The sequence below is a fragment of the Salvelinus alpinus genome, chromosome 19 (genome assembly GCF_045679555.1).
Source record: "Salvelinus alpinus chromosome 19, SLU_Salpinus.1, whole genome shotgun sequence".
Classification (NCBI taxonomy): Eukaryota; Metazoa; Chordata; class Actinopteri; order Salmoniformes; family Salmonidae; genus Salvelinus; species Salvelinus alpinus.
Genome location: NC_092104.1, coordinates 51,631,813 through 51,775,991, shown reverse-complemented (window position 1 = coordinate 51,775,991; position 144,179 = coordinate 51,631,813). Strand labels below are relative to the sequence as shown.

General features: G+C 43.9%; 1 protein-coding gene and 1 long non-coding RNA gene across 5 annotated transcripts; one reads left to right on the top strand and one right to left on the bottom strand.

Annotated features, from left to right (window-relative positions):
- Window positions 1–45,313: 45,313 nt before the first annotated feature.
- On the top strand, window positions 45,314–139,020 carry LOC139545798 (semaphorin-6A-like). 4 transcript variants are annotated; one of them, XM_071353979.1, is made up of 20 exons: window positions 45,314–45,722; window positions 81,556–81,699; window positions 82,140–82,257; window positions 93,934–93,994; window positions 94,620–94,682; window positions 95,167–95,268; window positions 98,037–98,127; window positions 106,424–106,543; window positions 106,974–107,062; window positions 108,768–108,985; window positions 109,667–109,798; window positions 110,576–110,731; window positions 111,819–111,992; window positions 112,871–113,011; window positions 113,178–113,255; window positions 115,211–115,269; window positions 115,866–115,886; window positions 116,059–116,100; window positions 118,161–118,316; window positions 135,503–139,020. In XM_071353979.1, the coding sequence occupies exons 2-20, from the start codon at window positions 81,600–81,602 to the stop codon at window positions 136,618–136,620; spliced, it is 3,039 nt and encodes a 1,012-aa protein (XP_071210080.1). In that variant the 5' UTR covers window positions 45,314–45,722; window positions 81,556–81,599; the 3' UTR covers window positions 136,621–139,020. The 4 variants fall into 4 exon arrangements, with proteins under 4 accessions (XP_071210080.1, XP_071210081.1, XP_071210082.1 ...); XM_071353980.1 differs by lacking the exon at window positions 116,059–116,100; XM_071353981.1 differs by lacking the exon at window positions 118,161–118,316 and having other exon boundaries at window positions 45,315–45,722.
- LOC139545793 (uncharacterized) lies at window positions 84,223–87,043 on the bottom strand. Its single transcript, XR_011669138.1, has 3 exons — window positions 86,763–87,043; window positions 85,618–86,113; window positions 84,223–85,502 (listed from the first exon to the last, which is right to left on the bottom strand). It is a non-coding gene; the product is annotated as an uncharacterized lncRNA (long non-coding RNA).
- Window positions 139,021–144,179: the final 5,159 nt, after the last annotated feature.

Sequence of the window (144,179 nt, the reverse complement as noted above, 5' to 3'; positions counted from 1 at the left end):
GTGGTGCCGGAACTGGTGGGACCGGGCTGGGGACACGCACCTCAGGGCGAGTGCGAGGAGCAGGAACAGGGCGTACTGGACCCTGGAGGCGCACTGGAGGCCTGGTGCGTGAACTGGTGATACCGGGCTGGGGACACGCACCTCAGGGCGAGTGCAGGGAGGAGGAACAGGACGTACTGGACTCTGGAGGCGCACTGGAGGCCTGGTGCGTGGTGCCGGAACTGGTGGTACCGGGCTGAGGACACGCACCTCAGGGTGAGTGCGGGGAGGAGGAACGGGACGTACTGGACTCTGGAGGCGCTCTGGAGGTCTGGCTGGATGTTTATTTTCGCCCTGCAAATGCAGTGCGCTGGCACAGGACGCACTGGGCTGCGCAGACTCACCGGAGACATAGTACGCAGAGCCGGAGCAGGATATCCTGGTCCAAGGAGGTATACTGGAGACCAGGAGCGCTGAGCCGGCACCTTCCTTCCTGGCTGGATCTAGCCCGGCCAATGCGAGGAGCTGGAATAGAGTGCACCGTGCTAGAATAGCGCACTGGAGACACTGTGCACTCCACCGCATAACACGGTGCCTGACCAGTAACACGCTCCCCATGGTAAGCATGAGTAGTTGGCTCAGGTCTCCACCCTGACTCAGCCAAACACCTCGTGTGCCCCCCCATTTTTTAAATTAGGGCTGCCTCTCGGGCTTCCGTGCTAGCCGTGTACCCTCATATCCTCGCCGTTCCTCAATTCTCCGGTATTTCTCCTCGTAGTATCACCGTTCCGCTTTCGCTGCCTCTATCTCCTCCTTAGGACGGCGATACTCCCCCGGCTGCGTCCAGGGTCCTGCTCCATCTAATATATCCTCCCAGGTCCATTTCCCCATTATGCGTTGTTCCTTCTTTTCACGCTGCTTGGTCCTGGTTTGGTGGGTTATTCTGTCACGTTCGTCATAACGAGGAGACCAAGGCACAGCGTGATTTGAATACGTTCTTCTTTCATTTAACGAAGAACACTAAACAAACTAACAAAATAACAAAACGACCGTGAAGCTAATCAAATGAGTGCTGACATGCAACTACACATAGACAATTACCCACAATACCTAAATGGAAAATGGCAACCTAAATAGGATCCCCAATCAGAGACAACGATAAACAGCTGCCTCTGATTGGGAACCAATTCAGGCCACCATAGACCTACAAACACCTAGACTTACAAAAACCCCATAGATCTACAAAACCCCTAGACAACACAAAACACGCATACCCACCCTCGTCACACCCTGACCTGACCAAAATAATACAGAAAACATATATAACTAAGGTCAGGGCGTGACAGAAGCAAACCCAGCCAGCGACTAAAGACGGGGGAAAAGGTCCTGATACGTCATTTTGTCCCATGAGCCTTAGTCTGTCATTGTAGCAATAAATAGACAAACAACTGTGACTCAGACTCAATACTCTATGACATTTAGTCTTCCTGACAGTTGGAATATTCTATTCTCTTAGACAAAACCTATATTCTCTAAGCAAGGAAGCATTTGCCTGTAGTTCATTTTGTGCATAGCCATGGAAATACCTCATTTAGATCAGTCATTAGTTAGGCCAACATTATTTCTATGTGTAAGTTATTTGGTCTGGTGCAGATTTCAAATTATGCTAAGTAGACATAAAACATTTAGCATGTGGTAAAATGCTTAAAGTAAAATTGCATAACATTTCTAAGGTCCCAATACATTTTTCTGATTCTTGGATATTTGTTCCTTGGGTAGGATTTTATTCTGTTCGGTTCCCTGAACATGTGGCTAATGACAATCTGTGAGGATTCCTTAACAACAATTGGGCTAGCTTATGTACTAATTTCTTTGATGCATATTTCAGTACTGTCATCTTTGATCATCTTCACTCTCCACATTGGTCTGCAACTCACAGTTCTCTCAAAAGTCACAAGTATGTGCATGGTATAATCAGTGACAATGTCTTCATGTTGATTAAAATGTCCCCCCTCTTCATTGTTGCTGACAGATTGCAGCTTAATATGGAAGCATAGTTTGTGTCTTTGAGCCGGTTCAGCTCATGAACTGTTTACCCCCCCGAAGCACAGCTCTCAGGGGGAGCTGGACTTCTCGTTTGTCTACCTGGCCCACCCACAATCTGTGACAGGCTTCTTCTGGAGAAAGACCAGCAAGTACATGCCACGGAAATGCCCATCGTTAAAGGTTTTAGAAGCACTGATATTGTCCTTGTTTGTCCATACCTGATCTGACAAAGCTCTATTCTCTGTGTTTCCCTTCCCTCCAGGGCTTCTGTGGGTAATATGCTACTGACCTGTTCTAAGGACAGTGCGTGTCGCCTGTGGGCCGAGACCCGGCTTCCCAGTGACACCTTGCTGTCCGGACACACGCTCAGACATGTTAATAACAGCCAGAACAGCGACATGCTCAAATCGACAGGCGGCAGCAGGAAGACTCCCTCTCATATCAAAACGCAGGGCAGGAACACCTTGGAGGTAGGAAAAGTGTCTCCAGCGCAGCTGCATAGTCCATCAGGCTGGTGAGAAGATGTGAGAGCAGCTGGCTTAGAGCTAAATGGCAGAATGAATTGGATATCTGTCAGGAAGATTGTTTTACAGGATTTGCAGCCCTTGAGAACTTCATTAAGAAAATTGTCCTTGTTTCCGTTGTCATGACGCTGGCCTGTGGGTAAGGTTTATGACCCCCCCATGAATACCTTTCTCCCTTCCCTCTCTCTCTTGACTCTACAGAGGGACTCTTGAATAGCCTTTGTTAAACAGAGTGGCCAGTTGAACATTGCGTTGGTACTTAATGAATATGATGTCAGTTCGGTTGTCATCTGAGACATTCTCATCAATGATAGGATGACATAAACGCTACAGTGGAAAGTCTACACATTATAGTTATCAGATTCACATGGAATTGTTGGGCAATTTAAATGTTTGAATATAAAATTATTGGTAAAAAGATTAAATGTAATTTTAGCTTCCAAATGAGAGATTTGGGTTTTCATAAGGTTAGGGCTCTGCACAATCAGTGGCCCGCCCCTGTGAAGAGACATGGGTTATAAAACTATGAAAACACACCCTTCTCCCTCCACTATATAAAGCCCTTGACGAAAATGTAACCTCCTGTTCCGAGGATGTGAGGACGACGGTCCATACGTTAAAAAGGACTAACATGTCAACTACAGAACTAAGCCAACCTCAGCGTGAGCTTTGGTTGTGAATGGTATGAACTTTGAACTCTTATTCACTAAAGAAGTGGGACATCCTAGCCGTTGAGTTAGCAACAGCAGCTGTAAATGTGGGCTAGGAAAGGACAGACAGAGTATCCCGTCTATCACACAACGACGACACTACAACGTATACGGTTCACCACCAGAGACACTCTTCAAAGGACAAAGGACTCTGTTGGGCAACACGGCCTTCCATCTACCACCAACCTATTGAAGCGCAGCTCAGAGTAAATATTTATTGCATTTTCCTTTTCCAAATGGGCGGTAATTTAGAATGCATAGGATATTGTATTTACGATAGCACGGCTTCTCCCTTTGTTCCTCAGTCTTCCCGCTCTTTTACTCAAACCCAACCCATTTTCCTTTGTGTAACCAGCTGTCATATCTGTTCTGTCCGCTAGGGACGTTTTCCTTTATGACATAATTTGTAATCAAGGTATGATTTATTCTGTGTATATGTAATTCTGTGTGATTAGTTAGGTATTTAGTAAATAAATAATTAAACCCAATTTTGTATTGCTGATTCAACTTGTTAGCCAGGGTTCGTGAAGATAACCAAGAATTTACAACTTTCAGATAAGGCTGAAATAAGGTGACGATTAATATTGACTGCTATTGATGTAAAATATTACTAGGTCTTTAAGAGTTTATTCGGAAGATAACAGCTCTATAAATATTCTTTCGTGGTGCCCCGACTTTCTAGTTAATTACATTTACATGATTAGCTCAAATCAGGTAATATTAATTACGGAGAAAGGATTTTATAGCATGTCATATCACTTAATCCGGCATAGCCAAAGACACGACACTGTACAGTACACTCTTGAATTCCTGTACTTCCGCTCTTTTTTTCTTAATGTATTTTGGCCTTTGTTGAGGTGACCTAGTAACTAGTTGTATGATCAGATGCACTCTCCTCATTACTTCTAGTGTACAAAGTTTGAAGATGGTCATTACATGGTTATGCGTCTCGCCAGAAACGCAGAAACACATAAGCAAGAGACAAATTACATTGGGGAAAAAATGTATATGTAAATGTGATGAAAGTTTGACATCATTCATTAAAATCACTGACTGCGATATCAGAGCTACTATTTTAGTTCATCTGGCTTTCCAAAGCCAGAGAGAGGGAGCCCTACTTAGGAGCCATTTTGTCTCTTGCCTCAGTTGAACCTGCAGGAGTTATGCAGAGCCCTGTTGAGAGGTGTGGCCCGGCCCTCCCTGACGGCTGCCTCCCGTACCAGCAGAGCACACACTACAACAGCATGCCCCATGCCAACTCTCTCTGCCACTTCCACATCGCTGCCAGCATCAACCCTGCCACAGGTATTCAAGACACAAACCAACTGTCACCATTAATAAAGAGGTTCAGTAGCATTGTTTACATTGCGTAACAGTTCATTTTAGGATAAAACTTCCCTTTACCAGCCCCTCACAAACTCTACTGTACTTAATGGTTAAGAATAGGATTAGACTTGGTCTTACAAGCACATCTGACGGATCGGTCATCGTTGCACATATTTAGGCTCTAAAGTGTTTCCTGGCAATGTAACATGACCAGGGTTAACACTGGGCCCTACACACACACATTACTGTACAGAGTTAGTGATGATATGGGTGTGTTGTCTGGTGCAGATATCCCCCTGCTGCCCTCCATCACGTCATTGTGTGGGTGGGATGACGAGGAGCCTGGCGGGCCCTTCACCGTGCACTGGCTCAACAACAAGGAGCTGTACCTTACCCTAGCCATGGAGGTGTTCCTGCAGCAGCTCAGGGGCAGCATGGAACAGCACAACTCAAAGAACTCCCAGGAGGGTAGGTAGCGTGCAGCGGTGTATTCATTAGTGCACACCGTAGCGAAACGTTATGCAATGGAAAACATTTTTGTAATGGAAAACGTTTAGCAATTAAAACGTTTTAGAATAAAATGTAGCATTTTCTTATTGGAAAAGTTCAGGTTAGTCCCTCACTGTTTTTGGCTGTTTGCTTCCGCTTGGTTCCTAGGGAACACACGCCAGCTCTCTAAATGACTGCATTCTCACACTTGACCAGATTGCACAACACGTCGTTCAAAAAGATTATGATTAACTTTTAACTTTGAAATTATAGTGCAATTTTTTGTTGTGGTGTAATATACCTCTTTTGATAAATTGTTTTACAATGACAAGAAGTTATCCATAACTCTATTCTAACTAAACATTTTTAGAATTCCAGAGCAGTTTAATATTTACCAAAATGAAAGCGAAAGACTTATGAATAATTTATCATTTGAGAGCCTATCATGTATTTACCCTTTAGTGGTGTGGATATGAAGACTAGGCTGTGAGTTTTCTCCTGTGTGTATGTCTGTCTCCCAGAGCCTGACTATGAACAGGAGGTAGAGGAGGCTGCTAGGCGTGCGGCAGAAGGAGGACCCGACGTGGCGTCCATCCAGCTGCCTGCTGCAGCGGTAAGGCACCAGGTGCAGATGCTACTGGAGAACTGGAACAGAGGGGCGGACATGCTGTTCAGTATACACCCCATGGACGGCTCTCTGCTGGAGTGGCACGTTGACATGCTGGATGAGTATCACCCCGGCATGTTCCGCCAGGTCCAGGTACGTTACCTTCATCAGGAAAGCAACCAGACTGACATTTCTGTTTTACATTACAATAGAACGATGCATTTCATCTTTGACCTATGCAGTTTGTCAAAATATTGTATTTGCATCAGCAAACTAGCAAAACTGATATCTCCTATGGTTTCTCAATCATAATAGAAGATAAATTAGATATAGTATATGTGGTGTGACTGATTGTGTCCTGTGACCGATTGACCAATAATTTCTGTTTTGCGTGTCTTTTTATACGTGCAATAATAACATAAAACAAAGTGTCCCTCTTTGAAAACAACATTAGCTGTCTCTGTAACATTGAATCATTTTGACAGTTGCATTGTACAGCTTCCATTTTAATGGATTCTCACTGACGCTGGGTTAATTACTGTATATTCGAAGTGTTACATTATATGAAATCGGAAATTCCCTTTATCTGCAGTATAATGACTGGGCCTCTTGATCCGGCAGTCAACGCTGCTGATGGAATCTCTATTTAAGTGACATACAGGTTAATTAGGGCTGGCTGCCATAATTATTATTTTTTTTTTTACAGCGGAAAACGCAGTGCATAATGATGCTAAGGAATTTTTGTGAGGAACTGAAGTAGCACTGACTGGCAAATGTGTTTCCATTGGCCAGTGACAGGTGTCCTTTGTGTCTCAGATCCCTGTGGCCTTCCCCACGGTTGAAACCAACTCTCTGAGCCGCAGCTTGGTCATGTACGCCTGCAACAAGAACGTGGAACTGGCCATCCAACATGGCATCCGCCGGCCTGCCCCACTCCTCCTCGGTGCTCATCACCTACGACCAGAGCAAGGCAGCCTCTTCACCCCCAATGCGCTCATGATCTCCATGCACGCGGAAGGCTCCCCGAACCAGTGGGCGGTCAGCTTCGCCAAGGAGTCAGCCTTCTCAACCGTTCTTAGCGTGTCGCACAAGTCGCGCTACTGCGGCCACTGCTTCCACCTCAATGACCTGTCCTGCCACTCCCTGCTGCCCCTGCTCCTCACCACCTCGCACCACAATGCCCTGCGCACCCCGACGTGGACAGTGTCATGGCCGCCCTCTCCCAGCCCCTCAGGGGCAGGCCCTGCCGGGTGTCCCTGGGTGCCATGTCGAAGAACTCCAATGCCATTTACAGCGAGCTCATCCTGTGGAAGTTGGACCCGGTGGAGCCCTTGTCCTTCTCTGGAGGGGTATCTGAGCTAGCCAGGATAAAAAAATAAAAAAAATAAAAATATTTAAAAAATAATAATAATGCAACACCAAAATGTGGGGAATTCACAATATTGGAGGTCATGAATTCTGTGGCGGATGAATCAGAATTAGTTGGGTAACATAGATAATTAAGATGTTTTATTTGCATAATATGTTTATGTGAGATAGAATGTATCCTTTTGGACTATAGTGTTGGCAGTTGCACTTTTCCCTCAGCTGGGGCTCAGTCACTTGGGGCACAGAGAGGGGAGAGGTCAGCCTTGTCTTTCACATGTCCCTGATGCTATGCAGAATATGAGAAAGGGAAGAGGACAGAATGGAACATTGTCTTCATATGTGAATGTGTCTTTACCTATTCTTAAACCATGTGAAGGGATGGTGTGATTAATGGGGAACCAATTACTTGTCTCCACAATGTCTGTGCGCTTATCCTGGGATAGTGTATGACCTAGAGACATGTGGACAACTATAAATACCTAGGTGTCTGGCTAGACTGTAAACTCTCCTTCCAGACTCATATTAAACATAACGATCCTCGACTTCGGCGATGTCATCTACAAAATAGCTTCCAACACTCTACTCAGCAAACTGGATGCAGTCTATCACAGTGCCATCCGTTACCAAATCCCCTTATACCACCCACCACTGCGACCTAGTCGGCTGGCCCTCGCTACATACTCGTCGCCAGACCCACTGGCTCCAGGTCATCTATAAGTCTATGCTAGGTAAAGCTCCGCCTTATCTCAGTTCACTGGTCACGATAACAACACCCACCCGTAGCACACGTTCCAGCAGGTATATCTCACTGATCATCCCCAAAGCCAACACCTCATTTGGCCTCCTTTCCTTCCTGTTCTCTGCTGCCAGTGACTGGAACGAATTGCAAAAATCGCTGAAGTTGGAGACTTTTATTTCCCTCACCAACTCTAAACATCAACTATCTGAGCAGCTAACCGATCGCTGCAGCTGTACATAGTCCATCTGTAAATAGCCCACCCAATCTACCTACCTCATCCCCATACTGTTTTTATTTTATTTACTTTTCTGCTCTTTTGCACACCAGTATCTCTACTTGCACATCATCATCTGCTCATTTATCACTCCAGTGTTACTTGGCTAAATTGTAATTATTCGCTCCTATGGCCTATTTATTGCCTACCTCCTCATGCCTTTTGCACACACTGTATATAGACTTATTTTTTTCTACTGCGTCATCGACTTGTTTATTGTGTTATTGGCTTGTTTATTGTTTACTCCATGTGTAACTCTGTGTTGTTGTCTGTGTCACACTGCTTTGCTTTATCTTGGCCAGGTCGCAGTTGCAAATGAGAACTTGTTCTCAACTAGCCTACCGGGTTAAATAAAGGTGAAAAAATAAAGAAAAGTATTTGGTAATACAGAAAAATGCCACCACAATTCCCTAAAGGCATTGTAGGTGCTATGAAGAGGGAGCTTTAGTGTCACAGCACACGTGTTTGCCTCTGGGTACTTTTTCTTCTGCTGCCCAGCGAGACGCCCTCGCGCTGTGTGGAGGAATTCGATGGTCGGGGTGTCCTCAAACCCAAGGGGTGGCACCACCGTTGCCCCAGTAGCAAACTCCAACACCATCGCCACTGTTAGAGAATATTCTCCATCTGAGGAGTACACAGTAAACATTTAAAATACACATTTAAATCACAAAATGGAATCATTTGCAGTTACCGATAAACTTGAACAATTTACTATTTTACCTTGCACCTCAGCCAGCCAGTCGTTCTCCAAACTAGAGGTCGACCGATTATGATATTTCAACGCCGATACCGATTATTGGAGGACCAAAAAACCTGATACCGATTAATCGGCCAATTTTTTTATTTTATTTGTAATAATGACAATTACAACAATACTGAATGAACACTTATTTTAACTTAATATAATACATCAATAAAATCAATTTAGTCTCAAATAAATAATGAAACATGTTCAATTTGGTTTAAATAATGCAAAAACAAAGTGTTGGAGAAGAAATTAAAAGTGCAATATGTGCCATGTAAGAAAGCTAACGTTTAAGTTCCTTGCTCAGAACATGAGAACATATGAAAGTTGGTGGTTCCTTTTAACATGAGTCTTCAATATTCCCAGGTAAGAAGTTTTAGGTTGTAGTTATTATAGGAATTATAGGACTATTTCTCTCTATACCATTTGTATTTCATATACCTTTGACTATTGGATGTTCTTATAGGCACTTTAGTATTGCCAGTGTAACAGTACAGCTTCCGTTCCTCTCCTCGCTCCTACCTGGGCTCGAACCAGGAACACATCAACAACAGCCACCCTCGAAGCAGCGTTACCCATGCAGAGCAAGGGGAACAACTACTCCAAGTCTCAGAGCGAGTGACATTTGAAACGCTATTAGCGCGCACCCCGCTAACTAGCTAGCTATTTCACATCGGTTACACCAGCCTAATCTCGGGAGTTGATAGGTTTGAAGTCATAAACAACGCAATGCTTGAATCATTGCGAAGAGCTGCTGGCAAAACGCACGAAAGTGCTGTTTGAATGAATGCTTACGAGCCTGCTGCTGCCTACCACCGCTCAGTCAGACTGCTCTATCAAATCATAGACTTAATTATAACATAATCGCACACAGAAATACGAACCGTAGGTCATTAATATGGTCGAATCCGGAAACTATCATCTCGAAAACAAAACGTTTATTCTTTCAGTGAAATACAGAACATATCCGTATTTTATCTAATGGGTGGCATCCATAAGTCTAAATATTCCTGTTACATTGCACAACCTTCAATGTTATGTCATAATTACGTAAAATTCTGGCAAATTAGTTCGCAACGATCCAGGCGGCCCAAACTGTTGCATATACCCTGACTCTGCGTGCAATGATCGCAAGAGAAGTGACACAATTTCACCTGGTTAATATTGCCTGCTAACCTGGATATCTTTTAGCTAAATATGCAGGTTTAAAAAATATATACCTCTGTGTATTGATTTTAAGAAAGGCATTGATGTTTATGGTTAGGTACAGTCGTGCAACGATTGTGCTTTTTTTTGCAAATGCGCTTTTGTTAAATCATCCCCCGTTTGGCGAAGTTGGCTGTCTTTGTTAGGAAGAAATAGTCTTTACACAGTTCGCAAAGAGCCAGGCGGCCCAAACTGCTGCATATACCCTGACTCTGTTGCAAGAGAAGTGACACAATTCCCTAGTTAAAATAAATTAATGTTAGCAGGCAATATTAACTAAATATGCAGGTTTAAAAATATATACTTGTGTATTGATTTTAAGAAAGGCATTGATGTTTATGGTTAGGTACACGTTGGAGCAACGACAGTCCTGTTTCACGAATGCGCACTGCATCGATTATATGCAACGGAGGACACGCTAGATAAACTAATAATATCATCAACCATGTGTAGTTAACTAGTGATTATGATTGATTGATTGTTTTTTATAAGATAAGTTTAATGCTAGCTAATAACTTACCTTGGCTTCTCACTGCATTCGCGTAACAGGCAGGCTCCTCGTGGAGTGCAATGTAAAGCAGGTGGTTAGAGCGTTGGACTAGTTAACCGTAAGGTTGCAAGATTGAATCCCCGAGCTGACAAGGTAAAAATCTGTCGTTCTACCCCTGAACAAGGCAGTTAACCAACCGTTCCTAGGCCGTCATTGAAAATAAGAATTTGTTCTTAACTGACTTGCCTAGTTAAATAAAGGTGTAGAAAAAATAAAAAATATCGTCCAAATCGGTGTCCAAAAATACCGATTTCCGATTGTTATGAAAACTTGAAATCGGCCCTAATTAAATCGGCCATTCCGATTAATCGGTCGACCTCTACTCCAAACACCGCCGGTTTCTTCCAGGTATGGAATAGGTTACTTTAAACAGGTCCCTGGCAGTGGGAGGCTTTCTGGAGTCCACAAAAAGTGCTCGGAAGCTGTCCGGGTGGTTCCCCAATGCCTCGAGCAGCCCATCAGAGTTGAGACCATATTTGAACCTGTTATGGTTTAGAGACAGTATGTATATTTAAAATAAGTGTTAAGGACAATATAGTGATGTATATTGATTTAGGGGGGTGGACTGATTAAAAATACCTATGTTAGAGGAGGTAATGACAAGTACTTCACAGATTTATGACAGAGTTGACTTCCTGCTCCAAGGCCACCTGCATGCTCCCTTGGACAAATTGTTGAGCCACCAATTCAATCACATGATCTCTGTCCTCCATTGTCTAGACAACAATCCTTTTTTTGTAGGGGAATGAGCCTCCTCCTCCTGTCTGTCTTAAAGGCCTCCACATTTGGGGGAATATTTCCCCCAAACCTTCAAGCTGCTCTCCTCCTGACCATAGGGCCCTTTGATCTGCCTCACAGGATACTCTAAAGATACTGAGATATGGAAACATTATTTAAATCTAATAGAAATTATCCTAATATGAAACAGGGACAGTTCATGATCTTTAAATCAGTAAAATAACCTTCAATAAGTCTATGTTTATTCACAAGACAGATTCACACCTAGCTTACTTACAAAGCAAGCACTGAATATAGGGAAATGTACCTATCCTGTTCAGCTGCAGGATGTTAGGGTCAGCGAACAGGCAAACCCTCAAAGTTATCAGCCTTTTTCTCCCGATTTGCCACCTTTGGATTCCAGCATTATTCCGTCTCCTGAATGATTGAAATCTGACATGTGCAAACGTTATAAAAGTTACAATAATGACACTCAGCATAATCAGAACTAATCCTACCTTTGAACCACCCGATCCTCCTGGGGTGGTTGCACGTCGCTGGCAAAACTTAAAAAGCGGCCTCGTGTTTTCAAGGTTCGACATGACTTAGTCGTTTGTTGGTGATGATGAATGAGAGTTTTTCATATAGTGATTGGCCAACATTTGCATATAGTTTACATATTGTTATTTGACATGTCAAATAGTGTTATTTGACGTGTATCTTTTTGACACGCAAAGACCCAAACGGCGTTCTATACCAATGCTCCTTATAGGACACATCACTGCACTCTATACTCCTCTGTAAACTGGTCATCTCTGTATACCCGTCGCAAGACCCACTGGTTGATGCTTATCTATAAAACCCTCTTAGGCCTCACTCCCCGCTATCTGAGATATCTACTGCATCCCTCATCCTCCACATACAACACATGGTCTGCCAGTCACATTCTGTTAAAGGTCCCCAAAGCACACACATTCCTGGGTAGCTCCTCTTTCAGTTCACTGCAGCTAGCAACTGGAACGAGCTGCAACAAACACTCAAACTGGACATTTATTTCTCAATCTCTTCATTCAAAGACTTAATCCTGGACACTCTTACTGACAGTTGTGGCTGCTTTGCGTGATGTATTGTTGTCTCTACCTTCTTGCCCTTTGTGCTGTTGTCTGTGCCCAATAATGTTTGTACCATGTTTTGTGCTGCTACCATGTTGTGTTGCTGCCATGCTACATTGTCTTAGGTCTCCCTTTATGTAGTATTGTGTTGTCTCTCTTGTCATGATGTATGTTTTGTCCTATACTTTTAATCCCAGACCCTGTAGGAGACCTTCTGGAAGGGCGTCATTGTAAATAAGAATGTTCTTAATTGTCATGATGTATGTTTTGTCCTATACTTTTAATCCCAGACCCCGTAGGAGACCTTCTGGAAGGGCGTCATTGTAAATAAGAATGTTCTTAACTGACTTGCCTAGTTAAATACAATATGGTACTGGAAAGGTATGAATGTATGGAAATCTGGATCAAATGCTCCGAATACAACAGGTGTAGACTTTACAGTGAAATGCTTACTTACGAGCCCCTAACCGACAGTGCAGCTTCAAAAAATACGGCAAGAATAAGAGATAAAAGTAACAAGTAATTAAAGAGGAGCAGTAAAAAATAACATATATGGGGGAGTGCCGGTACAGAGTCAATGTGAAGGGGGCACCGGTTAGTTGAGGTAGTATGTACATGTAGGTAGAGTTAATTAAAGTGACAATGCATAGATGACAAGGATACCGCCCAACCATAGTTTCAGGCAATATGGCATTACAATAAATACAAAAGGCCACTTTTCGGGAGTTACTGTGCTGTAATTTGTTCCAGCTCGTTAGAATTTACCCGGATTTGGGGGTCCATTCAGTGTTTGAAATTGCTTCATAACGCACATATTTTGCTGCTTAGCTACAATATAGCCTAGCAAATAGCTGGTCAATATTGCTTAGCTACAATATAGCCTAAAGCAAATAGGCCTAGATTAGGGGTGTCAAACTCATTCAATGGAGGGCCTAGTGTCTGCAGGTTTTAGTTTTTTCCTTACAATTATGCCCTAGACAACCAGGTGTGAGGAGTTCCTTACTAATTAGTGACCTTAATTCATCAATCAAGTACAAGTGAGGAGCAAAAACCCTTAGACACTCAGTCATCTGTAGAATGAGTTTGACACCTGTGAACTAGTTGGTCAATATTTATGACTAGATCATAAAGGAACAATTGTCCAGGGAGAGGATCGAGTTTACGAATTGACGGTTTATTAACCCAACTTTACACAGGCTACTGTTTGGCCGTAGCCCACGCCAAATAAATGTAACATACCCCACAAGCCAACCGAGACCTTCTCTTGTGAAGGCCAGGCGTAAGAGAAAGAACAATGGCTAAACCTGGTCTTAACTTCCAATGCTCCATCCCCCTGCCCAACCCCCCTCCACGCCACTCCGCCAACCACCAGGATGCCCGGCATCAGAACATTCCAGGCATTCCCGTGATTGGCAGATAGCAGGTTGATTGGCATGTCGGACCCCGCGAACACTGGTAAGTACAACACAACCCACTAATAGCCTAACACATAACACACTGCTGTCTGTGCGGGTCGCTACACAGCCCCCCCACCACAAAGTCCCTCGTCCCCGAGGGAACAAACAAAGTCTCTGAAGCGACCCGGAGGTCTCCTTTGCCTGCGTGGCCGTGATGGTCGCGGAGTGTCCAGATGTGAAACAGGGGGCTCCATCCGTGGCAGGGGGCTGCCCCTCTGGGACCCAGGGGATGAAGGAAGGGATATGGGGGATAAAGAAGCAGGAACGGGGAATACAGTCCGTGTCTCCGGGGAACCACGCGGTGACACAGGGAGGGAGACAGGGGGAGTGGGCTGTCTAGAGCCTTGTCTGTGGCACCTGGGGGTGGGTGCCTGGAGAATGTCATTGCCAGAGAGGGGAATTGTGGGGGTCCCTGTAGTTTGGGGAGCAGAGGCCCCTCTGTATGGGGCTAACCTGTCCCGGTGCAGTGCCAGCTTTCTCTCCCTGGGAGGAAGCTGCACCCGGTAAACAACCTCCCCTACCCTCTCCAGGACACTGCAGGGTCCCACCCAGTGACTGTCCAACTTGGGGCATCTGCCTTTTTTCCTTAGGGGGCTGTAGACCCAGACCAGCTCCCCAGCCACAAAGTGCCTTCCCCGGGTGTGCACGTCATAGTTCCTTTTCTGCCTCACACCTGCATTAACCAGCTGCTCTCTGGCGAAGGTGTGGGCTGTCTCCAGGCGGTCCTGGAGTCTCCGGGCATACTCCGGCCCCGGGGGAACATGAGGGCTATCCAGGGGCCGAACAAACGCCATCTCCGTAGGGGTGCGGATCTCTCTCCCCAGCATGAGGAGGGCAGGCGTGCAGGAGGTGGAGTCTTGGACAGCGGAGCGGCATGCCATGAGGACCATAGGCAGGTGCTTGTCCCAGTCACGCTGGTGTTTGGCAGAGACGATGGCCAGCTGCTGTCCAAGCGTTTTGTTGAAGCGCTCCACAAGGCCATCACTTTGAGGATGGAGAGGAGTAGTGCGGGTCTTGTGCATACCCAGCCTCTCACACATGGTGGCGAACACACGGGACTCGATGGTCTCTGCCTCCTGGTCAGGCAGAGCATAGGCCTCGGGCCATTTTGTGAAATAGTCCATGGCCGTGAGCACCCAGCGGTTTCCACTGTCTGTGGTGGGGAACGGCCCAACTACATCCACTCTCACCCTCTCCATGGGAGCCCCCACTGGGAACTGTTGGAGCTGAGCATGAGAGCGGCCTGGGGTGCCCTTTCTCGCTGTGCAGTTGTCACAGCGGCGGCAAAAGTCCTCCACACCACAGTCTTGTGCTGCCCCCAGTAAAAGCCCTGACGGAGGGGGAGCAGTGTTTTTGTGACCCCAAAGTGTCCAGTCCCCATCCCCCCATGAGTGCTCTGGAGCACAGCCTCCCGCAATGCTTTTGGGACCACCACCTGCCACCTCTCCTCTCCTGTAGCTGACTCCTTCCATGCCCGCTGTAGCACGCCATCAGCCAGCCGCAGTCTCTCAAACTTTGACCACAACCCTTTGGTCGCGAGTGACCAAAGGGTTCCACGCCTCTACCCACTGTAGCACTGTCTGTAGGTCTGTGTCCCGTCCCTGCTGCTGCCCCCATTCAACCACGTCGACAGTCTGCAGCTCACAGCAGAGAAGCCCGCTCGCCCGACACACTGTGGCACAGACCCCCTCCTCTGCACACAGCTCTCTCCCGTCCCTCTCTCCGCTCACAGTCGCAGCAGCCATCTGCAGTACATGGCCGACGGGACATGGCGTCGGCGTTGGAGTGGCGTACCCCTGCACTGTAAAGTCATATGGCTGAAGCTCCTCCAACCAACGTGCCACCTGCACCTCTGGCTCTCTGAAAGACATGAGCCACTGGAGAGCAGAGTGGTTAGTCCTTACAGTAAAGGGCAGGCCACCCAGGTAGTACTTGAAGTGTTTGACGGAAGCCACAACAGCCAAGAGCTCCCGCCGTGTGACACAGTAGCGGCGCTCATGTTTGTCAAATGTTTTGCTGAAGTACGCCACCACTCTCTCCCCCTCTGGCCCCACCTGGGCCAGCACCCCACCCATGCCCACATTGCTCCCGTCTGTGTCCAGGATACAGGGCAAGGTGAGGTCAGGGGGGGCGAGCACGGGGGCCTCGATCAGTGCACGTTTGAGGGTGTTGAAGGCCTCCTCACACTCCACTGTCCAAGTCAAAGCCTTGTCTTTCGGCAGCAGGCGGTTCAGGGGAGCAGCGACGCTTGAGAAGCCCCGTACAAACCTCCTGTAGTACGAGGCCAGGCCCAGGAAGCTCTTCAGCTGACGCTGGTCATGGGGGTGGGCCAGTCTCGGACAGCCCCCACCTTGTCCTCCATGGTGCTGATCCCCTCCTTCCCCACTCGGTGGCCCAAGAAGGACACGTCTCTCCTCATGAAGTAGCACTTCTCGGGGTGGAGCTTCAGACCTGCGGCAGCCACCCTCTCCAGCACACGCCGTAGCGCCACCAGGGCTGACTGGAAGGAGCTGCCATGGGCCAGGATGTCATCGAGGTATACCAGACACTGCTGTCGGGGGATGCCATCCAGCTCCCTGTCCATCAAACGCTCAAAAGTAGCTGGAGCGTTGCACAGGCCGAAGCACCGGACTTTGAACTGCCAGTGTCCTCTGTTAGTGGAGAACGCAGTTTTGGCTCTGGCCTCTGGGGAGAGGGGCACCTGCCAGTAGCCACTGCAGAGGTCTAGTGAGGAGAACCAGGAGGATCCCCTAACCAGGTCCAGCGACTCATCGATATGTGGTATGGGGTATGAGTCCTTCCTGGTTACCTCATTCAGCCGCCTGTAGTCCGCACAGAACCTCAGCTTGCCCCCCTTCTTCAGAACCATGACGACTGGCGCCACGCCCAGGGGCTGTCTGAGGGCTCGATGAAGTCTGCCCGCTGTATCTCCAACACAGCCTTGTCTGCCGCCTCCTGGCGTGCCAGCGGGATACGGCAGGGACGCATCTTGATGGTTCGAGCATCACCTGTGTCGATCTCATGCTGCACCAGATGAGTCTGACCCACCTCTTCCTCACTCAGCACAAAGCTGTCTCTGAATTCAAACAGAAACTGCCACAACCGTTCCTGCTGCTCGGGGTCAAGACCAACACAGTTCCTCCCCCATATCTCCCTCACTGGGGGGGGGGGGGGGGGCCCGGGCTCACAGAGGGCTGTGTCGTGGAGGTAGCTGGGGGAATGTAACAAACAGCCGTAGGTGACAGGGGGGCTGGGGAAAAGTCACACAGATGTGGGGGAAGGGGGGCAGCCATGAGTCTCTGCTGCTTTAACTGTTGGAATAAAGGGTTTGTTGGGTTGAGTGAATGTGACATTAGGGGCGGGCATGGTGACTTCCGGCCCTCCCTGGAAGCTCAGTGTGCCCCCATGTAGGTCTAACTGGCAGCCTGTGCTCCTAAGAAAGTCCAATCCCAGTATACAAGGGTCCTGCACAGCCGCCACCCACACAGGATGACGCACAGACCTGCCCCCTACTGTCAGAGTCATTATTCCCTTCCCTTTCATGGGTGCCAGCTGACCTGTGACTGTGCGGAGCTGCACAGTTGTGGGCTCACACTGAGTCCAACCTGGCACAATATCTGGCCTCACCAGGGTTACTGTGGACCCAGTGTTCACCAGGGCAGAGCAGGGCACCCCCTCCACAGTGACAGGGACATGACAAAAGTCCCCACCACAACAACAGGCTCCATCCGCTTGCCCTCGTCTGCTTCTGGGGGAAGTGGAGCCTTGCTTCCCCGTCTGTGCCGGTGGGCTCCTCCTGAAGAAGATGGTGGTTGGGATAGAAAGCCAGGGGTCCGCACTACCCGGTCTATGCGGACCCCGAGCCGTTTCCCTGAGCTCTGGGGGACATGGGGCAATCCCGGCGCAGATGGCCTGGCTGACCACAACCCCAGCAGACCCTGGGACCAGGGTGTGTGTTTCGTGCCGCCTGTAGCGACACAGCACAAATTAGTTCTGTGATTTCAGCCACCCATGCAGGCTTGTGGGTGAAACCATTCACTTCAGGAAAAGGTGTGATATAAATAAAGATTCCTTTCATTATGTGTTGTCGAATTCATAAAAATATTTGCTGCCGTTGTAGGAAGGTTGGCAATACGAGAGGTCCATTGGACCATTTTTGTATTATTTTCCTTGAAAGAACAACTAGTGTGTTTCAAGTTTTTCTGCCTGCTCTTCAGTCTGAGAGAGATATTCTGAGAGCAGGTTCGTGTCTTATTCCTCTGTACATTAAAAACTGTTTAAAAATGTATAACACAATAGTGTCTTTGGAAAACGGGTTCATATTCAACAGTGAATGTGACTATGTATATATTTATCTTACCGTTAATGTATTTAAGGCCTATTTCGATAAGTTAACCAGGTTTTTGCTGGCTTTGCTAGCCATGTTAATGACGAGCTGACTAGCACTGTCAATCGGTGCACTGTAATGTCACGCTAGCTATTGCTAGCAGGTGATTTGCTAGCAGGTGATTGATCGAAATATTAAGTGAATGTTTATTTTCTTACTACCTTAAAAGGTTTATATGAAAAGGGTTGTACTTGTGTGCCTCCCGGGTGGTGCAGTGATCTAAGGCACTGCATCGCAGTGCTAGCTGTGCCACCAGAGATTCTGGGTTTGAGCCCAGGCTCTGTCGCAGCCAGCTCATGGGGCGGCGCACAATTGGCCCAGCGTTGTCCGGGTAAGGGAGGGTTTGGCCGGCAGGAATATCATTGTCTCATCGTGCACTAGCGACTCCTGTGTCGTGCCGGGTGCAGTGCACGCTGACCAGGTGGACAGTGTTTCCTCCGACACATTGGTGCTTCTGGGTTGGATGTGCATTGTGTCAAGAAGCAGTGTGGCTTGGTTGGGTTGTGTTTCGGAGGACACATGGCTCTCGACCTTTGCCTCTCCCGAGTCCGTATGGGATTTGCAGCGATGAGACAAGACTGTAACTACTACCAATTGGATACCATGAAATTGGGAAGAAAAAAAGGGGTAAAAAAATGAAAAGGTTTGTACTTGTCCTCTGTACTTATGGATTAATATCACTTCACATTGAGGGCATGTATCATTACTGTTGCTCCTATCTAAAATATATATTGTGTACTACCTAACCAGTGAATGTGTGGCTGTGACTGTCCTGTTTGATATCTTTTACTGCTCTTCTGTATTTTTGTTATTTTCTAAACACAATGCATTTATACTATACGATCACTTTGTGGATTGAGTCTGAGAGAGATATTCTGAGAGCGGTGAACGTGTGGCTGTGACCGTCCTGTCAATGCCTGTCATCACTGTTTGATATATTTTACTGCAGATAAAAACCAAGTCAACCTGAAGTGTTGGTGTATGTGTCCGTTTCTTCTGGGGGGCTATATGAAGTTGTTTACAAAATTGGTGCCAAGATCAGTCATCGCCGATCACCGGGGAATACAGCAGCGCTGCAGAGAGGAGGCCTACACCTGCCGTCAACTTCAAGAGACTTCAATATTTGTCATGAATAACATGTCCACACCAAAAAATCCAGGTACTCTGGTCAAGCCCAATGGTGATCCACCACTTTTAATGGTGACTGAGGACTTACAACCTAGGGGAGTTAACTGTTATATTGTAATCCCCAGTATTGGTATGGGAGCTTAGATAGCTAGAATGGTAGAGCATAGCTTTACCGGGAATGCTGGTGTAACGTCAGTAAATGAACAAGATGATGTTATTGATCAAACAACAGGTCAGAGGGACAGAGATGATAATCACTCCATTGATGATGAATACCATACACAGCAGATTGTTATGTTTGATTTAGTCAAACAGGTGGGTCAAGAGATTCGTAACAGTATTGTTTCAAGTCTGTCAGCAAGTAATATCACTCCATCCAAGGGAGCCGCCGACACCGTCCCAGTGTGCATGCCAGACTGGTCCAAGGTAAACTTTGTCATGAAATCTGACATGCGTGAGCCACCCACTTTCAGAGGTGATGGAACAGATACATGTACTGTGTATGAGTGGCAGGAAATGATGAAGACTTCCTTGGTAAAGAAAGGTTACAAAACGCCAGAGCAGGGTAATGAAATCATGGAACGGTTAATGGGGAGGGCCAAGAATTTAGTCAAGATAGGAATCCGCAGCAACCCCCTTGTAAACATCAGCAGAGACCCTGAGGTTATTTTCAGTATTTTGAAACAGCATTTTGGTGAGGCCATCTCCTCTACTACGCTGCTTCAAGATTTTTATGAAACCAAACCTTATCACGGGGAGAGTAGCTTAGACTACTGGGTGCGCCTTAACTGAGTAGCAGATCTAGCTAATGAATGTCTACAAAAACAGGGCAGACAGATGGATGACGTGGGTCATGCGGTTGCCATGATGTTTGTGAAGCACTGCCCCAATAATGATGCAAGCCTAGGGAGAAATGGACAGTGGGTGAAGTTCAGGGATTGATAGACAGCCACCACAATGACAGATGTGCTACAAGGAGGAAACAAAACATATTGACACTACAGGAAGACATCCAAAAAACAGAGGAGAGCTCAGAGCGTCCCATCCTTACCTCAGCGGTTCAAGGAGTTGAGTAGCAATGATCAGGTGACAATGACAAAACTTGTAATACTGCTAGAACAGTTTATTAAAAACCAAAACGCTGCTCGCTCCGCCACAAGAGGGCCCCGCAGAACTGCACAGCTGTCTCCCTCCTTCCCACGTGCTATATGTAAAGATGTGGCTCACTCCACTCGGTCTCTCTGTCTTATTGACAGCCTGTGCTTCAAATGTCACAATCCTGGCCATCAAACCATAGACTTCCCACAAAGCAGGAGGATAGAAGAGAGGCACCAGTTGGGCAGCGGCCACAAAATCAAGGTCCAGCTTTAAACTAATAGGTCTGCACCTTGAGGGGAAAGGTGTAGCTAAAAACTCAGCCCCTATAAATGAATGATCCTGAAATAGAACTGTCTTCATAAACTCAGCAAAAAAAGAAACGTCCCTTTTTCAGGACCCTGTCTTTCAAAGATGATTCGTAAAAATTCAAATAACTTCACAGAGCTTCATTTTAAAGGGATTAAACACTGTTTCCCATGCTTGTTCAATGAACCATAAACAATTAATGAACATGCACCTGTGGAACGGTCGTTAAGACACTAACAGCTTACAGACGGTAGACAATTTAAGGTCACAGTTAAGAAAACTTAGGACACCAAAGAGGCCTTTCTACTGACTCTGAAAAACACCAAAAGAAAGATGCCCAGGGTCCCTGTTCATCTGCGTGAACGTGCCTTAGGCATACTGCAAGGTGGCATGAGGACTGCAGATGTGGCCAGGGCAATAAATTGCGATGTCCGTACTGTGAGACGCCTAAGACAGCGCTACAGGGAGACAGGACAGACAGCTGATCGTCCTCGCAGTGGCAGACCACGTGTAACAACACCTGCACAGGATCAGTACATCCGAACATCACACCTGCGGCACAGGTACAAGATTGCAACAACATCTGCCCGAGTTACACCAGGAATGCACAATCCCTTCATCAGTGCTCAGACTGTCCGCAATAGGCTGAGAGAGGCTGGACTGAGGGCTTGTAGGCCTGTTGTAAGGGAGGTCCTCACCAGACATCACCGGCAACAACGTCACCTATGGGCACAAACCCACGTCGCTGGATTAGACAGGACTGGCAAAAAGTGCTCTTCACTGACGATTGGCGGTTTTGTCTCACCAGGGGTAATGGTCGGATTCACGTTTGTTATCGAAGGATAGGGCGTTACACCGAGGCCTGTACTCTGGAGTGGGATCGATTTGGAGGTGGAGGGTCCGTCATGGTCTGGGGCGGTGTGTCACAGCATCATCGGACTGAGCTTGTTGTCATTGGAGGCAATCTCAACGCTGTGCGTTACAGGGAAGACATCCTCCTCCCTCATGTGGTACCCTTCCTGCAGGCTTATCCTGACATGACCTTCCAGCATGACAATGCCACCAGCCATACGGCTTGTTCTGTGCATGATTTCCTGCAAGACAGGAATGTCAGTGTTCTGCCATGACCAGCGAATAGTCCGGATCTCAATCCCATTGAGCATGTCTGGGACCTGTTGGATCGGAGGGTGAGGGCTAGGGCCATTCCCCCCAGAAATGTCTGGGAACTTGCAGGTACCTTGGTGGAAGAGTGGGGTAACATCTCACAGCAAGAACTAGCAAATCTGGGGCCGTCCATGAGGAGGAGAAGCACTGCAGTACTTAATGCAGCTGGTGGCCACACCAGATACTGACTGTTACTTTTGATTTTGAGCCCGCCCCCTCCCTTTGTTCAGGGACATATTATTCCATTTCTGTTAGTCACATGTCTGTGGAACTTGTTCAGTTCATGCCTCAGTTGTTGAATCTTATGTTCATACAAATATTTACACATGTTAAGTTTGCTGAAAATAAACGCAGTGGACAGTGAGAGGACGTTTCTTTTTTTGCTGAGTTTGCAAAGAAAAAAATCAAGGTGACACAAATGTGATATATCAACGTACTCAGAGAATAACTGGAAATGAAAGTCTGTTCTATGCACCAGTGACTGTCCAATGTTCAGTAGAACTAAGAGGACTCATTGATAGTGGTTCAATGGCCTGTATTTAATCTGCTGAGCATACATTGCTTCGAAAACATGTCTTAACTGAAAGCTCGAAAATGTTCGGTCCTGTAGGACTCGTTGGATGTGGAGGGCAACATTGGGCGGTAACTGCCTATTCAGCACAATGGATCTGACATCGGGATTTTACAATATTCCCATATACGATGAAGATCGTAAATACACAGCCGTTTCCACACCAGTTGGCCTTTTCAAATATAACAGAATGGCTCAGGGCCTCTACAACAGCCCAGCTATGTTTGGCAGGATGATGATGCCAATCTTTGGGGATCAGAGCTATCTAGATGAATTACTAGTCTTTGGTAAAAGTGAACAAGAAGCACTTGAACGGTTGGAGTTGGTTTTCAGTAGACTCTCAAACAACAACTTGAAGCTTGCCCCAAAGAAGTGCCACTTCCCTAGGCGTTCTGTGAAGTTCTTAGGCCATGAGATATCTCGAAAGGGGATCCAGACTGACGAGGTAAAAGGGATGGCCATCACTGAAATGACATCCACTGATCTCATGGAGATGGATGGGAAAAACCCTGGACTGAAGAGGGTCCAGTCATTTCTTGGAATGATGAACTATTACTCCTACTTTATCAAAGGGTTTTCAAAAATGGTCAAGCCACTGTGCTGTTTAACAGCGGGACATAAAACCAAACGAAAAGATAAAAATGGCAAGACAGAGTAGGCCGTCCCGTAGGCTGACACCCGAAGACTGGACGAGTGAGTGTCAACTTGTATTTGATTAGTTAAAAGCAGCTGTGATAAATGCTGTAATTTTAGCTCACCCCGACTTTAGTAAACCCTTCATACTTTCGACTGATGCTTCAATTGATGGCCTAGGCGCTGTTCTGAGCCAGATCCCAGAGGGCAAGAGTAAAAGTAGACCCATTACGCTTGCTAGTAAATCCCTCAAGCAAGATATCCAGCCCATCGTCTATAGTTTCTTGCATTGAAATGGGCCGTGAGTGAAAAATGTAGTCACTGGCTAAAAGGTGCCCAGTTTACTGTCCTGACAGATAATAACCCACTCACTCACATACTGACAAAGCCTAAACTTGAGGCCTGTGAGCAGAGGTGGGTGGCGAAGCTTGCCCCGTATGACTTTGATCTGAAATACATACCTGGGCCACAGAACATACCCGCCGACTTATTCAGCCGTGTACCATTCGTCAGGGATGGTACCACACAACAAGTCACAGCAGAGAACGTACAAGAGACGCTCCGGCTGTCTGAATTGCCAAGCCCTGCAAAACAGTGGCATGACAGGGTCCAATCAAGGTACAAAGGCTGCTGAGGTCTCTGGTGATAAAGTGAAGGCACTCCTAGACAACAGCTTGTACCAAAAGGGGGTAATATCCATGTGCACTGTCCCTCTGATGCAGCTATCCCAACATCTGCTGCAGGGAGGTTTCCAGCACTCCCCTCTTTTTCACTAGGAGATCTCAAAGAGAAGCAACAAGTAGATGAGATATTGGCTCGTGCTACCTACTATGTGGAGAGGAAACGGAGACCATCACATCGTGAAAGAGTTATTTTGGGTTGGTATGGATGAACAGGCGAAAGACTATGTCATGAGATGTCGACGCTGTGTTGTGAGCAATTCAAGAAGACTTGAGGCAAGAGCTCCTCTTCAATTGATTAAGACAAGTGCGCCACTAGAGTTGGTCTGTATCAATTTCTGGTTGGCTGAAGGAAAGGATGGAGAGAGTATTGACATGCTAGTAGTAACAGACCATTTTACCAAAGTAGCTCACGCCTTCCCTTGTACAAATCAGAAAGCAAAACAAGTTGCCCAGAAACTGTGGAACAGCTTTTTCTGTCTTTATGGTTTTCCTCAGCGTCTTTTAAGCGACCAAGGGGCCAACTTAGCAAGCTGATATCAGAGCTAATGGACCTGGCAGGAGTGACGAAATTTTACACAACTCCGTGTCACCCAATGTGCAATGGGCAAACAGAAAGATTTAATCGTACTTTGGGGAATATGATTCGAGCCTTGCCTCCACGGACGAAAGAGAAATGATCTCAGATGATACAAACTCTCATGTTTGCATGTAACTGTACCGTACATGAGACGACGGGGTTCACATCTTTTTACTTAATATTTGGGAGGACCCCACAGCTACCGGTCGACGCCATGTTTGGAAGTGTTCTGAGAGACGAGACCGTTTTGGGTAACAGCGAATTTGTAGACTTCTTTCAAAGAAATCTCCAGGAGGCCGTGCGTGTCACACAGAAGAACACATCAAAGGCACAGAAAAAGCAGGCAAGAGAATATGACAAGAAGGTGAGAGGATGCACCCTTGAGGTCGGTGACAAAGTTCTCTTAGCCAACAAGAAAGAACGGGGCAAACGGAAATTGGCAGATGTGTGGGAATCTACCGTCTATGTAATCTGCTAGAGCAACCCAGATCTGCACTTCTACAGAGTAATCAACCCTTCCACAGACAAGAGCAAGGTTGTACACCGCAACTTCTTACTTCCTACTTTCTTCTGATTGGAGAGGCTGAAGAGGATGCAACCGTTCTCTCCATCCTTTCAGATGAGAGTTTTGCAGATGCCAGAACTATGAAACCAAGCCCACTACCGGATGTGGATGGTGGCAGTGATGACCAGGGAACTGCAGTCTGGATTCTCTGCAATTCAAAAAGTAGTCGATGAGGCTATGGATACCTCCGGGTCATCGTTGATAGGACAAGAGTGTAATGGAGATACCGAGTCAATGGGAGATTCTGAAAGCGAGCAGGAATCTAGAACTAGTGACTCCGGTCACATGGACCATTTCGAATTTCGAATTTCAGAGCAATAATGACTGAGACCCAGAAGGAGACCCTTGCCTCTCTGAGGATGGTAGCTTGCAACCCTTGGCTGATGAGATAGAAACGTCCTCCAAAAGCAGTATAAAGGTCAGTGACTTTGCCCCAAATGATCAAATTCAAACAAACAAATCACCCACCCGGAATAGTATCAGGGTCAGTGAAGTTGGCCCAAGTGAGCAGGCCTGAAGCAGCAGACTACCACCCCTGAAAGACAGTGTTAAGGACAAGTCTGACAATAGCGCCGGAGAAGAAGGCTGACGTTTTACGTGTTCCCAACCGATTGTGTTTTTTTGTTTGTTTATTTGCATTGTTTGAACTTATTTTTTTACTTATTTTGTACATAATGTTGCCGCTACCGTCTCTTATGACCGAAAATAACTTCTGGACATCAGGACTGCGATTACTCACTACAGACTGGCAGAATCCGTTTTTCCTTTAACGAGTCTGACGAGCCCTGAATGATATACTGCTTTCTCGGGAACAGGCCCAGATCCCTGTGATTTGCATGAAGAGGAGGCAGAGAAAAAGGGGCCAGAGGGTGGGCTGCCTTCTGAGAGTTCGTAGGCGATTGTAAATAACAGCTGGTATCTAAGAAAGTGTTGAGCTATTGCTCGCCTGAGGTAGAGTATCTCATGATAAACCGTAGACCACACTATCTACCTAGAGAGTTTTTATCTGTACTTTTCGTAGTTGTTTACATACCACCACAGACTGAGGCTGGCACTGAGACAGCATTGAATGAGCTGTATTCCGCCATAAGCAAACAAGAAAACGCTCAACCAGAGGCGGTGCTCCTAGTAGCCGGGGACTTTAATGCAGGGAAACATATCTGTTTTACCAAATTTCTATCAGCATGTTAAATGTGCAACCAGAGGAAAACAACTCTGGACCATCTTTACTCCACACACAGAGACACATACAAAGCTCTCCCTCCCCCTCCATTTGGCAAATCTGACGATAATTCTATCCTCCTGATTCCTGCTTACAAGCAAACATTAAAGCAGGAAGCACCAGTGACTAGATCAATAAAAAAAAGTGCTCAGAAGAAGCAGTCCTGCTAAGCTACAGGACTGTTTTGCTAGCACAGACTGGAATATGTTCCGGGATTCCTCCGATGGCATTGAGGAGTACAACACATCAGTCATTGGCTTCATCAATAAGTGCATCAATGACGTCGTCCCCACAGTGACCATACGTACATACCCCAACCAAAAGCCATGGATTACAGGCAACATCTGCACTGAGATAAAGGCTAGAGCTGCCACTTTCAAGGAGCGGGACTCTAACCCAGAAGCTTATAAGAAATCCCGCTATGCCCTCTGACAAACCATCAAACAGGCAAGCGTCAATACAGGACTAAGATCGAATCGTACTACACCGGCTCTGACGCTCGTCGGATGTGGCAGGGCTTGCAAAACATTACAGACTACAAAGGGAAGCACAGCCGAGAGCTGCCAAGTGACACGAGCCTACCAGACAAGCTAAGCTACTTCTATGCTCGCTTCGAGGCAAATAACACTGAAACATGCATGAGAGCACCAGCTGTTCTGCAAGACTGTGTGATCACGCTCTCCGCAGCCGATGTCAGTAAGACCTTTAAACATGTCAACATTCACAAGGCCACAGGGCCAGACGAATTACCATGACGTGTACTGCGAACATGCGCTGACCAACTGGCAAGTGTTTTCACTGACATTTTCAACCTCTCCCTGTCCGAGTCTGTAATACCAGCATGTTTTAAGCAGACCACCATAGTCCCTGTGCCCAAGAACACTAAGGTAACCTGCCTAAATGACTACCGACCCGTAGCACTCACGTCTGTAGTCATGAAGTGCTTTGAAAGGCTGGTCAACGCTCACATCAACACCATTATCCCAGAAACCCTAGACCCACTCCAATTTGCATACCGCCCCAACAGATCCACAGATGATGCAATCTCTATTTTACTCCACACTGCCCTTTCACATCTAGTCAAAAGGAACACCTATGTGAGAATGCTATTCATTGACTACAGCTCAGCGTTCAACACCATAGTGCCCTCAAAGCTCATCAATAAGCTAAGGACCCTGGGACTAAACACCTCCCCCTGCAGCTGGATCCTGGACTTACTGACTGGCCGCCCCAAGGTAGTAAGTGTTGGTAACAACACATCCCCCACGCTGATTCTCAACACATGGGCCACTCAGGGGTTCGTGCTCAGTCCCCTCCTGTACTCCCTGTTCACTCATGACTGCACGGCCAGGCACGACTCCAACACCATCCTTAAGTTTGCAGATTACACAACAGTGGTAGGCCTGATCACTGACAATGACAAGACTGCCTATAGGGAGGAGGTCAGAGACCTGGCCCTGTGGTGCCAGGACAACATCCTATCCCTCAACGTGATCAAGACAAATGAGATGATTGCGGACTACAGGAAAAAGAGGACTGAGCATGCCCCCATTCTCATCGACGGGGCTGCAGTGGAGCAGGATGAGAGCTTCTAGTTCCTTGGTGTCCACATCACTAACAAACTAACATGGTCCAAGCACACCAAGGCAGTAGTGAAGAGGGCACGACAAAACCTATTCCCCCTCAGGAGACTGAAAAGATTTGTCATGGGTCCTCAGATCCTCAAAAGGTCTCTCTGTTGTTATCATCTATGCATCGTCACTTTAATAACTCTACCTACATGTACATATTACCTCAACCCCACACATTGACCCTGTACCGTCATCCCCCTGTATATAGTCCCGCTATTGTTATTTTACTGCTGCTCTTTAATTACTTGTTACTTTTATTTCTTGTCCATATTTTTTAACTGCATTGTTGGTTAGGGGCTCGTAAGTAAGCATTTCACTGTTGTATTCGGCGCATGTGACTAATACAATTTGATTTGATTTGAGATCCTTGATGAAAACCTACTCCAGAGCGCTCAGGATCTCAGACTGGGGCGAAGGTTCACCTTCCAACAGGACAACGACCCTAAGCACACAGCCAATACAATGCAGGAGTGGCTTCGGGACAATTCTCTGAATGTTCTTGACTGGGGATTTGTTTATTACGTTACTTTAGATTGACGCATGGGTGCACCAAAAGACTTAAGGATTCTCAGATTGAGTCCTTCCAGATAGTGTAATACTGTACACTACATTTCATAATGGGATAACCAATATTATGGTCAATACCGTTTAACATAAAGCAAAGCTATTTAGAGTAGTGCAAATATGGTCTATATTTGCATGATCTATAAAAAATATTGATCTGTATGCACAGTGGTTACTGCAATCTAGCCAGAGGTATTAGCAGGGAGTCTGGTGTTATTGCAGTTTGTATCCTGGCAGGGATCTTTGGTCAACTACCTCTTGTCTGACAGTGTGCCTACCTCCATTGTCAAGGCTGTCACAGTGGAAGTGCAGAGAGGGTATTTCATGCTCAATTAAGTGGTGCAGAAATAAGTGGGACAGACAATCTCCTCATGAATAATTAAAAGGCTGACATGTCATTGTCATTAAGATGGTTTATTAAACAAAAGTATATGACAGTTGGTGAAACTATTGACTGTGCTGAACAGAAGTAGGTCACAATGTTATTAAAGATGCAGTTCAAGCCTCATACTAAATATAACACACACATACACATACACACACACACACACACGTACGCACGGACACACAAATGAGTATGCACGCACGCACGCACGGACACACACACACACACACGTTGGTTTTCCTATCCAAGTGGGGACCAAAAAATGTATTCTCATTCAAAATCCTATTTTCCCTAAACCTAAACCTAACCCTTAACCTAACCTTAACCCTAAACCCCTAACCAAAATACTAAATTTAACCATAATTCCTAACCCTACCCTAATTCTAATTCTAACCCTAACACTACACCTAACCCCTAAGCCTAAAGTAGCATATTTCCTTTTCGGGGGCCAGCGAAATGTCCCCACTTGTCAGAATTGTCATTTTTCACTATCTTTGTGAGGACTTTTGTAACCAAAAAGGATAGTAAAGTTAGATCACACACACACCGTAGGTTTCATCTCCCTCAGAATAAACATGTCACACCATCTGATAATATCTCCTTGTTTTTTCACTTTGAATTAGACTTGGAATAGAAACGCACCGACTGAGAAATGCTAGAGAACGTTTAAAAAGCTTTGCCCCAGGTGTGATATGTTAGATAATCTGAACTTGTTTTTCAGGATAATATTTAATTCTCAGAGGCCTCGATGGTGGCTGACTTTGTTAGTGAGTGCACGGATCAACCTCCTGTTTAAATAGATATTCTACACTGTCAAGGCAAATAATTATATGCATAGGCAATAATTAAAGAAGGAAACTAAGAAAAGATAGCATTTTAAAATACATATTTCTATATTTCATTCTATATTTCCCCCCCCCCCATCCCTAATAATCAACGGTCCAAGGTGCCCCGGTAGTGATGAAAACAGAGATGTGTAATTCAATCACTTACCACCGTGGACATGAAACTGGACCCATACCAATTTGCTTAGAGAAATAGCTGCAGCATCTGATCCTCAAACACATAGATCAGTCACAGACCTATGCCAAACTCTTTATAGATGCCTCCTTCACTTTCAACACCTTCCAACCCTACATCATTCTAGCCAAAATGCAACAGCTGGACATTGGACATTTAACCCATACCCCATTTACTGGTATCCCTCCTTACTTACTGAAAGCTCAGCTAGTAAAAGCGAACAACAATTACAAATCCCTCCTGGTCTGTATCCATCAATAGTGCAGCAAAGCAGGGCTGATTGAGCTCTGTTGTCCTTTTCATTTTACACACCAATAACTAAATGGGTTTGACCACCAATCATGATATTATGCATGTAGCTCTCAGACAACACCTACACGGTTCTTCAGTTTTAAAACCTCATGCTCAATTATCCTACTTAACAGGCATTAGGGAGAACAGTGGGGGTCTATAGGGAGGTATGGCCATAGGAAGTGTTGATGAATCATTCTGTATCATGACACAAGCCGAGACCCAGATGCAGACACAGGAGGCAGATGGTTGGTTGGAGTCTTACAATATTTATTAATCCAGTAGGGGAAGGCTAGAGAATGGTCATGGACAGGCAAAAGGATCAAAACCAGTTCAGAGTTCAAAAGGTACCGAAGGGCAGGCAGAATCAAGGTCAGGCCAGGCAGGATGATCAGGCAGGCGGGAAAGAAGTCCAGAGTTAGGCAGGGGTCAAAACTGTGAGGACTATCAAAAAGAGAATAGCAAAAGGAGTACAGGGGAAAAACACGCTGGTTCACTTGACTAACATACAAGACGAACTGGCACAGAGAGACAGGAAACACAGGGATAAATACACTGGGGGAAACAAGCGACACCTGGAGGGGGTGGAGACAATAACGAGGACAGGTGAAACTGATCAGGGTGTGGTGACATTGTGGCGTGTGCAATGTACAGAGAATTGCAAATACTGAACACTGACTATAAGGTGTGTGTAATATACAGAGATCACGTATGGGCAATGTGTTAATTAAGAACATACATACAAAAATTATAAATAATAATAGTTATTTATTAGTGCAATAACTGAAAGTGATGGACTGTATTTGTAGGGGAGGAGCAATAATGAGCCAGATGTGTTTCTTGTTGTTCTGGCTCTGTTCAGTATGTCACAATACACTTTTGTACGCAAAGCAAATTTAAATCACTATAAATATCTAATCTAATGTTGTTATGTAAATTAAGGTTCCAACAGTATAAACATCATGTCTGATAACAGTGTAAAATAAAGAGCATGTTGAACCCATTTTATTGTGTACATTTGTATGTTAAATATCATACACAAGAGGGCAGTGTTGAAACATTAAAGTACTTCAGTGTCAAGAACTTCCTGGCTTTCCAAAACAGTTGAGCCTCAGCCTCGAAACAAATGTAACACGTAGTGGAATATTGCCTTTGAAACAGGACAATTCTCTCATGGAAAAAGTTTGTTTATGGAAGTTGTTCAAAGACCATTGGCCTAAATTTCGGTTGTATCATTGTATGAGATCTCATTGTATTAGAAGTAAAACAAATGACAATATAAAGTGTTGTTAATCAATGTAGGGTTCTCTTTCAGGTTTCCATACACTGTTCCCGTTAGCATTAGGAGGTTGAACCATTCATCCTCGCCTCTTTGAAGTGTTTTGTGGCGTTATTATATCCAGGCTTGACTAGTAATAACGTTGGTGTCTTTTGCGAGCTATAATTACTGGATCAGAGGTAGGAGGGCAAAGCCAGAATGTGCTTGAAGTACCAGTGTGGCCATCCTTTGATGTTTGAGGAACAGAAATGCAGCCCTTCCACAAGAGAATTTCCACAGAAATATCTGAGAAGGCCATATGCATCAAACCTTAATGACACATAATGGCAAATAAAACAGTCATTCTTTATAGAGTGAACCATTAGCATTTGGCTCCAGTAATTGTAAAATGGTAAATTATATCATTTTGGTGAATAAGTGTACTTTAAACACCCCTTTAATGGTGAGCTTTGTTCTTGGCATACATGTGTGAAACTGTCCTCACTTAGCAACTACGCCACGTTCAGAGGACTAGGCCAACCGTACCATGATGATGACATTGCTTTTGTTATCGCCATTTTTGTTAGATTGTGTGAGTTTTGAATTCATCTTCTCTGTGTTATGGTTACAGCAGTGTCTGCTGCATGTGTTCATGTCCTAAGTGAAAGCGTCCTTGGCTGCTTTTGTTGTTGAGTCACCTGGAGGTATCTGTGTGCACTTCAAGTGCAGCATCCTGAAAAGGTGATTGGGGCTGTGGGAACAATTACTGTATGAGGAAGAAGGGCTGGCAGCAGCAGGATATCCCATCACATTAACTGCACCCAGTTCCTGAAACGCTTCCCAGCAGCAGCGTCCAGGAAGAGGTCGCCAGGGGTCAAGCAGCCTCCTCCCACTGTCATTATCCTCCCATCACCTGCCTGACATCCTTGTGCTGACAACAACAGAACTATAGATGTAGGATCTTAATTTGATCACCCTGTTGTTGCAGGAAATGCAAGCATGTAGTGTATTCAAGGTTTAAAAGGCTTCTAAAGTTTGTAATTTCCACAGAAAAATGTCAGACTTGATTTGCTGTAAAAAAAAAAAAGATCAACCCCTACAAAAATGGTCAAATTAAGATCCTACACCTGTACTCTTTCACAGAGGATAGCTCAGGTACAGTCTGCTGCTTTCTCTTTTTGTTATTCTGGGTAGTTACTTTGTGGCTGTCTATATCTGAGACTTAAATAAATTATTTGATTAGTTCATTTTGACACTGAAAAGTTCCATTTACATTTTAATTCAAATGAATGTTGGTAATTAACAACAATATGGAGTATAATGAAGTACTATAACGTATGCATGTTGTATAAGGTTAACCATCAAGATGAAATGTTGTTAAATGGTCATTTTCAATTATGCAAATGTGTGTAAAATGAATTAAGCATTTCAGTCTGCACAGCACTAACATACAGTAGGAGGTGTTACTCCAGTGGCAGACGTCATTCTTTATCTCTAAACCACATTGGATTTTGTTTTGGCACCAACTTGGTTTCTAACAGGTTCAAATGTTTTTAAAATTCAAACATTTTATGGCTAAATTTCACAGCACTCTTCACCTATGGTTATACAGTCTGTAGCTATGACTGTTGATTTTCCAGTTCTTCAAATGCCTTTGTGTCATTTGTTGTCTGGCAGCCTCCCTCTTGTCTCTGAAAATGCAAAGTGAACAAGGCTTAATGAGAAGAGGAGAATATTTTTACATGATTTAAAAATAGGAGATAAGCAGAAGCTCTGAGCAATTCTTACTCAGATACTGCACTCTCACCAACGTATCTGAAATCTAGTCGAGAATGAAAGACAGATGTGCAGAGAGTATTTTATTCATGTCCCTTCTCTAGATACTGTAGATATTATTTGATTCAGACATTTATTCATAAATGTATTGCCTCAGCAGTAATATGAGGGAGAGAAAAAGTGTTTTGTAAATTAACTTATTCTGATGAAAAGCAGTAATAGGAACATTAACTGAAACGACTTTCTGATATATCAAACCATTGTCAGGGAATATAAATATCTCAAATATAGTGAAGATTAATTGATTTCCTTTGGCACCATGCTGTTTGTTGTCTGTTTACTGAATATTGAGCCATCACAGTAAATCATTTGATAGCAATAGCCCACTACTGCACAAAACTGTGTATACCATAACATTAGATGTATGCATTACATCTTAAAATGATCACAAATGTTTCTGTCCTAAAGGTAAGTGACTATATAAAGACTGTTGTGTTTTGCATAATGGACCTTGAATGCACCTGAAAATGCTCTAGTGGTCCATTATCTTTAATGTTAGTTGGTTATTATCCTTGGTGATTTATGCTGTCCATGTAGACCCTCACCCACAATGACCTACCTTGCTTTCGTCTGACACATCAATCATTAATCAGTTCAAAGTCACGTCTGTCTGCACTGGAAAGTCAAAAGCCTAATCGTGATGTTTAATCATGGGTGGATATCAGTTTCTGCAGACCTCTACTCTTGATTCCTTTTAGTTCATTTAAAACATTGTTATAGTTAATATACAGTCGAGGTCTGCAGATACAACATGGTGAAGGTGCACTGATTTCAGAGCAGAAAGCCATGCTTTCCACACATAGCACCTTCACCTTAGTTTCAACCATGGGCAAAAAGCACAAAGCTGCAGATCATGGGGGAATAAACAAGCTCCCTAGACCACTGAGACAGAATAAATGACTCAATAGACAGTTCCTATGATGATAAAATATGCAGTGGCTCTGTTGAATGGGTGGAACACACCGGCCTTACGTGCACATTCGCATCAACGTTGAGAGAGTGACTGAAATGAATTGGCTGAAAAATGTATGAGCACTATCGTGTGTTTGCACTGGCAGGATTATTTATTCAGCAAGGACTGAGCACTGTTGTCATTTAATCAGCTGGTTTACCCACAGCTAGCCTCCCATGTGGGGCTGAGACTGGAGATGAGGCTACTGGAGACTCCCTAACCCAGGGACTCAAAGATGCACGTGACGCACAGAACCAAGGCAGGGCGGGTCCTGGTCCAGTTACCCAGTAACTGACGCAGATGCTTCTTTTCTGCACAAGGTCCATTTTGAGAGTCATGATGGCAGGCAGGTGCCACTGTAGTCCAAAACACTGGTCTCTTTAACTGTCACTCCTCATTATAGGGACTCTGACTTTTTATAGAAATACTGACTTATTCATGCTTATGCCAGCCTTGGTGCATGCTCTAGCTCAGGCTCAAGGTGCAAGTTTCTGAGTGAATCTCTACCTCAGCTTTAAACCGTTTCGCCATTATAGTTCACCAGCCTTTCATTCATTTAATATGCTGAGGTAGATGTCTGCAGGTTTTAGTCAGAACTCAGAGTTCATCTCCGAAAGAGCTGTTTTGCAAGCTGCAACATTATTCTAAAATGATGATAGGACAAAATATAGTGATCGGAATAGCTGTACATACAGTAAAACCATCGACAGTAGGCATAATTGGAAAAACTAATCCTGGATCATCATCGGCAAGATCCATATTGGCAGATGTGTAAAGTACTTAAGTAAAAATACTTAAAAATACTACTTAAGTCGTTTTTTTGGGTATCTGTACTTTACTTCACTATTTCTATTTTTTACAACTTTTACTATACTCCGCTACATTCCTTAAGAAAAAAATGCACTTTTTACTCCCCACACATCCCTGACACCCAGAAGTACTCGTTACATTTTGACTGCTTAGCAGGACAGGAAAATGGTCCAATACACGCACTTATCAAGAGAACATCCCTACTGCCTCTGTTCTGAAACGCAAATACTTCATTTGTAAATGATGTCTGAATGTTGGAGTGTGCCCATGGCTATCAGTAAATTACAAAAACAAGAACAATGTTCTGCCTGGTTTGCTTAAGATAAGGAATTTGAACTTATTTATACTTTTACTTTTGATACTTAAGTATATTTTAGCAATTACATTTACTGTTGATACTTAAGTATATTTAAAACCAAATACTTTTAGACTTCTACTCAAGTAGTATTTTACTGGCTTTCACTTTTACTTAAGTCATTTTAACTTTTACTCAAGTATGACAATTGGGTACTTTTTCCCCCACTGCATATTGGTAACATACTGTTTATCACTTTCAACACATCACTTGCACACACAGTGGGTAGCTGTTATGGCTTAGAGGAGAAAATTAACCTGTTGGGATTTAGTAGAATATATAGTGATGGTAAATGCTTATTACCTGTGCAGAATATAAATTTATTTATATCTTGATATCCTGTTGCTGAGAGTATGGTGGCCTATGTGTTGATGAGAAAACGTTTTCACTGCAATTTCCTCTGAGACCAATTCAATGTTGTGAAGCTGAGAAGGTGTCAAAGAATGCCATTCCCTCTCCAATGCCACCGAATGAATATTTTTCCTGTCGCAATGCTCTGATCATCGTCAAGTGCCATTTATACGTGTCTGTCTGTGTGTCTGTCTTTTCAGAAGATCCTCCACCTGTCCATTTCAACTCGTCATGCATGCTATGCTCCAATGTTTGTTATACACGCAAACTGGAAGCTGACACATCGCCTTGTGAAATAACACGAGAATATTATTCTAACTATTCCACAGTAGGCAATGATAAAATATCTAAAAGTCGTAATTGATGATCACACATCATTGTGTAGTTTGTTGAACCAATATGTGCTTACTCAGACAAAAGTAAGATAATAATAACTGGCGCTTGGAGCATGGGTGAATGTTTTTCTCTTGTCTCTAATACTGCATCTGACAGGGCCCCATACAGTTCCTACATGAACTCAGAAAAAAAAGAAACGTCCCTTTCTCAGGACCCTGTCTTTCAAACATAATTCGTAAAAATCCAAATAACTTCACAGATCTTCATTGTAAAGGTTTTAAACACTGTTTCCCATGCTTGTTCAATGAACCATAAACAATTAATGAACATGCGCCTGTGGAACGGTCGATCAGACACTAACAGCTTACAGACGGTATGCAATTACGGTCACAGTTATGAAAACTTAGGACACCAAAGAGGCCTTTCTACTGACTCTGAAAAACACCAAAAGAAAGATGCCAAGGGTCTCTGCTCATTTGCGTGAACGTTTTCTTAGGCATGCTGCAAGGAGGCATGAAGACTACAGATGTGGCAAGGGAAATAAATTGCAATGTCCGTACTGTGCGACGCCTAAGACAGCGCTACAGGGAGACAGGACGGACAGCTGATCGTCCTCACAGTGGCAGACCACGTGTAACAACACCTGCACAGGATCAGTACATCCGAACATCACACCTGCGGGACAGGTACAGGATGACAACAACAACTGCCTGAGTTACACCAGGCAAGCACAATTCCTTCATCAGTGCTCAGACTGTTCGCAATAGGCTGAGAGAGGCTGGACTGAGGGCTTGTAGGCCTGTTGTAAGGCAGGTCCTCACCAGACATCACCGGCAACAACGTCGCCTATGGGCACAAACCCACCGTCGCTGGACCAGACAGGACTGGCAAAATGTGCTCTTCACTGACGAGTCACGGTTTTGTCTCACCAGGGGTGATGGTCGAATTCGCGTTCATCGTCGAAGGATGAGCGTTACACCAAGGCCTGTACTCTGGAGCGGGATCGATTGGAGGTGGAGGGTCCGTCATGGTCTGGGGCGGTGTGTCACAGCATTGCAGGCAATCTCAACGCTGTGCATTACAGGGAAGACATCCTCCTCCCTCATGTGGTACCCTTCCTGCAGGCTCATCCTAACATGACCCCCTAGCATGACAATGCCACCAGCCATACTGCTCGTTCTGTAAGTGATTTCCTGCAAGACAGGAATGTCAGTGTTCTGCCATGGCCAGCGAAGAGCCCGGATCTCAATCCCATTGAGCCCGTCTGGGACCTGTTGGATCGGAGGGTGAAGGCTAGGGCCATTCCCTCCAGAAATGTCTGGGAACTTGCAGGTGCCTTGGAGGAAGAATGGGGTAACATCTCACAGCAAATCTGGTGCAGTCCATGAGGAGGAGATGCACTGCAGTACTAATGCAGCTGGTGGCTACACCAGATACTGACTGTTACTTTTGAGTTTGACCCCCCCTTTGTTCAGGGACACATTATTCAATTTCTGTTAGCCACATGTCTGTGGAACTTGTTCAGTTTATGTCTCAGTTGTTGAATCTTGTTATGTTCATACAAATATTTACACATGTTAAGTTTGCTGAACATAAACGCAGTTGACAGTGAGAGGATGTTTCTTTTTTTGCTGAGTTTAGCTGCCTCATTGCCACAGCAGCTAACAAAAAGGAAGTCAAGACTTAAATCTAACCAAAGCCTGAGCATCCTGTTACCAGCCTCATGATTTAGATAAACATTGGCCAACTCCAGTATCCTGGGATCTAGCCTCTGTCAAAAAGCTGATGCATCAGTGGCTGTGTCTTCCCAAATCGGCACAATATCTTCCATGCGTAAAACTCAGGATTACTATAACTAGGATGGCTGTATCTTCACAGCAAGATAAGCTTTGATACTGTACTGTACATGAACATATTTTAAGATTTCAAGCTAGCCCAAGTGTATAACCTACTGTAAGTGTATTCATACCCACGCAAAACACATGGACTGGGAAATGTTCCGTGCAGCCTCAGAGAATAACATCGATTTATACGCTGATTTGGTGAGTGAGTTTATAAGAAGTGCATTGGAGATGTTGCACCCACTGTGACTATTAAAACCTACCCTAACCAGAAACCATGGATAGATAAAACTGAAAGCGCCAACCACCGCATTTAACCATGTAAAGATGACTGGGAACATGGCTGAATATAAACAGTGTAGTTATTCCCTCCGCAAGGCAATCAAACAAGCAAAGTGTCGGTATAGGGACAAAGTGTAGTCACAATTCAACGGCTCAGACACGAGACGTATGTGGCATGGTCTACAGGCAATTACGGACTACAAAAAGAAAACCAGCCCAGTGTAACGGCAGCCTTCCTCCTCTTCGTCTGAAGGAGGTGTAGCAGGGATCGGACCAAGACGCAGCGTAGCTCGTGTTCAACATGTTTTAATAAACAAGACGAAAACGTGAACACTTAACAAAATACAAAAATAACAAATGTGGCAAACCGAAACAATCCTCTCTGGTGAAACGAACACAAAGACAGGAAACAACCACCCACAAAATCCCAACACAAAACAAGCCACCTAAATATGATTCCCAATCAGAGACAACACAAAACACCTGCCTCTGATTGAGAACCATATTAGGCCAAACATAGAAACAGACAAACTAGACACACAACATAGAATGCCCACCCAGCTCACGTCCTGACCAACACTAAAACAAGTAAAACACACAAGAACTATGGTCAGAACGTGACAGTACCCCCCTCCTGAGGTGCGGACTCCGAACGCACCACCTAAAACTCTAGGGGAGGGTCTGGGTGGGCATCTGTCCACGGTGGCGGCTCCGGCGCTGGACGAGGATCCCACTCCACCATTGTCTTTGTCCCCCTCCTTAGCGTCCTTTGAGTGGCGACCCTCGTCGCCGACCTTGGCCTAGGAACCTTCACCAAGGTCCCCACTAGACTGAGGAAACTCCTCCGGACTGAGGGACAGCTCATGACAGAGAGGTAGCTTATGACAGAGAGGTAGCTTAAGACAGAGAGGTAGCTTAAGACAGAGAGATAGCTCAGGACAGAGGGGCAGCTCCGGACTGAAGGGCAGCTCCGGACAGAGAGGCAGCTCTGGACTGAAGGGCAGCTCCGGACTAATGGCAGCTCCGGACTGAATGGCAGCTCCGGACTGAATGGCAGCTCCGGACTGAATGGCAGCTCCGGACTGGAGGGCAGCTCATGACTGGAGGGCAGCTCATGACTGGAGGGCAGCTCATGACTGGAGGGCAGTTCATGACTGGAGGGCAGCTCATGACTGGAAGGCAGCTCATGACTGGAGGGCAGCTCATGACTGGAAGGCAGCTCATGACTGGAAGGCAGCTCATGACTGGATGGCAGCTCATGACTGGAGGGCAGCTCATGACTGGCGGGCAGCTCATGACTGGCGGGCGACTCTGGCCGCTCCTGACTGGCGGGCGGCTCCGGCAGCTCCTGACTGGCGGGCGGCTCTGGCAGCTCCTGACTGGCGGGCGGCTCTATCAGCTCCTGACTGGCAGGCGGCTCTAGCAGCTCCTGACTGGCTGGCGGCTCTGGCAGCTCCTGACTGGCGGGCGGCTCTGGCAGCTCCTGACTGGCGGGCGGCTCTGGCGGCTCCTGACTGACGGACGGCTCTAGCGGCTCCTGACTGACGGACGACTCTAACGGCTCGGGACAGACGGGCGGCTCTGACGGCTCGGGACAGATGGGCGACTCTGACGGCTCGGGACAGACGGGCGGCTCTGACGGCTCGGGACAGGCGGGCGGCTCAGATGGCGCTGGGCAGGCGGGCAGCTCAGATGGCACTGGGCAGGCAGTCAGCTCAGATGGCGCTGGGCAGGCAGGCAGCTCAGATAGCGCTGGGCAGGCACGCAGCTCAGACGGCGCTGGGCAGACGGCCGACTCTGACCTGCTGAGGCGCACAGTAGGCCTGGTGACTGGCGGGCGGCTCTGGCGGCTCCTGACTGACGGACGGCTCTAGTGGCTCCTGACTGACGGACGACTCTAACGGCTCGGGACAGACGGGCGGCTCTGACGGCTCGGGACAGACGGGCGGCTCTGACGGCTCGGGACAGACGGGCGGCTCTGACGGCTCGGGACAGACGGGCGGCTCTGACGGCTCGGGACAGGCGGGCGGCTCAGATGGCACTGGGCAGGCGGGCAGCTCAGATGGCGCTGGGCAGGCAGTCAGCTCAGATGGCGCTGGGCAGGCAGGCAGCTCAGATAGCGCTGGGCAGGCACGCAGCTCAGACGGCGCTGGGCAGACGGCCGACTCTGACCTGCTGAGGCGCACAGTAGGCCTGGTGCGTGGTGTCGGAACTGGTGGTACCGGTTTGTAGACACGCACCTCAAGGTTAGTGCGGGGAGAAGGAACAGTGCGTACAGGGCTCTGGTTATGCACAGTAGGCTTGGTGCGTGGTGCCGGAGCTGGTGGTACCGGGCTGGAGACACGCACCACAGGGAGAGTGCGTGGAGGAGGAACAGGGTTCTGGAGACGCACAGGAAGCCTGGTGCGTGGTGTTGGCACTGGTGGTACTGGACTGGAGCGAGGAGGTGGCACCGGATATACCGGACCGTGAAGGCGTACTGGCTCCCTTGAGCACCGAGCCTGCCCAACCTTACCTGGTTGAATGCTCCCCGTAGCTCGACCAGTGCGGGGAGGGTGGAATAACCCGCACTGGGCTGTGCTGGCGAACCGGGGACACCATGCCTAAGGCTGGTGCCATGTACACCGGCCCGAGGAGACGCACTGGAGACCAGATGCGTTGAGCCGGCTTCATGGCACCTGGCTCAATGCTCAATCTAGCCCGGCCGATACGTGGAGCTGGGATGTACCGCACCGGGCTATGCACCCGTACAGGAAACACCGTGCGCTCTTCCGCATAACACGGTGTCTGCCCGTACCCTCGCTCTCCACTGTAAGCACAGGAAGTGGGCGCAGGTCTCCTACCTGACTTCGCCACACTCCCCTTTATCCCCCCCCAAGAAATTTTGGGGGTTTCTTCTCGGGCTTCCAGCCACGCTTCCGTGCTGCCTCCTCATACCACCGCTCCTCGGCTTTAGCTGCCTCCAGCTCTTCACGAGAGCGGCGATATTCTCCAATTTTAGCCCAGTGTCCCTTACCCTCCAGAATTTCCTCCCATGTCCAGGAGTCCTGTGTAATGGGCCGCTGTTGCTGCTGTCGCTGCTGCCCATTACTACGCTGCTTGGTCCGAGTTTGGTGGGTGGTTCTGTAACGGCAGCCTTCCTCCTCTTCGTCTGTAGCAGGGATCGGACCAAGACGCAGCGTAGCTCGTGTTCAACATGTTTTAATGAACAAGACGAAAACGTGAACACTTAACAAAATAAAAAATAACAAACGTGGCAAACCGAAACAATCCTCTCTGGTGAAACGAACACAAAGACAGAAAACAACCACCCACAAAATCCCAACACAAAACAAGCCACCTAAATATGATTCCCAATCAGAGACAACACAAAACACCTGCCTCTGATTGAGAACCATATTAAGCCAAACATAGAAACAGACAAACTAGACACACAACATAGAATGCCCACCCAGCTCACGTCCTGACCAACACTAAAACAAGTAAAACACACAAGAACTATGGTCAGAACGTGACACCCAGTCACAGACACTGACGTCTTGCTTCCAGACAAACTGAAACACCTTTGCCCGCTTTGAGGATAATACTGTGCCACCAACATGGCCCGCTACCAAGGACTGCGGGCCTCCCCTCTCCTTCTCCGTGGCCGACATAAGTAAGACATTTAAACGTGTTAACCCTCGCAAGGCTGCTGGCCCAGACGGCATCCCTAGCTGCGTCCTCAGAGCATACGCAGACCAGCTGGCTGGTGTGTTTACGGACATATTCAATCGCTCCCTAGCTTCAAGATGGCCACCATTGTTCCTGTACCCAAGAAGGCAAAGATAACTGAACAAAATGACTATCGCCCCGTAGCACTCACTTCTGTCATCATGAAGTGCTTTGAGAGACTAGTGAAGGATCATATCACCTCAACCTTACCTGCCACCTTAGACCCACTTCAGTTTGCATACCGCCCCAATAGGTCCACAGACGATGCAATCGTCACCCCACTGCACACCGGTGCCCTATCCCATTTGGACAAGAAGAATACCTATGTAAGAATGCTGTTCATTGACTTAAGCTCAGCATTCAACCCCATAGTACCCTCCAAGCTCATCATTAAGCTTGAGGCCCTGGGTCTCAACCCCAGGGGTGTCAGGAAAACGACCTCTCACGCAAAGTCAACAAAACAAATCAGATGATCGTGGACTTCAGGAAACAGCAGATGGTGCACCCCCCTATCAATATCGATGGGACAGCAGTGGAGTAAGGTGGAAAGTTTTGGGTTCCTCGGCGTACACATCACGGACAAACTCAGGAGGCTGAAGAAATTTGGCTCGTCACCTAAAACCCTCACAAACTTTTACAGATGCACAATTGAGAGCATCCTGCCGGGCTGTTATCACCGCCTGGTAGGGCAACTGCACCGCCATCAACCGCAAGGCCCTCCAGAGGGTGGTGCGGTCTGCACAACGCATCACCGGGGGCAAACCACCCGCTCTCCAGGACACCTACAGCACCCGATGTCACAGGAAGGCCAAAAATATAATCAAGGACAACAACCACCCGAACCACTGCCTGTTCACCCCGTAGCATTGGATAGAAAACACTCGGAAGTTTCTAAAACTGATAAAATAATGTCTGTGAGTATAACAGAACTGATATGGGAGGCGAAAACCTGAGGAAAAATGTTTTTGAGGTCACAGGCCATTTCAATGCTAACCTATGGGAAAAACAAATAGACAGGAACCAGATTGTAGTTCCAGTCTCTAGAAAGGGTTTCAGGCTTGTTTTTCCAAGGTGTCCCTCATTAGAAAAGGAGTCTTGTTGCCTGTGTGAATGAGGTGTGCGCTCTACGTTATTTATCTTTCCTATTGAACATACTATTCTCCGTCTTTAATTGTATAGTTTATTTAGATATTAGAGTACCTGAGGATTAATTTGAAACATTGTTTGACTTGTTTGGACAAACTTTACCGGTAACTTTTTGGATTCATTTGTATGCATGTTGAACGAGTGGATTACTGAAATCAATTGCGCCAACTAAACTGACTTTTTTTGATATTAAGAGGGACTTTATCAAACAAAATGACCATTCATTGTGTAGCTGGGACCCTTGTGATTGCAAACAGAGGAAGATCTTCAAAGGGATTTTGTGATTTTGTGATGCCTGTGCTGGTTTGAAAAAGTATTTTGATGTGGGGCGCTGTCCTCAGATATTTGCATGGTATTCTTTCGCCGTAAAGCCTTTTTGAAATCTGACAACGGGGTTGGATTAACAAGAAGTTATGTTTTTAAACGATGTAAGACACTTGTATTTTCATGAATGTTTAATATTACAATTTTTGTATTTTGAATTTCGCGCTCTGCAATTTCACCGGGTGTTGTTGTAGTGGCATGCTAGCGAAACAACGATCCCAAAGAGGTTATAACAGCTGCACCAACGTATAGGTACTCACATGACCAACCAACGGACATGGGAACAATAACTGACAAAGACAGAGGGAACAGAGGGCACATATAACATACTAATTAGGGGAAATGGGAACCAGGTGTGTGTAATCAGACAAGACAGTCCGGGGTTGATGATAATGAATCCCGTTCAGTGAAGCCTAGAAAGCCAGTGACGTAGACCTCCAGAACTTGTGAACAGAATGAGCATCAGTACCGGGGGGTTCCGTGACAGGTAGTTGTTGGGGAATTGTTAGATTACTTGTTCGATTTTATTGCACTGTAGGAACTAGAAGCACAAGCATTTCACTACACTCACATTAACCATGTGTATGTGACCAATAACATTTGATTTGATTTGATTTAGATTTTATTGGATATCTAAGGGTTTCAAGCTAGTATAAGCATATGTTTTGTTTTGTTTTATTTGTCCTGTTATTTCCATTTAGTGATGTCATCAGTATGGTTATGTCATGTTTGTATACATTGATTCTGTAATGGTGGCAGCCATGGTATAAATAATATTACCACACATAATTACAGGTGTGACATCATTCATAATCTCGTTAATTTATGTAAAATGCACTTGACCTTTGCAGCATTATACCATTTCACCGTTAAATCATTTTTTATGTTGTCCACACTATCAAATAAATGTAGGCCGAGAACATATGGCACAACAACTTGAAAGAGACAACAGTCTGTAGGCCTACTCATTTATCTGGGATAATAGTTTATAATCTTTTGGCCATTGACTCACACACAAGGATCCACCTGCAGTGTAATTATGTAATAGTGAGTTACTCAAATTGCAGACTTGAATTCGCCATAATTCAAGAAGATAAAGGCGAAATGCTGACATAAATCAGTTTACATTACTGGACTGGAACCATGAGGAAGGTGTACATTGTAAATTATATCAGCATGTCTAAATACAATTTGTTGCAGCAAGCATCTGGCCAAGTGGCTATAGTTTAAGGGACATAACTAATGCAGCCATCCCTATTGGGCTGTTATTTCATAAAGCAAACACTCCCAATCTGAGCACGGGCCATTATGAATCCTTGGCCTTCTAGAGTGTAAGCACCTTGTAACAGATGGTAAGCCTGATTTCAATGCGTCTTGCCTCAATCTAGAGATTAACATGTTTTTGTTTTTCGTGTAGTAGACATAAAAACAAAAGTAGCTGCAACTTCAGAGGGATTTGCTGTTATTCTGATAATTGTATTTACGTATTTTTATTGAACCTTTACTTAACTAGACACGTGTGTGTGATAAGGACCCCACAAACTACTATGTGGAACCAGCTAAAGGGCGATAATAAACCCTGCGCAGTGCCAGGAGAGGACCGGACCACCGGACTAGATAAAGACAAGAGAGGCTTTGAACATGGTTGCATTCCGTTTCGCATTGGCCCGGCACGGAACTCTCAAAGCAATGGGGGTACAATGCGTAACTGTGGGCATCATCATTGTCACAACAATATTGTTTCTGACAGTTTCCGTGCAAGCCAGATAGGCTTGTGCTTCACGTTTCCATTGCCTATATAAATGTAATACATCGTTTGTTGTTATTTCTCTTAAACGAATAATAGTCTGTACATAATTATTCTATTTTGTCATTTAGGCTATAATGATTCGATTTTTGCATTATGTCAATGTCTTTTCATGGAATACCAGTGTACATCTAAAAATACAGTCGTCATAAGAGGCACCCATGAAACAAAAGATCCTATTCCACCAGCACGCTCCGGTCTAGGGCTTTATAGCTCCTCCCTGTGTGTAGCGGGTGACAGCTGGGATCGCTGTGCACTAGTAAGAAGGCTTCATCTCCAAATAGGATGACCAGCAGCTTTTGTTAGGGGGACTGAGTTCGGTTGCCACGAATGGTTCGGAACGCTCCATTGTTAATTCTTGAACGCCAGGTTGGTCCTGCTCAGTTTTCTCAAATGAGTTTTTAAAACCGCTGGGTTTCAAGTGTATTTCCGATGGATATTCCGATTTGAAGAGGTGCGTAGCCTACAAGAGCGGCATGTAACAAAAAAGCACCAAGAGGTTTAGAAAAGTAGCGTTCGCATAGTTTTTTCTCTCTCTCGAAATGAGCACTGTCTGAACTGCCTTTTGAGCATTCGTTTTAATGGATTAAAGGAAGAGCAACACATTTACCCCAAGGCATATCCATTCATGAGCTGAAGGTATTGTATTTTGATTTTTAACCTTGTATGTGCATAATAGTAGCCTATTTCCGTAGAGCCTATAAACTATAGCCTAATGTTTTCCAAATCACTGTAGGCTATTACAAGCGCACAACGCGCGTATAACAAGGTAGTCTACGTCACTTCAGTAACTTTATGAAATATCTGTCTGTTGCAGTTAATCGATAACCATTCATTGGGAAAGTGTAGGATTATCTCGTAAAGATAATAGGTATTTTGTCAATTTAAATATAGAATGTTTGTGCGTAAATAAGCATTTACACGTAGCCTATTATCCAAGCTGTCACGGTTCCATTCAATATAATTTTAAAGAATTTCGACGTGCTTGTAAACCTTCAGAAATTATAGATTATTATAGACAACTCTCCGACAATTTTCCCCAGGTTGTGAAATCGTTTATAATTTCAACGCCTGTCATTTATGGAGACAAACTCTCCCTTGCTTTTACTGTGCTGTGAACTTAGGCTAGCAGGACTCAACATTATAGTCTACTTAAATCATCTGAGCTCTCCTTCGTTGTTGGGCCCTCCATGGCTGCGCAATGAGATACAATTGTCATGTGTGAGAAGACAGACGGGCATTTGGATTGTCAGTGTTGGCTAAACGAATATCACCTGTTTCTTTTCCAGTGGAAAACAAGGTATTTTATCGCAGCAGGTTATTTCAATGTATTGGCCTTTATCATTCTTCAACACATCATACATTATTTATTGGTGTGGAATTAAATATAGAGTAGCTATTTCATAAATGTATTTTCACTTTTATTTAACCACAATTGGGTCCAACTGATTTCAGACTGACATTTCTTCAACTGATGTACTGTAGATGGTTTCAGTTACACCACTTGTCTCTCCGTCTCTCTCTGCCTTTCTCCGTCTCTCTCTGCCTTTCTCCGTCTCTCTCTGCCTTTCTCCGTCTCTCTCTCTCTCTCTCTCTCTCTCTCTCTCTCTCTCTCTCTCTCTCTCTCTCTCTCTCTCTCTCTCTCTCTCCCTCTCTCTCTCTCTCTCACACACACCCCCACACACACAGAGATAGAGATTAGGAGCGAAGCGTTGTCCACACAGGGTGTGTTTAGTGACTACAGGCTTTAAGGGCCATTTCAGGGATGGTCACTGTTGTAATTCCTACATTGGGCATCAAATATGTGTTACATGTATGTAATGTATTTCCTTTAGCAAGAGATACAGCTGGTGTGAGCAGCCATATATACTGGATGCTGAGTTTACCCCTTATTTTTTATTAGGTGGGCAGGGAGGCCCCATGCAACACGCAGGGCTGCTAACACCTCAGCTCTCTCAGCCAGTTTGAATATGTCTGGGGTTGTTATATTTACAATGGGAATCTAGTTAAGGATAAGGGATGTTTCTCAATATGTTGAAACCTCCCATTTCCTGTGGGTTTATAACAACAAAATTAGGAATAGTGCTAAATTCCTGTGAGCAAAATATATTTATTCACGTCGTCTGTTATTGCAACAGTAATATGTGATATTTTGGGGGAATTATTTATAAGATGGGATGGTCTTGTAAAAACATTGATAGGAAAAAGAATAGTCTGTGATCCATTATTTCATGAAATCACTGGAAAAAATATTTGATGCGTTCCCATTCTCGGCACTACCGCATGGATATATGGTGTAACAGTAAAGTTGAGATGAGATACTGTAGAGGACATGTACTATAGGTATCTCTGTGAAATATACACTACAATATTCTTACAGTGATGGGCAATAGTCCTGGAGCCATTTTGAAACACCTGCCACGATACATTGTTCACAAGACATACTCTGAAAGCAGATCATCCTGCCATTGATGTATGTGTACATGTGTGTCCGCCACTGGGTGACTGACTACCTTTGGAGAAAGCATTGTTTTTTTCTTCAATCAGACAAGAGGAGAAAACCAAAACACCAGCATGCATTGTGGTGCCTCTATTCGGAGCTATGCTCTGTGAAACATTTGATCTGCAGCTTCCCAACAATAGCAATGAGGTTGGCATTGTGTGTGACTGATGTGGATTTGTCACACTTGTGTGCTTGGATCCGCTGTGCAGGGGTGTAGGTTGGTATTTACATTTGTCAGTCAAGGATAGATAGACTTGCTTGGTCTTGAATAATTGATCAATGGCATGCCGATGTGTAATGAATTGAACTCAATTACCCAAAGCGAGGCCTTGTTAATCATTGTGTTCTAATTTAGCGACAATAATGTAGGTCCAATAGATTTGTGTATTTCTGCATCTTTTATGAATGTATGTTTTATTAATGTGCATCCAGTGTATTTTTTGTTGTTTAAACAATTAGTGTATGAGAGCATCATTAAATTCCTCACACTCATCAACATGTGATTTATTTATGATTAACCCTTTATTTATTTATTATTTTTATTGCAGTTCTCTTTATACTTGAATCATTTAAAATTCAGCTTTCATCGCATTTTAGACGGGCTACCATAGTAGTCCACAGATAGCAAAATAAAATAAATTTTAGTACCATAATCATTTGGGGAAATTATATCTCCTGTAGCCCATATTTAACTAGGCAAGTCAGTTAATAGCAAAATCTTATTTACAATGACGGCCTATCCCGGAAGACGCTGGGCCATAGGGCAGCGCACAATGACAGCCGGACGTGATTCAGTCTGGATTCAAACCAGGGATCGTAGTGACACCTCTTGCACTGAGATGCATCGCCTTAGATCACTGTGCCACTCTGGGGCCCAGTGGCAGGATATAGGCTAAGTTTCAATGTGACATGAACCGTCTTTCACTGTAGCAACTTTCACCTTCTTGCCAAATGGAAAATGCATTTTTTTTGTGTGTCTATTTCCATGAGCAGCTCTCTGTGTGCCTCCTACTGATATAAAATGTTAAACACCTTGCATCCTCCATCCACCCCCACAATAGAATGGTGTCAAGCTCAGATGAAACAAATAGCATGCTGGTGTTCAGAAGCTGCATGACATTCAGAGAAAGTTTTTTTTTTCTCCACACATTATTTCCCATATTGCAAATAACATGACATTGGCATCATATTTAGTGGGAAAGCTCCACTCAAAGGTGAAATAGCAGAACCCATCCCATAGTATCAAACACTTGACCATTGCTCTGACAATAATATGTTCAGTGAAATCCAAAGCACAGTTTGTATTTGGTTGTGGGATATGGTTCATCCTGTTCTGTATAACTAATTTCAAGTGTAATACTTTGTTCAATTGTAACCTACTGTAGCGTCTGTTTCTCACCTGGCATTAACCCCCGACCCCCCCCCCCCCCCCCCCCCTAGAATCTTAATGCACTGCTTCTTTTTCTTGAATTAATAGGCCTTGTAAAATTCCCTTCCCTTAGACTTGTTAAATTAACATAATGGAGGTCCTTTTTAGTGTCAGAATAGCCAAGGATGTACAGTATGGAGCTGATTTTTGACAGAACCTCTTAAGCCAATGGCTGAATTGGTAGAGTGTCTTTTGACGTGCTCACCGTTGCTCTTAAGCTATACTTTGTTTATAGAAATGAACACAATTAAATTGTGATTGGCAATCCTAGGAGGAGAGTTGATGTAGCCGACCTGCCTGTGTTTCATGTTTCATATCAGAGATGATCCCCTTCTCTGGGATATGTGTTCGCAAACACAGTATAAACTGTCTGAGATAGACAAGTGTTGATAAGGCACCTAATCTGATGCCAGACAACACCGTTTTATAGTATGTACAGTTGAAGTCGGAAGTTAACATACACCTTAATGTCAGAATAATAGTAGAGAGAATGATTTATTTCAGCTTTTATTTCTTTCATCACAGTCCCAGTGGGTCAGAAGTTTACATACACTCAATTAGTATTTGGTAGCATTGTCTTTAAATTGTTTAACTTCGGTCAAACGTTTCGGGTAGCCTTCTACAATCTTTCCACAATAAGTTAGGTGAATTTTGGCCCATTCCCCTTCACAGAGCTGGTGTAACTGAGGCAGGTTTGTAGGCCTCCTTGCTCACACACGCTTTTTCAGTTCTGCCCACAAATTTTCTATGGGATTGAGGTCAGGGCTTTGTGATGGCCACTCCAATTGACTTTGTTGTCCTTAAGCCATTTTGCCACAACTTTGGAAGTATGCTTGGGGTCATTGTCCATTTGGAAAACCCATTTGTGACCAAGCTTTAACTTCCTGACTGATGTCTTGAGATGTTGCTTGAATATATCCACACATAATTTCCCTTCCTCATGATGACATCTATTTTGTGAAGTGCACCAGTCCCTCCTGCAGCAAAGCACCCCCACAACATGATGCTACCACCCCTGTGCTTCATGGTTGGGATGGTGTTCTTCGGCTTGCAAGCCTCCCCCTTTTTCCTCCAAACATAACGATGGTCATTATGGCCAAACAGTTCTATTCTTTCATCAGACCAGAGGACATTTCTCCAAAAAGTACGATCTTTGTCCCCATGTGCAGTTGCAAACTGTAGTCTGGCTTTTTTATGGCGGTTTTGGAGCAGTGGTTTCTTCCTTGAGCAGCCTTTCAGGTTATGTCGATATAGGACTCGTTTCACTGTGGATATAGATACGTTTGTACCTATTTCCTCCAGCATCTTCATAACGTCCTTTGCTGTTGTTCTGGGATTGATTTGCACCAAAGTACGTTCATCTCTAGCAGACAGAAAGCATCTCCTTCCTGAGCGGTATGATGGCTGCGTGTTCCCATGGTGTTTATACTTGCGTACTATTGTTTGTACAGAATAACGTGGTACCTTCAGACATTTGGAAATTGCTCCCAAGGATGAACCAGACTTGTGGCTGTCTACAATTTGTTTTCTGAGGTCTTGGCTGATTTCTTTTGATTTTCCCATGATGTCAAGCAAAGAGGCACTGAGTTTGAAGGTAGGCCTTGAAATACATTCACAGGTACACCTCCAATTGACTCAGAGGATGTCAATTAGCCTATCAGAAGCTTCTAAAGCCATGACATAATTTTCTGGAATTTTACAAGCTGTTTAAAGGCACAGTCAACTTAGTGTATGTGAACTTCTGCCCCACTGGAATTGTGATACAGTGAATTATAAGTGAAATAATCTGTCCGTAAACAATTGTTGGAAAAATTACTTGTGTCATGCACAAAGTAGATTTCCTAACTGACTTGCCAAAACTATAGATTGTTAACAAGAAATGTGTGGTGTGGTTGGAAAAACAACTTTTAATGACTCCAACCTAAGTGTATGTAAACTTCCGACTTCAACTGTAAATAGTTAAATGTGTACTGTACTTATACAGGTGAGTGACCATGAGTCACAAATGGCGCTCGCTGTGAACACTCATTATGAACCACTGTGGCTTCCGGTTGTGTTCAGCTCATTGGGTGCTCATGAGGTATGCATCGATGCTTGCATAGGACTACATGGATGCTCTACAGCAGCTTGTCCTGGGAGAGTTCCATGACACTGTGTTGAGGGGGTGCTTGTTGCGTGCTTTGCTGGCCCTCCTTCCACCTTCTGTGCCTCGGTGTGTGGCAGTGTATCACAGAGAGGAGCGTGCATCTATCCCCCTCCCTAGGCCCATCGCGATTGACACTGTATTTCTCATCTATTAATCATTGAGGCTGCTCTCTTATTCCGTTGCCATAGTTTCAGGGCCTGATACGGTGTTGGGGTGCCCAGAGAAGGCCAGGAGAGATTGCAGGGCAGCACTCGGATCAGCACTCTCCATGGGTGTCTGCTTGAAAAGGCAAAATGGTTTCCACTTTCATCTCACAGCGGTGCGCTCCCTCTATAGAAGGAGGAAGAAAATGTAAGGAGGCTTTCACAGTAGGCCTCATCCCTGGAATCATGTGTCTTTCACTGAAGAGGCTGTATGTTTACTGGAGACAATATGGGTCTTATTGTCCTCCTGGGTTTGCAATGGGTGATCTCAGAGATAGAATTGGCCTCCATTATTACACAGAATGTGTTTAGAGAGATTCCTTTTGTTGTCTGGTTTAAGAAGACAAACCGTAGAGAATTTGTAGAAGATGGTGTCACTCACCACCAAGAAAGATGTCAGTATGTTGAGGCTAGCAGTGTGTTGAGCATTTGTTTTTCATTCCTCTAAGATGGTCTTTCTTGGCCGTGTTGTACCTCCCAAATGAGTCTGTCATCTCTGTTTACTCTTGTAATGGTTTAACGTCGCCATATTGTTGCAGTATCATATTCAACTTTGCCTGTGGTATTTTCAGGGGAGCTTAGTGGGCAGAGCCCTCTAATCATGGGGACTTTCTTCTTGGCCTTTCATGTGGGCCACATTAAGAAGAAAGAACCTTGTAATTGTTAGTGCCATTGGGATGTAATCCAAGCCTGGGTGATTTAGACACTGCAATACTCTCATCTGGGTGACCTTTCTGGAGGGAATCCTACCATGGGTTTACAATGGAGAATTGGCCTGTTTGCTCAATTTACCCATGCAGACATTTTATGGCTTTAAAGTGATATGATTGTAGACTCAGTGACATAATTTTTTTAGGTGCAGGTGACTGTCGAGAGGGCAGGGCTTGTGGATTATTGTCAGTCTGTTATTTATGTGGAGAAATGCACTGTGTAAAGTGCTATGTGAGGGATGCTGCTCTGAGGCAAGGTCTATCTCGAAAGCTTTTATCAAAGTACACCCGTGGTTAGTAAGTGTTATTTAATAGAGCAAATGTCATTTGTAATGCCCTCCCAAGTCATGTAACCTTTCAGACTATGACAGATTATGTGCAATAGTGCTTTATGAGGTACAGCATTTCCACATTACTTATTTTACCTATATGAAAGCAATCTCATCAATTGATGTCTTTTACATGTTAGTTTATTTAAAGATAAATCAAATTGACATAGATTTTTCATTAGCTGTAAGTAAAGGATGTTACTACAGACATACAAGAAAGAAGGCTCAGTCACAGTTGCTGGCTACAAATAAAAACCCTGAGAGTCTTTTTCCATTTCTGAATCCAATCAGGACAAGAAAGTGAACAATAATACCTCTGTGTGTACATTTATGACATACCTAATGAACAAATTGCAGTCATGTGGCGTGGTCGTGTGGCTGGTAGGAGACGCACACAAGGCCCCCAGTGTTTCAGCACTCCTGCCTATCCATCAGCTCAGGTGGACCGGTGGGCTGGGAACACTTATCATCACTCTCATAGAGGCCACACAATGTCCCCCTTGCTCACATTTCACTCAACCCTGATTAAATGTATGGCAGCGGATGCTGCATTGTTCCATGCATAGTGATGTGTTCATTATCTAAATTCTCATCTTATTAGGCAAGCAGCACAAGGTTAGTGTGTGCAGGGGGAGGAATATGCTGTTATTACGAGGCATGTTGTTGTGATTGAGCTCTAAATTTTATTGAGAAATGCACAAACAGTATTCCCAACACTGTTGACGACTACCATACTTTTACTATGCATTTCGGATGAATGTGAACGCTCTGGATGCACTAGCCATTTGATGTGTTTAAATGGTAGTATTTAGATCAACGTCACTTGTTTACATCCTGTGTACAACCATCAACTCGGCTCTTTATTGATTATGCTGCTAAGATCATTGAACGCTTGCTTATTTCATTGCGTTTGGAGACCGTGTTAAGATGCATGGCCCTATCCTCAGGTGTAGCAGTCGCTGAGAATATGGTTTGACTTCACAAATGCAGGTCTTTCGTGAATCTTGTTCTGGAGGCAGCTCTGCAGAATGGTCACTAGCTGGCACAGCCACAAAGTCATAAAATCTGATTTGAACCTAACCTGAACCCTAACCGTAACCACACTGCTAACCCTAATGCCTAACCCTAACTTTAAATAAAGACCATAAAGCACATTTTTATTGTCATGAATTTTTACAATATAGCCAATTTTGACATTGCAGTTGGCCTAAGGATAAATCACTCAGTTCTGCCTCCAGGACAAGACTCATGCTTCACAAACAGTCTGAGAATCTGTTAGAGTATTCTCCCATTTGTTTTCTTCCGCATGCCATTTTATGAGTTCAAACAGGTTCCTCAACGACTGTCCATTTTAAGTAGGTAGTTAATTATGAAAAATTACCATCAGCAATTCATTAGTCACCCCCTCTTACGTTTCGGTTGGCTCCCCTGTCAGTCGGTTAGTGCACGTGAGCTAATGCAAGGTAACCAGAGAGGAAGGAAGGAGACAATCTACAGGCAGCTCAGCACAGCTCCTGTTCATCATCTGACCTACATAAGAGAAGGATCCTCTGGTGCTGTTGTTTCTGGAACAGTATTTCTTTCTACCTGGCTTTGATCTCCACTCCTCTCAGGGTGATGCTGTGTGGATTTATTTCCCTCTGTAGGCCCATTGAGGTGCAGCCTGCCTGCCTGCGTCCATACTGGGCCTATGTCCCAGGGCCAGCTAGCCAGCTAACTAAATTCCCCTGCATGATGGTGTATGTAGACACTATCTAAAGCAAACACCATGTAATGTGGCCTCGGTAGATAAGATGGGTCATTGCTGTTAAATGGTGGCGCCGTTGTGTAATCACTCAATTCTCACACTAACAGGTGAATGGCTTAATGTGTCCTTGTGTTATACAGGCTGGCTGCTCCTGACTGTGGTTGAGTCACTGGCAAATGAATGGTCAAAGATAATGGACGCTGGAGAAAAGGTTATGTTGTTGAATCAAGGTTTTAGTTTCAAAATATTGTTTGTGCAAGAATGACTATAGAAGTAATTAGCCAATGATTGGTGTAAGAGTCACTTCATGTCATTTCATGAAAGCGGAGATCAATTGAGTTACTGATTTCAACAGATTTTTCTAGAAGTCATCTGCTTAACAACTACCTCAAGAACTACCTCAGGAAAATCAGGACTCGTGGTAGTGCCAACTACAGTATCTCTTAGGGATGGCTGTGATTGTTCCAGAGTAACAGAGTAATTACCCAAGGACCCCATAGTTCTCAGCTCCACCATGAGTGTAGTAATAAGGCGTGACTTTTCTATCCAACGTGCTCATTGCTTTCCCTTAAGGCAATGTCGACAGTTATTACTGCATCACGGTAATTTCCATGGCTATAATGCTGGACTAATTGATAGAGTAAATACTACAGCTGCATCACTCTAAAATATTTCCTGAATGGAAGTATGAATGGAGCGTGGCTCTATTCTTTCCTCACCGTACAATTCCCCACACAGTTTTAGTTCCTAATTCTTCACGCCACCATATTGAAATTGAAGAGAGGTTGCGGTTGGAGGAATATTGACTTTAGCCAATAGAATGTTAGCAGAATCTTGGGTGCTTTTTATAGCCATTAGTAATGATTATTTATTCACCTGGACGCATTGTATTACATCTTGGAGGTTATTGCGCGGACGCAGAGATACTAATCAATGAGAGCATTAGTACTCCTGTTTGTCCTGTACTCTCAAACGAATGCCTCCTCGCTCCCCCAGAGCCAAAAGCTTTGACAAAGAACTCGTGTTGTTCAAATGGGCCAATGTGTTTTGTCATCGTCATGTGGGTTGGTCATAAGAACGGCCTTGCCCTAGTTGCCAATAAAGATTGAAATCGGCCCAAGAGGAGGTTATTATTCAGAAGGCATGAGTAGAGAAAAAAGGGCCTAACATAGAATAATTAAGGTGGACTTACATTTTTCTTGAAAACAATCGCAAACTGCCCGGGGAATAGATATACTGTACGTGTGTCACGTTCCTGACCTATTGTTCCTTTTTCTTTTATTTATTTAGTTGGTCAGGGCGTGAGTTGGGGTGGGTTGTCTTTGTGTGTTTTTGTATTGTCTAGGGTGTTGTATGGTTTAGGGGGTTAAGTAGAGTAGATGGGTTAGTGTTTAGTATAGATGTCTAGGAAAGTCTATGGTTGCCTGAATTGGTTCTCAATCAGAGACAGCTGGTTATTGTTGTCTCTGATTGGGAGCCATATTTAAGGCAGCCATGGGCTTTAGCTGTTTTGTGGGTAATTGTCTATGTGTAGTGTTTGTGTCAGCACTATCTGTATTATTAGCTTCACGGTCGTCAGTTTTGTTATTTTGTTAGTTCGTGATTAGTTGTTCGTTTCTTGTTTGTTTTTTCTCTCTTCTTAAAATAAAGAAGATGTATTTTGCACACGCTGCGCCTTGGTCCTCTCTCTCACAGCAAGACGATCGTGACAACGTGTGTCTTCGTATTGGATAACATGGATATAGAACCCCATCCTCAGTCTCTAGAGTTGGGCCCTGACGTTTGACTAGATACCAGAGAATGCTAATGATAACATAAGACTTTTATGGCATTGTGACGGTTGAAAATCAAGATGACAAACCCAGTTATAAAACAGTTGTTGTTGCTCTTTTGCTTAAGTGCCCTTTGGGTGGGTTATGGCATGGTCTGGGTATGTTAGCCACTCTGGTATCTAATGGGCAGGGCATGGCGTATAAAGTATCTGTTGGACATGTACTGTGGGTCAGATATCCTAGTGGTCAGATGAGTGGCTGATCCCGTGGAAGACAGACTGATTAGGTTTCCTTGGTATTGTTGGGGTCAGATGTCTGCTAGAACTCCTCAATCGGTGCCATGTTTGACTATCACATGTATGCGGTATATGAAATGGTCTATCCTACATGTGATATGATGAACATGTATTCTGTCAATGGAACTACAACTGATTAAAGTTCTCCATTTCAGATTATGTTTCCACCCACCCCATGGGTGAGAATGTAAACTAGAAGTTGATCATAATAACCTATTCACCAAACTTCCCCTTCCCCAAAACAGATCAAATGAATAGATAAGACAAATAGGCCCATGTTGTGTATAGGGTCAACAACATGATATTTCCTGTGTTCACGATATGGATGCTTTTGGATGTGGTGGATTATTGTGGAGGACTGATATGATAGAGAATCAGAACACGGTGGTGATATTACATTCACCTTTACATTCTCAAGTGTGGATAAGGAATGGCATCGTTACGTAAAGAGATCTCCGTGATTTTGCCTGGCCTCCCAGTGCACAGTATGGTAGGTAGTTCATTGTGTGTGTGTGTGTGTGTGTGTGTGTGTGTGTGTGTGTGTGTGTGTGTGTGTGTGTGTGTGTGTGTGTGTGTGTGTGTGTGTGTGTGTGTGTCTGTGTGTGCCCCCTGTGAAGCAACGGTGCTTGCATCCTGTGCATACAGCAGCAGGGCACACAAGCGCTCATTGTACACTTCAAATAACAGTGCTTGAGTACAGACAGTTTTGTCCCAGTGGAGATCTGTCAAGGTTATAAATTATTCCACAGTTTTCATATGGTAATAATTTCTGAACTTTTCAAATGGAGTTGTTTTAATGAAAGTAGTCGTTCATTGTATGCTCCTTAATGTACTGTTTAGGTGGCTTAACTGGCCCTCCATAGAGATTGAAGGGTAGAAAGGTGAAAGGAAGAGGAGCCTTCCTTATAACACAGCCAACACGCTTCACTGGCATTTCTAGTTCGTATAAAACCCATTGTTTTATTGGTAAACACAGAACAATAGACGGATGCACTGAACTTCCCTCTTTTAATGAGGACATTGTCAAGAATTATCATCATTATAATGACATTTCTGTTGATTTCCTATTTACTGTATACAGTAGCCATTACAATGACGGGATCTGAATTCGTTTTTTTGTTGCCAGTTACAAATGTTTGTCTGTGTGCTTCATCCAGTGAGACATCAACTGTTTATGTGAGATTTTCGAATCATTGTTATTAAGTCATATTTTCCTGGAACCAAGAACACTGATTGACCCCGGTAGGTTTTGTTTATGACACCAAGTCCTAAGTGGATGTGGTTATTGCCGTTGTATGTCTATGCCAGATTAAAGCTATCTTGGCTGCAGAGACCAAGTTAAAAGGCGAGGTGCAAGGCCACAGGAAGGCTGGCAGTCCTCTTTCCATCTGTCTCAACCTGGAGGTGGCCTGTAATCAAAGCTGGCGACCAGCGAGACCTTCCCAGACCTTGCTGAATAGAAAGCTTTTCCTTTATTTGGCTTAGTGGCACCCAATCTCTGTAGCTATTTTAAAGTGATGCTCTGGAACTTTTGTTTAATTTCAACCAGTAGTTTTGGAATTGGTGCTCACGAACCAAAACTGGTCCCCGTTTTTTGTGTACTACGTCATTCAATTGTGAACTATGTCATCCATTTCGTATGATATGTTACGTCCTGCAAATGTAATTTTTTGGGGCAATTTGATTAATATGTTATGAATCTAATTCGTACAATACTGTATGTTACACATTTGTTGTGCTTAAGATCTCGTACTTCGTTTTTAAGGCACCCTGAACTTCCCATGCTCTGACTGTGGGGATCGACAAAGTGGTGGTTTCACCTTCATATTACAGGTCAATATGAAAGTACATCATGGGAAAAACTTTTAAATTACACACTTAACCAGGGGTGAAAGTAGATTTAATTTCTTACCGGTACTGGATACCCAAGTTTGCGCACACATTTATTTTTATACTACAAACGTACACGGTAGCCTACTCTGCCGACACTGACAAACAGATCAATAAAAACGATGTTGTCCATATAATTGGTCTTCGAAAAGGGGACACACAAATAAAATACGACGTCTATCGTCTGGAGGAGGAAATTATTATCCAAAAACAAACAAAAGTGGCACTGACCCAATAATAATGTCTGCATATGCACACTCATCGGGATATGGCCAATGTTCTCCGCTGGTGCCAATAAGATAGGCTACTGTTTGCTCAATTAAGATTGGAGTCTTTTCATTGTTATCTCTTTAAAGCAATAGCCATTTGCTTACCAAACAGTTTTTCCCCAATTGTATTTTTAAATATTGCGATATGCCTGGCTGGGTCTCTCTGCTTTTCACTGACAGTCGCAACTCAACAATCATCTATTTGGTATTTGCAGCGCGCGCTGCCCAAATTGCGGGCCCTTCCGACAGTAGGCTATGCGATTTTAAAACAATCCACAGCTATCTTTTTAAGAATGCTGAATGAGAAAATGGCTAATTTCTCTACTGCTGATTTTATTGTCTCTTAGGCTTTTTCACCCATTTAGGAGTCAGTGTTTTTTTTGTGTGAAGAAGCCGATGACCTAATCTTGATACTTTATCTTAAAGGCATAAAGACTATGAATCAGTGAATTGTGAGCGATGAGTAGGTCATGGATCATTTATAATTTACCCCCTTTCCATTTGGCCATGATTAGTGTTCCACCCGTACGGTCTGAGACCATATAATTGAAGTAAGTCAAGTGATTGTGATGATAACTTAGGCAACATATACCTCCTCACCCGTTTTACCACCAACAAAACAACACACACACACACACACACACACACACACACACACACACACACACACACACACACACACACACACACACACACACACACACACACACACACACACACACACACACACATATACAGAGGGTTGGGTAGGTTACTTTCTAAATGTAATCAGTTACAGTTATTAGTTATCTTTTTGGATTACTCTGATTACTTTCAGTTACTTTGAAATGACTTTCCCCTTAAGATGCATTCGAAGAAGACAAAAATGTATATTACCATTTGAACAACATATATTGCAGGATAAATCAATGTTAGAGTTTACATAGCTGGCCATAAATGGATGTTGTATTTGACTTTATGGGTTATGTAGGATTCTTCTGACCCATTGCTTTCTACTTCAATACAGAAAAGAATAATATTAGTCTATATCTTTACATTAAAAACCAAAGTCTGTCAGATTTCCAGTCATATGGAAATATAGATTAGCCAAATTGTTTTACCTGAGCATAACCCAAAAACTAAGGATGTATTAGCCTACTCTGTTGTTTATGATTTTGTTTTCATGGAGGACTGATTGCTTCGTGTTGAAAAATACATTCTGTTCTCATGGAATGGCATACTTTGAGCACTATGGGGAAAGTGCTATTTAGATGTGAAAACTGATTTGGTGACACTTTGAAATCTCGATCATTTGCAACTGTTTAAGTCTATCAAAAGTGTGTGAGTTTGCGCATGTGTCCATTAGGCCTATGGACTTTTTAAAATTAATCAGCACAAATTAGAATGAGCAATAAAAGCCCCACTCGGGGTCTTCTTAAATTAAACTTGTTTTTGACAGTATGGAGCACAATACCACAGAGTTTAGAAGGGAGGAACTGTTGCAAGAGCGAATTTTTCGCTTACTGCCCACCGGTCGCAAAAACAGTGATTGAAAGGCAGCTTCAACTTCTCCAATTCAACCATTATTGGGTTAAAATACACCTATACATTTGTGAACAGCCATCCACAACAACCACAAATAGCCAAATGAGAGAGCAGTAGTGTGATTCACATCATTGGGCAATGTAGATTTCAATAATGAGTGATATCCGTATGGCCATTAGGCCACACCACTGGTGTCATCTTAACCTCCAAGCGTTTATTCAAATCGGATGCATAATCTTTGGATGTCGACAGTAGTCGCACCATCGGAAGACATAGCTTGCTTGGACTGGAGCCTACAGAAGCCTATTCTTGCTCTTTTCCCGTGATCCATCAAAACACATTTGGTGTGCCATCATAGTAGTCTCTGATTGTGGTCAGACTGCAGATTCTTGTCAGCTGCCATGTTTTGGGGGTGACTTTTTCACTCAAGAACTCGCTAACCTCCACATGAGAAGATCATGTTGAATTTTAGGCACTCTGAATCTGCATAACTCCTCTGGCTTATATTGTTGCAAAATTCAGGTCGGTATTTCTCTGGCGTGTTGACTAAAAGAAGGATAAAATTCTCACTGACTGACCAGTGGTGCATTAAATAGCCTGCCTGAGCACGGTTGATTATGAATAACAAAACCGTATGTGCGTCACTAACCGTGAAGATAATTCTTTTTCACCAAGTGTTTTTGCTTCTCTGAGATTTAAAAGGGAGAGGAGAATGTTTTTGTCATGACTTTTGCCGATGTTTATTTTCCTCAGATTGGTGCACACAGGCCTAGAGTGTGGTATAGTTTGGGATGATGTTATTGGCGTGAGTTAGTACCAGCGACAGTTCCACAGTGGGAAGCCAGCTCTGGTGGGGAGACCTCATGTCCAGATTTGGCCTACATTCCAGACACTCAGTGGTCAGTCTGAATTATATGGCCTGAGGTGAAAGAACTGGGGGAAGGAGTCGAGGTTAGTCCTGGGGTCAGTTTGTATGTGGCTGTGGGTGTCTGTGCATATGCCTGTGTAGAAGCAATTTATTCAAGATAGATGTACCATAAACGAAAAGATATGCCTGTGGTGCTGTCGGTATTGCCGTAGTGGATATCCAGGTGTATTTAAGCAATTCTCTGGAGTATGATGGAGAGTAGATTAGCTATTTTGGATGTTGTAGGAGGACTGTTTGGAAAAGCTACAAATGAAGTTGCTGCATTGTAATTAAAGGATGTCTAAAATGTACAATACCAGTAGGATGGATGTGGCAACACAGCAAATATGGTTGTAGGTTGAATACAGAGTAATGACTACTAAGACCTTCTCTTTCTCTGAAAAGGTTTGAAGTCAAATGGCTATAAAAGCTGTTGATGTGGCTTGTCCATCTTGTCCATCTGCAGGTTAAGTCACCAGCATGCCTCCTTGTTTATTTGGATAAGGGATGTTAAGCACTGTTGTTGTTAGTGTCACTTGGTGATTGATGGGAAAATCCACTTCAACTGACCTGGAAAGCCAGCATGCACTGCTGTTTACCTTGTGAGACATACCGAGACAAACAAGGTATTGAATTTCATAACAACGTGTAACTGTGGTATCCAGACATACAGTATACTGATTTCAAAAACTAGAAGCATTATACTGCACTGGTAACAGTTAAGGCTTCATAGGCATAACTGAGGTTATATGCATGGACTGTTTGGAGGTCCCTCTATTCATTGGCCATGTCCCCCCATAGGGGTTGGCTAATTGGTCGTCCCGGCTAGCTCCTTTTTGTCCTGGGCTCTCAAAAAGGTGTCTGGAGGGAATTATAGAAGGCACACATGGGGGAAAAGGGAAGCAGATTTCCTATACAAAGCTGTGCTAGGAAGAGCTGAGCCGAAGGGGGTCTCACCGGTTTGGGGGAACAGATCCTGCCAGTTGTTGGCCTCCACAAGTTAGCCTTGACCCACATAGCCACCCATGTGTGAGCCGTTTCTTTACAGAGCTCCTCTCACTTGAAACATTGAAATATGGGTGTTCCTGAATCTCCCTGCTTGTTTTCTCCACTGGGACCAAGAGGAGGCCCCATGTGGGCTGACATTGTTCCCCCCCGACCCAAGGACAATAAGCCAGTTGGCTCTGCCAAGCAGAAGAGTGCTTCAGTCTGGGAGACAGTATTGATTATTCTATACGCTGAATGTCTTCAGCTGTGCTAGGATACAGGGGGAGGTCGTTATTGCTCCTGAATCATGGAATCATAGACGTTAGTGGGTCTTTAACATACTCCATGTTGATTACGCTGGTAGAAGAATTATATGTTTTTTGAGGATAATGCATTCTGTGTAATTCGCACCTGGCCTCTAAAAACACATTCAGAGACATTACACTGGCTGGGTAAGGGCTGCAAAGCTATGTGATTCAAGAAGGGATATGCTGAATGAGAAAATGGCTAATTTCTCTACTGCTGATTTTATTGTCTCTTAGGCTTTTTCACCCATTTAGGAGTCAGTGTTTTTTTTGTGTGAAGAAGCTGATGACCTAATCTTGATACTTTATCTTAAAGGCATAAAGACTATGAATCAGTGAATTGTGAGCGATGAGTAGGTCATGGATCATTTATAATTTACCCCCTTTCCATTTGGCCATGATTAGTGTTCCACCCGTATGGTCTGAGACCATATAATTGAAGTAAGTCAAGTGATTGTGATGATAACTTAGGCAACATATACCTCCTCACCCGTTTTACCACCAACAAAACAACACCGACACACACACACACACCGACACACACACCGACACACACACACCGACACACACACACACACACACACACACACACACACACACACACACACACACACACACACACACACACACACACACACACACACACACACACACACACACACACACACACACACACACACACACACACACACACACACACACATATACAGAGGGTTGGGTAGGTTACTTTCTAAATGTAATCAGTTACAGTTATTAGTTATCTTTTTGGATTACTCTGATTACTTTCAGTTACTTTGAAATGACTTTCCCCTTAAGATGCATTCGAAGAAGACAAAAATGTATATTACCATTTGAACAACATATATTGCAGGATAAATCAATGTTAGAGTTTACATAGCTGGCCATAAATGGATGTTGTATTTGACTTTATGGGTTATGTAGGATTCTTCTGACCCATTGCTTTCTACTTCAATACAGAAAATAATAATATTAGTCTATATCTTTACATTAAAAACCAAAGTCTGTCAGATTTCCAGTCATATGGAAATATAGATTAGCCAAATTGTTTTACCTGAGCATAACCCAAAAACTAAGGATGTATTAGCCTACTCTGTTGTTTATGATTTTGTTTTCATGGAGGACTGATTGCTTCGTGTTGAAAAATACATTCTGTTCTCATGGAATGGCATACTTTGAGCACTATGGGGAAAGTGCTATTTAGATGTGAAAACTGATTTGGTGACACTTTGAAATCTCGATCATTTGCAACTTGTTTAAGTCTATCAAAAGTGTGTGAGTTTGCGCATGTGTCCATTAGGCCTATGGACTTTTTAAAATTAATCAGCACAAATTAGAATGAGCAATAAAAGCCCCACTCGGGGTCTTCTTAAATTAAACTTGTTTTTGACAGTATGGAGCACAATACCACAGAGTTTAGAAGGGAGGAACTGTTGCAAGAGCGAATTTTTCGCTTACTGCCCACCGGTCGCAAAAACAGTGATTGAAAGGCAGCTTCAACTTCTCCAATTCAACCATTATTGGGTTAAAATACACCTATACATTTGTGAACAGCCATCCACAACAACCACAAATAGCCAAATGAGAGAGCAGTAGTGTGATTCACATCATTGGGCAATGTAGATTTCAATAATGAGTGATATCCGTATGGCCATTAGGCCACACCACTGGTGTCATCTTAACCTCCAAGCGTTTATTCAAATCGGATGCATAATCTTTGGATGTCGACAGTAGTCGCACCATCGGAAGACATAGCTTGCTTGGACTGGAGCCTACAGAAGCCTATTCTTGCTCTTTTCCCGTGATCCATCAAAACACATTTGGTGTGCCATCATAGTAGTCTCTGATTGTGGTCAGACTGCAGATTCTTGTCAGCTGCCATGTTTTGGGGGTGACTGCAAAGATCCAACCATTTTCTACGGAGAGTAAAGACTGTGGTTGGGTACCACTTTTACAGCATAGACGCTTAGAAGGACCTTTAAAATCTTTATACAACGGAGATTAAAGACAGTGGTAGGGTACTACTCTTACAGCATAGAAGCTTAGAAGGGCCTTCAAAAGCTTTTTGCTTTGACAAATATGTTCCTCACATTGGTTTTCAGTTTTTTTTTTAAATAGGGGGGGGGTATAAAAACAGGCCTGCAGCTAACACATTTTTTTTTATCTAGGATGATGGGGCTCTAGTTTTCTTTTCCCAACACACACTCATATAAAGCACACATATTCAAACACACGCGCGCTTGCACACACACACACACACACACACACACACACACACACACACACACACACACACACACACACACACACACACACACACACACACACACACACACACACACACACACACACACACACACACACACACACACACTAGCATGGAATCAAAAGCTTAGAATTAAGCTGTGTGTATGCTGCTTCCCCTTCACCGAAGCCCATTTTTGGGGGAGGAAACCACATGAAACAGCCTGAGCCCTCCCACTCCCACTCAGCAGCCATGAAAAGATTAGACAACTTTACCGGATCTTATAATCAGTGATGAAATGCCCAACAAAATGCATTTTGATATCTCAACAAGAAGCCAGAGCCATATGCAGATCATTACAGACTCTCAAAGCCAGCTGTCGTTTCTAGACCTGACTGAAACTCAAGCATACATTTAAAGTAATTACCATGTCAGAGATCAAGGCTGGTCTGACACCACTTTTTCAATTACTCAGAAAGGTTGTTAAAATGCAAATTCAACTCAATGGCTAAACCCCCCCCCCCCCCCCCCCCGAGAGGGATGTTGTTTCTAACGTTTCCTTATCTCGTCTTTAAGGGTGAGGGCTGCATACTAGAGGAATTGACTGTGCTATTCCTCTTTACCCTGTATGAAAGCTGGCTGAGCTTCAGAATCTTGTAATTACAAGGCTGGCACTGGGAATGTCGTTCCCCACACAATTCAGTGAAGATTCCGGAGTCTGCCCTTTTTGTGGAGAAGGAGCCATCTGACATGTATTGTATAAAATGATATAATGTTATTCTTAAAGATGAATGCTGTATTCTTATAATTGACCTTTTTGTCCATAACCGGCACAGCTCTCTCTGTTAATTTAAAAGTTTGTTTTCAATGTTCTAGTATTTGATTTATTTGGAGGATATCTTGTAATGTCTATGAATTATGCAGCTTTCTCTATGTCTCTTGGCAATTTATATTACGTAATGATGTTATTTTGCCTTTGAGTGCTTACTCAGACATGCTGTACAAGTTAGTCAGTGCTATTTCTCCAGCCTTGACACCCAGGTATTTGACTCCACAACAAGATGCCCTCAGATATTGCCACCACAGTGGCACCGCAGTGACAGTGACATCATCACTAGTGGACAGATCCTGGAAAGGTTCACTGGCAGGGCTAATCAGGGCTACTGTATATCGTGGCAGGAGAAAGCCAACTTGGAATCAAGCAGGGAGACGGGGGAGGCGGGAGAGGGAGGAACGCAACGCTGACTGGAGCAGGGAATGCTCTGAGGCCATGCCATAGGGGCCAATCCCGTGGGGCCCACCCTGAATCCAATGGCAGCTATCCTCACCACTCTGGGGGGAATGCCAGATAGCTGGGTCCTGGAGACTCTACAAGCCTTGTACAATGAATGGCTGTATATTAGCTCTTCCTTCTCCCCCTCTGTCTCACCAGTCACCACAGCCTCGCTATGAAGGGCATGACGGGGGTAGTATAACTCTCAGGGAGTTCTTGTGTCATGTGGAAGAGTGCAGCAGGATGTAAGGAATGTGTCCCCTCAATAGGGAGTTTAGAAGGGTTTTCTTTACAGTTTAGAAAGTAAAGGTTTGGTCAACACTTTCTATGAGCCTCCTGTGTGTAATGCATTGATATTGTCTTCTATCACAGAGATGATCCTCCTTTAATCAGAGCGAATGACAGCATATGCACAACGCTGCATGTCCTTGTGTTAATTGAACTCAGACTTTGCTGGCATTTATTTGCACTTCCAAGCGTCCATGTTTCAGTGTCTCTCTTTGTGTTGAGTTGAGTAAACATGATTGTATATCCCATGTGTCCTGTCCCCCTTCTTCTCTCGTTCATTCATGCCATTGGAGCAGTATAATGAGTTGTAATCAGCAGCAGCCCTGCTTGCCGTATTTCATTACACTTTTGGCATGGTTGTGCGGGCGTTTTTATTGCAGCGCCGAGCTGCTCTCAATGAGCTTATGGCAGACCTTGATTAGATGGAGAGCTTGCCGAGCAGCGATGGACGTCACCTTTTTTTAAATAGTTAATCTGTTCCTAAAAGGACAATGACTCCTTTAACCCCCCTCCTCACTGCCCCCATCTTCCCCTGGCCTGGAGCAGCTCATGGCTGAGGCACGGCGTGGATTAAACTCTGTTATCCACTCCTGGCTGCCTCATATCACACATAGGGAATACTGTTGCCATTTATTTTGATAGAGCCATCTTATAGGGCCAAAAGCAATAACCATATGTTCCAAAGCAGTCCAAGACAGCAGTACTTCTCCGCCATAGTTACTTTCTCTGAGCCACCACACGGTGCAATTAGAGTGCACGGTGTGCCACGGGCCGATTTTACGGAGGCGTCATTTCAGAAGCCTGTAGGAATTAAATGTTCAAGATCGCTGCTCTGAATGAATTCGTATAAAACAGACAAACATCAACTAGAGAGTAGCAGAGTGTTAGTTCTAAATGGAAAATGTTAATTCATTCAGGCATTATGGAGGTGGCTTAATCTTGTACAGTTGAATAAAGAGGAGCTACTTTGATTTGTAGTGCTGTGGGGGGGGGTCTGTTCCCACCAGATAGAGCCGTATCTTGCAGCCTCTAGAGTAAAGCTTTCACTAATCCCCTCAATGAGCCACTCCAAGGAGGATTCACCTGAAATTCTCGATACTGAAATGTGGCCCTGCATTGTTTAACAATTTCATGCAGTAATATTGATTTCTCCCCCCCAATTTCTCAATTTCTCCCTTATTTTGATTTGTCAGCCCCACTTTCTTTCCACAGTACTTTCTTGAATAGGAAAGTAATCCATAGATTCTTTGTACTTACTCACAGAAAGAAAAGTGACTTAATGTTGTATACTGTCCTACAGTAAATAGAATGGCCTTAAAGCAGTCATAATATTTGCATAGTACAGGAATAATGTGTTTTCTAAAGCTGACACCTTTTAATAAAAGAAGTCATGTTGACGTAGGTACCACCATGCAAATACCACGCTATTATTGCTGTGTATTCAAAGCCCCAGGAAATAAGTAGCCTGGTAACTTCAGAAGAGTACTCTCAGCCAGCGTGAGTAAAGGACTTGGACAAGGTATTAGGCCTAAGAAATGTCTGGCAGGATAGTCCATTGTTTCCCCCCCAAATTCGCATGTCTCCAGTATTAAATGCACAAACAGTTAAATGTTTTAAGGCAGAGGATGAGCGGGCTTATCTTCTTAAGTTTTAGGGCCTGACACTGCCAGTAAAGCAGACACAGATTTCATTGTTACTGCTAGCAGACAGTAATTGCTATCTGCACTCCTGGATGCAAGGCTTGTCTTTGGATTAAGCATGTTGGCGGTATGGTGGAGGCGGTTGTTGTATAGGCTGGTTCTTACCTCATTGGGGGGAAGAAAGAATGTCGTCTCTCCAAGGACAGTATGACAGGAGATAGCAACGGATAGCAGAGGGTAGCAGGGTAGAGCAGCAGAGGCACAGTTGCTGTTGCCATTAGTTGAGTGGATATTTTGAAACTAATCTGTCTCAAAGAGATAGTCGCTGTGTGTCTTCAATTCCATTAAGTTGATTTACATTATTCAGTTTAGGCTTAGGCGGTACACTCTTGGAAAATTAGGTGATATCTAGACCCTTAAATAGTACTTTGGCTGTCACCATAGAATAACCCTTTGCAGAACCCTTTTGGTTCCAGGTAGAACTGTTTTGGGTTCCATGTGGAACCCTTTTCACAGAGGGTTCTACATGGAACCAAAAAGTGTTCTCCTATGGGGACAGCCAAAGAACCCTTTCGGAACCCTTTTTTCTAAGAGTTTATTTTGTATATTGGGGTATTTTGAAGTATAGATGGTATGATTTCCAATACCGTCCCAACAAATAAAATAAATACATTATACTTTTCTTTTTTTTAACAAAAAAATGTATTGAACCAGTCACAGGGCATGTTTGTTTATGAAGAGCAAATGGCGAAATGATGATCCACTGTTGGGAAGCACAAGATTGGTGATGAAGTTACACTTCAAATTCACTACTAATGTTTGCCAGCTAAATATTTTATAACTATAAATGAGCTATCTAAGATGTGCCAAATACATTTTCTCCAGTTCAGGGCTACAGCTACAGTATGCATTTGGTTTGCTAACTTGCTAGCTATAACGTTAGGTGGCTAGTTTGCAATATCAAGCTTCTTGATTACAGCAGAGACAAGTGAGATATAACTTTATGCGCTGGGTTGTCTGTTCTTGCATTTAGTTTATGTTCACTTGCGCTTGTTAGCATTTAGCTAGCGACCGCTATGGGAATTCGCTAGTACTCTGTTAGAAAGAGAATTAAAATAGAGCTCCTTGTGTGCACTGCAGATAATACCGTATACAGCAACGGTGTGAAGGTATGGAAATCTGGATACCGCCCAACCCAAATGTTCCCCCTGATTTAAGCTGCCTGTCAACCAGAAACATGCAAAATAAAGGGAGAGAGAGAGAGAGATAGAGAGAGAGAGAGAGAGAGAGAGAGAGAGAGAGAGAGAGAGAGAGAGAGAGAGAGAGAGAGAGAGAGAGAGAGAGAGAGAGAGAGAGAGAGAGAGAGAGAGAGAGAGAGAGAGAGAGAGAGAGAGAGAGAGAGAGAGAGAGAGAGAGAGATAGAGAGAGACAGATGGAAACTATTCTGTCAGAGAGCCTTAGACAAAATAGCCTTGGTCGGTGCAGTTCACTGAGATTGTGCTCATCCTTGTGGATATTGTGTCTGCATGAACAAACCCAGGCCACTGTGTTTATCTCAAGGCCCAGACAGGGAAGCCAGCATCCAGCCAGCGATGATGAATCACATTGACAGAGGGAATCAGAATGAAATGTTAATGGAAGTCTACTCGTGAACGTAGCTCCCTGTGGAATAAGATGAGGATGTGTTCCACGGGGGAAACAATTTATGCAGAAATTGGAATTCATATTTTATTTGTTGGCTGTCGGTTCATGGCGGGGATTTATATTGGTTCATTATATGCAACAGCAAGCTGTGAAGTGTATTTTGTATATACGTTGTCAAGGAAACAGCTATATGTTAACCCTTATACAAAAAGATGTGATATTTACAGCATTATTGACATGATAATATACACAGCATTTCCGTTGTCTGGCATCTTTCTTACAAATGAGCTGAATGCTGGTGTGATTACCTACACATGCCTCATCTCATTCATGCACCATTATGAACTGATACTGTGTTCCTGACATCTATTGAGGTAGTTTAACCACTGAGCTTTCCCCTATGTACTGTACCTAAATGATTAATCAAACTCTTGAGAAAAGTGCTCGGCCACAGTGTCTATCTTCTAAATAAATACTTTTTACGTATTCGTCTGGTATGCATAAGGGGATACTTTTAAAAGTTTTTCTCCCTCTTTTTATCTCTCTGCGATATCAGAGTACAGTTTACAGAAGTTGGTTTAAGCTGCTCCATGCCTGGTGTTTATTTGCTGGCAGGCTGGATTTCTGGCTGAAAGGAGCGGTAATCCTGGCATTAGGCAAACATCACAGAGTGAGGCTGACAGGTTCAGTCTCCTCCGCGTCTCCAGACTTAGGGCTGGGAGCTGCAGGTAGAACGCTGGCAGATACTCCCCACATGCAGGAACGGTCTCTTTATCCAAGAAGGATCTCCATCCTTCATCTTCACTCACTTAGACTGGTGTGAACCCACAGCACAGAACTCTCTCTCTCTCTTTCTCTCTCTCTCTTTCTCGCTTCACTTTTATCTTCCATACAGTCTGGTCAGACAGGAACTCGTAAACGGGATGTCTTTAGATCTAGCGCGAGAAGGAGGTAATGGAGAAGGTTAAAAGGTCAACATGAAAGCAACAGGAAGTTGTTGAATTCGGAGGTGGAGCTTGTAGGTTTACAAGGACGATACCAACAGTTAAAATACGTTTTTTTTTGGGGGGGAATAATACTTTTTTTCAGTGAACGTATCTGTGAATAGTGACGTTGTTCCTGTAAAATGTCTCACATGAAGGCAATATGTTAAATGATACGACGATCATTTTTTGTTATGGTGTTATGAGGATGTCATTGCCAATTACGCACAGTGATTGTAAACTACAACCAATTGTTTTTCTGTCAGTTTACCGATCTTCTCCCCTGCATATTATTTCTTTACTGTTCCAGTTATGTACATGTTACTGCCTGCCTTGGGTGTTCCTTGAAACCAAGGCTAAGACAACACGCCCTCCTCAGGCCCTCTAGGGAAATGTATGGCCATGATCTATTGCCCCGGTGACTGAATTAATGAAACATTACCATTAGAATTTTTTTATGACACAGCCGATATAAGAAGTTATAGCGATCAAAAATGTCCTGTGACACAGCAAGGAAAATGACTTATTGAAGAACCATCAATCGTCCTTAGGTAACACCTGTGATGGGAGGGAGATTAAGTGTGTCGGTTCATCCCACCGGGCCATCCGTGTGATTGAGATGCTGCAAGGTAAGCTTGTATACCCTGCAGTATTCACTGGTTCCAACTAGTAGGGGAGTCCCACTCTGGTGGGTCGCTGCTGTTTATTTTATGTGATAAAACTGTTCGCATCATAAGATTCACATTCTGGCCAGGGGCCATGGTCCGAGATGGGTTGCTGTGGTGTAACTTCAGTCAACAACATGTATTATTAGTGTCACACACTGTTACATTTAGAATTAGCTGGTGTAGTTAGTAGTGGGATAAGCAGCCAAGCATGCAATTAGGCTATGTGCCCGTGGACTTGCGTTACATCCGTTTGTCTACAATCCTGTAGAATATCTGAAGGATGTTCTTGTTTTTGAAAATGTCACTATCTGCTTTTCTCCTCTGACTTTTGTAGTGTAACATACAGTACATGCACGCTGGTGAAACTTCACAATCGGTTGCTCTTTATGGACTTTTCACTCATTTAGAGGAAGCATACACCAGCATCAGTAATCTGCTTATTTCCCAAGACAATACATGCCAAGCTGCTCCCAGTTCCTGTATTTGACTCAACAACATGATGCAGGGTATATCGCATTCGGAAAGAGTTCCTGTATTTGATGAAAAAGCATGATGCAGGGTATTTTATCGTATTGGGAATGACTGATATCATACAGCTTAAACAAGTGTTGACTGTAACAATAAAATGGTCTTAACCAAAATGAACCAATAAGTTTAGCCCCATATACGTAAGCTTAAATGGTTTCACGGTATTGCTAATGGCTAATGGTACAGTACAATTGCATCTGCAAATGTTGACATTCAGTGAGCTCTGTGCCCTGATTGGCTTGGCTTGGGCCTAATCAGTCAAGGTTTAGTTCAGTAGTAGAGACACTGGTCTCTAAAGCACAATATCCAATTAGGTGGAGCAAGGCTAAGTCACAGAGCAGGTGAGGGGGTTTGTCTCGTCAGTGCTCTCTCCCCTCCCACCTTAGCAGTCTCTTCACGTCCAGACGTACCACTACAACAGGCTAGGCTGCACCATTCCCACGGTACACTCTTATAAAAGAATGTGCTATGTAGAACCTAAAAAGGTTATTCGGCTGTCCCCATAGGAAAACCCTTTGAAGAACCCTTATTGGTTCCAGGTAGAACCCTTTTGGGTTCTATGTAGACCCCGTTCTACATGGAACCCAAAGGGTTCTACCTGAAACAAAAAAATTGTTCTATCTTGAACCAAAAAGGCTTCTCCTATGTGGACACTTTTTTCTCAAATTCCATTAGGATCTGTTGTTTTCATTGCAAGGATTTGATGTCCAGTTGTCCAGAGTGACTTCTAGTTGCCATGCTATCTCATTTCCCCTGGCCTGCTTATTAGCTTGAGGAGATTAGCATCATACTTGTTCAGATCAGATGGCTCTGCTAGAGCAGCCAGCCATTTACCAAATCTGTGGGAGTGCTCATGTAGAAAGGGAATAATCCAGGGTTGCGAATCCCAGACGAAAGTCAATATCACACCTATTATAACCACGAGGGAGTGAGCAAAATGTGTGGTCTCCGGTCTTCACACACACAGATGGATGCAACAACTGCTCGTTCGCACATCCCTCTTGAATACTGTAACAACCTGTTTGTTAGCAAGACAAGTGTATGGAACCATGTGAAAAACATGGCATTGAGCTTGCGGAAGTGTATTGGTGCAGATGTGTTTGTAAACATGGACATATGGTAGGGTTGAGGTTGTTTGCTTGAATCACTCCGAAGAGGTTTCTCTCCCCTTGCAGGAGTTGTAAATGTTGATGGAGCTGTATTCAGGTTGGAAACGTTGCACACCACACCAGTATATTTCCTCTCTAACTCTATTACTTCGGGGTCAAGGGCTGAGGGTGGATGGCATAAAATCACACCTTTCCACTCCACAAATCTCTCATGCATTTATACCAGTCAAATTGATAAATGTGATCTCGTAACTGTATTGAGGTGAAGACTTTTCTCATTTAGACTTTTGCCTCTGAGGGAAAAAGGCCTGTGACTATATAATTCCCACTGAAAATGAATGTCATTGTGTTATTGTTTTCTCATGTATCTACTGCGAGAGCTCCCTCCAGAACTGACCCATCCCTCAGACTCTTCTCCGTACTCAAACTCATTTTGGGATTCATACCTCGTAGAGTCAACACTTTCAATGAGACCCACAGCAGTGCTTATTTATTTTGCACTCAACCACACAGCTTGTCTCAGTTACTCGATTGATTCCTTGTGCATGTTTACTCACATGAAGCAGCCGTTCTTGTGTTGTGGGGTTGTATTCATTACACAAATTCTGTTGCAAAACGTTTTGGAACAGAAACCGTTTACTCCAAACGGAGTTTCTATTGGACATATTCAGGTAGGTCCGTCCCCGTAGTTTTTTTTATCTGTTTGCTTCCGAATGATTTTTAAACGGTAAACGATTTATGTTGCATTACGTAATGAATACACCCCTGCTTGATATTGTGAGGTGATGTCGTAGCCCTAGTTTGTTTCTGGCCCCTTTGTATTTTTTGGGGACATAGATTTGAGTGTGATGTGAAAAAATCTACTCTCAGTTCTCAGGTTTAGTCACAGGCACACAACAGTTAGCATCAAATGGTTTGCCAGCAAATTGGAATTATTCAGCATGACAATTCAGAGCCCTATCACATTTACACAGTGTGCTAGGCTGTCATGGTGGCATCTTTTTAGGTAATTTGACATTTAGCTTTTGTGAATTTTTTTGCCATTGTGCCGTGGCTCAGTAAGAGGCTATATTTTCACCCTGCCCTTCTGAGTGGTGCATTTGTTTGGTCAAACATAATATCAGAGGGCTGATGATCTTGGTTGTGCCGACACATTTTGCTCACTCTCCAGATCCAGTTCCTTAAAAAGAAGGAATGGAAATACGTGGGTAAACAGCATGATTACAAGAATGGAATACATCAGAGAAGAAGACAGAGCTCTATCAGAGGAGGTAGATAATTGGATGAAAAGGGAAAAGTCATCTGATACCAAGCCACCTTATCTGTAATAGTTTTCCCTTCTGCCAGCCGTCTCAGTATCAACCCGCTCCAGATTGATTAAGTTGTGTGGCCTGTATCATCTTGCGTGATTGGCAGCACTGGGAAAGGTTCTGATATTTAAATGTGTAACCTCATTCTTTTTGGGGTCAATCTTTTAAGCACCAGTCGGGGGCCTTCATAAATGATTTTCCAGGCAGAGTGAAGAAGCAGCTTGCACCACAGACTGCTTTTTTCCGCTCAGCATCGGGAGATGAAGGGAGCAGGAGACATGAGAGTGGGTTATATGGCACATGGTATTTAATACTGTTTGCTGTGCAGTGCAGTACTGAAGCTCCCTGGACTGTAGCTGGCCCTGTGTTGTCAGTGACCGTCTTGGTTATGTTTACTTTGGCGACACTCCTGTGGAAAACGCCAAGCCTGCCCTGTTCGGTTCAGTTCAAGACATCCACCTCAGAATGTGTTGAAAGGCCTCAGTGGTACAGTATTGTCAGATCAGGAAAAATCCTTGTTTCAGTTTGCTAGAAATTCTCCTCATCTGTAATGTGCAGATCAGTGCTATTGGACTTGAAAGAGAGCCTACAAAGTGTTTACTCAGCCAAGGATCGCCTAATTGTTGTTTTCGATCATCTTAAGAATGAATTTACCCTTGTTGGACAACAGTGAGCAGCAGTGCCAGTCATTATAATGTGTTTTGATCAAGAGGTATACTGTACACTACAAACCAGGCTAATGAGAGGCGGAAAGAATTGTGCAAGAGGAAATGGCTGCAGTTTTACGGGCTCCTAACCAATTGTGCTATTTTGTGTGTTTTTTTTTTGCGTTGTTTGTAACTTATTTTGTACATAATGTTCTGCCACTGTCTCTTATGACCGAAAAGAGCTTCTGGATATCAGAACAGTGATTAATCACCTCAAACTGGACGAAAATGTTTTCTTTAACGAGGCGGACGTGATGGATTCACTCCAGATACCGGACCAGGCCCAAATCCCTGTCATTCACATGAAGAGAAGCTGCCGATACATGGGACGCAGGTCCGTGTGCCTTGTGAGAATTTGTTGGCGAGTGGGTAACCCGCCTCTTCCATCAGTCCTATTGGCCAACCTGCAATCATTGGAGAATAAACTGGATCAGCTCCGTTCAAGACTATCCTACCAACGGGACATTCAAAACTGTAATATCTTATATTTCACGGAGTCGTGGCTGAACGACGACATGGATGATATGCAGTTGGCTGGTTTTTCCGTGCATCGGCAAGACAGAACAGCTGCCTCCGGTAAGACAAGGGGTGGCGATCTGTGTCTATTCGTCAATAATAGCTGGTGCGCGAAATCAAATATTAAGGAAGTCTCAAGGTTTTGCTCACCTTAGGTAGAGTAACTCATGATAAGCTGTAGACCACACTATTTACCAAGAGAGTTTTCATCTATATTTTTCGTAGCTGTCTATTTACCACCACAAACCGATGCTGGCACTAAGACCGCACTCAACCAGCTGTATAAAGCCATAAACAAACAATTAAATGCTCATCCAGAGGCGGCGCTTCTAGTAGCCGGGAACTTTAATGCAGGGAAACTTAAATATGTTTTACCTCATTTCTACCAGCGTGTTTCATGTGCAACAAGAGGAAAAAAACTCTAGACCACCTTTACTCCACACACAGAGACGCGTACAAAGCTCTCCCTCGCCCTCCATTTGGCTAATCTGACCATAATTCTATCCTCCTGATTCCTGGTTACAAGCAAAAACTAAAGGAGGAAGTACCAGTGACTCGCTCAATTCGGAAGTGGTCAGATGACGCAGATGCTAAGCTGCAGGACTGTTTTGCTAGCACAGACTGGAATATATTCGATGGCGTTGAGGAGTACAACACATCAGTCACCGGCTTCAACAATGACGAAATTTGGCTTGTCACCTAAAACACTCACAAACTTTTACAGATGCACAATTGAGAGCATCCTGTTGGGCTGTATCACCGCCTGGTACGGCAACTGCACCACCCACAACCGTAGGGCTCTCCAGAGGGTGGTGCGGTCTGCACAACGTATCACCGGGGGCAAACTACCTGCCCTCCAGGACACCTACAGGACCCGATGTCACAAGAAGGCCGAAAAGATAATCTAGGACAACAACCACCCGAGCCACTGCCTGTTCACACCGCTACCATCCAGAAGGTGAGGTCAGCACAGGTGCATCAAAGCTGGGACCGAGAGACTAAAAAATAGCTTATATCTCAAGGTTATCAGACTGTTAAACAGCCATCACTAACACAGAGAGACTGCTTCCTTCATACAGACTTGAAATTATTGGCCATTAACAAATGGATCACTAGTCACTTTATTAATGCCACTTTAATAATGATGTTTACATATCTTGCATTACTCATCCCATATGTATATACTGTATTTTATACCATCTATTGCATTTTTGTTTATGCGGCTCGGTCATTGCTCATCCATATATTTATATGTACATATTCTTATTCCATCCCTTTACTTAGATTTGTGTGTATTAAGTAGTTGTTGTGGAATTGTTAGATGACTTGTTGATATTGTTGCACTGTCGGAACTACAAGCACAAGCATTTTGCTACACTCGCATAAACATCTACTAACCATTTGTATATAACCAAGAAAATTTGATTTGATTTAAGTGCATCGATGACGTTGTCCCCCAGTGACCGTACGTACATACCCCAACCAGAAACCATGGATTACAGGCAACATCTGCACTGACCTAAAGGGTAGAGCTGAAGCTTATAAGAAATCCCACTATGCCCTCAGACTAACCATCAAACAGGCAAAACGTAAATACAGCACTAAGATTGAATCCTACTACACCCGCTTCGACACTCGTCGGATGTGGCAGGGCTTGCAAACTATTACAGACTACAAAAGGAAGCCCAGCCGCAAGCTGCCCAGTGACACAAGCCTACCAGATGAGCTAAACTACTTCTATGCGCGCTTTGAGGCAAGCAACACTGAAGCATACATTAGAGCACCAGCTGTTCCAGACGACTGTGTGATCACGCTCGCCGTAGCCGATGTGAGTAAGACCTTTAAGCAGGTCAACATTCACAAGGCCGCAGGGCCAGATGGATTACCAGGACGTGTACTCCGAGCATGCGCTGACCAACTGGAAAGTATTTTCACTGACATTTTCCACCTCTCCCTGGCCGAGTCTGTACTACCTACATGTTTCAAGCAGACTCCCTGTGCACAAAAACACAAAGGTAACCTGCCTAAATGACTACGGACCCGTAGCACTCACATCTGTCGCCATGAAGTGCTTTGAAAGGCTGGTCATGGCTCACATCAACACCATCATCCCAGAAACCTTAGACCCATTCCAATTTGCATACCGCCCCAACAGATCCACAGATGATGCAATCTCAATCGCACTCCACAATGCTCTTTCCCACCTGGGCAAAAGGAACACCTATGTGAGATTGCTGTTCATTGACTACAGCTCAGCGTTCAACACCATAGTGTCCTCAAAGCTCATCACTAAGCTAAGGACCCTGGGACTAAACACCTCCCTCTGAAACTGGAGCCTGGAATTCCTGACAAGCCGCCCCAAGGTGGTAAGGGCAGGCAACAACACATCTGCCACGCTTGCGTGGCCAAGCACGACTCCAACACCATCATTAAGTTTTCCGACAACACAACGGTGGTAGACCTGATCACCAACAACGATGAGACAGCCTATAGGGAGGAGGTGAGAGCCCTGGAAGTGTGGTGCCAGGACAACCTTTCCCTCAACGTGCTATTTAATTTTTTACTTTAGTTCATTTAGTAAATATTTGTCTTAACTCAATACCCCATAATGACAATGCAAAAACAGGTTTGTATAAATACATTTTTGCAAATGTATTACAAGTAAAAACGGAAATATCACATTTACATAGGAATTCAGACCCATTACTCAGTACTTTGAAGCACCTTTGGCAGCGATTACAGCATCGAGTCTTCTTGGGAATGACGCTACAAGCTTGGCACACCTGTACTTGGCGTGTTTCTCCCATTCTTCTCTGCAGATCCTCTCAAGCTCTGTCAAGTTGGATGGGGAGCGTTGCTGAATAGCTATTTTCAGGTGCTGCCACCACCATGTTTCACTGCAGGGATGGTGCCAGGTTTCCTTCAGACGTGATGCTTGGCATTCAGGCCACAGAGTTCAATCTTGGTTTCATTAAACCAGAGAATCTTGTTTCTTGAGAGTCTTTTGGTGCCTTTTGGCAAACTCCAAGTCTACTGTCATGTGCATTTTACTGAGGATCGGATTCTGTCTGGCCACTACAATAAAGACCTGATTGGTGGAGTGCTGCAGAGATTGTTGTCCTGGAAGTCTCTCCCATCTCCACAGAGGAACTCTCTGTCAGAGTGACCATTGGGTTCTTGGTCACCTCCCCGAAGGCCCTTCTCCCCCGATTGCTCAGTTTGGCCAGGTGGCCAGCTCTAGGAAGAGTCTTGGTGGTTCCAAACTTCTTTCATTTAAGAATAATGGAGGCCACTGTGTTCTTGGGGACATTCAATGCTGCAGACATTTTGGTACCCTTCCCCAGATCTGTGCCTCGACACAATCCTGTGTGTCGAGGCAAATTGGTTCGAACTCATGGCTTGGATTTTGCTCTGACATGCACTGTCAACTGTTGGACCTTATATAGACAGGTTTGTGCCTTTCCAAATCATGTCCAATCAATTGAATTTAGCACAGGTGGACTCCAATCAAGTTGTAGAAACATCTCAAGGATGATCAATGGAAACAGGATACACTTGAGCTCAATGCCAATTCTCGTAACATAGAGCCTGAATACTTATTTAAATGAGGTATTTCTGTTGTTTTTTTCTAAAAACCTTTTTTCGCTTTGTCATTATGGGGTATTGTGTGTAGATTGCTGTGGAATTGTTTTTATTAATCCATTTCAGAATAATGCTGTAACGTAACAAAATGTGGACAAAGTCAAGGGGTCTGAATACTTTCCGAAGGCACTGTAGGGTTACAGTAGGGTGTATAGTACGGTGTCAAATTATTATTCTGTATATTATGCTCTACTAATCAAGCATTGATTGACTGAATAAGCAGCGGTTTGGGGAAATTGGCTGATCATTAGCGTCTACTGCTTTGGCATCCACCCTGAGGTCTCCCTCCATAGGATATTGGAACGCAACACTGTATTTGCCCCGTCATCAGATAATGGATGCCATCAGTGGATCCTTCTCACCCTGGGTGGAGCTGTTCAGTCCAGAAGCCTCTCCCTCTCTTCACTACTTAACTCAGTCCTGGGTGTTGTTAGTGTGGTATGCTCCTGTGTTCACACCGCTGTGTACAGTCCATGTCTGGTCTCGCCGGGCTGATGTCACGGCTATTCCCACACTGCGAGAGCTGCAGAGGCTGGTGTAAATGACCTAACTGACTCTCATTGGGGCTTCAACCACTACCACTGCTGCACATCTGCAGGTATTTCATTAAATCCCAGCTTCCTCCTTGCCCATTAGACAACTCAATGGGTAGTGTAGGTGTATGCTGAATATGAATGAGTAGGTGTTTAATGATAGACATGCCACACCTCAGGACTCTGAACAAGATAAACATGCGCAGGAGCTGTGTTTTCATGGTGCCCTGTCGTGAACATTACAGATGAAATACATGTCTGTTATTGTGCATGGTCGCCGCATGTCCCTAGCTAACGTGTTGATGCAACAGCAAAGATAATATTGTTTGGCTGGTAATGTGTTTATGGGGGAAGTTAAGGGTGTTTGGAACTATGGGCCTAAACCTGGATTGGCTGTATTTTACTCACAGTGGAGCGGTAGTCATTCCTAGCTATGGCTAGAGCATGGCGCAATTTCTTCACTCTGAGAGGGTTCTCTTGTTGTTTAGTATCTGCTGCTGGCTCTCTGCCAGTATTGGTCTTGATTAGCCCGCCATTATGTTCCACAAAAACAAGAGACACTTTATAATTTAAAGTGTGTGTATAGGGTGTAAGCTTTCAGAATGTCCACGTGTATTAGTATTTACAGTAAGAAAAATACCGGACACCTTTGTGCTTTGTTTGTGGTCGTTTTCAGCAGGGATTTTGAGAGATTCTATACTTCAACCCCTCCATTTGGTTCGGAGGCAAAATAATAATTCACTGAAAGTTTGCACATGTGTAATCATTCATCTCAGTCAGTAGTCAGAGGCGGAGAGATGTCGTCAAAAGAGCATTTGACACCAGGACTGAACAGACTGAAACAATTTAGTTGCCACAGTGACTGCAATTCAGCAAAGACCACATTTCCCTGGGTTTAATCGTGTGTGTCGGAAGGTAATGAAAGGGCTTTGAAGAGCACGCGGTAGTTAAATCATTTTGTGCTCAATTTCTTTTCGCTATTATATGATGCCCTGTTGGATGGTTTTGATATGATGAAGAGTTTGGTAGTGAATTGAGCTCTTCTGTCCTGTGACATGATTTATGACGACTAAGATTAACTATCAAACATTCATTTGTCAGAAAGAACTGTCTGCAGTTAGGAGGCACAACAATGGCGCATTGTGCCCTGTAGTGTCTAAATTAGAAATGATAAAGCTGTTTTCTGGAACATCATAATCGATTCATCTCCCATGTATCATTTCATGGTATATTATTCAGTTAGCAATTCTGTGTTACTTTTCTATGTTTGTTGGCTCTCCATTTGTCAGTTACAATAGACAGTTCCATAGGAACACTGGCATGTCTCCTTCCCCATCCTGCTCATCAATCAATTATTGCTCGACTTTCTGGTCAAGGTTCATGAAACAAAACAGCCCCCATAGTGGTATATGTGCAGAATCTCATATTGGTTTGAAAAAGGAAAATGCACAGGGCTAACAGAGATTCCAAGGGCTTATACCCAGGCCTTCTGTCTATTGTTGTGCTAGCATGTCTATAAAGTAGGTGAGGTGAGGGAAAAAATTGCCTTAGCGAGAAGGAAATTCAACAACCAAGGTCGTTCCCTTGGTTTTATTTGTATTCTCTTCACTGTTAAAGTGAATCTCCCAGTGAATAATGTTTTCACTCTCTTTCTGAATGAGATTCACAGGAGCATGGAGAGAACCCCCCCCCCCCATCCCTCCCTCTCTCTCCCTCTCTCTCTCTCTCTTTCCCTCTTTTTCTCCTCCAACAAACAATACAGAGCCAGTGAACAAATGTGCTGGGGATAAACAACTTTTATCATACAACCCCCCCAAAAAACATCTACCGTTTGGCTCAGGATAAAAGGTCTCTGAATTAAATGCTTATACTCGATTAGATTAACGCTGCAGTAATTGTCAGGGATGATTTATTGAGGTAATTTGTTGCCACAACACACAAGAAGCATCAGCATGGTCACGGGCTGATGTAAATACAGTTAGCAATCAGGGGCCAACTCTTAGATGCTGATAATTATGTACAAAAAATGGTGCTGCCCTATTAAGTCTGCCCAGACACCAGGATCCAATCATAGAAGCTCTCCTACTAATTCAGCATATTGGCCAGGATGCAGTCCAGTAGAACTACCACTCCTGATGCTGCTCAGTTAATCACAACAGGTCTACTTCAATAAGACCCAGCCTGCCATTGTTCTATGAAGCATATTACCCTGCTGATCCAATTGTTGTTTGATTGCTTGCAATGCAGCTCTCTTGATATATATATACATCTCTGACAGATTGCATCGGCTATGAAAATCAGATGCTTTATTTGTTTCATAATCTTTTTTCTTCCCTGTCTTCTCTTTGCAGGCTAAAGTAAAGAAGTTATCGAGGAAGGAACCAGCAGTGCTACAATGAGGTCTGAGGCCTTGTTGCTGTATTTCACGCTGCTGAAGATCGCAAGGGCTGGCTTCCCGGAAGACTCTGAGCCAATCAGTATTTCACATGGCAACTGTGAGTACCTCGAGCTGTTTCCAACTCCCCCCAAACACCCTGCTATCCAACCACCACCACCCTCTACCCCCCCCACACTCTGAGTGCTTTTGGAAGGTAGAATGTAGTTTGGTGCCCAGGGAATAAATAAATAAAATAAGAGTTAAAGCAGAATTTGAAACGGAGCCCACCCTACATCAAAGGATAATCCTGTATTTTCCTGTTGGGGCTTTCATGCAGTGTGTGATAGTGTAAATACCATATGAGGCTAAGATAGGTTTATTGAGCTTTCTCTCTGTTTAGGTAGACTCTATATTCCTCCCAGCCATGCATCCTCCAGCAACCTCAGAAAGACCTTTCTTTCTATCGGGATTTGTAAAAACATATTGCCTTGTGTGGGAGGGGAGGGGGGGGGGGTGGTTGCTTCTGATATTTATTGTTTTTGTTCCCCCTCCTCACAGATACAAAGCAGTATCCGGCTTTCTTTGGACACAAACCCGGAAGAAACAATACACAACGGCACAAACTGGATATCCAGCTCATCATAATAATGAACCGGACGTTGTATGTCGCTGCCAGGTCAGTTCCTGACCTTTTTCTCGCAGGCCACCAGCTCTCATATCAGTCCCAGTTTTTGATATTCCCCACAAAGTCATATCAGATGAGATAACAATGAATTGGGAATATGTGATGCTATTTTAATCTAATAATGTGAGGCCGTTCCTTGTGTAATGTCAGGTCATTTCATTGTACCGTATGTGAATGTGATTTTGATTTCATTATTGAAATGTATTTGGGGAGGGGCATGGTGAAGTAACATATTAATAATAATAATAATTTTGTACATCCCATTTCTGTTTAAGTGGATACGCACACAAAGAAATGGTATAAATATCAAACCAAAACAAGGTATACCAGTTCAATTCAATTAAAATCAACTAGATTCAAATCCACTGAATACAATTTCATTGATTTAATGTAAATCAATAAATTATTTTTAAAAATGTGTGTGTCGAAGAGACTTAAAAAAAGACACTGACTTAGCCAGACTGGTACCTTTCGGCAGACAGAGGTGCACAGCGGATAAGCTATATTCTCTTTTAAGTATGATACTGTTTGTGGCTATTTCTCTTTGTATTAATCGTATTATTGTAGTCCATCAGTCTTGCTGTAAAAGTTCTTCCAAGCACCTCAAAGAACTTTCTTGCAACCTTGTGGACCCACTGAACACAGGCTATAAATAAAGGGTCTAGGCTGAAACTGATGTTGTCTGATGGAGATGCCAGAGTCTGCATCAATAGTTTTCTCCATGGGGAAAGGATATTGATTTCATTTCATTGTGTATCATTCTTTTTCTGAAACTCAAATGTACTAGCTTGCTTGGACATTGAAAAAAACAAAATAATAGACCTTACATGTTACAATGTGAACAAAGCCACAGCATTCTCCACTGCATTGGAGGATACAGATGATACGGATCTGTGTCTTTTTCCAATCAATCTACTATTACATAGTAGATTGATTGGATGCTTTTGAAAGCAACAATGGGTTGCGTTGTTTTCTGAAAGCGCGACAAAATAAGTGGCCATTGAAGCCTGGTTTCTAAGTAGCAGGACTGTTTAACACATCTGTGGTCATTAAGGAGGTGTTGGGCGCTTTGGAGTCCTAGCCTTTGGTCGGACTGCTGCCTCCCACCTGCTCCATACCAGGCCTGGGAGAAATGAGAAAGGGAGGTTTTTATTAGTGTTGGTGGTGTGAGGACAACAAGGTGTGCCTCTCACTAGCATATTTAAAGGAATTCAGAGTAAGTCAACAGGCCAACCGTACAAACCATACAATGAAAACTTTGCCTAATCAGATCTCAGTAGAGGCCCATAAGCTGCCTTTACACAGGCAGCCGAATTCGGATTATTTTTCCACTAATTATGACTAAAACATTTTTTTAAATACATTGGAAAAAAGTAGAGACTCAGAGCTACAAAATGGTATATCATACATGGCATTTTTGAGGAACAAAGGGAAAGTATTTCTACTTTGAAAGTTGATACACTTGTAAACTCACTTTTGAGAAAAGGGTCTTTGAATGTTTTGGTACCTACTAGAGAGCTCTCCTTTGTCTACACCCATTCAGCATTGTTCACACCCTCTTAAGCCAGCCCCACCCATCTCTTTAAGGATTCACATGTGAGGTCATGTGCTAAATAGTGAGTAGTGTAATAAAGATTAAGACTAAAAGTGGCATTAAGCTCCAAAAATGAAAAATTCTAGAAAAAAATATGAGATGACGCTTACCCAGACACACTTGTCTAAATTGATGTGAAAGAAATGCTTTAACCAGCAGCCGCATCCAAATCAAATCAAATTGATTTATATAGCCCTTCTTACATCCGCTGATATCTCAAAGTGCTGTACAGAAACCCAGCCTAAAACCCCAAACAGCAAGCAATGCAGGTGTAGAAGCACAGTGGTGGAAAAAGTACTAAATTGTCATACTTGAGTAGAAGTATAATTAATTTCAAATTCCTTATATTAAACCAGACGGCACAATTGCATATATATATTTTTTTTATTGACGGAAAGCCAGGGGCACAATGTACTTAAGTATCAAAAGTAAAAATATAAACCATTTCAAATTCCTTATATTAAGCAAACCAGACGGCACAACTTTATTATTTTTAATTGATGGAGAGCCAGGGGCACACGCCAACACTCAGACATAATTTACAAATAAAACAATTGTGTTTGGTGAGTCTGCCAGATCAGAGGCAGTAGGAATGATCAGGGATGTTCTCTTGATAAGTGTGAATTGGACAATGTCCCTGTCAAAATGTAACAAGTACTTTTGGGCGTCAAGTGTATGGAGTAAAAAGTGCAGAATTTTCTTTACGAATGTAGTGAAGTAAAAGTTGCCAAAATTATTAATAGTAAAGGAATGTACAGATACCACAAAACAAAAAAATACTTAAATAGTACTTTAACGTATTTACTTAAGTGCCTTCATACCAGTACATTAGCATACTTTATATACTGTTACACATGCACTTATCACATAGTATTCCATACATAAGTTAAGGCCATGCAAACTGAATTGAAACCTGAGTTAGGTGCACATGTACATTACATAAACAGGGGCATGCACCATATATTTATGTGGTGGACACTTGATACGATCACATGATATTGATGTGGTATGTCACAAAATCATGTTACGACCACACATCAATATTCATTTTATATATCACTATTTTGCTAAGTCTGGCTATGTGGATTGTCTCTACAGAAGGTGTAAACGGTACAGCCAAATGGTTACTTGCATAGTAGCAATATCAGAAATAGATAGTGTCAACACAAATACAATATACAGTATGTACAAGAACAATATCAATAACGATATCAGTGATAGACGAGGTAGTTATATGCATACAATCAGGGATAAAGTGGCTGAGAAGCAGGATAAACAAAAAAATTGTAGCAGCAGTGTATGGCGTGTGTGTTAGGAGAGTGTCATGTGAATAGAGGCACTGCAGATAGTGCCGATGACTGGCCCGTCCAAACCACACATGAAGGGAATCTATATGCGGAGAGCCTGTTTCTGTCCTGCCCTTGACTTTGGTGCAGGGCATGTGATGTCCATAGCCTCTTCTTCGCAAAACTCCCTGATCTTCTCAAAATTATAGTTTGTCTAGCTGTGTCCAGTCCAGGTGGTGATTTTACAGGCAGACCATCTATGAGAGGAAGGATGTCAGCATTGCGCAGCAGCTGAAACCTGGTCATGATAGTCCAAATGCTCCTTGGGGACAACACCAGGCTCCAGAGCGTTGAATCTGTAAAACAGGGAATAACAAAAAAAAAACAGAAGACATTTCAACCCTGCACAACATCAATTCACCTCCCAAGCTTAGATAAGAATAACCTCATACAATGAAAATTATTTTTTACCTGAAGTACTGGTACTGCTTGATCTATGGCAGTGGCCTGAAGTACAGAGTCAGGTGTTGTTGCCAGCCATAGCTTTCCACCAGCACCGTATCATCCTCCTGTCCAACCAGCTGTGGGATGTTGACCCCTGTCACAGTGCCGTCCTTCACAACACCAGCAATCTCAGACAAGATGTTCACTCTGGTCTTTCTGAAGCGCTGCTTGATGAGGCCGAAGCACCAAACTTAGTGTGGTCTGTGATCAGGAAGTGAAGGTCCAGATTGTGGTGGAGCTTGAGCATGGTCCAACAGGCACAATACCAGAGCACAAACTTGTTCTTGTTTTGGCCACTGCCGTTATCACAATTCAGGTCCACACGTGTTTTCCCAACTCCGTAGTTGGTTAAGAAATGGTGCATGTAATTGATGACTGCGCTGCTGCCTTTGGTTGTGCCAGCTCTCTTTTTGTTGACTGTATGACTGGTGGATTCGTGTCAGGCGTGTTCTACTGATTGATGCTGAAAGACAAATTCCAGATACAAATATTTTTGCATTATTATACAATAGATGCGAAATGGCGTTCTGAGATATCACTACACACAGTTCACACAGGTAATGTTAGCTACTGTAGCTAGCCAGACATCTAACGTCAGCTGTCTCGCTAACAGCAAGCTTTAACTAGCAATACAAACCGATTGTCATAGCTAGCTAAAGTTAACCAATAGGTTCAATGTTAGCTAGCAAACATTAGGCTAAAACTAGCGATGCAAAATGGCATTCTGAGAAAACATCACTAACGTTACACACACCTCATACACATAAGTTAATGTTAGCTAGCAAGCCAGCCACCTAACCTCCGCTAACGTTAGCTAGCTAACAGCGAGTTTTAACTTGAGATCTGTCATTTAGACATGTTACGTTAACGTTAGCTAGCTAAAAAATGAACTATAATCCCAATCCATAGAGTAACGTTACTAGCAATACAAACCGATTGTCATAGCAAGCTAAAGTTAAACAAATAACGTTAGGTTTAATGTTAGTTAGCAAGCCAACCATCGAACTCCAGCTGGCTAGCTAACAGCAAGCTTTAGCTTGCAATGAAAACAAATTTCTGACAAAATTAGAAACGCATAACGTTAATATCTGAATCTGTAACTAGATTCTTACCGGTATACATGGATGAAAGCTTCACGGCAGACTGCAACCCCTTTCATAAGACATCCTGTGTTGTTTCTGTTTAGTTTGCACAGCTTGTTTGGCCTTTTGTGTTGCACTGATTTCGAAACGTGTTATTTTCAGCGTGAGAGAGTCAGCATTCGTCGTCCAGAAAGTAGTCCATCACAACTTTTTCCCACTGACCTTTGTCGATAGTTATATCTTTCAAAAATACTATTACGAGCAGCTCATTTTATAGACACAAGATGCAACACCACAGACCAATCCAAACTCATCTCTCGGCATGTCCAGCCCACTCATTATTTCAGCCAATCATGGCTAGCAGGAAGGTTGCTGACTTTCTCTGTGGCTAAACCAACTAGGCTCTTAATTTAAACATTGTATTCGTATTTACAGATGACATACTAAGGCACATGAAAGTTAAGGCACATGAAAGTTCACATGTTCGAGAAGGCATTTCTGCAAAAAAAAACGCATTTTGATTTAAAAAAATAAACGTTCAAAAGGCTCTCATGTGAAGTCGTGACTTGAGACACACGCCTAGTTTCCTGAATCGGGTCACAATTGGTCTTTTGACCAATCAGATCAGCTCTTTTGCCAGAATTGGGCTGCCGGTGTATAGTCATAACCCAGTGAAATGTGTCTGTTGTGAGCCAGTGTTGGGCCCAGTTTTGTGAGGCCAGTGTTGAGGGCTCAATGCTGTTTGAGGGCCCAAAAATCTCAGTGTGCAGCCTGCAGATGGTCAGTGGAAACTGTGTCCAAAACCAAACTCTGTTTCAGGCCATTTTGTGAATGGTATAAATCCTTTTGGTTCTTGTTTACCGCTAGCAATAACACCACAAGCTCTTTTAGCAGCAGGACATGCAAACATATCCACTGCCAAAATGGTAAATAGTCAAAAGTGTCTTAATCTGGAGAAAAAACGTAATCTTTGGCAATGCTGGAGCTCCAACATATGCTGTAATTGACATTATTTGGTCTTTTTGGGAGTAGTTTTAAACAGTTATCTTGATTAGGTCATTCTCTTTAGTCATTTGTGGCTTGTAATATGTTAATACTTCCATAATTATGCATTCAGTTCATGTCTGTTGTGGATTGGTTTAATATTCTGTATAATTTTCTCAATTCCTTTTTATTAAAGACATAATCCACATGCCAGGATATTACACGTTTATCTCCTTTGAATCAGTCATTTTCTTTGACTAGCTGTTAGTCTAATATCGTAGTGGGAAGATTACTTATAAGTAATATCTTTTTAGTCTATTTTATTTTTATTTATGTAACCTTTATTTAACTAGGCAAGTCAGTTAAGAACAATTTGTGTCATAGGCCTATCTAGTAATTCTCATGGTGATGAGCAATGACATTATGAGATAGCTGTAATATTTGTCTGCTTTAATTTACCATATTTCTAAGCTAAAGTATGCATACATCAATGTTGTCATGAATTCTAATAAATTTTCATGGGAATTAATGTCACCACCCAGTGAGCACAAGATGTTGAAAATACATATTTTCACGTCTTTTCAACCAAAAAGATTTATGTTCAACGTCTTGTGTTCATAGGGCAGTCTGGCTCCTTCTGTGCACTGCCCATACTCAGCCTGGCATGGGTTGTCAGAGGCCTACTCCCTGCTGTATGTTGAGTGTGTTCTTGTGGTGCTGCTGTGTGGGCGTGTGTTTGCTAGCCCTGTCCAGGGCCGACTCTGTGATCAGAGGAATAGCGGACACTGAGGCTTAGCCCAGACTTAAGCTCTGTCCTGGTGTCTGCCCGCAGAGACGATCAACCGGCCACTGCTAGCCTGCCAATAGCAGCCAGCAGGTACCCCAAGACCCAGGTCACGCCGCATGCTGGGCATAGTCACCATTCCCTGCCCTCAACTCCCGCTAACCATGGCAACGGCACCCACCCTCTGTTTACGCCCCTCAATAAGGGTGGGAATGGGAAAGTCTGCCTGCGTGCATGTGAAAGCATGTCCCCGGTCCTCCTGAAAACCCTGGGTCTCTTTGGGCTGCCCCACTGGAGGCGCATGGGTCTCAATTATTCTAGTCACCATCAAATCCTGTTAAAGCCCGTTAATGACGCGGATTACACTTCCTCTGCCTCTCAGAATCAGGCCGTAATTTTTTCCACTGCAGTGTTCTGCCTGTACAAAATGTAAATAAGACTCGGCCAAAAGGACAGCCAAAAAATACTCAATGAGGCTCCTCTTTAAGCCACTCCTGAGTGTAATTGTGCCCATTTTGCCTCTCTACCCTCCCATACACTTGTGTGGGGATGTGAGCGAAACAATGTACAATGCCCCCCTACCACACATAATCTAGTTATGAAGAGGGTGGAATATGGGGAGGGGGGTGGGGGTGTTCCATTTGGAGGCGATGGGTGTGGGATGCATACTAATCAGGGCCCCCTTTCTGCCGTCCGAGCGCGAGATTGTTTCACAAAGGGTCACCAGATAGACCGCACTGGCCTGCAGTTCCCCCAGAAGAAATGGGGTGTTATGAAAACGACATTCCCTTGCACAAAGCCCCTCTGTTCTCATGGTTGGATGTCCAAGTCCTCCTCTTTCCCCCTAGACCCACCAAAGCGTTACTTTCAACTTTCAATGTTTAGAGCCGTGCGGATATTTACATACCTTCCATCCAACTCACATTCTTACGCCCCTATTTTCGGGAAGTACAGAGCCCACTCCGCAGTGATAAATTTTACCAAAAAAACGGGTTGTGCGAGCCCTGAATGCTGATTGGCTGAAAGCCGTGGTACTGTATATCACATCGTATACCATGGGTATGACAAACAATGGCTATTTACTGGTCTAATTACATTGGTAACCAGTTTATAATAGCAATAAGGCACCTTGGGGGTTTGTGATATATGGCCAATATACCACGGCTAATAAACTGTACCATGGAAATTTACAAGATGTATTTTAGAAGTTACACTACCACATAGAACGCAGTGGAGATGAGAGGCGATCTGGCCTGCTGTATATTTAATAGCTCGACCATATATTTTAGTGGAGGAATGGAGGCCAGCAGGAAATGAATGGGGACTTGATCTGACATGAGCCCAGGTGCAGACAGTGTTTGACTGCTGGTGTTGACACAGAGACAGCTCCAGCATTGTCCTGCCAGGATGTTTGCATGATGAATGGCTTGGCTCTGTCTTATCTCTGCTGGAGCTCTGCTCTGATTCGACTGCTAGAATCACTAGGCTCTGAAACACTGGCCACATCAACAGGAGGGAGCAAATGATTGGAAATATGGACTTCTTGGAACAATGTTTCCAATTTGGATCAATTAGGCAAAGCATGTGGTGGAGAGAGAATCCAGAGAATCTTAATGAAGAACATTTTGAGGAGGATGTCTGTGGCCTGAGCTTGAATCAAATTTTTGTCGCAGCTGTGCAGTGCAATTATTTGCCAGTGCAGATGAGAGTGAACTTTCTCCCAGAAAGAAGATACTTTTGGATATATAGTGTATGTGGACACCCCTTCAAATTAGTGGATTTGTCTATTTCTGCCACACCCGTTGCTGACAGGTGTCTAAAATCGAGCACACAGCCATGCAATCTCCATAGACAAACATTGGCAGTAGAATGGCCTTAATGAAGAGCTCAGTGACTTTCTAGTGGCACCGTCATAGGATGCCACCTTTCCAACAAGTCGGCTTGTCAAATTTCTGCCCTGCTAGAGCTGCCCCGGTCAACTGTAAGTTGTCTAGGAGCAACAATGGCTCAGCCGCGGTGGTAAGCTATACAAGCTCACAGAACGGGATTGCCGAGTGCTGAAGCACGTAGCGCGTAAAAATCGTCTGTCCTCGGTTGCAAAACTCACTACCGAGTTCCAAACTGCCTCTGTAAGCAACGTCAGCACAAGAACTGTTCGTCCGGAGCTTCATGTAATGGGTTTCCATGACCGAGCAGCTGCACACAAGCCTAAGATCACGGTGCGCAATGCCAAGCGTCGGCTGGAGTAGTGTAAAGCTCGCCGCCATTGGTCTATGTAGCAGTGGAAATGCGTTCTCTGGAGTGATGAATCACGCTTCACAATCTGACATTCCGATGAACGAGAACGCTACCTGCCCCGAATGCATAGTGCCAACTGAAAAGTTTGGTGGGGGAGGAATAATGGTCTCGGGCTGTTTTTCATGGTTTGGGTCCCTTAGTTCCCGTGAAGGGAAATCTTAACGCTACATCATACAATGAAATTCTAGACGATTCTGTGCTTCCTACTTTGTGGCAACAGTTCATGACAATGCCCTTGTGCACAAAGCGAGGTCGGTGCGGAAGAACTTGACTGGCCTGCACAGATTCCTGACCTAAACCCCATCGAACACCTTTGGGATGAATTGGAACGCCAATTGTGAGCCAGGCCTAATCACCCAACATCAGTGCCCGACCTCACTAATGCCCTTGTGGCTGAATGGAAACAAGTCCCTGCAGCAATGTTCCAATATCTAGTGGAAAGCCTTCCCTGAAGAGTGGAGGTTGTTTTGGCAGCGAAGGGGGTACCATCTCCATATTAATTCCCATGATTTTGGAATGAGATGTTCGACGAGCAGGTGTCCACATACTTTTGGTAATGTAGTGTAATTTCATTGTAACTGTCTCAGCCCAGAGAGATTAACTATTCAATTTATGACGTAGCGCTGATAACATAACTTAGTCAGGTTTTATCCTCTTGGACAGGTATTCCCAAACCAGGGATACGTGCAATGCCGTCGGGGGTACGCCAAATAAAAATCTGATTCCCATTTTTTTTTTTTATATATACAGTATTTAAAAAATATATATTTTTGTTAAAAACAATTGCTTCACATTTTCAAACAGTCCATTTATATTTTCCAACGGGGCTATACATTTGGGTGAGTTTTTTTGTTGTTGACTGAGTAGCCTCGTTTCACTGCTAAATTAAAATTAAACCATCTAGTGTTCAGCGAATTAACAACACAATGTCAAATACAGGTAGCCTAGTCAAATAATTAACATCCAATCACATTAACCGAGTTTCTCACACGACTGGCCTATCTGGGTGATGTTTTTTCTCGCCTGAATGATCTGAGTTTACGATTACAGGGACTCTATATACAATGTGCGGGACAAAATTGAGGCTATGATTAAGAAGTTGGAGCTCTTCTCTGTCTGCATTAAGAAGGACAACACACAGATCTTTCCATCATTGTATGATTTTTTTGTGTGCAAATTAACTCAAGCTTACAGACAATGTCAAATGTGATATAGCGACGCACCTGAGTGAGTTGGGTACGCAATTACACAGGTACTTTCCCAAAACGGATGACACAAACAACTGGATTCGTTATCCCTTTCATGCCCTGTCTCCAGTCCACTTACCGATATCTGAACAAGAGAGCTTCATCGAAATTGCAACAAGCGGTTTTGTGAAAATTTTATTTAATCAGAAGCCACTGCCAGATTTCTGGATTGGGCTGCGCTCAGAGTATCCTGCCTTGGCAAATCGCGCTGCTAAGACACTGATGCCCTTTGCAACCACGTACCTACGTATGTGAGAATTGATTATTGGCCCTCACTAGCATGAAAACTAAACACAGGCACAGACTGTGTGGGAAATTATTTAAGACAGATTCTCTCCAATACAACCCAACATTGCAGAGTTATGTGCATCCTTTCAAGCACACCCTTCTCATTAACCTGTGGTGAGTTATTCACAATTTTCGATAAACAAATAAGGTTTTATATGTAAGATGGTTAAATAAAGAGCAAATTATTGATTATTATTATATTATTATTTGTGCCCTGGTCCTATAAGAGCTCTTTATCACTTCCCACGAGCCGGGCTGTGACAAAAACTCACACTCAGGGCCTCCCGGGTGGCGCAGTGGCCTAGGGCACTGCATCGCAGCGCTAGCTGCGCCACCAGAGACTCTGGGTTCGCGCCTAGGCTCTGTCGCAGCCGGCCGCAACCGGGAGGTCCGTGGGGCGACGCACAATTGGCCTAGCGTCGTCCGGGTTAGGGAGGGTTTGGCCGGTAGGGATATCCTTGTCTCATCACGCACCAGCGACTCCTGTGGCGGGCCTGGAGCAGTGCGCGCTAACCAAGGGAGCCGGGTGCACGGTGTTTCCTCCGACACATTGGTGCGGCTGGCTTCCGGGATGGAGGCGCGCTGTGTTAAGAAGCAGTGCGGCTTGGTTGGGTTGTGTTTCAGAGGACGCATGGCTTTCGACCTTTGTCTCTCCCGAGCCCGTACGGGAGTTGTAGCGATGAGACAAGATAGTAATTACTAGTAATTGGATACCACGAAAATTGGTGAGAAAAGGAGGTTAAAAAAAAAATATAATAATAATAAACTCACACTCAATCTTGTGTTTAATAAATGTATCGTATAGTGTGTGTGTGGCAGGCTTACAATGATGGCAAAAAACAACATTTGAGAGTGCGCTGACCCTGGTGCTAGAGGTGGTTCGCAGCTGGAGGTTGAAGGGGCTATAAAAAATTTGGGAACCACTGCTCTAGGAGATGCCGGAGTCCCAGGAAACTCATATAAGTGGATTCATTTCAGAATTGCTGTTCCTCCAGACTCCAGCAAACGTCTGTGCAGGTTGGGAGTCATAATTAAAGCCCAAGTCAGACAACGTCTGTTACAGACTTTGATTAAAACTACATTCACACAGTCGTCTCAAAAAAATGAATCTCAAAAGTGGTTACAGCGTCACCTTTCCCTCCGCCAAACAGGCCTGTCAATCACTCTCAGAGCCTTTCTTCACGGTCAGTAAACACAGTCTGGCAGAAAGGTAGTTAACTCCTGAGTTTATGTGTTCCATATGGGGGTAGGAAAGTATGTATTACCAGTGAAACGCATAGGTCTTGTCTGCGCTTTAATGAGTGTTAGTATAGATTTCCTATGGCTGAACATAATGCTTAATTGACCTGAACAGCACAGAGTGACTTGGCAACCCCCCCCCCCCCCCAAACCTTTCCCATGAACAAAGAGGCTTTTGTCTGGGCGGCAGCAGCACTGTAAACTTTTGGTGACTGCTTCTGTCTGACAGCCCCTTTGTATATTGTTATTTTTTCCCTCAGTTTGAACAAAGTTTAGACAAATATGAACCGTTTAAGATTTACTGGTGGAGAAATGGTTGAATTGTTGTTGTTGAGTGCCTGTCTTATTTCCTCTCTTTCAGGGATCACATATACACGCTGGATACAGACACCGCCAACTCCGAGGAGATCTTTTTCAGCAAGGTGAGTCTTTTTTTTGGTAGACATGTTGTTCTGCGCCGTCCTCCGGGTGACCGTACCGAAACACTCGCCTAATTACCTGGCGGACCGTCCTGTCCAGTCCCTCTCCAGCGGCTTGTCTGGCGTGAGACACTGCAACGCCGTGACCCCACTAAGCACGTTATCCTATCAGGCACCAACCCACATGCGTCATTGCTGGTCAGCGGGACGGGGCCAAGAGAGAAACCTGACAACCCCCAACCTCCAACCTCAGTGTCTCCTCAGTGTCTGTGTGATCCACCTAGTTGGGGCAAATAATAAGAGCAAGCCAGAATCTCTCTGTCTCAAAGAGACTGAGACAGAGAGATTGATCATTGAGAGCCTGTTTAGCAGTAGTCTTTAATCAGTGGCCAGGCTCCAAACACTAACACTGTACTGTAGCTGTAGTAGAGGCTACTCTGCCGTGGAATGGCAGCTCGCTGGCTTCAGAGCAGCCTTGAGAGGACCCACAGGGCACAAGCAGTGTGCAGCCAATCGTGCGAGGTGACTGCCTGGTGCTCCGGGCCGGGCTCTGGCTCTCTTGAGGAATGATGACCACGGTAACTAAGCAGAGATCTCAATTGATTCCCCATCAATTTACTCTCCACAGAAACTGACATGGAAGTCCAGACAGGCAGATGTGGACACCTGCCGCATGAAGGGGAAGCACAAGGTACAGACTACTGATCTACTTATTCTCCCTCTCCACAATGTACTGAATGTCACATAATACATAATAATAACTAGGGCCAGGAGGTTTTCTTGACCATGGGACCTTACCAGGAAAATGCATGTGCATATTCATTTAAACCTACTTATGTCATCTCAGAATGCCTTGCTGTCTCAAATGCTTCTATATGAATACTCTATCGTGAAATGAATATTTACCTGTTCTTTTTTTATTATGGCATGGACAAATCCACCCATTTCCTTTATTGTGTAATTCATGTTATTGTGCATGTTTTTGTTTTCCGTGCATTTGACATTCTCATCAAATAATACACTGTACAGTTAATAGCATTCCAGGAACATAAACTAGTCAGTCGCCATCATTCATTGCTTTGAACGTAGCTGTCAATGTCGTTTCGCTCTAGTTTCTATTCAGCACAAGAATGGATCAGTCACAATTAACATTTTTTTCCCTTTTTCTCCCCAAGGATGAATGTCACAATTTCATCAAGGTCCTCCTGCAGCAAAACGATGACACCTTGTTTGTGTGCGGAACAAATGCTTTCAACCCCTCCTGTAGAACGTACAAGGTACAGCTCGCATTGCGCACTACTACCCATGCTCTGACTTCACCTCTTAAGAATATGCTACAAACACAGTGCTGTATTTCACCAATATGGGTACGACGTAAAGGAGAAGAGGTGTGGAGAGATGGACATTGATGGATTACTTTCAAAAGCCCATGGTCATATCTGTCTCTTTTTCTACGTGTAGTTTGTCATGTTTGATTTAAAAGCAGGTAAACCTATGCTGACATATAGGCATAGCAGTTATATTGAAATATGATGCTCTAATCAAGACAGGCAGCCACCTCGGTTGTCAAGGCATTTTTGGAATAGTTTCAAGATTTGGCTTTGGCTTTGGCTTTGGCTTTGGCAGAATTATTAAGCCTGTCTTCTTTAGAGAGGAGCACCATCTGATTAAGGCAGCCCCCCGCACCTCTCTGAATCAGAGGGGTTGGGTTAAATGCGGAAGACACATTTCAGTTGAATGCATTCAGTTGACTAGGTATCCCCCTTTCCCCTTATATGTCATCCTTAGGAAAGATATCTCTAGAAGGCAGTTGTTGTTGGCATGTTGGGAAATAAATTGGTGCCACAGTAGACTTGATTTGAAGGTGTTGTTGAGAGACATCGGGGATTTGTTGTTTATCGCGAGGTATGTTTACCGCTGAACAAGACTCTTTGCTTCATTGGGTTTTTGGTTTCAACGAAGCACAGAAAAGGCTTGCGTTCTCCCTTGAGCATTCTTTAGAGAATGCAGAATTTATGTCCACATTTTATAGGCATGGTTAGTTTTACAGTTCCTCTGCTCCCGTTTCAGACCGTTTTAATTGTTATTAGTGGTATATTGTCTGCGGAAAGCTGACATCCTCACTGACATACAGTAACACTTAACGAGTGGCGCTGTAAAATGTGTAAACGTTATGGGGAAGAGGTGAAATGAACAGGCTCCGCCTGCTGGCTGTAGGCCGTTGGCAGGCTCTCCTAGCCGACCGATTCCAGGCTTTTGAGGTGCATCCACTCATCAATGCTCAGCCTGGTTTTGATTTAGGGGGAGAGAGTATGTGTGCGCATGCATCCACCTTGGCTACAGTTTGCCTCCCCATCTCGATGACCTGACAGGCCTGAAAAGAGCTTCTGTTTCGGGGCCAACCTCATCCCACATTAATCAGAGCCACGGGGAGGGGGGAAGGCTATACAAATGTGGCTGTCGACGGCAGCTACACCCCATGCCCCCCCCCCCCCCTCCCCACACACTCCTGAGGGCCGCTCAGACAGACACCTTGGCAGCCATGGGCCGCTCCCCTGAGCTAAGGCCCAGCTCGCTTTGTGTAATAAAGCCTCCCTCCCTAGCTGCCTGATATTCTATGGGTGTCCATTACGTCACATGTTGCCGGGCGGAGCAGGGGAACAGTCCTGAGAGGGCCCAGGTGATATGGGTCAGCCATGGTGTAAAGCCTCAGCCTCAGCCCTAGCCCGACAGGCAGCAGAGAAATGGAGTGTGACTGTCTCAGTGGGAGAGTCATTGCACTGAAATTGTGCACACTATGATTTCCCATAGCAGTGATAAACCCTATAGGATAACAACATTGACATGCAACGAATTACAAGGCCCCTTTCCACTGTGGAAGCAACCACCTGAAGGCCATGCTAGAGATGTCCTTATTTTTCTATTTCTATTATTATTATTATCTATTATTATTTTCATATCTGGCCTTAATTATTGAGTTAATGAATTAATTTACATCCTCAAGGTTAGGTATAGCTTTCCATGTTTCTAATTGTTTATGGAAAAATAAAATAATGTCTTCAGGAGCATAGTGGATTGACCTCATATATCTCCCAATTGCCTTGGAGTCTCTTCCTCCTATTCAAATGGCAGGAATATATCACTGACAGAGAGCCAAGGCCACAGTAGACAGAGGTCATTGCCACTGTGAAATTAAACAGGCAGAAGGGGGGCCTCCCTCCCTCCACCAATGCTGCAGCAGAACTCAGTCCAAGTAACAGACCGTCCAAGAGACTCAGGCATAGTGCCTCAACACCCACAGTGACAGCATAGTGCCTCAACACCCACAGTGATACAGTTGAAATGAGTGCCCTCAGACTAGCTACGCCATATCTTTGATAGAAAATAAATGTAATTGCAATTTCCTGTCTCAAAAAATGTGTATCCTTTAAAGGGTCTCTGTTTATACAATTATTCATATCTTGATAGCCGAGAGAAAAATCCACTGCTGGTGTTAGTTGTCTTAATAAAAGGTCATGAGTCATTTTCACTGCCAAAACAGCTTCATCTATTTCTCTGGCAGGGTTTTCTGCACTTAGTGAGAGTGTGTGTGACCTTTTTAGTGGGCAGATGATAGCGGTTTCCACCGAGACAGGAATAGAAAATAAAATGACCTGTTTAGAGACCAAAAAGGGCAGTGTAAGCACTTCGCCTTTCTTGGCAAGCTGCAGTCTTTGTCAAAAGTATGCTAACTTTGTTAGCTTTGTTAGCATACAGTGATTTTCACCTCAGCCTATGCCCCGTATGAAAGACTCATGCCTGCTGGGGATGACACGGGCGCCCATGGGGGAGGTAACTGACCTTTCACCCGGATATGATACTCAGCCACTGCCACTACTGCTGCAATGTTGTGTGAAATATGGTACCATATTTAGCACAATAACATCATTTTCCAATGAGGATAGGGTTGGGTTGGGGTTTGGATGGGTTGGGTTGGGTTGGGATGGGGTGACTGGTAGCTTTTGGGTGGATTTTCCTCTGACCTTCTTCCCTTCCCCCACTGTAGATGGACACCATGGAACATCTAGGGGAGGAGATCAGTGGGATGGCGCGGTGCCCATACGATGCCAAACACTCTAACATCGCCCTGTTTGCGGGTGAGAGACCATAACTAATTTGTTACTGGAATGTGGATGTGGCCTGGGAAAATATAGGGTACACTTTAGCCTAAAGCTTGTATTACCACATCAATATGAGTGCAATATATATATATTATGTTGAGTGTGTAATGTACTGTGTTTATTTTGTATACAGCAGTACCAGAGGCGATCAGTGCCGTTTAATATGAGGGAGGACGATTGTTTTTTCATGAGCATGGCCTTATTTCTATTACAGCATATTGGATGACTTTCATTCATATTCCATTCACCCAGTTCAATGTAACAGCGATAGGTTTAGGCTACTACATGATACTCAAATTTTCTCTATACCCATTATGAGGTTGCTACAACTTAGCCTATGAATGAAAGTTTACAACGTAGATGCACACAGGTCGAGAGACAAATTTGAGTTCACAGACAGTGACACATGGACAGACATTGACGTTCAATGCCGCCTTGCACACTCTTGCCTGCATCTAGCTGATATAGGGTGTAATCATTAGTCCAAGAGTTGCTCACAAGAGTTTCTATTGGACAAATTCAGGTATGTTTATCCCCATTTTGTTCCATTTGCTTCCATTTAAGAAACGTTTTTCAACAGAATCGGTGGAATGAATACACATCTGATCACGCGTAAACACAGTTTACTTTGATAGCAGCCACGTTGTATTCCTTGCTGCATCTATGCGCTATACTCCGCTCACCTCTTCCCTTCCCTTCGCTCACCTCTTCCCTTGCCATGCTTGTGTGACAAGGCGGGGAAACCTTCCCAAGCCAAATCGCTAGACACAGCCTACATCGTTGTCACCATATTATCTAAAGTAACGTCATAGTCAGCATAGCTAATAGAACTAATGCGTTAGTAAACCTGCTACAATCATGCAGTAACGTTACAATGTACAGTCAGTAAGCAGTTACACTGGCGGGCCCCGGTGGCAATAAATTAGTGAGACTAAAAGCTTACCGTGACTTGGAAGAGTTCCAGTGTTGTGTTGGAAAGTCATAGCCAGCTAGCTAACATAGTATCCCTCTGTTTGAGCAGGGTGTTTCAGTAGGCTAAACTAGCTAGCTGCATTTGCTAGCTAAGTAAGTGAAACTGAAAAAAAATGACAATCTCTCTATTTCTCTCTTGCTTCTCCTTCATTTTGGAAGATATTAATTTGTTAAAAACTGTTCAAATATTGTCTTTCTCTCTTTGAGTCAACTACTCACCATATTTTATAGACTGCAGTGCTAGCTAGCTGTAGCTTATGCTTTCAGTACTAGATTAATTCTCTGATCCTTTGATTGGGTGGACAACATGTCAGTTCATACTGAAATAGCTCTGATAGGTTGGAGGACGTCCTCTGGAAGTTGTCATTATTACTGTGTAAATATATGGAAGGGAGTGAGAACCATGAGCCTCTTAGGTTTTGTATTGAAGTCAATGTACCCAGAGGAGGACGGAAGCTAGCTGTCCTCCGGCTATAAATTATTTGGTGACATGATTATATTCAGTATAGGTTTAGCTAAAAAGGAGAACTTTTTAAATGTTTAGCAATTAAAAATGTTATGAAATTCACTGAGGAGGATGGTCCTCCCCATCCTCCTCTGAGGAGCCTCCACTGAGCAGTACTGTGTGTCTAAGACAACTTTCCTCTCGGGGACATTAAAGTTCTTCATATTCTATCCAATACTAAGACAAATTAAACCACTTGTATGAATGCTATGTCAAGAATGTGTATTTATTTACAATGTATCAATATGGCTCACAGTAATTACTTAAATGTATTATGCAAATGTTCCTTTACTCTTAGTCGTTAAACATTAGCTAGATAGGAGAATCTTTCTCTATTTTAATGCAAGTTTGCATTAGGTATACTATCGTGCATTTAATACTTTGTGGCCCATTTTGATATCAATATACTAACAGTACAGTATGTCAGGAATAAGTGGCAGTCTGTTACATGCTGTTGAACAAATTGTTGAACTCTGGGCCACATTTGTTCCGTGTTTCTGGGAAGACTCTTTCTCTTGGCAGATGTAGATTGTGGGCAATATAAGTATATAAGTGGTTTTGCACCCCCCCAAAATTGAATCTTCTCCCGAATGTGGGGATTAAAAATGAATCAAAAAGACGAAACCCCAAATGAGTCAGATTATCGTTGGTGGGTTACAACTCCTCCAACCGAGGAGTTGTTAGTGATTCATTCCCATTGATATTCGCTGTGAACCGATTTATGAGGTTTTTGTTCAATTCAACCTGGTCTCAGGGCATTTCATATTATTCTGTATGTAAATCCAAGACCCTCCATTTAGTATGATATGTTACGTTTTGTGGTATGTATTAATTTGTGGATGTCCATCACTCATTTTGAAATGTTACGAATTACAAGTCGTATTATACATTATACTGTATATAAACTCAGCAAAAAAAGAAACGTCCTCTCACTGTTAACTGCGTTTATTTTCAGCAAACTTAACATGTGTAAATATTTGTATGAACATAACAAGATTCAACAGCTGAGACATAAACTGAACAAGTTCCACAGACATGTGACTAACACAAATTGAATAATGTGTCCCTGAACAAAGGGGGGGTCAAAAACAAAAGTAACAGTCAGTATCTGGTGTGGCCACCAGCTGCATTAATACTGCAGTGCATCTCCTCCTCATGAAATGCACCAGATTTGCCAGTTCTTGCTGTGAGATGTTACCCCACTCTTGGCATTGTCCCAAGCCCTCACCCTCCGATCCAACAGGTCCCAGACGTGCTCAATGGGATTGAGATCCGGGCTCTTCGCTGGCCATGTCAGAACACTGACATTCCTGTATTGGAGGAAATCACTCACAGAACGAGCAGTATGGCTGGTGGCATTGTCATGCTTGAGAGTCAGGTCAGGATGAGCCTGCAGGAAGGGTACCACATGAGGGCGGAGGATGTCTTCCCTGTAACACACAGAGTTGAGATTGCCTGCAATGACAACAAGCTCAGTCCGATGATGCTGTGACACACCGCCCCAGACCCCTCCTCCAAATCGATCCCACTCCAGAGTACAGGCCTCAGTGTAACACTTATGCCTTCAACGATAAACGCGAGTCCGATCATCGCCTCTGGTGAGACAAAACCACAACTCGTCAGTGAAGAGCACTTTTTGCCAGTACTGTCTGGTCCAGCGACAGTGGGTTTGTGCCCATAAGTGACGTTGTTGCCGGTGATGTCTGGTGAGGACCTGCCTTACAACAGGCCTACAAGCTCTCAGTCCAGCCTCTCTCAGCCTATTGCGGACAGTCTGAGCACTGATGGAGGGACTGTGCATTCCTGGTGTAACTCGGGCAGTTGTTGTTGCCATCCTGTACATGTCCCGCAGGTGTGATGTTTGGATGTACCAATCCTGTGCAGGTGTTGTTACACTTGGTCTGCCACTGCGAGGATGATCAGCTGTCCATCATGTCTCCCTGTAGTTCTGTCTTAGGCGTCTCACAGTACGGACATAGCAATTTATTGCCATGGCCACATCTGTAGTCCTCATGCCTCCTTACAGCATGCCTAAGGCACGTTCACGCAGATGAACAGGGACTCTGGGCATCTTTATTTTGGTGTTTTTCAGAGTCAGTAGAAAGGCCTCTTTGGTGTCCTAAGTTTTCATAACTGTGACCTTAATTGTCTACCGTCTGTAAGCTGTTAGTATCTTAACGACCGTTCCACAGGTGCATGTTCATTAATTGTTTATGATTCATTGAAGAAGCATGGGAAACAGTGTTTAAACACTTTACAATGAAGATCTGTAAAGTTATTTGGATTTTTACGAATTATCTTTGAAAGACAGGGTCCTGAAAAAGGGACATTTCTTTTTTTGCTGAGTTTACAAAAGTATGTGGAAACCCATTCAAATTAGTGGATTCGGCTATTTCGGCCACACTCGTTGCTGACAGGTGTATAAAATCGAGCACTCAGCCATGCAATCTCCATAGACAAACATTGGCAGAAGAATGGCCTCACTGAAGAGTGATGGCACCGTCATGTGCTGCCACCTTTCCAACAAGTCAGTTCGTCAAATGTATGCCCTGCTAGAGTTGCCCCGGTCAACTGTAAGTGCTGCTATTGTGAAGTGGAAACGTCTAGGAGCCGCGAAGTGGTAAGCCACACAAAGTCACAGAATGTGTCGTCTGTCCTCGGTTGCAACACTCATTACAGAGTTCCAAACTGCCTCTGGAAGCAACGTCAGCACAACAACTTTTCGTTGGGAGCTTCATGAAATGGGTTTCCATGGCCACACACAAGCCTAAGATCACCATGCGCAATGACAAGCGTCGTCTGGAGTGGTGTCCGCCATTGGACTCTGGAGCAGTGGAAATGTGCTCTCTGGAGTGATGAATCTCGCTTCACCATCTGTTAGTCCAACGGAGGAATCTGGGTTTGGCGGATGCCAGGATAATGCTACCTTCCTCAATGCATAGTGCCAACTGTAAAGTTTGGTGGTGGAGGAATAAAGGTCTGGGGCTGTTTTTCATGGTTTGGGCTAGGCCACTTTGTTCCAGTGAAGGGAATCTTAACACTACAGCATACAGTGACATTCTAGACGATTTTGTGCTTCCAACTTTGGGGCAACAGTTTGGGGAAGGCCCTTTCCTGTTTTCAGCATGACAACGCCCCCATCAGAAAGTGAGGTCCATACAGAAATGGTTTGTCGAGATCGGTGTGGCAGAACTTGACTGGCCTGCACAGAGCCCTGACCTAACCCCCATTGAACACCTTTGTAACGAATTGGAATGCCAATTGCGAGCCAGGCCTAATCACCCAAGATCAGTGCCCGACCTCACTAATGCCCTTGTGGCTAAAGCAATGTTCCAACATCTAGTGGAAACCCTTCCCAGAAGAGTGGAGGTTGTTATAGCAGCAATGGCGGGATCAACTCCATATTAATGCCCATGATTTTTCCTCTGACACCGACTGGTATAGAGGTCCTGGATGGCAGGAAGCTTGGCCCCAGTGATGTACTGGGCCGTTCGCACTACCCTCTATAGTGCCTTGCGGTCGGAGGCCGAGCAGTTGCCATACCAGGCAGTGATGCAACCAGTCAGGATGCTCTCGATGGTGCAGCTGTAGAACCTTTTGAGGATCTGAGGACCCATGTCAAATCTTTTCAGTTTCCTGAGGGGGAATAGGTCTTGTCGTGCCCTCTTCACGACTGTCTTGGTGTGCTTGGACCATGTTAGTTTGTTGGTGATGTGGACACCAAGGAACTTGAAGCTCTCGTCCTGCTCCACTACAGCCCCAACGATGAGAATGGTGGCGTGCTCGGTCCTCTTTTTCCTGTAGTCCACAATCATCTCCTTTGTCTTAATCACTTTGAGGGAGAGGTTGTTGTCCTGACACCACACGGCCAGGTTTCTGACCTCCTCCCTTATAGGCTGTCTCATCGTTGTCGGTGATCAGGCCTACCACCGTTGTGTCATTAGCAAACTTAATGATGGTGTTGGAGTTGTGCCTGGCCGTGCAGTGATGAGTGAACAGGGAGTACAGGAGGGGAATGAGCATGAACCCCTGAGGGGCCCCTGTGTTGAGGATCAATGTGGCGGAGGTGTTGTTACCTACCCTTACCACCTGAGGGCGGCCCGTCTGGAAGTCCAGGATCAAGTTGCAAAGGGAGGTGTTTAGTCTCAGGGTCCATAGCTTATTGATGAGCTTTGACGGCACTATGGTGTTGAACGCTGAGCTGTAGTCAATGAATAGCATTCTCACATAGGTGTTCCTTCTGTCCAGGTGGGAAAGGGCAGTGTGGAGTGCAATTGAGATTGCATCCTCTGTGGATCTGTTGGGGGGACATGCAAATTGGAGTGGTCTAGGGTTTCTGGTATAATGGTATTGATGTGAGCTATGATTAGCCTTTCAAAGCACTTCATGGCTACAGACGTGAGTGCTACAGGTTGGTAGTCATTTAGGCAGGTTACCTTAGTGTTTTTGGGCACAAGGACTATGGTGGTCTGCTTAAAACATGTTGGAATTACAGACTCAGATAGGGAGAGGTGGAAAATGTCAGTGAAGACACTTTCCAGTTGGTCAGCGCATGCTCGCAGTACACGCCTTAGTAATCAGTCTGCGGCCTTGTGAATGTTGACATGTTTAAAGGTCTTACTCACATCGGCTGCGCAGAGCGTGATCACACAGTCTTCCAGAACAGCTGGTGCTCTCATGCATGGTTCAGTGTTATTTGCCTCGAAGCGAGCATAGAAGTAGTTTAGCTCATCTGGCAGCTCTCGGCTGTGCTTCCCTTTGTAGCCTGTAATGGTTTGCAAACCCTGCCACATCCGACGAGCGTGAGATCGGTTGTAGTACGATTCGATCTTAGTCCTGTATTGATGCTTTGCCTGTTTGATGGTTCGTCGGAGAGCATAGCGGGATTTCTTATAAGCGTCCGGGTTAGAGTCCCGCTCCTTGAAAGCGGCAGCTCTAGCCGTTAGCTCAGTGAGGATGTTGCCTGTAATCCATGGCTTCTGGTTGGGTTATGTACGTACGGTCATTTTGGGGACAACATCATCGATACACTTATTGATGAAGCCAATGACTGATGTGGTGTACTCCTCAATGCCATCGGAGGAATCCCGGAACATACTCCAGTCTGTTCTTGCAAAACAGTCCTGTAGCTTAGCATCTGCTTCATCTGACCACTCTTTTATTGTCACTGGTGCTTCCTGCTTTAATGTTTGCTTGTAAGCAGGAATCAGGAGGATAGAATTATGGTCAGATTTGCCAAATGGAGGGCGAGGGAGAGCTTTGTATGCGTCTCTGTGTGTGGAGTATAGGTGGTCCAGAGTTTTTTCCCCTCTGGTTGCACATTTAACATGCTGATAGAAATTTGGTAAAACGGATTTAAGTTTCCCTGCATTAAAGTCCCCGGCTAATAGGAGCACCACCTCTGGGTGAGCGTGTTCTTGTTTGCTTAAGGCGGAATACAAATCATGCAATGCAGTCTTAGTGCCAGCCTTAGTCTGTGGTGGTATGTAAACAGCTACGAAAAATACAGATGAAAACTTTCTAGGTAGACAGTGTGGTCTACAGCTTATCATGAGATACTCTACCTCAGGCGAGCAATAGCTCAACACCTCCTTAAATATCATGCACCAGCTGTTATTTACAAAAATACATAGTTCGCCGCCCCTTATCTTCACCAGACGCCACTGTTCTATCCTGCCGGTACAGCGTATAACCAGTATGTTGATAGTGTTTACAGTTTTGAATGTCCCGTTGGTAGTTTAATCTTCCGCATAGGTCATCTATTTTATTTTCCAAAGATTGCACGTTTGCTAGCAGAATGGAAGAAAGTGGGGGTTAATTCGATCGCTTACAAATTCTCAGAAGGCAGCCCGACCTTTGGCCCCTTTTTCTCTGCCTTCTCTTCACGCAAATCACGGGGATCAGGGCCTGTTCCCGGGAGAGCAGTATATCATTCTCGTCGGGCTCGTCAGACTCGTTAAATGAAAAAAAGGTTTCTGCCAGTCTGTGGTGAGTAATCGCAGTCCTGATGTCCAGAAGTTATTTTCGGTCATAAGAGACGGTAGCTCCAACATTATGTACAAAATAAGTAAAAAAATAAGTATTAACAATGCAAGGAAACAAACAAAAAACAATTGGTTGGGGACGCGTAAAATGTCAGCCTTCTTCTCCGGCGCCATCTTAATATGCCTTCTGAACACAAATGCATCTTTTGTAAATGATGTCTGAGTGTTGGAGTGTGCCCCTGACTATCCATACATTTTTAAAACAAGAAAATGATGCCACCTGCTTTGCGTAATAGAAGGAATTTGAAATGATTTATACTTTTATGTTTGATACTTAAGTATATTTTAGCAATTACATTTACTTTTGATACTTAAATATATTTAGAACCAAATACTTTTAGACTTTTACTCAAGTAGTATTTTACTGGGTGACTTTTACTTTTACTTGAGTAACTTTCTATTAAGGTATCTATACTTTTACTTAGTATGGCAATTGGGTACTTTTTCCACCACTGCTCTGAGACCATGTTGTTCAATTATGTAGTTAAAGTTTCCAATGCAGCCATCCATTTGAACCTGAGGAGCTGAGTTCATCCTCGCTGCGGATAATGCATCGAGGAGCATGTGTCTGTTTGTTTTCTGTCAATGAGCCTGAGGTTTCTGTGTATCCATTTCTCTCGTCTTGGTTTCTCTACATGTTCGTGCATCCAGTGATCAACATCAGCATCTTTGAGTGTTTGTTTGTGTGTTTGGCCCATGACTGGTATGGCGGTTGACTTCTTATCCCTCTCCCTCTCTCTTCTCCCTCCAGATGGAAAGCTCTACTCCGCAACAGTAACAGATTTCCTAGCGATTGATGCAGTCATTTATCGTAGCCTTGGAGATAGCCCAACTTTGCGCACTGTCAAACATGACTCCAAGTGTCTCAAAGGTGAGGAGAGCCATCGGATATATAGACCTGAGGGTTGAAAGAGGTGATAACATGGACAATGAATGACGGGTTGGAAAACAAATCAGAGTTAGAGTGAAAGGGGGGTGATTTGATGGATGATTTGCTATTGCAACACACTTTATTTGATGCTGTCACTCTCACAACCAGTCCCATAGCAGTTATGTACTCAGGAAATTGGCTGCCCCTGGAAACGAAAAGAACATGACCAGGTTGTCCAAACTGAATGGGGAGATCCCTCATTCCCCCCAACATGTAAATAGCCCCCTAAATAGAGATGATGGATTGAGCTACTCCCTGTGCTGTGCCTGGGCTGTGCCTCACTGCACACTGTGATTGATACTTTAGGTATTGGGTGTAAAATGGGGTGTCTGATCTGTTTTGTGATGATATGCCTTCTTTTTTTTTACAGAGCCGTATTTTGTACAGGCAGTTAACTACGGTGACTTCATCTACTTCTTCTATCGAGAAATTGCCATGGAGTACAACACAATGGGAAAGGTAAGCTGATTGGGGTTGTCTGTCCCTTTTCAGGAGAGCTTTGGGAAGTAAACAGGAAGTGGGTGTATCAAGTATCTGGAAGGGCGTTCAGCAAGACCAAAATGGTCAACCTTTTTCGATACAGAAAAAACATTTGCAGGATGTAGGCCTAAAAATAGTTGAAAAACATGTTAATGCCGCCTGGAAAGTCATTTTGAAGTCTAAATATATTCTCTGACTTGCATGTCCGTGCTACTGTTTGACCTGTTGCTCACTCGTGCTGTTTCCTCAAAGGGTTTCGAAGTTTTACTTCGAAATGAGACAGACAGACAGGAAAAGAGAGGAAAGGAAAATTACTTTATTCTTCATTCAAGGTTTTAGACCAGAGGGATATGAAACATGTTTCGATTATTTCTTTCATTTCAGTTTGCATGGAGAAGGTTTAATTGGGTACCTACAAGGAAATTATATAATTATATAAACATTATGTATTTTTGATTAAATGGAGGCGGAGGGGGTGTATTCACCCAATTTCGACTGACGTGTTGTACTGCACATGAATACCAAGTGAAATTCTCTGGTTATTTTTGAAAGGGATATCAATATAACGAAGCATGTGGAGTAGTGCGCAAAGTGGTTTGGTTGATCATTTGCGGTAGAGGAATGGCACTTTCTGATTGATTAACTGGAGTTTCTTTTGACAATCTGAAATGTAAGAAGTTCCACAGTCATTAGTGCTGTTGTATATTTATGCATGATTCATATTTACAAGACCATGGCTCTGGTCTAAGAGATCTGCCTAGTTATGGAGACCGAATAGTAATAAGCTGTACCTTCTGTGAGTGAGCTGGTTGGGGAATAAGGAGAACAGCCACACCACAGTTGTGTGGTGTAAATGTCAGCAAAACATAGGAGTTGATTATTGACTTCAGGAACCAGAGGAGGGAACATGCCCCGATCCACATCAACGGGACTGCAGTGGAGTGAGTCAGCAGTTTTAAGGTCCTCGGTGTCCACATCACCGAGGACTTGTCGTGGACCACTCTGGTCAAGACGGCTGAAGAAATTGAGCATGCCACCCCGGGTCCTCTCTAAATACTACTGCTGCACCATCAACAGCGTCCTGACCGGTTGCATCACGGCCTAGTACGGGAGCACAAGGCCCTCACTGGAACCGTGCTCCCACCTATCCAAACGGTGCCTGAGGAAGGCCCGCAGGATCATCAAGGACCCCACACACCCCAGCCACGAGCTGTTCTCTCACTTACCATCGGGCAGACGGTATCAGAGCATGAGGTCTGATACCAACAGGCTCAGAGACAGTTTCTATCTACAAGCCATCAGACTTCTGAACACTTGAACTGGACTGACCACCTGCTCTGATTCTCACATTCCATAGCACATGTGCACTCACTGCACAATTTAAAACTTGCCCCCAATCCCCCCTTCCCCAAAACACGTGTAAATGTTGGACTATAAATTGTCCCTTCCTGTATTATGCTTATGCTAAAATGTTTATTCTATTCTACTGAGCCATTTACTTTATGTTCATTTTCTTATCTTTTCTTATTTCTTGATGTTGTCGCATTGTCGACAGGAACCTGCAAGTAAGCATTTTGTTCGGACGGTGTATGCCATGTGTATCCCGTACATAAGACTACTAAAACGTAAAAACTTGAAACTGGGTGTGTCTGAAATATCCACTGAGTGTGTGTGCGTTGTGCAGGTGGTGTTCCCCCGTGTGGCCAGGGTGTGTAAGAGCGACCGGGGCGGCTCCCAGAGAGTTCTGGAGAAACAGTGGACGTCCTTCCTGAAGACCCGTCTCAACTGCTCCATCCCGGGAGACTCCCACTTCTACTTCAACATCCTGCAGGCCGTCACCGACGTCATCCACATCAACGGACGCGACGTTGTCATGGCAACCTTCTCCACACCTTACAACAGGTACGAGGAAATCAATTTCCCAGGCCACCCCAGCGCGTAATTCACTGTCACAATAGTTGCATGCCCTTTGGTCAGGTGCGTAATGTAATTCCTGCATTATTCATATTGAGAATGTAGAATCGTTTAAGTGTGAGTTTTTATCTAAATTGAAATTACAAAGGAGCAGTAGAGCTGCTACATATTGTAATTCCCATTTTATGGTGGTTTTTAGGCAATAAGACAATTGCTTGTGACAATGCAATTGAGCATGGTTAATGGGCATTAAAAGTCAATGAAGCGGCTTGGAATTTCTATAAGCGAATTTGATCCGGGCATGAATCGCAGTTAGTGAGCGAAATGAGAGGGAACAGATTTTGACTGGAGGTAGCATTCAGGATTTATTAGCCATTCATTTAACCAAGTTCCTTGGCAGCATGGCTTGCCTCTCGCTCTGTACATAGCCAACGCTGGCTGATTACTAAGATTTACAGCCTTGGCCACGAGGTTAACAGAATAACAGCTCAGTAACCGCCACAATCCTGTCCTTGTACATGCTGTCTCTTAATGCCAAGGCAGCTGAAATGCCCATAAGAAATGACTGGGAAATAGTGATTCAGAGCTATGCTATGCGCAGTTTGCACAGTGGAGTCCTATCAATCGGACTGATTTTTTTTTTTTTGTGGGGGTGGGATGTATATACAGCATTCCTGGGTCGGCTGTCTGCGCCTATGACATGGCTGAGGTGGCCAATGCGTTCATGGGACGTTTCAAAGAGCAGAAGTCCCCTGATTCCACCTGGACACCTGTTCCTGAGGACAAAGTTCCAAAACCAAGGTATGCCCCCCTCTCCCACACACAAACAAAGCCACACCCGCAGCATGAAAGAAGCTCGCTATCAGCAAACAAAGCATGAGATCATATTCCAGATGGCTGCCTGATAAATCTCCATCTCTGTGTTCCTAATTACCCGGCAAAGAGCAGCTCTTTTTCTCTAAAAACCGAGATCTGTGGAGGGGGATCGTAAGTGGTGTATATCCCCGTATGGCTGATGATGCGGAGAGCAACAGGATACCACCCCTGGTGATTAGCATAAAATGATGTGTTTGTGTAAAACAAGGTCAGGTGTTAATGAGATCTGAAATCTACATCTTGTTTATTCAATATCATTTCTGTCAACGTTATCAGCAGACAAACAGAAGGGAGTTTTCACAATGTTGCCCAGGTTTTTTTTACTGTCTCTTCTGCAGCAGCAGCAGCAGCAGCAGCAGACATGCCGTGTGTCATCGTCTCCCTGACTGATCTGCCTCTCGTGCTCTCTTTATGTACTGTAGACCTTATTACAATCTGCAGTGTCTACCATGGAAAAGAGATTGAATCGGGCCGTTTCAATGTGGATAACTTGGTGGATTCTTTAGCCTGGGTGTACCGTAGTACTCGTAAAAACTTTTTATGGCTGTCGAGAGGTGAGATGTCTTTGAACGGATCTCCTATCAAAGGCAGCTTCACTTTTACAGGGCCCCTCTCCTCTGCTCCTCTGTCCTTATAAAGAGATCAAATGGCCGCTCTCGGACTCTCTCTTGTTTGATTCCCTGCTGCTTTCATCCACTTCAGGCCCGGGTGCTGTGCTGGCTCTTCGTCCTTAGAGAAGTACAAGGTGTCCAACGAGTTCCCTGACGACACCCTGAACTTCATCAAGCAGCACCCTCTCATGGATGAAGCTGTTCCCTCTATCGCTAACAGGCCCTGGTTTCTCAAGACCATGGTGCGGTGAGTATAGCATCACTAGCTAGGATGGTACGCTAGCTAGCTTGCTAGATAGGTCTGGGTTATGGGTGGATTTCATCAACATCATGCATGCATTATGCATTACTATTTGTAATAACCGGTGGAATCTTTACATAAATAGATCGTAGTAACATTTGTGATTTAAATGGCAGGGCACATAGCAAAGTGTTATGTTACATGCAATGTCAGCAGTTAAAAGCATTATACAAGTCTAAAGCAGTCACTTTTATGAGGGCATATGGTGGAGAGGCGGTTTTAGTACCTATGTCACAGCCTCTGTGTGTAGTGTGACTCTGACACAGGAAGTCAACTGCAAACTGACTTTGTAATAGGACTTTATCTCGTCTATTCCCCAAAGGGACATCTCTGAATTCAAGCTTTTGTTACAAATTGGAGTCGACTATCAAATCCTATCAACTATGAAAACCTATTCCGTTCCCCGGTGTACAGTATGCTCCAGCATCTAGCCAGTCACAATCTGTAGATTGTCCCTCTTAAGATGTCCCATTATGGGACAAAATCATGGGCATAGTTCTTGAGGTTGTTGTTATTCTTAATAGGACAGAACCATATCATACTTGCTGTTATTGTTTATGGTACAAAACCATGGGCATAGTGAACGCAGACATTCAATGTCATTTCAAACCAAACAGGCTCGAGTGGGAGAGAAGGCCTCTTCTCATTAATTTGATTGTGATGTGCGCATTTACTCCGGGTAATGTAAAATCATCCTGTGCTCTCATTCCAGCGTTCAGGCATGGCACATGTTTTATATCTTGTGACCCTGTGTAAAGGAGAGATGTCTTTAAACAGCCAGATGGAGAGGATGAGGGGGTCCTTAAATTACTGAATAATGTCTTTAATAATTTCCATCTCACTGAATGAATAGCTATGAAAATGTATTTGCGTATGGATCTGCAAATTATACATCCTCACGATAACACTAGGAGCTCCATGGTCTAAATGTAATTGGATATTCCTCTAGATAACACTCAGTGGAGTTCAGCCCCAAAAATTAAATCAGGAAATTCATAAATGTGTTATTCCCGGCATTTCATATCCCTTCCAGATACCGGCTCACCCGGATCTCCGTGGACAACGCTGCGGGACCCTATCGGAATCACACTGTCGTTTTCCTGGGCTCGGAGAAGGGGATCATTCTGAAATTCCTGGCCAAGACGAACAGCGGTTTGCTGAATGACAGTCTCTTTCTGGAGGAGCTCAACGTGTATAACCCGGAGAAGTGTGTATTCCATTACCCAGCCATGCTACCTAAACCAGCAGCACTACCCCAGCCCACCACATGGCTACTCTATCATTTAAAGCCTTTCATCAGGTTACACTGCACTGACCACAGCTCTTAAATTAAAGAGCTGGCCCTGGAGCTTCAGTAACGGGGGCTCAGACCGCAAAGCTTTACTCTTACAAATGCAGGATGATTAAAGAAAACAGAGAGGGACTGTGTTAGTCTTTAAAGCCAGACTGAGATCTCTCCTTAATACATTATGAAGGGGCTTTTAGAATATTTGGAATGGAAGTAAATGAGGGAAAAATCTGCCTGGGCCTTGCCAATGCAAATATTTACATGACAGGCCTGATGATGGGGTAGAGTCAGTGAGCGGGGATGAGAGGCAGGGCTTTCAAGGTGACGGGCGTTTGTTATCCAACATTGTAGCGGCACGTGACATGGGTGGGTGTGGAATAAAGTACGAGCCCCCTCTTTCCCTCTCCCCCCTGTCTTCATAGCATGGGCAGAGCAGTCTCTGGCCCGCAACCATCTGGCCTGAGTGGATAGCGCAAGTGACTTGCTGGGTTGGATCAGGATCTGGGTTTGCCCACCATGCATTACATAGTGTAGATGGACTATAAGCTCTAATTGAGGGCTCTAATGCAGGGCTGGAGGTAAATCCCTCCTCTGGGGTAGATGGATGCTCTGCATAGGGGGATTAGCGTGGGGCTCTCTTATACCCCGCAGACAAAGATGCTTGGGTGGGGCTTTGAGCTCCTATCAACAAAGACTGGAGCTGTTTTAAGTGCTCTGTTAGTGTTGACAACTCATGCCATCCATCTGTCTGTCTGTCTCTCTCTCTGCCTTGTCGCTAACTCTAACTCCCCATCCAGGTGCAGCATCGATGGTGTGGACGACAAACGTATCGTCAGCATGCAGATCGACAACCAGGGCCACTCTCTGTTTGTGGCCTTCACCTCCTGTGTGGTCAAGGTGCCACTCTCTCGCTGTGAGAGGCATGGCAAATGCAAGAAGTAGGTTTAGAAATAAAACCCTGCATCCATCCATTCTCTTAGATTCAGGGCTTTTGTAATGCATTTGTAATGTCATAACTAATCAGTCATCAGGAAAGTAAAAGAAAGGCTGTTAAGATACACGCTGTGATGAGAGCTGTGTGTGTCTGTGGTGTGTTTCCTCCAGATCATGTATTGCCTCCAGGGATCCCTACTGCGGCTGGGTGTCCGAAGGAGCATGCAGACAGGTGGTGCTCGACCCAAAGTACGTTCCTGCTCATTCTCACTATCATACTATCGATTTCATGTACAGTAGTCATAATACGATCTGTGCCATGTGATGACTGGTGACCTCAATGACTTCACTCTATCTATACAGTTGCAGTTTCTATGATTAGTCACATTTTTGTGGTGCTCTATATTTTCTTCTAGCTGAAATGGCCATTGGAAAGGCTGATGGAAGGAAAGGGATATTTGCTCTGGCACTGAGGCTGGGACTGGGACTGGGTCATGGGTTTGCGAGGAGGGGGTTGATGGTCACCATAATTTGTAGCTATATTTATGACACAGAACTAGATGCATTTTGAACAAACAGCATATGAGGTTTCTGTGGGTGGAAACCAATTTTACAGATGAAGTCATAATAAAGGAACAGCTTTTGATGTTAAATGAATTTAATCCCATCCAAATGATTGGTCTCGCATGCTACATTACGATATCCTATTATTATTTCTAAAGCCTGGGCCTCTCGACTGTTCTGATTGAGTTTCCACTTTGGAAATTGAGTAGACAGAGGCATTAGGAGGTTAGATGACCTCACTTTTTACTGTACAATATTTCTAAGTGAGTGAGTGGGGTTTCGAGAGCTATTATCTGTTGGTTTTGTGGCGAGCTATTGATAGCATTTGGACGGACACGTCCCAGTGTTTAACAAAAGGCCTTAATACCAACAGGTCCTGGAGAGAGAGACTCTCTCTCTCTCTCTCTCTCTCTCTCTCTCTCTCTCTCTCTCTCTCTCTCTCTCTCTCTCTCTCTCTCTCTCTCTCTCTCTCTCTCTCGCTCTCTCTCGCTCTCTCACTCTCTCGCTCTCTCTCGCTCTCTCGCTCTCTCTCTCCCCTCTCGCTCTCTTTCCCCTCTCGCTCTCTTTCCCCTCTCGCTCTCTCTCCCCTCTCGCTCTCTCTCCCCTCTCGCTCTCTCTCCCCTCTCGCTCTCTCTCCCCTCTCGCTCTCTTTCCCCTCTCGCTCTCTCTCCCCTCTCGCTCTCCCCTCTTTCTTACCCCCAATCTCACACTTTCTCTCTCTCTTTCCCCCTCTCTCTTTCTCTCTCTCTCGCTCTCACTCTATCTTTCTCCCTCTCCACATCCATCTGGACTTGGGGGATGATTTGCCAGCTCTTTCATGTCAAGATGCCTCTTTTAATGTCTGAAAACAGATTGGTCCCTCGTCACCTGCATATTCCCCCTGACCAGCTTGCATGTGATGTGGTTCTGCTGTTGACTACTCCTCCCCATGCTAACACCTGTACTATAGTATAATAACAGGTTCCCACTTGCACCTCCCTCTTGCGTATTCCCTGAGAAAGCCAATGCTAGATAAATCGAGATCAGATTAAAAACTATGCAGCATGTGTCTGGAAAGGTTTTAAGGTTTTGTTCATGCATCTAGCGAGTCTGGTTCGTGACTATGTGTCTATGATAGACAAATCAGATTAGCAGATTAGGAGATACCAAGAGATGGATTTTGTTGTGCATTTCTTCTTTCTGCATTTCAGACAAAATTATTTGATTAAGATCCTTCTTCTGGTTTGAAGCCTTGTAGACTGGCCTGTGTAGAGCATGATCCACGTTCTGATTGTGAGCAGTGATTTACGGAGTGTGGGCTGTCATCCGTGATTGTAATCTCTCTGACAAGTTGGCCGCTCTGTTTCACTGCATGGTTGGTGGTCCTTCAGGAAAGTCAAAGAGCATGGCTGGGAGAAAATGGCATCTCTTTCACGAGAGCTTCCACTGCCCTAGTGTCCACCTTCCTTCCTCCTCATTGGCCTGGCCCCTGGTCCCGATGCGTGTGATTAGATGATTGGACCGTAGACCTATATCGATAGTGATGGTAGACAGTACGGTTGTCCTCCTGGCTGATTGTGCCTGTGCTCATCCTGTGTGAGTCCAGATCTGTCCAGGCCTGCGCTCAGTATTTTACCATGATGTCTCTGTTAATTATGCAGATCGGCCTTCGAGCAGGACGTGGAGCATGGCAACACAGATGGACTGGGAGACTGCCAAAGTAAGCAGGCCTCTTCCCTCTGTTGATCTGGGCTCAATGTGCCTCTGTCCTACAGGATAGGGACAGGTCTTTCACCCCACCACAAGCAGCAGAAAACACACACACACACACACACACACACACACACACACACACACACACACACACACACACACACACACACACACACACACACACACACACACACACACACACACACACACACACACACACACACACACACACACACACACACACACACACACAGCTCCATGCCTAGTTAAATAAAGGTTAAATAAAATAGAAAATACATCACTAAAGAGGCTTACACAACAATTGTTTGTATAGACTAGAGTAGAACACATAGCTCTGTGTTAGTTTCTGGTTAATACCAATTAATTAGCAGAAAATAAGAAAACAAACACTTCACAATCCTTTAACCAGAGAAGCACTATAGATCACAATGGATGAGAATGCCTATCTTCAGTTACGATCTTCAATTACTTTAAAGAGGTGAATGAAAAGCTATTGAATGATCATGCCAATGTATCATTCATCTTGCAGCTTTAGCTTTTGCTCTTTGAAAACATTAACACATCTTTCCTTTGACTTTTCAGATACGTTTGTGGCCCTCAACGGTAAGTAACCACACTAAATGAACAAGATGATACCTACCCTCAACCTTATTTATTTTCAGCCCTTCACTTCTATCAATTCTTTGCTCTCGCCGAAATGAAGCCCTGCCCACTATTTCACAGGTGACTAAACGAACTGAGCTTTAATTGAATTCATTCCCTTTTCTTTCTGTAGATGTTCAGTCCAGTCCTCATGGTCATGAAAGGGCTCGCTATGGTCAGTTTACTTTTGTTTTCCCCCAGTCTGTTTTAACGTGTAGTACTGTAGCTTCTAGCGCCCTCCCTAAATCCACTCCCTAGTGTTCAGAGTCCAGACCTTCTCTCCCCTCCACCCTCTTCCTGCCCTGGCCTGCTCTGCTGTGAAAGATCCCTAGACTGCAATGCAATAGTATTGATTTGTCCTGACTTTTTATTCCCTAATTGGATGGATCTTGTTGTTAATAGAAAAGGCCTCCGAGGTTCACTGTGGTTGACTAGACTCATCAGGGCACATGGGAAAAGATGGAGGGTTGTTGACAAAGGCTAACATAGGAAGCGGCGACATTTTTCATACAAACCCACAGCCGTGCTGCACAATACCACTAGTTTAGGCTGCAGCATGAATACACACGCAGACGGACTGCACAATTAAATTCCACACTTACACCCATCGAGTGTGTTTATGCTTGATTCTTGGTGCTGGTTGATCGAAACCATTTCCCCCCGCAGGCTTATGAAGAAAAATGATAAACAGTCTTGGTTAGCCTGCAGCGATGTCACAGTCTTCCATTGCACCTCACACATCACACTTGAGCTGTACAAGATTCACACTCCCATAAGGAATGACAAGAATAGCAATTATTTGAAGTCATTCCAGAAATACCCCCCACACTCCTTATTTTCTACCCCCTGTGTTTCTCCCCAATTTCCCCCATTTCTTCCTGTCAGATTTCGGGTCAAATACAAAGCGTTTGCTATTTCAATGCAGCAGTAGTGTGTTTATTCTCCCCAAGGTCTGACTGTGTTTTTGAGGCAGTCAAACCCAAGCATTTCAGGTTCCGACACAGACTGTTGATATAATATTTAAATGCAACTGCAAATGCCTCCCCAGACAAGCCACTGCCTCTAATTAATTTATAAAAAAGATATCTGCACAAGTCGGCAGTTTAGGATTTTCTTTTCCAAGGAGCTGATCCTCCTACTCCGTATGTGTGTCATCAGCCTGAATTGCACTTCCCCTGGCCGTAGAAAATGAATTATAAAATAGTCCTGTCACGCTAATCTCTCAGCCCACGGTGCATTGTTAAATAAATCATTTTAATGATTGCCACACGGAGGCTGCGGGGCTGTTGTGCATGGAAGACCAACAGCAACAATCCCGGCCCCCTACCACCGCTCCCCCTCCCCCACCAGCCTCTCTATCCACAACCACCACTCATGAGAAAGCGTTTTGAAATGGTTTACTGTGAGCTGGCCTGATTAACATACGAGCTGTTGATTACAGTATGGCCGCTCACCGCCTGGGAGTAGCCTCAAATTATTGCTCTAAACAGGAGAGACGTGGGGATGGTAATGTGATAATGTGATTTATATGGTTTTATTGTCAGAGGAGCCACCAAAATATACAGACTGGAACTTAAGGCGGAGGTAGAACGAATATTGATATTGATACAGCATAGAAAAATAACGGAGTATGGTAGGGTCTAGTTTTAGTCCTGTTTTAACTGTGGCCAGCGATAAGCCAGCAGTGCAGGGTGTCATTAAGGAGTGTAATCAGAAGGGTAATTTAGGTTAGAGGACATTAATATCTTACCCCTCATGATTAATTTGGTCTTGAAGTTGAGCTTTTTCAAAGCGCTCTACTAAATATAGCTGATAGATTGACATTGAAATGTAACGGGTAGAGGAGAGCCTGGGACGTGAAGAGAAGGGAGGATTGTTAGGGAGGTATTGGGCTTTTTCTTGGTCTTCATATCAAAGGTATGCTTCCCTGAGGTGATTGTGAGAGGTGGTTCAGTTCTTGCCAGCGGCAGCATGACATGTGAGTGAGGAAAGGAAAGTTTCTCCCCTCCTCAGAGACTCTCTATCTCTCCCTTCCTGCAAGGTCACAGCTCCCTGGAGATACAGGGTCCAGTAATCAGTTGTCCAGGGTCGCCTCACTAGGCAGGCAGGCACACTGTCTTGTAGCTTCGCACAGCCCATCTGCTCCTCGAGTGTGTGTGTGTGCGTATGTGTGCGTATGTACATCTGTGTGAGAGAGAGAGTGTGAGGAGAGTTAACATGTGTTGTGTCCGGCAGGCCATCCCACTCTCCCATTCCCCACCACGGCCCATCCCCCTGCAGGAGGACCACTGGGTCGGGGCGGCATGGTGGAGCAGGCGGACACCCCCATGCCCTCAGATAACAGGGACCCCTATATGGCAGTGCCCTCTCAGACCCAGCAGGATGCCAATGGTAAGCCTTGGAATAGAAAAGTCAATTTCTCCTGTGGCAGGGATGAGATTTACTGTGTCTGCTTCCAGCTGACTAGCCCGGAACTGAAACAGTGTCAGGAGAGAACAAATTGCCACGCCCCGGAGAGAGAGATTTATTAAACAAAGACTCTAATGTCCCTGAGGAGATGTAATACACAGACCATTACGCTTCAGGAAAAAAAGGAAGATTTCACTGTATTTATTTCCCCAAGAAGATGGCCCCAGTTTTATCTTGTGCAGGGACATGACATTGAATGCCCTTTCTTGCTGTCTTAACATCCCAGCTGGCTCAAGGTCACTTTAAACCCAGACACATAAAGATGCCGGGAGAAAACACAGCCATGATTACACTGGCATGATCAATGTCATGTACCGTAATAGAGCAGGAAAACCATTAGAAGTTCCATTACACCAAATGTAATGTCTCATTGGTACATTACCTGAGTCATCTTATTAGATGAGTGGTTACCATGAGTAGATATTGATCATCAATAAGGATGATTAGAGGTGACCGGTGGCCTCATAGATATCCACAAAACACACACGCACCAATGAGGAGTACAGCTAGAGGACTGTGTGTTAGGGTGAGGTCATCAGGGAGGAGGAGTCTATCTCTCTCTCTCTCTCTGGTACGTGGCAGTGTGTGAGGTCTCTGGGGTTGTACTGTAGGGATGGGTCACAATTCTCCACCCTTCTCCTGAAGTGAGCACTTCCCATCACAGATTTAAAAGCATTGGTGAAAATATTGACTGGAGGGAGTTTCCTCCATTGTCATTGTCACCATCCATGATGGAAATTGTGAGATAAGACTGGAAGGGTGGAGAATGGTGATGCAGTCTAGGTGAAGCTCAGTGAGCTAGCCGTCTCTCTCCTGTCGCTTTCCTCTCTGGAAGCTGGAAGCAGACACCTGTAGGCAGACCAGACAGACACAATGGTGGCAGAGAATACGGCATGGTGTTGCTACCCTCGTTGCTGTTACCTGGGTCCTGGCTGGCCCCGTCCATCATGGCAACCGAGTTAACAGCAACAAGGGCTCACATTCAAACTCAAGCTTCTCACAGTATTTCTTTCTATTTTCTTTTCAACGTCACTTTTGCAGCTTGTCTCTGTATTATCAGTTCAGTTTCAGCTCTAGCTGGGTTTTTTTTGCTATGAAAGTGAGCTCTGATGATATTGTCTGTTTTGGTTCTGTGACTGTTTGCATGGCTTGGTTTTTAAACTCTGGCTTGACTATTTATGTTCTTGCTTGGATTACTTTGATGTATTAAGCTCCGTTTTGCCTTCATGCAGCTTAAACCATCGCTGCATGGCAATTGAGCACCACTTTCGACAGTACTCATCTCCTTATGTCCTTATCCCTCTTTCCCATGTGCAGGTGCACTTCTCTTCTCATTCCTAGCTCCAGGTGCCAAATGTACTGTGAAAACATAGTGCTGAGTGCCAATCTAACACATTAAGGTTATAGGGTATGACAGCCACTGTCTCAAAGCATAACCATAGAGTCATCAAACCTCCATCTTAGCCAAATGAACATGAATACATACATACAGGGAAATCTGAATTCTTCATCACCAGATGTTTTGAACTAAATGTAGTTGCATTGACATTAATTAAACAAATTAAACTATAAATATTGCAGATGTAATAACTGCCCAAATTCTGAGCCCCCAGATTAATCCTTGCTTGCAATTAAAATGATATAAAATTCCAACTTTCTATTTTGAAGCTCACTCATTTGTGGGATCTGTTAATGAATATTACAGTACCAATATGTATTAGGGCAACACATTGGAATGATTAGAATGGTAAAATAATGAGTATCCGCACTGTGGATATTTAATAGTTCACCCTCTGCCAGAAAAGAGCACCAATGTTGCTTGGTTTGCTGTCCCAGTACATTTGCACCGTTGTGTCTGGGCTCATCTATCCGTGTGATATCCCACCTCTCCCTCCCGCGACCCTCCCTCCCCCCCCTACCTCTCCCCGCACCACCATCTGCTACCATTGTGAACAGTCTCCCTTCCACAAGACCTTTCATCTGTCGAGATGGAATGTTCCAAGGCTGTACCTTATGTAGTGTAAATGTATTACTAACCATATTTATAGAACATCCTACCCTCTGCCAACTGAAGTCATATCTATCTATATCTATCGATCGATCTATCTATCTATCTATCCCCTGCCCCGTCTGAGGCAACGAGTCCCGTCCTCCCCATCTCTCCCTTTTCTGCCCCGCCAACCTGTGGCCATCTCTGTGTGTCTCCAATTTATGGGTTCATTACAAAAGCTATCCAGACAGGGCGAGGGGAAGGTGGGAAGGGAGGGAGGGAGGGAGGAATTCTCTCCCGTCGCTCTGTGGCCTTGGTCGTCTGTTGCACATGTAACAGTATAACTTTAAACCGTCCCCTCGCCCCGACACGGGCGCGAACCAGGGACCTTCTGCACACATCAACGGTCGCCCACGAAGCATCGTTACCCATCACTCCACAAAGGCCGCGGCCCTTGCAGAGCAAGGTGCAACACTACTTCTAGGTTTCAGAGCAAGTGACGTAACTGATTGAAACGCTACTAGCGCGTACCCGCTAACTAGCTAGCCATTTCACATCCGTTACACTCACCCCCCTTTCAACCTCCTCCTTTTCCGCAGCAACCAGTGATCCGGGTCAACAGCATCAATGTAACAGTATAACTTTATGGCGTCCCCTCACCCCGACCCGGGCGCGAACCAGGGACTCTCTGCACACATCAACAACGGTCGCCCACGAAGCATCGTTACCCATCGCTCCACAAAGGCCACGGCCCTTGCAGAGCAAGGTGCAACACTACTTCTAGGTTTCAGAGCAAGTGACGTAACTGATTGAAACGCTACTAGCGCGTACCCGCTAACTAGCTAGCCATTTCACATCCGTTACACACAGTCACTGTTCTAATCCCTCCATGGATACATATTTTGAGTTGTATTGTTTAACCCCATGAAGTTACACAGGAACATCATTGGATATGTTTAGACAGGCAGCCCAATTCTGATGTTTTTTCACTACCTTCAGTGTTGGTATTTTACACTTGGAGTAGACAGACAGTTAGCAAGTTGCATCTAGATCGGTTATTTTCAGCTTCAGTTGACTGGCACCTGTGTACCAAGGAGAGTGGCATGATAGGGGCACAACCTTGGAGTGGTGCCAATTACTGTGCCAAGATGTCATTTCAGTTTGAACACTCACCATTATCAGGCTGGAAAGTCTACTAGGAAACTCTGAATAAAGGGAATAATAGAAATGAGGTCCTCACTGCTCAGCGATCTAATTTCCTGTATTGTAATGTCTAAGTAACATAATTACTCAGGAAGCCTCTGATTGTATATACTGCAATGTAATATTTAGGTGAACTGGGAGAAACAATGATATGCCATCTCCTATTGAGTCTATTTACAGTACGAGTCAAAGTTTGGACACACCTACTTATTCAAGGGTTTTTCTATATTTTATTTATTTTCTACATGTTAGAATAATAGTGAAGATATCAAAATTATGAAATAACACATATTGAATCATGTAGTAACCAAAAAAGTGTTAAATAAATCTAAATATATTTGAGATTTTAGATTTTTCAAAGTAGCCACCCTTCGCCTTGATGACAGCTTTGCAAATTCTTGGCATTCTCTCAACCAGCTTCATGAGGTGGAATGCATTTCAATTAGCAGGTTACCTGGAATGCATTTCAATTAGCAGGTGTGCCCTGTTAAAAGTTAATTTGTGGAATTTCTTTCCTTCTTAATGTGTTTCTTGCAAATCCGTTGTGTTGTGACAAAGTAGGGGTGGTATATAGAAGATAGCCTTATTTGGTAAAAGACCTAGTCCATATTATGGCAAGAACAGCTCAAATAAGCAAAGAGAAACAACAGTCGATCATTACTGTAAGACATTTCTTCAAGTGCAGTTGCAAAAACCATCTAGCGCTATGATGAAACTGGCTCTCATGAGGACCGCCACAGGAAAGAAAGACCCAGAGTTACCTCTGCTGTAGAGGATAAGTTCATTAGAGTTTACCAGCCTCAGAAATTGCAGCCCAAATAAATGCTTGGACCAAGAAACACAAGCAATGGACATTAGACCGGTGGAAATCTATCCTTTGGTCTGATGAGTCCACCTTTGAGATTTTTGGTTCCAACCGCCATGTCTTTGTGAGGCGCACAGTAGGTGAACGGATGATCTCCACATGTGTAGTTCCCACCGTGAAGCATGGAGGAGGAGGTGTGATGGTGTGGGGGTGCTTTTCTGGTGATGCAGTCTGTGATTTATTTACAATTCAAGGCACACTTAACCAGCATGGCTACCACAGCATTCTGCAGTGATACACCATCCCATCTGGTTTGTGCTTAGTGGGACTATCATTTGTTTTTCAACAGGACAATGACCCAACACACCTCCAGGCTGTGTAAGGGCTATTTGATCAATAAGGAGAGTGATGGAGTGCTGCATCAGATGATCTGTTCTCCACAATCACCTGACAACCCAATTGAGATGGTTTGGGATGAGTTGGACTGCAGAGTGAAGGAAAGCAGCCAACAAGTGCTCAGCATATGTGGGAACTCCTTCAAGACTGTTGGAAATGCATTCCAGGTGAAGCTGTTTGAGCGAAGAGTGTGCAAAGATGTCATCAAGGCAAAGGGTGTCTACTTTGAAGAATCTAAAATCTAAAATATATTTTGATTTGTTTAACACATTTTTGGTTACTGCATGATTCCATATGTGTTATTTCATGGTTTTGATGTTTTCCCTATTATTCTACAATGTAGAAAATAGTAAAAATCAAGAAAAACCCTTGAATGAGTAGGTGTGTCCAAACTTTTGACTGGTGCTATATATTTCATTTCTTTAGACTTCTCAGAAATATTGGTTGCAGAAGTCTGAAAAAATAATCTGACATGTTACTTTTACTTTTGCGCACTTCCGCCTTTTATGCCAGGCTTCAAGTCACGGGTTTCCTTTCTCCCAATTAGCTTGCATTATGTTGCCCCGCTAGGTTGTCCTTTTCCTTTGCGTCAGAGACCACATACAGTACAGTGCCTCTGCATCCTCTTTGTCTTTTTCTAAGGTGGTCTTACATTTAAACCCAAGTCGCTCTCTTTAAATTATACACCGTAAATTGCACTGCAATTAAATTAATGAATCATTTCCGCAGCATACGTTTGATCTGAATAGATCTTCACATGCTTAGCTTGAGCACAATGTTCTTCATCATAAATCGGTGGTCTTTCAGTTGTAATTGTTTGACAAAATTAGTCGTTATAGGTGCATAGGTGCATGTAGCCATGACTCCAAGCCTGATGTGAAAAGATCTGATGTGATTGGTCAAAAGACCAATTAGTGGAAGAAATATATAAAAATTGGGCTGCCTGTGTAAACGGAGCCAACAGAGAAGGATACATGCCCATTCAACTAGAGCACATGTGTCAAACTCAAGGCCCATTCAATGCGGCCCGCTAGGGGTTAAAACAATAATAATTGGGACTAAAACCAAATGGAAACTGAAGAAATTTGATTGGACTTACATCTCTTCACTCTTTCCAGGTTGCTAAGAATCTCCGAAACGAAAGCTGGATAGTCAGGGAGCATCGATTATAAAAAATAAAAAAAATTATAGATTACAATTTTTTTGCTAATTTTGACAGCAAAGAAATGTAAAGAATTTTCAGTGTGGCCCTCCGGACCTCTGTGAAGACCGAATACTGCTCACGGGCAAAATTAGTTTGACACCCCTGAAATAGAGAGATAGCCTTTCCGAGCCTCCGACTAAAGAGTTACATAAACATATATTGTGTAGCTTAGCAGAGAGAATATGTAAATACAGTCATATTTGACTGTCTATAGGTGTACAGTAATTGTGTATGAATTCAGTGAAGTATCCAATATGCCCATATGACCATAACAACTCCTATCATGAATCGGTTTATGGTCAAGTGTTCCCTCTTACATTGGCTCTTGGTGGACAAAGCATGTCTTGAGGGTATGCTTGGATGTCGAAAGGGTCTGTACATTGGTATCCTCGGCCGAGTACCCAACAACCGGAACTTCCGGTTTTCAGAGGATAATGGAAAGAGAGCCTGTGGCACAACTTTCACTTTTGGACGTTAACAAGGCGAGGTGAATTCTTCATCTTAACTCCTCCTCCACATTTACTGGATTGGTTGAACAGTGCAGAAGAGAACCTCGCCCAACAGTTTTTTTTTTTCTTCTCATCAAGACCAGTATGTAGGAGATCTAGTTTCAGATGTTTCTTTTTTGCCTGTTACAGTGCTTTCAGAAAGTATTTACATTCCGTAACTTTTTCAAAATGTTGTTGAATTCACCTTTCAGCAGGACAATAACCTAAAACACAAGTGAATGTTCCTGAGTGGCCGAGTTACAGTTTTGACTTAAAATATACTTCAAAATCGATAGCGAGACCTGAAAATGGTTGTCTAGCAATGATTAACAAACAATTTGACAGAGCTTGAAGTATTTTGAAAAGAATAATGGGCAAATGTTGTACAATCCAGGTGTGGAAAGCTCTTAGAGACTTACCCAGAAGGTTAGGCAGCAATGGTAGTGGCAACAAACAATGACAGACAAAATTGTTGCTTGTTTCATAAAATCAGCTAATTAGTATAGGTCCATTTCCTAATAAACATCTCTGGACATATACCCCTAATAAATACAATAATCAATCCCTAAAATATACAATCACAATATGATACACAATAGGCATGAAAAAACCATATCATGCTATCCAAAGGAATTTCCTTCTCACTCATGTCATACGACTCACTTTTGAGACATGCTACTATTAAGCCATTTTTTCAGTGAGAACTTCAAACTGCCTTTGGAGGTCATACGTTTCAAATTCTTGGATGACTACTCCAAAGAATAGTAGCTGAGTACAAAAAGGTTTCTTTCCCCATACCACTAATACATCTTAAAAGAAACAACGTCAGTTTCACTCCTTCTAGTGGAATAGTTATGGTTATCCCGGGCCAAGTTACATACAGTGCATTTGGAAAGTATTCAGACCCCTTGACTTTTTCCACATTTTGTTACGTTACAGCCTTATTCTAAAATGTATTCAATTTTTTTTTCTCATCAATCTACACACAATACCCCATAATGACAAAGCAAAAACAGGTTTTTAGAAATGTTTGCAAATGTATAAAAACTGAAATATTACATTTACATAAGTATTCAGACCCTTTACACAGTACTTTGTTGAAGCACCTTTGGCAGCGATTACAGCCAACAGTCTTCTTGGGTAGGACGCTACAAGCTTGACAACCTGTATTTGGGGAGTTTCTCCCAGTCTTCTCTGCAGATCCTCTCAAGCTCTGTCAGGTTGGATGGGGAGCGTCGCTGCACAGCTATTTTCAGATCTCTCCAGAGATGTTCGATCGGGTTCAAGTCCGGGCTCTGGCTGGGCCACTCAAGGCCACTCCTGCATTGTCTTGGCTGTGTGTTTAGGTTTGTTGTCCTGTTGGAAGGTGAATCTTCGCCCCAGTCTGAGGTCCTGAGCACTCTGGAGCAGGTTTTCATCAATGATCTCTCTGTACTTTGCTCCGTTCATCTTTGACATCCTGACTAGTCTCCCAGTCCCTGCCACCAAAAAACTTCCTCACAGCATGATGCTGCCACCACCATGCTTCACTGTAGGGATAGTGCCAGGTTTCCTCCAGACTTGACGCTTGGCATTCAGGCCAAAGAGTTCAATCTTGGTTTCATCAGACCAGAGAATCTTGTTTCTCATGGTCTGAGAGTCCTTTAGGTGCCTTTTGGCAAACTCCAAGCAGGCTATTATATGCCTTTTACTGAGGAGGGGCTTTTATCTGGCCACTCTACCATAACGGCCTGATTGGTGGAGTGCTGCAGAGATGGTTGTCCTTCTGGAAGGTTCTCCCATCTCCACAGAGGAACTCTGGAGCTCTGTTAGAGGGACCATTGGGATCTTGGTCCCGCGGCCAGCTCTAGGAAGAGTGTGGTGGTTCCGGACTGTGGCCCGTCGTTGGAGGTTCCGGACTGTGAAACGTCGCCGGAAGCTCTGGACTGGGAACTGTCGCCTGAAGCTCTGGACTGGGAACTGTCGCCGGAAGCTCTGGACTGTGGAGACCCACTGGGGGCTTGATGCGCGGGAACGGTACCGGTGGCACCGGGCTGATGACCCGCACCTCAGGACGAGTGCGGAGAGGAGGCACAGGACGTACTGGACTGTGGAGGCGTACTGGAGGTCTAGAGCGCAGAGCTGGCACAACCCAATCAGGGACAGTTGTCTATCGTTGTCTCTGATTGGGAATCATACTTAGGCAGCCTTTTTCCCACCTGTGTTTTGTGGGTAGTTTTTTTCTGTATAGTTTATGCACCTTACAGAACTGTTTCGGTTTTCCCTCTTGTTTATTTTGTTAGAGTGTTTTGTGATCAAATAAAAACCATGAACACTTACCACGCTGCGCTTTGGTCCGATCCTCATTATGACGAGAGCCGTGACAGCACTGTTGATTTCCCACAAAGACAAAAATGTGTTTGACAAAGCCCTCAATGCTGAACTTATGAATGTCAGTAAATGGTTATATGACAATAATCTGTCACTCCACCTTGGAAAAACAGAGTCCATCTTGAACGTGTCCAAAGTGAAACTGAGATTAGCCCTTTACTTTAAAGTGGTAATAGGTGACATAGAGTCACGGCAAAAGACTAAGTTAATTATCTTGAATGTGTGCTAGATAACCATCTGACAGAGGAGAGCGTTGCACAAAAAAGTTCTCTCCAAAATGAACCCTAAAATGTGGTTTCTGGCAAGAACCTCCACATTTCTGGATAAGAATCAAATGGTGGCATAGGCAGGGGCTCTTGTTCAGCGCCACTTTGAGTATGCATGCTCTTCCTGTTACAATAATTCCCCCAAGATAAATAAAAATCAACTGTAGAAATATCAGAACAAATTAGTCTTCTAGCAATACCCCATAAGGCCAGCATCCTGGAGTCACCTCTTCACTGTTGACGTTGAGACTGGTGTTTTGCGGGGACTATTTAATGAAGCTGCCAGTTGTGGACTTGTGAGTCGTCTGTTTCTCAAACCAGACACTCAAATGTACTTGTCCTCTTGCTCAGTTGTGCATCGGGGCCTCCCACTCCTCTTTCTATTCTGGTTAGAGCCAGTTTGACTGATCTGTGAAGGGAGTAGTACACAGCGTTGTACAGGATCTTCAGTTTCTTGGCAATTTCTCACATGGAATAGCTGTCATTTCTCAGAACAAGAATAGACTGACGAGTTACAGAAGAAAGTTATTTGTTTCTGGCCATTTTGAGCCTGTAATCGAACCCACAAATGCTGATGCTCCAGATACTCAACGAGTCTAAAGAAGGCCAGTTTTATTGGTTCTTTAATCAGAACAACAGTTTTCAGCTGTGCTAACATAATTGCAAAAGGGTGTTCTAATGATCAATTTAGCCTTTTAAAATGATAAACTTGAATTAGCTAACACAACGTGCAATTGGAACACAGGAGTGATGGTTGCTGATAATGGGCCTCTATAAAGATCAGTCGTTTCCAGCTACAATAGTCATTTACAACATTAACAATGACTACACCGCGTTTCTGATCAATTTGATGTTATTTTAATGGACAAAAATGTGCTTTTCTTTCAAAAACATGGACATTTCTAAGTGACCCCAAACTTTTGAACGGTAGTGTATCTGCATAAAGGAAAAGGTCACATGTACAGGCAGATTTCAGATAATTTACAGTAGAAAGAAAAGTGGACCCAGCACACTCCCCGCAGTTCAAGGTTTTTTGCTTAGACAGAGTCCCATCCAACATCCACTATCTATTTTCTTCCTTGCAGATAAGAGCTAACCCATTTCATGGCTAAGTTGTTAAAGCCCATGGCTCTTAGTTTGATTAACAGAATCTCATGATCCACTGTATCAAATGCCTTTTAAAGATCTAGCATAACCATACCACAAAATGTCCCTCCATGGAACGTGATTTCCTGATGCCAGCTTGGAGCTCATATATGGTAGTAGGTGATCTAAGGAACTATTCCTGTCAGTCTGCTCAAACATAATCTTTTCCATGACCTTCGATGAAATACACAGGATTGAGACAGGCCGATAGTTTCCATGATCCAACTTATTCCCTTTTTATATAGAGGAATGACCCTTACAAGTTTTAGTTGACTGGTTAAAATTCCTAGTTTAAAAGACAGATTTACAATGTGAGTTATGCAGGGGGTGATAATTACCTCAGCATCTCAGAAATCTGGCCGGAATGTTGTCAAGGTCAATTCCTTTGGAATGGTTAAGTTCTTTCAGCTTTTTTAGCACAGTTGACTCAGACACTTTTTCGATTAAAACTCAAAACTGCTAGACTTGACTCTCCCCATCCAGGCTGTATCACATCCTGCCGTGATTGGGAGTCCCATAGGGCGGCGCACAATTGGCCCAGCGGCGCCCGGGTTTGGCCGGGGTAGGCCATCATTGTAAATAAGAATTTGTTCTTAACTGACTTGCCTAGTTAAATAAAGGTTAAATATATATATTTTAAACAACAACCTGATTGACAAGGTAACTTGCTAAATAATGTGTTAGCTATAGTTGTGAAGTAGCTTTTCAGACTGTCTACAACCATGGTCTTGTCTGATGTAACCTTTCCTCCAACGTCCAGGCTAAGATTTCGAGCTTTGTTCTTTAATCTGGTAGTGTAACCTAACAGCTTCAGACACATCCATATTTTACTCGGATTGTTCCTGTTCTCACCTATTTTGTCATTAAAACAATATTTCTTGGCCTTCTCTATCATCCTGTTAGCCTCATTTCATAATTTATTATAGTCTATAAAAACGTAATCTGCCTTGGATTTCCTGAACTCCAGAAAGAGTTCATTTCTTAGCTTAATTGCCTTTAAAATGTTATTGTTTAGCCATGGTTCTGTTCTTTGTTTAATTCAAAAAATGTTTATCCGGAGCCAGCTTGTCAACAGCATCTAAAAACAATTATTTAAAATTGCCCCAGGCATTTTCCACCTCATTGCATTTCAATACAGTAAACCAGTCCAATTTGCTCAAACAATTAACAAAAGCATCTGCACTATAGTTCTTCATAGACCACATTTGTATTGAGCTATGACAATTAAAAAACTTTTTCTGAACCTTCCTACTACAAAAAATGATGGAATGATCACGGAGCCCATAGTTTACATCCCCACTGTTTGATATCCTTGATCTATCCGACACCAACACAAGGTCAATGATGGTTTGGGTAGAAGGGCAGACCCTGGTGGGCTCATTAATCAGCTGGTGTAAGTCAAACAGATTAAAACAATTCTTAAAAGCTTTCAAAGTAACATTGTCCTTTTTAAGCATGTCTGTATTAAAATCACCAGTAACAATAACCTCTGATTTACCAAAATCTGTACAGTTGGAGCAAGTCTCCTCCAACAATTCATAAAACTGGTCTTGTAGTCTGTAACAGGTTCTGACTATAATGGGTTTGCATTTTGGTAATAGAATGTCCAGCAACACAGCTTCAGTCTCATCATGACTTAAATCTAATTCTGTAGTTGAACCCAATATCTGATCTTACATAAGTTTTAGTTAACACCCCCGCTTTTGCGATCGCGGTCTATTCTAATTACTATATAATTTTTATCTTCAATCTCAGCGTTTTTTATCGAACCATCTGGCCATGTTTCAGTAAAGCAAAGCACTCCCAACTTACAGTTACTGGAGAGTAGGCGAATTTCCTTGATCTTGGGAGGTTAGTACATTGGTAATGCCTGAGTTGGGTGGTGAGATAATAGCATTAACTAGTTTTTGCTGATTCATCCATATAATACTAGCAGATGCAGAATAGATCCAAATGGTGTGAACATAGTTAGCTGGATGTGATGGTCTACCTCTTCCTCCAAGTTGAAAAGACAACCGGGACCACAACCGTAATCTTTGAACACAGAATTGGGTTCACTCCAAGGCATGGTAGATGTACTGTAACCTCAAAGCATTTCCTTTCATCCTCCCTTCCAGTCAATGGGGTATGTACTGTGTTTTGTGTTCGCACCATTTAGTCTTTCAGCGAGTGGCAGTGACACATCAGTGAACACATTTCAGTGAGATTGAGATTTTATCGTTTTCAGACAATGCCTGTGTATGTAGAGGTTACAGCTCTGGACAACCGTGCTATGAAGTACAAGTGGCTTTGAAGTCTGCCCAGACAAAGCAGGCACTATAGGCAACAACTGGATTCCACGAGCTACACAGATTAAAAGACTGTCTATGAGAATGTTCACACATCTGTCACACTAGATGACAATGTTTCTCATTTACAAGGAAGTGCTGAGTTGTTTTGACACGTACGAATGTGTATTAAATATCTGTGTCAAGGCTTTTGGAGGTATGACATTCAAAATAGATTGTTGGACAGGAAATGTATTCTCCTGGTGGCTATTCACACTGCAATCTGACAATGAGAGTCAAAACTAGATGATTTAAGTCACCTTGGATAAGAACACATTTTTAGGCAATGAATAATTAAAATTGCTTTACAGTGCCTTTCAGAAAGTATTCACACCCCTTGACTTTTTCCACATTTTGTTGTGTCACAGCCTGAATTTAAAATGTATTAAATTGAGATTTTATGTCACTGGCCTATACACAATAGCCCATAAAGTCAAAGTGGATTATATATTTTTTTTATCTTTACAAATTAATGATAACTGAAAAGCTAAATAAGTATTAAACCCCTGTGTTATGGCAAGCCTAAATAAGTTCAGGAGTAAAAATGTGCTTAACAAGTTACATAATAAGTTGCATGGATATAAAGGAAACCGCTCAGGGATTTCACCATAAGGCCAATTGTGACTTTAAAATGGTTACAGAGTTTAATGGCTGTGATAGGAGAAAATTGAGGATGGATTAACAACGTTGTAGTTACTCCACTTCTAACATAAATGACAGTGTGAAAAGAAGGAAGCCTGTACAGAATACAAATATTTCAAAACATGCATCCTGTTAGCAAAAAGATACTGAAGTAAAACTGCAAAGAATGTGGCAAAGAAATTAACTTCATGTCCTGAATACAAAGTGTTATGTTTGGGGCAAACACAACACAACACATCACCGAGTACCACTCATCATATTTCCAAGCATGGTGATGGCTGCATCATGTTATGGGTATGCTTGTCATCGGCAAGGATTAGGGAGTTTTTTAGGATAAAAAGAAACAGAATAGAGCTAAGTACAGGCAAAATTCTAGAGGAAACCCTGGTTCACAATGCTTTCCAACAAACACTGGGAGACAAATTTACTTTTTAGCAGGACAATAACCTAAAACACAAGACCAAATGTACACTGGAGTTGTACATTTTAATGTTCCTGAGTGTTACTGAGTGGCCTGGTTAAAGTTTTGACTTAAATTGGCTTGAAAATCTATGGCTAGACTTGAAAATGACTGTCTAGCAATGATCAACAACCAACTTGACAGAACTTGAAGAATTTTTAAAACAACAATGTGCAAATATTGTACAATCCAGGTGTGCTGTAATCACTGCCAAAGGTGTTTTTTTTTTTTTCTTTTTTTTTACAAATGTTAGTTTTTTTTCTCCCACTTTGACATTAAATAGTATTTTGTGTAGATCGTTGACAAAAAAATGACAATTAAATCCATTTTAATCCCACTTTGTAACACACCAAAATGTGGAAAAAGTCAAGGGTTGTGAAGTTACTGTAAATGTCGAGCCTCAACACTGTCCTTGATACTCTGGGGCTCAAGGTCATCCAAGAACATTCTAGTAGTAAAAAGTTGAACGTCAGTTTCCTTGATGAATGAGCCCTTCAAATGAATAAAGCCACCTTGATTTAAAAGACTGCCATCTTCGGATTTGTCTGAGGCCTAGTGTCCTTTATGGTTGCGCCCTCTTTGAAGTTAAGATGAGAAACAATTGACTTCATACATGAAAGATATAAATCTTCAAAGATCTAGGGAGGCCTTAGGGTTGTTTTTAAATCCCCCCTAGTTGCTCTAGGCAGGGCAGCTATGTTTGATGGAGACCAAGTCACTGCTGGTTGAGAAATGCCTTAACCCTCCACCTACACTATGAGAAGACGGACTGCCAGCTCCACAGCCCTCCTCTCTCAACAATGGATGCTTAGGTCTGACATTCTCAGTCCTCTAACTGTGTTGTTCTCAAGTCAAATCCAACTCTTTGAACTGCACAATTGTGGACGATTAATATGCTTCAATTCAATGTCACTAAAGAATTCTAACAAAGTTTTCCATGCCCTTCCGAAAGTAAGCAAGTGAGACAGAGACATATGTATTTATGTTTTAGAAGGATTATAATGGAATGAGCAAGTACTGCCAGAAAACTGCTCAGACACTGGCAGACACTTTTTTGGGGGACAAAATATTTTAGAGCTGCTAACCTCAAGTGCTGTTTGGTTATCTGTTCGGCCCTATATTTATCTATAAGTCAAACGTTTCAGTCCAACACTTCTCAAATATAACAACATCTCCAGATGTAATTTCAGTCACAAGACAATAACTTAGAGACCACAGGTGTCACGGCTGTTGAATGAACAGGACCAAGGTGCAGCGTGGTGAGCGTACATGTTCTTTTATTTAGAAAAGACGCCGAACAAAACAATACACACTACATGTCACGTTCCTGACCTGTTTTCTGTTAGTTTTTGTATGTGTTAGTTGGTCAGGACGTGAGTTTGGGTGGGCAGTCTATGTTTTCTGTTTCTATGTTGGTTAATGGGTACCTAATATGGTTCTCAATTAGAGGCAGGTGGTTTTCATCTCCTCTGATTGAGAATCATATTAAGGTAGGTGTTGTCACATTGTTTGTCGTGGGTGGTTGTCTCCTGTGTCTGTGTTTGTTTGCACCATACGGGACTGTTTCGTTCGTTCATCGTTTTATGTAGTCATTTTTCCTGTTCGTGCGTTCTTCGTGTTATATGTAAGTTCGTATGTTCAGGTTTGTCTACATTCGTTTTGTTATTTTGTAAGTATTCAAGTGAAGTTCGTGTTTTTCGTTTACACTTAAATAAATTCATTATGTCTAAATACAACGCTGCAGTTTGGTTCAATCCCTGCTCCTCCTCTTCGGATGAAGAGGAAAAAGCTCAGTGATTTCACAATGATGCCAATGGTGACTTTACAGATACAGAGTTTAATGGCTGTGTTAGGAGAAAACTGAGGATGGCTCAACGACAACATTGTAATACTAACCTAATTGACAGAATGAAAAGAAGGAAGCCTGTACAGAATAAAAAAATGTGGCAAAGCAATTCACTTTTTGTCTTGAATACAAAGTGTTATGTTTGAGGCAAATCCAATACAACACATTACTGAGTACTACTCTCCATATTTTAAAACATTGTGGTTACTGTATCATGTTATGGGTATGCTTGTAATCGTTAAGGACTGAGGAGTTTTTCAGGATTTGTTTTTTTTAGGTAAGCACAGGCAAAATCCTAGAGGAAAACCTGGTTCAGTCTTCTTTCCACCAGACACTGGGAGATGAATTCACCTTTCAGCAGGACAATAACCTAAAACAAAAGGCCAAATCTACACTGGAGCTAAGCACAGGCAAAATCCTAGAAGAAAACCTGGTTCAGTCTGCCTTCCACCAGACACTGGGAGAAAAATTCACATTTCACTAGGACAATAACCTAAAACACAAGGACAAATCTACAGTGGAGTTGCTTACCAAGAAGACAGTGAATGTTCTTGAGTGGCTGAGTTACAGTTTTGGTTTAAATCTACTTGAAAATATATGGCAAGTCCTGAAAATGGTTGTCTAGCAATGATCAACAAACAATTTGACAGAGCTTGAAGAATTTTTTACTGAATAATGGGAAAATGTTGCACAATCCAGGTTTGGAAAGCTTACCCAGAAAGACTTTCAGCTGTAATCATGCCAAAAGTGCTTGTACAAAGTATTGACTCAGGGGTGTGAATACGTATGTAAATGAGATATTTTTGTATTTCATTTTTTCAATAAATTTGTTTTCACTTTGTCATTATGGGGTATTGTGTGTAGATGGGTGAAAAAAATCAATCACAAAATGTATTTTGAATTCAGGCTGTAACACAACAAAATGTGGAATAAGTCAGATCAAATCAAATCACATTTTATTGGTTACATACACATTGTTAGCAGATGTTAATGCGAGTGTAGCGAAACGCTTGTGCTTCTAGTTCCAACAGTGCAGTAATATCTAACAAGTAGTCTAACAATTTCCCAACAACTACCTAATACACACAGATCTAAAGGGGTGAATGAGAATATGTGCATATACTGTAAATATATGGATGATTGATGGCCGAGCGGCATAGGCAAGGTGTAATAGGTATAAAATACAGTATATACATATGATGTGAGTAATTCTGGTAGTGGTAGTTCTGAAGGCTCTGTAACTCTAGGAGCATGGATGGGCATTGGGTAACACATTCATCAAGGAGTTGGAGGTTATCATTTCGCTCTCCATGTTTATAGTGAAGAGGACTTCTAATGGAGCCATTTTATTAAAAACAACCCACTGCCGTTTCACTTGATGCAGTATCTTCTCCCTCCCTTTCTTTGCCAAGATGCTTGTCATCTCTTCTGCTGCATTTTTATTGAATCATCACTTTAGTAGCCCACAACCGCCTGTTTTTTTTTCTCCTCTTTAATTTTTTTTTGATTGTCCTGGAAAGTGACCTCTAAGAAATGCATGACACAGCTCCTTTGATTTGGAGGTCTAATCATAAATGTAATATATTCTCTGATATATGAGATTGTACCATAGCCATATAAAACGAGTTACATTTGCATCAAAGAAAATAAGCTTTCCCTTTGAACGTTCATTTATCTAATATCTTTTTTTTCATTTCAGCTGCCGATGTTTAATCTTTTAATTCTTTGTAGAAGCCATAACATCATTTTTTCCAAGTGTAAGGCTGGATTTAAGCTGATAACATTTTCTCAAATATCAAGAGTCTACAAATCTGCTGCAAATAGGACAAATTAGATAGGACAAATGCTTCGTTATTATTTGTGCTTTATTCGTCAATTAATTTAACCATTTGATTTTCACCTATATCATTGATCACTAATTCATTTGCTGATATATTTGAAATCATTTCATCCTTGTCTTTGCAGGAGTTATCCGCGAGAGTTACCAGAAGGGGCGTGACCAGCTGGTCCCTGTCACACTGCTGGCCATCGCTGTCATCCTGGCCTTCGCCATGGGTGCCATCTTCTCTGGTATCCTCGTCTACTGTGTGTGTGACCACCGGCGACGAGACATTGAGCTGTCTGGGCGTAAGGACAAAGACCACGACAGGAGGGGCTCCATGAACAGCGTGACCAAGTTGACAGGCCTGTTTGAGACCGGGGCCAAGGACAGTCGCCCTGAGGCCATCCTCACCCCGCTCATGCACAACGGCCGCCTCACCAATGGTAAAATTCTGATCAAAGCCGACCAGCACCACCTGGACCTGGCTGGCATGCCCACCCCAGAGTCCACCCCCATGCAGCCCCGACGCAAGCCCAGCCGGGGAAGCCGCGAGTGGGAGAGGAACCAGAATCTGATCAATGCCTGCACCAAGGACCTGCAAACCATGGGCACCCCAGTCATCCCCACTGACCTGCCCCTGAGGGCCTCCCCAGGCCACATCCCCAGTGTGGTAGTGCTTCCCCTGCCACAGCACCAGCATCAGCAGCCCTACCAGCATGAGTATGTAGAGCAGCCCCACCGCAGCGACCTCAGCCAGATGAGCCTGGGTGACCAGGGTGCCACACTGGAGTACAAGGCCCTAAAGAGCCCCTGCCACAGCCTCAACCTGGTGGAGAGCGACGGACTGCCGCCCCGAGTGCCCCAAAGGGAGGCCTCCCTCACCATCCCCCCTGCCGTGCCCCAGATGGGCAAGCGGCTCGAGGTGCACTCCTCCGTCTATGGCCATGAGTACAAGCGGGGCTACCCGATGAGTGCCCAGAAAGGCTCTGCCCTCAAAAAGCACAACACCAACTCATCCAACTCCTCTCACCTGTCCAGACACCAAAGTTTTAACCACGTGGAGTCGCCGCCCCCCGCCCCACAGAGGGTGGACTCCATGCACATGAATTCCCAGGGGATGTTCCACTCCCGACAGCCCAGCATGAGCTCTTACGGTTCATTGCCCCGGACCGGGGTCAAACACCTCAAGCCTGACGTACCGCCCAAACCCTCTTTAGTGTCCCTCTCAACGAAAGTCAATTCCAATGACTCCTGCACATAATCAGCACGCTCAGAATACAGAACAGGAAACACAATTGCATCTCCTTTTGTCCTTGGTCTGTGTACAGCAAACACAACACACTTTTTAAAAGATTTCTTTTCTTTTATATATATGTAAATATTCTACAAATGGTTGATGTTGAGCTCAGGCTGTTGACTCCCAGTTCCCCAGAAACACGGAACACTTGCTACTGAGAAGAAAATTACTCTCATGAATATTTAATTGACAAGCAACATGTCACCCCTGTAGCATTCAAGACAGTGGCTGTGTTGGACTTTTGAACACTATGACTTGACTGATGTTTTGTTTTCTTAACTGACTGCTAAACGCACATAGACAGTGGGAGAAAAGTGGAGCAATTATATACTGAGGACTGGGGTGTTCTCCCAGCAAGCACTTGGGCACAGCGAGCTCTGACTGGAATGACAGCTTCAGTTTACGTGGAAAACTGTGAAATGCCTCTCAGTGTTACAGCTACTGGACACGGCAATCAAGTTCTGCGTTGGTTGAAAAAAGCCTTGGTCTGAGAATCTTCTACTGCATTGGTTACTGAATAACACATGACTGTTAATAGTAATAGCTTGTTGTATTTATTTTTAATAAGTGCTTTTGAAGAAAATACTGACATTTTAGGCTCAGAGAGAAGAGTTATTTAAATATGAATTATTCAAGAATGAAATTATTTAAAGTCAATCAACTGGAGCCAGTACAACTTTCTTGACACAAAAGGTCCACTAGGTCTTCTAGCGCCTTGGGTTTTTGAAGCTTGGGATATATGTGACCTCTGTATGGAGGATATATTTATTTAACTGTGCCAGATGGGACCTACATGATGGAGCAGAACCTCCCATGTTAAAGAAGTCAGAAAAATACAAAAAACAGAACTCCTGAAACTCACTCCCTCGATCACTCCTCCATGGGCATCTCCATACGTTTGGCACTGTGGTTTTGCAGTCAGTCTCTCTCTCCCGGTTGGCTTCTGGCTCACTGTGTATTAACAAGGTTCACTCTTGCATATAAACGTGCAAAGGGAATAAAACGTGGAATTCCACACATGAAAAAGAGAAGCGTGAGGATGTTGGGCGCTCTGCCAGGTGTGGAGAGCGGCCATTTTGGCAGGTACTGAAATGTCTTGTTTTCTCTAGGCGCGTCACGCAGTCCTCTGATTGAATTACATCTGTTGATAGCCTGTTTCACTTCCACATGTAAAGTTGTGCCTTACACCCTGAGTAGTGACATTTTCTTTAGCTGGTAACTATGTCTCCTCTTTGTATTTTCTTATGTCATCTTTCACTGGTTTGATAAAGGCAAATAAAGAATGTGTTCTTGTTGTAATTCTGTTCCCTAGAAATATACAGACATATTCTTCTTTGTGGTTCATTTCTGATAGTGCCAATGATGCGCTTAAAGCAACCCTTTTTGTTGTGCTGGCAGTGTCGATGATGTTGTTGTGTGTGGAATTTTTTACTTTGCTGTTCGATTGGAGGGATTCATGGTTGTTCTTGAAATGGCCTCTTAGGGTCTTGCTGGTGCACAGCAATAATCAAACACTAACATATGAAAAACACGCCAGTAGACTGTACAGACATGGCACCAGGTTCCTAGTGTACACGATAACACTTCAGTTTCTAGGCAGTGAAAAGCAGGCTGGTTCCTGTGATAGAAAATAGTTTTTAAAAAATTAGGAGACGTTTTTTAAAAACACATGTTCCAGGACGATTAGAGTAATTTAATTTGTACTAACTCTCTTTATCAATGTCTTATGAATGACAGTTTCATTGACCAATCTGATCACATTTTCATTGATCACATCTCCCCAAATCAACAGAGCACTCCTTTAGTATTGTGTGTAGATAGGTGAGTTTCTTGATCTCAAGCAGATTTCCATTTACAATGGTGGAAAGCCAACTATTTGTCATCCACAGCCAATGCAAGAAGAACGAGTAAGATAGTTCCACTTCTGAGGCATATACAGTATGTGTTAATTGAACTAACGTGTACATAGAAGCTTATAGGGTTCGATTGCAGCGACTGCGACATGCATCATGATCAGATTAGGTTTAGTAAAGGGAAGGTCATTTGAACTTTCCACCCCAATAGTGCAGATTGCATCTCTAGCCACGGTTGACATGGCTACTGTGGACAGTGTGTCTCTTTGGTGTGTGTGTGCCTTTGTCTGTCACCCTTGCTATACACTGCTAGATGCAACTGAGACAGACTCAACTCGTTTTGAACTTTGTAAGCTTGTAAGATATTGTGATGTCACAAGTTTTTTTGTTGCCCTATTCCACTTAACATCTGATTCACAGCTTAATGTATGTTGTAAAAAAAAACATTCTCTTTAATAAAATTAATAAAATTAAATGCAAAATGTAATAAAAAAAAAAATATTGTCATGAAGATGGTTGTATTTCCATGATTTGAGAGCAAAACCTACTATAAAAAAAAGGATGCTTTCTCTGATGTTAGTACAACAGAACACATAAAATGCTTTTAATTAACTTATGGGAAAATACAGCTAACTTCCGTGATATGGTTCTTATTTGTGCTAAGAGTACAAGAGGTAGCACTTTAAAACCTATGTTATGTTGATCTAAGATATTTTGGAGGATTGTTGGCAGTGTTTCAGTGTGAATGAACAGGCTGATAAGAATCAGTCTGGAGCCATTAACTGGTTTCCAGGTTGGAGTCATTCATTCAACATCACCTTTATGATACGAAGGTGAGTCACTAATGCGTAGAGATTAGGTTACAAGGATTTGACGCTAACATTAAGGGTCCTTGTTCTCTCACAACCTTGTATTGTTCATTCACCTGTTTAATACCTTTGAGTCACATTTTCACCACAAATATAGCAATACAGTCAGTGGTAGAGAGCACAATAAGTACACAATCAGCTCTTTTCCATAGTAAGTTCAAAAAGGAGACTGGAACAGCTCCATAGCATCACAAATTCAAAGCAAACATTATCTTATGCATCTACCATATGTCTTTGTGTTTGTTAAACCAGTTAAACAGATAGGTTCAGGAACAACAAAGCTTTTGGAAAAAATACACATAGCGAGAGATCAGGGGCCTGCTAATAAACAGACAAAGTGCTCACAGTGTATCCAAACGTAATGTAAGATAATGTATATGTACACTACATGACCAAAATTATGTGGACACCTGCTCGTTGAACATCTCATTCCAAAATCATGGGCATTAATATGGAGTTGGTCCCCACTTTGCTGCTGTAACAGCCTCCACTCTTCTGGGAAGGCTTTCCACTAGATGTTGGAACATTGCTGCAGGGACTTGCGTTCATTCAGCCACAAGAGCATTAGTGAGATCAGGCACTGATGTTGGGCAATTAGGCCTGGCTCGCAGTCGACATTCCAATTCATCCCAAAGGTATTCGATGGGGTTGAGGTCAGGTATCTGTGCAGGCCAGTCAAGTTCTTCCACACCAATCTCGACAAACCATTTCTGTATGGACTTCACTTTGTGCACGGGGGCATTGTCATGCTGAAACAGGAAAGGGGCTTCCCCAAACTGTTCCCGCAAAGTTGGAAACACAGAATCGTCTAGAATGTCATTGTATGCTGTGGCATTAAGATTTCCTTTCACTAGAACTAACAGCCCCAGAACATTATTCCTCCTCCACCAAACATTTTGCACTATGTATTCGAGCAGGTAGCGAAACCCAGATCCATTCATCGGACTGCCAGATGGTGAAGCGAGATTCATCACTCCAGAGAACATGTTTCCACTGCTCCAGAGTCCAATGGTGACGAGCTTTACGTCACTCCAGCCGACGCTTGGCATTGTGCATGGTGATCTTAGGCTTGTGTGTGGCTGTTTGGCTATGGAAACCCATTTCATGAAGCTCCCGACGAACAGTTATTGTGCTGACGTTGCTTCCAGAGGCAGTATGGAACTTGGTAGTGAGTGTTGCAACCGAGGACAGACGATTTTTACTCCCTACGAGATCCAGCACTCGACGGTCCCGTTCTGTGAGCTTGTGTAGCCTACCACTTCGCGGCTCAGCCATTGTCGCTCCTAGACATTTCCACTTCACAATAAGCACTTACAGTTGACCGGGGCATCTCTAGCAGGTCAGAAATTTGACAAACTGACTTGTTGGAAAGGTTGCATCCTATGACGGTGCCACGTTGAAAGTCACTGAGCTCTTCAGTAAGGCCATTCTACTGCCAATGTTTGTCTATGGAGATTGCATGGTTGTGTGGTCAATTGTATGTTATGCCTGTCAGCAAAGTGGATTAATTTGAAGGGGTGTCCACATACTTTTGTATGTATAGTGCATCTGATAATGGACAAAGAAAAATAGGCACGTAATAAAATTTGCTGCATGTTATAAATACTCTCCTGGAAGAAAAAAAATCTATTGGAATTCTGTTTGGATCGTGATCTACTGTGACACAACGGTGGGACTACTCGATAGCTTCAGTGTTTGCCAGTAAACGCACAAGCACAGACATAACACCCCCCCTTCCACCACCACGTCTCCAATCCCTGCTGGCAAGGCTCTGTGCTCATTTTGAGTGCTGCTGCCCCACAATCTGTGGTCACAACAAGCTTAGTGGAGTAATCCTTGACCTCTCATCCAGCTATCAGTTCCCACTACTGATACATCTCTTAATGCCCTACATCCTCTTAGTATGTGTGACATTCCCTGCCACTGGTCCACTGTTTCAGCCAAAAGAGTAACCATCACAGAGACTATACAGTACAACAATGTCCCTCTTAATGTCCGTTTGAATTAATACAGTTCAACAAGTCATTAACCACCAATGGCCCCATTAATGATAATTCTCACTGGTTGCTTTGGTTTATTTCTCATAATGGTAGCGTGTGTCTATTTTACAGTGTATGATTGTGAAGCACGGTCCCTAAGTCCTCTACCCTATTCTACCTCCTGCTAGCCCAAACCACAGGAGGAGAACCTAACACAAAGCAAACCTGAGAATGGAATGTAAATCAAGGATCGATGATGTTGGTGGCTGGCACATAATGATTGTTCATATGAATTCCTATGTCATGCGTATTGAAGACACAACGTCCCTGAGAAAACTCTATCAGAATCACACAAAAGAAGAAGAGCATGCTGGGGCCCCTTGACAATTAGGTACTACTACTGTGGCATTGAGATTTTAGAACACAAATAAAAAGAGGGAAGGTTGATGTGACATGTGCAGGACAGGGCTGTTCCATGGTTTAATTTGAGGGCATCATGGTGGTGGTGGGAACAGGGCAATGAACTATGGGAATGAGGAGAGAAGAGGCATTCAGTGCAAATCTTGAGCACACATGTGGCTTAGCATAATGGTTGGCAGGGGGATCAAAACAATGCCCACGGGTGACGTGAGGGAGTAGAGCCGAGCAGAGCAGAGCAGGGGGACTTGGACATGGTCCTCCCCCTCACTCAGAAGCCACTGCCTAGGACTGGAAGTGACTGACTGGCTCTATCTAACAGGAGCAGGGGGTAATCCTCGGAATAGGTTTATATGCTGAAACCTGACTAGGAGCAGCGCAATGTCCTAATAACACTGTCATGATTAAATGAAGACCCTTTTCTATTGAATTATAACAGGGGCCCGTAGTTCTTCCTGGTAAGGTTGCATGGTCAGGAAGAACTCAGATCTCAAATCATGACAGTGTTTTCTGGGTATTCTGATGGCCACGCCAAGGTTCTTTCACACGGCAGTCCATTGTGTAGCATGATCAGGAACAAGCACCTGGTTTGAGAAGTGTGAAATAATAGCTCTTAATGATTGTTTAATGAGTTTCATGCCTCGTGATGATGGGTAATAGTCAGATATCTGGTTTGACTGGGATTATTGTCGGTCATCCCAATGGCAGTTGGCATTATGATGACCGCTCTGATAAATTGTGACTGAATGTTGTTGATGTATAGCTAGAAAGCGCATACTGGCCACTGTTCCCCTTCCTGTTGTAATTAAGAGTGGTAGAGTGGGAGGTCAACGGAGCGATGTAGCGAAACTCTCACCTCACTCAACTGACGCAAAACTAAAAGGAACTTAGAAATGTGAAAGTTATGGCGTAACTGAAAATCGGTTGTGAAAGTTACATTTCCTACAGACACACTGGTTTTATCATATTGTTTCCTTTTCTCTGATTTGAAGACGTGTGTTGTTCTATGACTTTGTTGTTCTATGATTTATTTATTTTATATAAAGGATCATTTCATATTTATTTGGTATCATTTTTTGCCCCACACTTTTCAGAGAGCTGCGTCAGCTAGAGCAGTAAAGTACACTGACGAACAGTCAATGGAAATTATCAATGAGCGTGTCACCAGCACGGTGGCTGTGCGTGCCTTCAAGGCTATGGTGAAATGGATGGCATGACAAAGGACAATGAACACATCAGCTGGCATGGCATATTAGAGTGAAGAAGAACTGGCACCAGAATCATTCATCCACCTGTCTTGTCCGAAAGTCTACCAACATGGCCGTTTATCGAAGGATGCCATAACCATTTGAGATACAGACACATAGTTGGAGCTGGTATGATTGATAGGACACAAACACATGCAGGGAAACATCTCACTTCACTTCAGATAGGGCCACAAAAAATACTCACGACTGCCTAGTGCAAAACTTTTGTCTGCAAACAAAATTGACACAAACGGGGGATTGGAGGGACGCCATGTGCGACTGACGTGTTTTCCGTTTGCTCCCGTGGTATTTTTAAAGTTTATGTGAAGTTTGCAGCAGAACCGTATTTATTTTCATATATTATTTTGGTGATCCCTTCCCGTAAAAACCAAGACTACTTTACTTCCAAATGTCAGCATGTCGGCGAAACATAAGGCTAAAAGCATGACTTTGAGAAAACCCGGCCTACAAGACACACTCTCATCACCGCCCTCTCCTGAGCCTGACGGCCCGGGGACTGACACTTTACCCGGGGGGGCGGCTTGGCCTGGCGGCGCTGAAATGAACATTCTCGAGGCCATCAAACTACTACGCTCTGAGATAGTTGAAATGAAAACGGAGGTGGTTAATACGATTGAGGCCCGAATAAAGGAGGTTTCTGATACTTTAAAAGCAGATCTAACCATCCTGCGGAACGAGACGGTGCCAGCAATCACATCACTCAAAACAACAATGGCGTCGCACACTACAACGATTGCAGCACTGGAGACCTCCGCTACAAATGTCTCCGACTTAACTACATCCCTGGAGGCTGACGTGAAACGCCTCGCTGCGGATTTGAAAAAGGTGAAGGAGAGCTGTGTAAGTTTAGAGGGATTCTCTCGCCGCAATAACCTGAGACTTGTATCAGTCCCAGAGTCAGCGGAAATGCCTCGCGCCACGGATTTCGTTTCTGGGCTGCTGAAGGATGTTCTTGCCTTAGATGAAAAGCCCCTGATTGATCGTGCCCACCGGTCGCTGCGCCCAAAGCCCCGGGATGGGGAGAGGCCCCGTGACATAATTCTTCGAGTGCACTTTTTCCATGAGAAGATGGAGATTCTCCGACGAGCCCGCAATACCACTCTGAGCTTTCAAGGACAGAGCTTCTCCATCTACCAG

Excerpts from the sequence above, each read along its gene's own strand:
- LOC139545798 (XM_071353979.1), top strand. The coding sequence starts at position 81,600 with ATGAGGTCTGAGGCCTTGTTGCTGTATTTCACGCTGCTGAAGATCGCA. Across the intron at positions 109,799-110,575 it reads GACAAAGTTCCAAAACCAAG|GCCCGGGTGCTGTGCTGGCT; the intron begins GTATGCCCCCCT and ends CATCCACTTCAG. Across the intron at positions 118,317-135,502 it reads GACCCAGCAGGATGCCAATG|GAGTTATCCGCGAGAGTTAC; the intron begins GTAAGCCTTGGA and ends TTGTCTTTGCAG.